We start from the raw sequence: 142,349 nt of genomic DNA on the forward strand, positions 1-142,349 counted from the left end.
GAAAAAGGAATGGAAACACGCTAAATACACTATGCCATCCCTAATTTCAGGGTTTGTCCATTTGTGTGGAATTTCATCTGATAAATTTCACAAGTCTGCACTATATATTCAAGTGTTTAAGGATGATTCTGGTGGTATTGTGTAGTGGTGTATATGTTACCAGTATATATGTTCCTGTAAATATGATACTAAGTGAAGGTGTGAAGAAAGGAACCTAAAAGCCTGCTCCTTCTGTCCTCAGGTGAGAAGGAGCTTGCTTTTGATTACCAATGTGTACTGAAACCTGCATATAAATTTGCATCCAAATGACTGAATATTGATTCCCTCATAATGTAAGAACTTTGTGGATTAAATCCGGTGATTTTGATTGTAGCTTTTCTCTTTTGCTGGCTCACAAGCAGCCATCAGGTAATTACATTGTCCTTTAGTTCATGTTCTGTAACTGCTGCTGGTAGCACGCAGCAGGTCGGCAATGCCTTGTGTACGTGACTTCACAGTTTGAGAGAATGGTGAGGGGGTATAACTTTTTCTATTTTTCTCTTTTTTTTTCTTTTTTTTCCTTTTTATTTAGTAGCTTCCATGACGTGTGAAGCAGTGGGATCTGGTGAGGATCTCATGAGCACCCGCAGCGATCTACAACCATGGCTGGTATCTTGCCGTAGATGATTTGTTCTTTGCCATTGAAGTACAGCATGTTGATGGGGGACATCTTGGTGGGCGTGCAGCAAGGGCCTGCCGAGCCCCTGGGGTTGGCTTGGTGCACCAGGTGGGTGTGTGGGTACTTTTGTAAAAACACAAATTCACATTCTCCGGAGCAGTAGTTGGCTTTGTATCGTTTAGGAGCGATAATCCAATCCCAGCCAAAAGCTTCAAAATCCACCGTCAGCGGGTAGCGGCAACATCGGGATTCTGTCGAGTGCTCGTCACAGTCGAGACCGAAATCTCTGCGGGACCGTTTTGGTGTGTCTGTAACTCTGACCTCTAAAAATGGGTTCTGTGAGAAGAGGAGAAGCAATTGGAATCATTTCTGAGGTAAGCCCAAGTTCACTAAAAACATGCAAACAATATTTCAGATGTAGATGTATCAAATTGATATTCCGAAGTGATGTTTGCAAACAAAATTTGACCTGCAATTCTGTTATAGTTCTCTCTGCATTTCCCTGCTGTTTCTCTATACAGAGCTTTAATATCTGAGTATTTGTCCCTGAAATCACCACTGTCTCAGTGCTTACATTGTTTAACTGCTGTAAGAACATTTCAGAAATTTGGAGGATGCTGGATTTTTACTTTTGATGTGGATTTTTTTACTTTGTTTTAAACTCCATAATAAGAGCTTTTGTGAGTCCTACTGAAATTCCCTTCCTAAAAATCATATTGAATTCAGGCTTTCTGGATATCAAGGGAAGTTTTTTTGTCCAGACCAAGGAGGACAAAAGTTGCTCCTCTATTGCTGCCATACTTGAATGACTCTATGACTGAATGAATTTGGAGGGGCAGCTAAATATTTTGACTCCTGGAAGAGTCCTGTGGCCAGGAATGTACTTTTGGCAGATCCCTGAGCCACATGCCTCCTACGGAAGGTGTGTTTCCACAGTCACCAACTGGGACTAGAAGGAAATTGTAACCCCCACAATTGCAACTTCAGTTCCCAAAGTTGCTGCCTTCCACACACTGATTTCTGCCCCGTGAGTTGGTTCAGCACTGATGGGGCCATCCCATGGAGACCATTTCTCAGGAATAACAGCCCATCTAACTTTGTTAAGCAGGTTTCCCTCTCAAGCTGTTTCCCTGTGAGCTGTGGAGCTGCTGGAAGTGCCATTTCCAAAGGTAAATTATATAGGGAGGTGTTTGGTGAGAGGAGCACCCCTGTACTGGGAGCTGCTGGAGAGGAGCTGGGGGGAAGAAAGATTTCCTCTCCCATTATCGGCTGTGCCTCTAACCCTGCTCTGCCACTGAAATGTTTATTTATAAATTATGATAGCCATGGGTTAGTATGTATCATCATTTGAATGGATGGAGGTGGTGAGGACATTCCTGATCATGATATCCAGCTGGCCTGTTCCAAATACAGGAGATCCACATTTATATTGGATGTACAATTAAGATATCTCAGAGTTTTTCCTTATTATATTATACTGCTGTGAAGTTAAATGTTGCATAAATATGGTTGGACACCATGGTCTTCTCCAACCTAAATTTTTCTGTTTCTATGATCAACAGATTCATCTACTACACAGAAGTAGAAGTAGAATAATATTCTTCATACTTTATGCAAAAGGAGGTATCACTTGGTTGTGATAAGTATAGAAATTTGTATAGGTTGTAGATGAATAGTGATTACAGAAACAAATAGCAAGGGAAATGCTGTAGTTTCAGGTTTATTTCAGGTGTACTTGTAGGTACATTTCAGATTTAATTTGTTCATCTCTTCTTATAGAAACAAACCAGTTACTTTGTGCACTTTCTTATCATCATGACTCAATTGTTGTATCAAGCAGAATTTCTCTGTTCAGACGCTTCTAATTGGTAGAATGATACACTCTACCAAATACTATTATTATATTATTATTATATATATTATTAATATTACGAAGAAGATTTGCTCTCACCTTCATAAAGAGATATTTTTTATTGTTAATAGAAAATATAGGCATAGAGAGTATGTAGGAACTCCCTTGCCTCTCAGCAATATTGGAGGCATCTTTCCTAACCAGTGAAAGACTCTAAAGACTTTTCTTTATGTGAAATAGTTGCTTATCAAGCAGTATTTGTTCTCAAAATTGAAAACAATGTTACTTTGATAGCATTATCTATCAGTAATTGCCAAAACCTTTTCTAGTTAATGCCTTGCAATGTCTTTCTGAAATATTGCAATTTCTCTCAATTTTTTAGATAGGGAAACAGAGGCAGAGGAAAGCTATTGATTTTTGGCATGATCAGAGAGTAAAGAATGAAAGAATTGGGTACACAGAACTTTTATCTTCCACTTCCTAAACAATGCATCCATTTTATCTTTAAAACAGAGTTTAAATGCTTTTCAATGAAATGGGATTTTTCTAAATAGACTTACCAATCCATCTTCCCCCGGTCCTGGGAAAGTTACAGCGAGATTCCGTCCGTTCTCATCAAAAGCTTTTATTTCGATGCCTAAATTGGATTCAGGCTGTTTGAGCCAATTTTGCAACACTGTCTTCACATCAATACTCTGCCAAATACCGGTGCCTGGGTTCATGTCAAGTTTCAAAGATCGAATTCCAGTATATCTTGTGCCATCTTTCATGGGCTTAATAAGTCTCAGGATCTGCACAAACACCGTTGTAGGTTTTTGGACTTGCCTCAAGTATATCCACAATTGTGCCTTTACTACTTTGTTATATTGTATTTTAGAGCTAAACTTAAAGAAGCAACATTTTGGTTTTCCCTCCATTTGTACAAGAAAATCAGCTATAAATGAATGGAAAGAACAGATTACTGAACAGGGAACAAGAAAAAACGCGAATATAAACCTGACTATTTTTTTCAGACTGTATAAAAATATTACAATATGTTATAAAGACTATCAGTAACAAAGTGGATTTAACTTAATTCATTTTCTATGGTTTACACACTACAGAAACTTTAATGGATGTCAACAAAATTACTCTATCACCTACTACCAATTCACTTCTGCTGGTCACCTCCTGAGGACCTTCATAAAGCATGCAGAATAGCAACTTTGCATAAGCTGACTCAACATGTGTGTGGTGATCCAGCTATTTCTAATTTACTCAAATGCCTCAGCCTGCTGCAGACCCTACAGCCCTGGGCAAACTGCACAAACACTTACATTTCTCTTCTCAGTGGGAAGAAAATAATTGAGGGGATTAATATAAGGATCATTTTGTTTTCATTTGAATAACATTAGAGGAAAGTCACGTGCAGTGCTGCGTTCCTCCTTCCTGTAGCCTACGATGCAGCTGTCATACCTAGTCATGGCAATATCTTTCCATGCCAGGATAAAATGGGTGTACTAATCCTAAATGGTGCAGGACTTTAACGTTCATAAATCTCATCACTTAAGATACCTGTCTCTTTAGTGCATTTAAAATAGCTCAGGGGCTTTTTATAAGTAGGAAATGAACTCAGAGCAGTGAAATACAACGACTTTTCTTCAGTCACTGTAAATGTATAGCTGTTTGATTAAAAATAGTTATAAACCCTTGAACATAAAAGTCTGGAATAAAAATGCAGGCAGACCTCAGCTCTCAGCTTTCTTATAAGGCTGCAGTAAAATTATGCTATTAAGTGTCCATCTTAATAATTACTAAGTTGAAAAATTTCACTGAAAATTTACTTTTTCATCTGTGGGTTCATTTTTAGCTGGTGAGAGCAGCAGATATTATTCTAGTCTGCATATCACAATGATATCTGTAACTGCTAACATGCCTTATATGTCCTGTCATATTTTTCCTTTTTGACATCATATTCATAAGTGTTATTTAAAAAAACAGCTGCCATAGTCGAATACTTTAGCTGATGAAGAACATAAGATACTACAGTATTAGCTGTGCGAAAGATACTTGATAGGAGGCATAGCAGATGTTTAGCACTCAGAAGACAACTCAGAATCTGCTCATTCAGTAAATGCCTTCATTCTTCCTTGGCACGATTACATGAGCTGATTGCTATAGCACGGACATTTTTACATTTAATCTGTTACACACATATTTGCTTTAAATATATAGTTTTAACTCTGAGGTGGGTGGTGCTAGTTTATGGGATCAGCAAAGAGGCAAGAATTTAACTCTCTGCTTGCACTTGCTGTAGCATGTTGCAGCTAGGTAGGTGTAGTGCTCTAAGCTGCATTTCTGTTGATTTCTATTCCTTCTAAAAATACTGGCCAGTGAAACCTCCCTCACAAAAATTTAGTTCTCTGATTATCTGCACTTGTACTTTATATTTGCGAGAGGAAATGCCCCGAGTGCTGCAGATAACGAAGTTGACTGAACTGCAGATCTCCCTTTGCTTTCTAAGGCAATGGGCAAATCCTAAGTGCTACAGGGCACACACATTATAAGGAGCCGAAAACCGAACAGTAAAACAAAGGATTGCCACACGGCCATCTGAACCTGGCTCAAATTCTTTAGAAATAACGCTCTCCTCCCTCCCTCCAGCAGACTTCAGCCAGCAGCCTGTTGGGAGAGCCTGAGGAGGAGTTGTGTGGCTCTACAGCAGGGAGACAACTCTCTCGGAGGAGCAGTGGGAGGCGAAAGAAGCAGGGTTACTTACACTCTGTAGGCATTGTGATAATCGTTTCGGTGGTGGCATGATAGTCATCATCTTCCAAAGAGCCATCGCTACTGTCATCTCTCTGCACATCATACTGATCAATCAGTTCCTGCAGTGGAGGAGCCTTGGGTAAAAGTTGTTTAATAACATCCCTGCTAATGTTAGGAGCTTGTTCCAGACGCAGTTTGCTGAGGATTTGAATTTTTATGGCTTCTATTCTGGAAGATTTTGTATTCTGTCTCCACATACAAGCATTGCACAGTCCGTCCTTTTCAGCGTTCTCTGTGGGCTGACTACTGTCATCAAGAGCCACCGGATCAACTGCAATCAGCATGAACAGGTAAATAGAAGCATAGAGCACTAGCTTTTGCATGATCTCACATTCAGTGCAGCACTTTTGCCTTCTTTTTTTTTCCCCCTCCCCCTTTCCCTTTCAGTACTAAACAGATCCGTGAAAGCAAATGCAATCTGAGAGAAGCTTGCCACACTGGTGTACCTTATATATTCCAAGGGGGGCTTTTTATACTCCAACTTTGATTAGGCTCATGTCGTCAAACCCGACGATTGGTTGCTGTCCCAACAATGAATCTGGCTGTCAGAGGGTAAAGCCCTGTCGATCACAAGTCACTAGACAGCGTTTAGTTACAGCCAAGGGTGAACTGATTTATCTGGGTACTTCGCAGAGGATATGCCTTCACATTCTGAAAGGATATATTTCCAAGTATTGTGGGCAGCAGGACTGAAAGACAGCACTGTCATTCTTAAATATTATACCAACTGTATACTTGTATTATGAATCAAGAGAAACCTTGCTCTAAACTTGCTTTAGGCTTCTACCAATCTTTCTGACTTGAAAGTTTGTTCTATTTACAAGAAAATCCTGAGAGATTACTTTTAGCAGGCAGAAAAATTATACTTTAGAAATGGATTGCAATGAGTACTAATTTATGTTGTTCAACAACTGGTATATATTCAGCAGTTCCTATTTCAGAAAACCTTACTGGGTTTTCCTAAACATTAGCTAAAGCAGTATTGGAGGTATTGTGCATATCTGACACTATGCAAATGCCTGTCTTATTTTTTTACCCCTTTAGCATATATCAAAACCCACAGAACAAATGCCTTACTGAATTAACAGTCAGTAATGAAAAATGATTCTGTCCCCTCTTCATGCTGTCACCAGAATTCTGGGCAGTAAATTAAGTATCTTTAGTAGCAAAGGTATTTTTAAGGAATATCTTTAGCTACTCACTCTAATATTACACAGGAATAGTTTGACTTGCTTTTTTCATTATTTGTCAAAGCATTATAAGACTTAAAATATTTAAATATCTACTGGTTATTTATCTTCTTTTTCTATGTAACCTTTTATTTCTCTTCAAAATGTCTCTGTGTTATGTCAGCCTAAGTGATATCTCTGTGCTTTATTACTTTCTACTCAGATACTTAGAAATTCTCTTATGTCTTGCTTATATGTTAAAAAATACAGTTTTAATATGCTTTCTGCATAAGAAACATATATCTGTGTGGTTGCATAGGTAGGCTTATAAAATCTTACATTTGATCTTAAAATCAAATGTAGCTCACTTTTGATGAGCTGTTAGCAATAATTATGGAATTCACACTTAGTGAGGGGGGTGAGGGGGTTACTGCTCAACCCTGGCTGCATGTCCCAGCAAACAGAAACCCTGGAATTGGTATGTATTGTATATATTTGAATATTTGGAATCTGTGTATTATAGCAAAGAGAAATCCTGGAATTCCATGCAATATGCCAAAGTTAGCCTAAGTTAGGACTGAATTTTCAGTTTCTCACAGAGTTTATTTTCTTTTCCCATTCTGAGTACTACTAAAAATATGCCAGACAAGGGGTTTTGCATGTGTTCATATAGGAAAAATGTTGGTATAAGTAAAGATGTGGACAGAACTCTCAAAATTTTTTTTTCCTGCCTGGCCATTCATATTCTTTTTGTATCACCTCTCCAGGGCATGCAAATTCACTGTATACCACAGAACTGAGCCTAATATTCAGCTCATAACCAGTGACATAAATCACAAGTATTCAATTAAAATTGGTCATCCTGCCCTGATGTAAAGTTGATGCAAGTGACAGATGTATCATGCTCACACATTCCAGGCATGTAGCTTTAGGGTCAGACCCTGATATTCTGATTTCAACCAAAACCCATGTTTAAAGCAAGCAGTTTGCTGCCTTAGCTCCTGAGCATTTGGTTTTTACACAGAGACAATGCAGCTACTTTCAGCATGTGGTAGCACAAATGGGCTGTGGTTCACTGGAACAAGGAAACTGCCTGCCATGCTTGTAACATCTCTAAAACAGATTATTGGTGCATTTCAAATGATGGAAATGTGTTTTTGTGAAAGATGCATAGGAAAATTTACAGTAAGACTCTTTCTCAAAAGCACTGAATTTTGGGGGGATTTAAGTTAGGGGTTGTTTACTATTTCTACAGTTAATGTCATTATGAAATTATTTTTAATTATTTCTTTATTTTAAACTAAACTTAACCATATGGCTATAGAAGGGAATCTACCCCAAGTAGAAAGTTTGGCAGGTACCAGGTTTCGCACCAGAAACAGTTTAAGATAATGATCCATCAATAATGATGCAGTCATTGATATGAAAGTAATTCAATGTTCTGGCAGACCATGGCTAAAAAATCATGGCTAAAAACCTCTCTTGCCCTTCTCATGAGGGAGAGGGGCAAGAGAAGTGCTCAGCAAAGCAGTGCCTCAGCACTGTGACCCTCTTGGGCTGTGCTCTGCAGCCACCCTGGGACCTCGCCTGCTCCTTCTCCTGCCAGTCCTCATGTTCTGGCCAGCATGAACATGCAGAGCTTCGAGGTTCTTTTCCCAATCTTTAGAGAGTCCATTAATCTGCAAGCAAGAGTGCCTTTGCTCCTTTCTGTGCAGAATTTAGTTATGGCTGCAGGGCCAAGGTCCTCTCCTGTAAGCCCAGATCCTCAGGGAACTCAGAGCAAGGGCTCAGGTGACTCATGGTGGCAAACAGACCCTGCTGAGCACCGCTGTTTAGGAGGCAGCAACAGCAGCTGGAGTGGTGGCAGAGGGCCTGGGGGTGACAAAAGCACCCCAGAATTCACCAGCAGCTGCATAACAGAGAGCAATATTTCCATTTCCCTCATAAAATGCATTTCATAGGTACTGTGAATAATGCTAGGCTGTTAGTAGAATACTTTTCATCTTTTCTGGTTGCTGGCTTATCCTTTTTTTTTTCTCTGAAACTGCAAGAATTTAAGAGAGCACAAAGAGTTGCACTTGATCAGGACCTATTGAAGGATCTAATTTATTTGATAATAATAATAGAATATGTGATTTATCTTTCTGTCTGACTGGCATTGTAGTGGTTTTGGAAAAACTGCAATGACTACAAGTGATGAAAAGTGATGACTACAGAAGTAGGTGATAGAAGAGAAAAAAAATAAGTGATGAAGAGACCAGGTAAAAGTTGTTCTAAAATTAATTAGGCATAAAAATATTTTTAAAAAACCCCAACAACGAAACCCTAAGACATTTCACTAGCAAAACTAAAGAAGAGTTAAAAATGAAATGCACATCTTACTGAACTTTATGGCATTTTAATATTATCTTTGGGATTTGTGTCATTCTACCCGTTGTGTCTGCCAATAGTGAATATTATTCCCAATCCTGACTATGCGAAGATCATGGCTCAGGCCCCCAAAATCAAGCACTGCAAGAATGTTCCTTTGAAAAGGAAAAAGGCATACATCTGTCTACCTGGCAACTTCTCCTCTACTTTCCCCATTCCACCATGAGCTTTTGGAAAACCTAAAAAAAAAAAATTTGAAAAAAAAAAGTTGAAAAAAGGGAAAAGAAACCAAACCCACCCCTACAAATTTGATAAAGAGGTTTCAAAGACATGCTGTAACTGCAAGTTATGTGGAAAAACAGTGACTGTGCAGAGGAAAAGGAGATTACTAATGGCCTCCCTGAGGAGAAGGCAAGCAGAGCCCAAGCATTACCCATCCTTTTTGGCAGGCTGTCGTTAGGCAGGGAGCTCGTGCTCCCTCGGCAGCGCTCAGCACGCCGCTCGCCCGCCCTGAGCATCCGCAGCCTGTCACCCCTGCCCGGCCAGCAGCGCCCAGGGACAGCCAGCTGAGAGCTCTGCTTGTTTTGGGGGAGGACCAAACGGACATGGAAGGCAACCAGGACATTTCTGAGAAAAGGGAGAGTTACAGGAGTATGAAGGAGCTGCCTTCCTGGCAGGGGAGGAAAGGGACATGGGTTATTAACCCTGCCAGTAACTGGACGACCTCATCCTGCTATGGGCTACATTTTCAAACACTTCCTTACAGCCTGCAGGACCAGAAATTCACTTTTCTTTATTCTGTTGTTCAAGTTAAATGAAATAGTTCTCATAATTGATTTACCTCAGAAGGCAGAACTGGAAGAAATAAAGCAGGTGTTGCAAAATGCACTGTTAATCTGTGATTGCTGTTTACGTTGATGTCAAGTCCTACCTCTGAACCAGTTGGCTTCTCTCCCTGATTTGCTTATAAGGAAGAGATAACATTCCTCCTGAGCTGCTGAGGAAGGTACTAATTGAGTAAGCTTTTCTCTCACTTTTGTCAGCACAAAGCCTAAATTCAAGAATAGCAAAATGAAATAGATAGAAAACTCCGTTTTAAATCTTTTTGGACTCATCTCTCTCTTTGCTACTATAAGCTGGAAATAATGTTTGTGCAGTTATTTTGTTTGGAACAGTTAAATTTGAATAGAAAAATTCAGACATATCATAAAATGTATTGGAGTTAGGGTGTTTCAAGGGCTTAATTATGAGTCCAGCTCATCAGATGCTTTCTCTTAGCCTTCTGAATCACAAGATAAATGCATTACTTTGAACCAAAACACAGATATAAGGCCATGCCTATAAAACACCTAGAAAGAGCTCTTGCAATAACAAAATGCCTATGGAAACATCATCCCAATCACATTATGTAAATGCATCTACTGTAAGGCAAACACAGCCACTTTTAAACTTATTATCATGAACTAAAATATGAAAGCTGTAAGTCATGCGAGTTCTTGCTCCAGAACAAATGGCCTGAAAGAGTTTGTCCTTTGCTATACTTCTTTTTTTCCCCTAAAAAAGCAGTCATATTTAACCTTCTAAACATTCTGCAGTATCAGCTACTGGAAGTCAACTTCACAGACGTTGATGGTATGAGTATTCAACTCTCTCAGCTTACCAAGAAAGAAATCCACCTTGGTTTTACCAGTTCTGAGTTCTAGATATTCTGTTTCACACAGGAGAAGAGCGGGTGTGGCTCAAGGTATGGATGCCCAAAACATTCAGCAATTTGGAATTTTAAGTGGTCTCCCCTGAGGTGTACTTGGGTCTCTGGTTTGAGTACCAGGACAAAGTGGCAGATGATTTCCTCCACTCAAGAGCTGTGGGTGTTGCACTAGTGAGTCCTGCCTGCTAAGGAGTGTCTCACAAGCCATGGTATGCAATTGTGCAATGGATAAAATGGGGGAAACAGGTAAAACTGGTGGCAAAGTGTGGCCATTCCAGCCCATGATGCACTTCTCAGCTTGCCCAGGAAATGCTGCTGAATGTAGATTTTGGGGAAGTTGTACACGGTTACCTTCAGCTTCTGGCCATCTCTCTCCTGCCTGCAGCTTTTGTGTTGCCATGCATAATTGTGCCTGTGGAATTAGGCCAAAAATGCCCCGTTGCTTTTTCCTCTCCTGTGTGTTCCAGTACACTTTGCTCCAGAACCTGATACAATAGTTGAAATGAAACCTAGAAACAGATAGGGAAGTACATGAAGTTCATTAAAAGCTTTTAAGGAAGAATGCAGTTATAGTGAAAGCTTCCAGTTTCTCTGAGTTCTTTTGTATTCAGGATTTTATTGTGCTTTCTTTACTATGGTGCCTATATATCTTATATCTTGTAAAAGAGCCCTAAGGCTCTTAATTCTAAGGGTTCTGCCCTTCTTAAAGGATGCTGTCTTTTCTTTCTTTTCTTTACAGTTGTAGGTTTTCTGCTTTTACCCAAAATTCCTGACATTCATTCTGACTTTCATCTTCAATGTCTTTTAAAATAGCTGTGTCAGCTGCTGCATCGCTGATGGGAAACCTTGGATTCCTCTCAAGAGTTGTTACCGTGCTTGGAGAGGTTTCACTTGTGCCTTTGCACAATCAAAGTGCTTGAAATACCACAATACTTTGTCTCAGCATCACTAGCTACAAGAATGCTTGTATTTTCTCCGAGGCACAGCTCTTCGGAGGGGATTTTCGCGCAGGAGGTCAGTGATTTTGTGTGAGTGGCCTGTCCTCTGCTGGGTTCTTCTGGAACAGCAGCTGCTGGGAAGCGAGGGCCGCTGCTCTGAAGTTTTTTTGCTTTTCCTGTTTCTTTTTCCTTTCCTTTTTTTCTTTTTTCTTTTTTTTTTCTTTTTTAATACAAAGGGGGTTTAAACTCTCTGGTGTTCCCATCTTGGCTCCAATCACCTCACAGTCCCCTGGCTCATCTCTGTTGATTTCAAGTGTGCTGCAGCACAGCCAGTGTGTCCTGTAGCCACCAGCTCAGGGCTCTCACTTGCATCCCAACCCTCTAACCCTGGCCTCTCATCCCACAGCTTGTCATTGCCAATCCTGATGTTATCCCCTCTCCCTTCAAGTCTGGTTCAAAGCTCTGTCAATCAGCCCTGCTGGCTCAAAAGCAGAGACCTTTGAGGAAGGTGAATTCCATCAATAGGATGAAGTTATGGCAAAATTAAGTTTCTTTCCTTTCTGGCATGTGCTGGGCTATGGTCAGCTTTAGACAGGCTAATTTGAGGCAAATGTCACTAGGATTGAATGAAAAGGGGTGGTAACATTCTCCTAGAAATCAAGCAACACTCAGATATGCAGTCATCCAAGAAGGCCTTTGAATCTGGCATATTCATCAGCAAAGGTCAAATTTACAGCTAAGAGTTGGGCTACCTGATTCAACTCTGGCATTAAAAATGCTGATAATTAAGATTTTTAATAACCCTATAGAAAAAATTAATCATCTATTTCGTATTATGAAATGTAACATATTACAAACATATAACCCTACAAAATAATTTAATGTCATAATTGTATTATGGGAAAAAGCAAGCACAAAAGGCTGAGGAAGCTTCTTCTTTTAAAGTGGACCCCGAAGAATCAGGTATTTATGAAAACCCCTGTACAGAATAATGCAGAGACAGGAAATCACATAAGCTGCTTTAGGGTTTTTGAAGACAAAGGGCAGATGAGAGACTGCGTAAAATTTCTTGATGTATTTGATTCTCATTTGGAGGAAAAGAATAGAAATGCTAAATTTTTTTTTTAAATAAAGTATCTGAAGGATTTTCAAATAACTAGTACAAGTGTTTAAAGGTATTGGGGCATCCAAGAAGAAATTCAGCTTTTACTCCTCCTGCTTTATTTATATCTTTCCTTATTTGTTGTTCACTCTCTGCTGATGCAGTAAAGATGTTCCCATTTATGAGCTCCATTATGAAGCATCACATAAGAGTATCAACTGAAGGAAAGCTGCCTATACTGGCTAAAGCTTTAGCTTTACTGCCCTTTTCTCTTGGGAGTTGCCTCTGGCTGCTCTAGCAGACACTTCCAATTCCTAACCATTTTAAAGGCTGACGCTTTAAAAATTTACAGGTTTGCTTTTGGTTTTTGTTTTTTCATCCTTGGGATTTCAAGTTTTTCTCTCCCAATAGCCTGCTAGTTTGCAGCATTAGCTAACAGGTTGATAGGAAACAAGGATAAACCAAAAGGGAATTGCCTGTTTGGGGATTTTTTACCTTCAGTAACAGATGTCCAAACCCCCTCTACCATTCTGCAGAGATATAAAACTGCTTAAGGATTAACTCTTCACAGCAAGTATTGCTGTATCCATGGCTATATGCCCTACACTCATGGAAATCATGTAAAGATTTTATACTCTGTGTTGATTATGCAAATGATTGAAAGGATGCTTAAAGATTGGAATTCACATAGGAAATCTGAAAGTGTTACAGTGGCTGTTGCTTCAAAGTTTAGTTTTAAGATGTCCCAGCATAATGAAGGCTGGAGAATGGCTTTTAGTGAGTAGATCTGGAAGAGTTAATGGAGAAAAATATTCCATGGATACCCAGATTAATGGATACAGAGTTATTTGTTTGCTACTGGCTTTGTGATAACTACACAAAGCTTTTTTTATGTTGAGTGAACTTTGTACCAGGGTTTTTCCAGTACATAAATCTGAGGGACTTCACAACTGCTTCTGAAGTTTTGAGAAGAAAAAAAGACTTGCTGCATACAAAGCTGAGGTTATGATCAATTAAAAATATAATCACTTGACCAAACGTAAGGCTATCCAGAGCATACTAATAAAAGAGATTGATGGTACAATTACAAATGCAATGCAAAATGGAAATAAAATTGACTACATCAAATTACTTTATTACACTTTCTACAATTTACTGAAGTAGCTCAACATTAAAAAATGGAAGCATTTTGTCATTTTGTCCAAAGCCTCTAGAACAAAGGGAAATTAATGAATAACTATTGAATTGTGCAGTTGCCTGCTTAAACCTTAATTGATGTATCTAATGATTTATATGAATAACTCTGAGAAAGCAGTGTGGTAAATTTTAACATCCCTGTAATAACTTGGTAGAGACAAATTGCTTCCCTAGATCCTAAATTGTGTTAAAAGTTACTTGTTGGTATACCTGTAGTTATAGGTTTGTGTACATATATTCCACATAGATATGTTTAATTAGACATTCAGGTGAAAGAGCAGTTTCTGCTCAAAAGCTTTCTCATTGCACTGGCTGGTTTGAGAAATGAGATTTCCTTTCTGTACAGCCCTTTCTTCACATCAGTCAATCAGGCATTAGCTAGGGGATCATAATGGCACAAAATGCTTTCCACAGCTGTGCTACCTACCATGTTCTGTGTGTTTCTTACAAGAACAAAATAATCTGAAGGAATTACGTATATCATTATGGATCTGGAATAATATGAAATGTTTATTTACAGTTCATATAGGAATAATGCTGTGCTTAGAAATGCTAACTATTTAGTGATAGGAACATCTTGCACTTTGGGCTAACATTTAGTGTCACCTGATATTAATATAAATTAATAATATTAATAATAACTCAGATTAACAGGTTCTGTGTTTTTTTAAATTTCAACATCACTGTTGAAATAGGGCTAAATTTCATGTTCTTTTAGCCATTTAGAACTAATAAAGAGCAACAAGAAGAGGAAAGCTGGTAAGCAATGTTGTAGCCTCTTCTGTGAGTAATTTTGAGACAAGCATATTACAGGGGAAAGGATGTTAGTTTTGCATTGTGATGTACTGTGTTTCAAGAAGCTCTTTGAATACCCCCAAGCTGTGTTAGCCCAGAGTGAAACAGAATACCAGCAAATCCCACTGCATAGCACAGAATTTAATTTTTATTTTCTAATCTAATTGAAAAGTGTTTTTCACTATAATGATGTAATTTGTGGTTTGCAGACAGTGAGGAAATCACATCTGTCAGTAATTTCTCCATACAGCAAGGTATGAGGTATGTTCTTTTTAGTTAGCTTATAAATTATTAGAGCCCCAGAATGCTCTGAGTGTTTGCAGCCTTTGGAAAGGGTTTTAATGCCTGAAAAGAGCCATCTTCCTCAGCTGGAGCATTGGAGCCAGGCATTGGGGCTGAGCTGCTCTTTGGGAGCTGGCATTAATATGCAGTTGCTACAACACACCCGTCATGCTTTATGCACCTCTTCCCTCTCAAATGAGTGTGTTTGCCATCTGCAGTGTATCAATCACAGTCAACCTTTCCCATATCCTTCTTCCTTGGGAAAATACCAGGCACTGGGAGCAGAGTGTGGCTGGCTGGATGCTTGTGCTGGAAGGAGGGGCAATCAGGGAACCCACACCCTTACCAGAAACACACCAAAGGATCACCTCACATGAGAACGGTTGTGGTGGCTTGGCCAAACTTTTCCTCTTTCTGTGCAGAATAAGAAAAATCAGCCAATGGTGTAGGGGGGTGTTTCCCCCACAGTTTTCTCACAACACTGTCCCCATGGAGTTTCTCTTTCCGTATAAAAGCAGACAGCACAAGAACACACAGCACAAGCATTCCCAGGCCTGGTTTGTGAAGTAACAGCTATGGAGCATGGGAATGGTGGCTCCTCTTCTCCCAGCTGCAGGTTGTGGTGATGCTAAACAAATATTTTTTCCACCTTTCAGCAGTGAATGGAGCTTGGAGTGTATTATTTGGGCTTCAATTTGGGGGAAGTCAGATTTCATCTGAGGACAAGTACATTTTCTAGCTTTGCCTTGACAGACACCTTCCTCACATTTTTTTTTCCTGAGAAGTGCCAAGGAAGGAACCAAAGGCAAGGGCAAAAATGAGGACTTGGAACCAGCTTGCCCAAATACACTGGCACTGGCTCAGCTCATCTGGTGATGAAGGTTGATCTGAGACACGGCTAAAGAACTGAAATAATTTTTGTCTTACCTACACTGGTTCATTTGACCCCCACAGCACAGGGGAAATATCCATCACAGTTTCCATTTAGGTACTCCATTCTCAAATTTCCAGTAGCCATTATAAAATAGAGTGGATTTGGTTTGGGGTTTTCCTGGAAAATCTCTTTTGGCACTCTACAAATGATAGAGTAAGAGCAGGTGTTTAGATAGAGAACCACAATAAAACACAAATCTTCTTAATGAGTTGTACTCAACCAAAAAGCTAATGGGGTTGGGGCAGTTCTTATGAGTGTTTGAGGAGTCTCAGGCCAGCAGAGCAGGCTTTGCATCCACATGATAAAATCCTTGGGAGCCAGGAATTCACGTTGCTTTCGTTCCCCTTCAGGACAAGCCTGGAAAGGTTTCTTTGCTTTTGTAATGATGTACTGCTAATGTCTTTTCAATATTTCATGCTGACTCTCAGGGTTGTATTCTTGGATCTAATTCAGCCATTTAGGGTCCTAAGCATTAACATTCTGTTGATTTATATTTCTGTGCTTACTAATTACTAATTCCCTAAAATTTATGGTCTTCTTTTTCTTCAGATTCAAGGTATGAAGGGAAACATGGCTACAGGGAATGCAGACTTTGTTACTTGAACTGCTAACTGCTGTTCCCCCTTTACCTTTCCATTCTCTCTTCTGGTTTTCACCAGTGTCTTTTGTTTTCCATGGAAATTGTCTTTAAGCTCTATGTTCTAAGAAATATGTACTTTTCTGTTTTCTGCTGTTTAGTTAATACCTCATCAATTGTGTCTGAAGCTGTGAAATCAGAGATAACCTGTGCTTGTTTGAATATAACCAGGTCCTTTTTTATATTACCAAAACCATGGGTGCTAGGAAACTGCACAATCCTCAAGCAATCTCAGCAAGCCTGCAAAAGAATCTGCCACCTCACACCTTGAGCTATGCTAAAGGCTGGCTTTAGTGTCAAAGCATGAGATCAAAAACCTTTTCCACGCTTTGAGGTGTACACTGCAGTAAATCTGGGTGCTCTAAATCCATTATAATGGTGGCATCTCCTATGAGCTCATTATGTATTGTATTGTCTTTTTAACCCCTATGGAGTCACTTTTCTTTCCATTCCATTATATGGTCTATTATACCCTTTTTTAAAATTAATTTATTTTTATGAGAAATCAGTGATTTCTTATCTTCATTCTCTGCATAACTTTTGATAATTTATTTCGTTGGGGTTTTTTTCTGTAGTAAATAGCTCTGCTTTTTAGGTATTGGTGCTTCAGCTCTGTATCATTTTTGTCTCCTTTCTCTAGGGTTACACTGCAAGGAGTTGCTTTCTCTGAAGATGGAGTAATCAACAATATTCAGCAAATGTCTACAGTATTTCTAGCAAGGTAAGATAGATTAGACAGAGATAAACCAGAGCTGTCTTTATTTACTCATTCTACACACCAGTATTTGGAAGTTACAAAAAAAAGCACCTGCATGTTGAAGAGAAGTTTTTAATTAAGCTATCCACAGTGGCATGCTCATTAAATAATAACAGTTTTTTTAAAAGAATGATTAACATGAAGCCCTGTAAGCTTTGCAGGTAATTCAGTTGTTCCTCTGGCTGACTGAGTACTCCCAGGTGAACAGTTTGCTTCACAGGTTTGTCTGACTGGAAGGCAGAATGAAAGCATTTTTCTGGAAGTGCTTCCCATTTAGCTATGGCCAAACCTCATGAGAACTGTGGCTCTTAAAATGCAGCACTAAATTATTCCACTTTGGGTGGTTCTGGCTACTTCTATAACATGGAAATGTCTTGAATGTAAAACCAGATTTGCATCAGTTAGATTCGTGCAAACCAACATATTATTAAGATTTTTTAAGTCATGTAATAGTTTTAAATACTGCACTTGAGTTTACTGGGGTGATAATTAGAATACTAAATACTTTTATCAGTGACATCCCTTAAATATAATTTAACACCGGATAAGAACCCAAAATTTTTTTAAGACAAGATTTTATTTCCTCGAGAAGATCTGAAATGTACTTTTCCTCATGGGGTAAAAGTAAAATGTAACATTATTTTTACTACTACCCAGTGGTGTATCATGCAGCCAGTGTATACACCACCACCTGTGATTTTGCCTGCTGCATGCTCAGTGTTCAGGAAATAAGTCAGAATGAATTTATTTTCCATCTGCTGTATGCTTGAGTGTAGGAGCAGTGTGACTATATTTAAAGAAAATTCATGAGGAAAAAGAAGTGTTTCAGAGCTTAAATAAACAGACTTTGTTCACTTGACTGATGCTCAGTGATGACTTTTGGAATTGGCTGAGATCCTTCCAAAATGGCTTTTCATGGCTGTAGGACTGAGCTTAGGGGGTTTTGATTTTGGGGAGAAGGGTGGAGTATGGATACAATTGCAGTGCAATGGTGTCATCATCAACATGCCTATGTAAACATTTCCAACACCATCAAATTCACTGCAGGGGGGAACACAAAACCTTGCTTGTAGTTTTCTGCTAGGGAGAACTGAGAAGCACCCAAAAGGATGCAGACAGCTTTTCACTAAATTCTTTATTCATGACTATAATACAGACAGAGTCTAAGACAGAGGTATCATAACATGAAGTGGCTTTCTTCTTTCAAAAGATGAAATAACAGTACATTTGGAGCATGGTAAAGGTACAAGAAAGTCACAATTCTGGTTGAAGAGATCAGATCTTGTGTGCAGTTCTGTTTTTTAAGAAGCACATACACAAAGCCATGAGTAAATACCAATAAAACCTGGCAAAATGTCACAGGAGACAAAATATTCCAAAGGCGATGTTATCAAAATCCTTTGAAACGTAATTAAAAGATCACATGGACTTGCAAAAGCTGTGTGGATCAGGGCCCAAGAGAAGTCAGCTCTAGACTTCAGTTTCCAGTGTCCTTTGCCCTTTTGCATCAAGCAGGAGCTTCTTCCAAAAATAATTTCCTGAATGCAAATGACCTGTTATAGCACTTATTACTTGGGGTATAATGTTCGAAGCAGGAGTGACCCTTAAATTAGTTGAGGAACACATATGAAACTTGCAACTTCTAATAATAGTGAGGCAAGTCTCCCATATGTTGTTATAAATTTCAGTCCAAGATGATTAACGTGGCTCACAGGCTACTCTTGTAAGATGATAGAAGAGATATTTTTGCTGCCTCTCCTGAGAGGGCTAGTGTTTCAAATTATTTCCAAACAAGCTTCTTCCAAGTGAGAGATGGTTCTCATTTTTTTGTCACCTTAATAAAAAGGTGATGAACACTCTCTTCTTAACTGTGCCCTTATATGAACATCAAACAAATATTATGACAGTATGATGTGATAACAGCGTGTATGTGCCAGCCATGAAATAATGTTATATTCATAAATACAAGTCATTAATTTATTGTGCCTGTCATTATGTTTGGACTGGAGTGCTTGTATTGTAAGCCTGCAGGGAATCTCAGAAGTGGATTCAGCAGCTACATCTTTGTTCAAAAATATTTTTACTTATAGCAGGTCTTTATCTAGTATATTTTACATCAATTCTGTCTAAAGACTTCAGAAGAAAAAATGTTACTAACTACTTTATTAATTAAAATCAAGGCAATAATAAATAGGTAGGAAATTGTTCACGGCCATAAGCAAGATGGAGTGGCCTAGGATCTTTTTTTCTGGTATAGAAAAAGGTGACTGATGAAGCTCAAAGGATCATATTCAGTAATTTATTTATTTATTTGTGGGTTAGTTATTTATTTATCTACTGGTACTATGTGATGCTGTTCCTAGATGAGATACATAAAACCTCTAAATGTTCTTGTTTGGCTGAAACTGTTCATCCTGATTCGTCCTCTCTGATTCAGAACAAGTGAGGCTTGAAATGCCTGTCTGTCTGTGGATACTGTTGACGCTGGCTGAAAAGAATTTGTCAGACTGTGTGTGTTTGTGAGCTCTTAGCTGTGCCACTGAACAACTCCTTTAGTTCACTAAATGCAGGCTTGTTTTCAAGCTAAGTGACACAAGTTTGCTGTGGAAACTGCATCCAATTGTTGGCCTCTCATCACAAAGCCTGTATTTGAGTAAAGTTTTCCAGTTAGTAAGAGGTCATGCTACATACAAGCAGGATCTTGAACTTTGAACTGTGTGAGATGAACAGTCTTTCATTCAGACATCAAAAAGCAGATTTCTGACTTGAAGGAAAGGGGAAGAAGGGACAGCCAGAAAGAGAGTGAGAAGTTATTCAAGTTAATATTAAGCTATAGGGTTGTTGGGAGATTACCTGGGATCTAATGGTCTTCCCGGGTTTTTTGTAAATTTGTCTCTCAGATATTACTTTATTTTCCTACATTAACTACTTTATTAAAACATAACTATATAATCATACTGAAAACCCCTGCAATGCATGTTCTAGTTTTAGGAGCTACTGGATTATAGATTATTAGGGTACAAAACTCCATGTGTGTGTATGTGTTTGCCGGTGCATACCTGTCCTTGTTAAAATTCAGAGCCACATCCCAAACCAAAGTGATACCAGATATCTGCACCCTAAAACAGCCAGAGGCTTATCCAAAGAGGTTTAATTCTCATGAAATACTCATGACATTTTTCTCATGTACACTTCTGCTTGGATAACAAAACCAGGCATCAGTTCATACTGCTCAAGGTATACTCTTCTGTAAGCCAGACATGGCTGGAAAATGGATGGAGGTTGGAGCTCCCGCCATTAAACTTCCACAGATAAATTTTGTAACCTTGGTGGTTTTTGGCAGGCTTCTCTAAACAAGATTTTGCCTTAGATCCAAGTTTTCTTCCAGCCTAAACCCTATTTGTCTTTGCCTAACCCAATGCTTAGGCATCACTTCTCAGGGCATACTAGCAGTGTATTTGTGGATGTTTATTTATATCTGCCCCAAGCTCCAGCCTGGCTTAGCTCAGCAGCCTCTGCCAGTCCCAAACCTATAGGTGCACCCATCACCTGTCAAAGGTGAACACTGGATCTCAATTAACACTGAAACTAAGGTATTCATCCTGGTGTTATTCCGTCCCAAAGCTTATTCCACAAACCCTTTACTATTCAAATCATGCTTTCTCAATTTTTAGATCTTTTTAGCAGTAGATGATCTTAAGCTTCAATGGCCTGTTTAGAATGATGCATATTAACAGATCAAATACTTTGAGTCTTTTTAGTCATAAATTTTCTTTTTGCATGCACTCAAGATTAGTTTTTCTTCAAAGCCCTGCCTTGATGAAGTAAATGTGTAGCAATCTGATGCCATCTAACTCCATATTCCAACTGAAATATTCTTTCCGCTGCTATATTTAAGGTAGGAATAGATATCATAAAATTAACGAGAAATTGGGAAAAACAAGACTTGAAGCAGAACTCTAGTCCAAAAGGGCTCCTGAAATGGAGCTCATGCTCTGTTGAATCTCTGTTGAGCATTGAGTAAGTGTTACACACACCATCCACAACTAACATTATTTCAGCAGAATTGTCCTACTTGTTTATGTTGTCCTCAAGACAGTCGTGTCCTCCCAAATAAATTACTTTTTCCCTGTTAAAAGTTATTTTTTTTTCTCTTGAAATCAGATTGCAAAGTTATATGTATAGGCATCTACCTATAGCATGAATCAAATTTGTTATTTTCTTCTTTGGCATTATGTGGTTATAGGTAATATTTCTAGTTATGACCTCCAAAAACTATTATTGTATCTTTCTATTTGATCTGTATAATGTCATAAATTTCCCTGTGCACAAGAGTTCTGATATGAAGATGATGCAGCTGAAAAGCCTCATGATAGAGTAGAAAGGACATTTAATATTGGATGGTATCTCAGATAAGATAATTAGATCATTTGGGTATTGAATAATGTGTAGAGATATCAAAATACTTATTATGTGAGGTAATCATGATGACATTGTTGGTAAATTAGACTCTTCTGAAAATTAATTTCAAATTTATCTTCTCATTTCAGTGACAGTTTAAGTAATTTTGTGACTTTATAAAGGAATTTATTTGCCATTAGTGCTGCAAAAGGTGATGTTGGTGTATGAGAAAAAGTACAGAGGGCTTGAGTTCAGCCAGCAAGGCAATTTAAGGAAATGGAAGTTTTCAGCAGCAGCAGCAATAGCTCAGATTCAGTCACCCATAAATCTCCCCAAGGGATGCAATTCCTCAGCATCTGTATCCTTGAGTCCCCTATCTTTGCTTTAATGTATCCTCTGAGAGAGTCACTACCCCAGCTTCTTCCTAAGGCATCCTCTGGCTCATTTCTTCTGGCTCATTTGAAAATCCATTTGCCCTGTGCTCAAAGGGAGCCAGTTTTATTGCCCTCCTCCTGAGCACACTGCCCAGTTCTGCATGGCAGAACAGTCTTTGCTGCCTGAGATATCCCTGAGAGCCAGGGGGGATGCAGGCCTGCCCTCCAGGAGCATTGACAGAAGTGGGCCAGGCTCTTAAAGCAGCAAAAGCCATCCCCACTGCTCTCATGGCAGCAAGAGTTCACCCTTCCACATATTTGTACTGCTTAATCTTAATCTTTCAAGGTGGAGAAACTGATCTGATAGAGAAAGGTGGTTTGGGGGCTTACTGTAGGTACTAGAAAAAACTCTGCATTTCATACCCATTCATCATCTTTAGCCTTGTCCCTAAAAACACATGAAGAACTGCTTCTTAGGGGCAGGATGCCTTACTCTGAACAAAGCTGGGATAAAATAATGTGCTGGGTTAAGCTCAATTAACAGCCACACACCCACCTGGCTGCTCATGCCCTCCCCTCTCCTGCTGGATCTGAAGAAAGGAGGAGGAAGGAAAGATTTATGGATGGACATAAAGATAGGCAGGTGCAGCCAAAGCAAGCTGTGAAAGCAAAGCAGAGGAGGAAGAAAAGGGAGGAGTTGGTGCTCATAATAATGTTGATCTCAGTGTGAAAATTGGAGATGCAGACGTGGGTACAACGTTGCTCTGAAACACATTACTTCCCTACATTAAGTACAATAATGTCTACAGATGTCATAAAATTGATGGGAGCAGGGTTTCAGTGTGTCACTGCTTTGCTGATCCACAACCTCGCCTGCAGTGATGTCTGTCTTTATCTCTACTAGGAGGCAATTTCCTGTTTAATAATTAATTTTAGTATCATTTTGGAGTGGGAACACCAACAGTGACTTTTATTTTGGAGAAGAAAATGTTATGGCAAGATTAGGTCTTAAGTTCCTCCTACTTCTCTGTATTGTTTCCTTTTGCATGGCAGTTTTTGTACAGCTACTGCTTTGTTGCTGCCCTCAGGGCTCTTTGCTTTAGGCGTGCCAGCGACCATATTTCCATGTGATTCTTGCTTTTTTCCAGCTAATATCTGACTGTTACAAAGCTCTGGTTTTCAGTATAGAAAGAAGGTGGCTTTGTTTGCAGCTCCATGTCACAGGGAAGCTTGATCTGATGGTGTATTGCAGCACACATCCTGAAGTTTAAGTTTATTCTAGGAGACATCTAAATGCAAAACATTTCCCCACTTTCTCTCAGTCCAGCTTCTCAGCTGACTGTAATTCTGGTGGGTGGCTTTTCAGTCACAAATCTCTTTTGATCCTCTTTGCAATATTCTAATGCCTCATGTTTGGTTAATCCTCTTGCTGTGCTGCAGCTTGGGTTTTCCAGGGCTGCAGTTTGCATGTCTGCCTAGGCTTCATGCCTTAGTGCTGTTAGGTACTGATAAAAAATGAAGTAAAAGAGGACTTGCATATAAATTAGGAATATTCTGTGCCTAATATACTTCCTTATATGAAAAAAAAGTGAATAAGATTTGTTATTTATTCTATCTATTTCTGTTTTCCAGCCCTGCCCATGGGATAGGGATGGTCTCTGCTCAGCAGGAGGTAAGTGCCTGAGTGCACAGGCTGGTGCAAACCACACCAGGGCTGCTGCTGGGCCCTGGGTGTGCACTTTGCCTCTCATAGCCAGTGTATGCTCAGACTCGCTGCTGACCTCCTGCCAAACACAATCTGCAGTTTCATAAACAGACTGAACAAAAGCTGTAGCTGCCTCTTCCCCAGACAGAGCTGCTGGGGGGATTATTGCTGCTGTTTGTGTTTTGCTCCACAATGAATGTGCAGTGCTGCTGTGGTGATTTAGCACCCGGCTTCTGCGGACACCACACAAGGAGCCATCACCCAGAGAGGTTTCTTGGGGAAAAACAACCCCAGTTCTTGCTGTGGCCTCGAGATCAGCCCTAGACCCAGGGCCACTGTAACCAGGGGAGCAGGCTGCACTCCTCTGGCAGTGCAGAGCCCAGGTCGGGCTCACTGCAATCTCCCCCTGCTGGAAGAAATTCCCCTCTTCTGGAAAACCGTCATCTCCAGTCAGAATTAATGCTCAATTTCTTGTCTGCTCCTCAATTCTTTGGGTGTCTTTGCTGTGTGGTTACTCAGAGACACTGACCTCACTGCCCCTGGGGAGAGTTTGGAGAGGCCCAGGGAGTGAGCACCCATTGTGCATTCCAGGACACAAAACCTGGAAAGCCTCAGGAGGAAAAATTTCATTTTAAAGATTCCTAAATTTGCCCAAAAAAAAATTCCATTAAAAAATTTCTAATACAATTAATTACACAAATTGAAACAAAAGATCTAACAACTATTACACTCAGTTGGATAAACATTTGTGCTGTGTAGAAACATGTCATTTATTTTAATCCTCTTCTTGATTAGCTTAGAAGCTTCCTAGCCTAAATCATTCTGTGATTCTGGTTTCTTCTTTTTCACTTTGATGCTAAGTATAGGTTGTTCTATGGGAGAAAAAAATGCCCACATATTCTATCTCATTTTTTTGAGCAGAGTGCCTTTATAGTGTAACTTTGTCATAATTATCTTCTTAGCACATTTTTAAGCATCCAGAGAAATTCTAAGTATATAATGCTGGGTTTTTTCCTGGAAAATTTTGCAAATATGGTGACTGAAGCAGTTCTAAATATCTTTGCACAGGTGTTGCTGACTGGATGAAATGAATTTCTGCAACTCAGCCCCTATCCAATAAAGTCCTGCAGGATACACTGATGTGTAAGTACATGAGTGAAACTGAGCATGTTCTTCAAATTCTGCTGCTAAATTAGGTATTTTATCTTTGAAAAAAAAAAAAGTTCTTTCCCAAATGTCTCATTGTGATAATCACAAAGTGCTGGGAGTTGTTTAATGGGTATAAAGTTCAGTGCACACACTGATTTTGTGTTTTTCCTTTGAATTATAGCAGTACATGCACATCCAGCTAATACCAAAAGAAGTAAAACTAATAGCAATGTGCTAAACCTATTTTAAATATTCAGGATCTCTTCATACAAGAGAGTGGAATTAGGCTTTACCTCTATATTCTATTGTATTTTAACTTAAATGTAAAAGCTATCAAACCTTTTTTTCAGAGCAGGAGGATGGGACATTCCAAAAATAATCATGATCTAGAAATCAATGTTGTGCCCTAAGGTTTGGAGCAGTCGTGCAATCCCCACTGTCATTTACTTTTGGTAGTAACAGAGTTGGAAACTAGGGCAGCACTGAGGGACTGCCATGGCATGTGCTGGGGCATCCTGCAATCATATTTGTCCTTGCTTTTAATCAACCTGTTTGCAAACACCAAGGAAATATTTTTAAGAGAATAAAAGCTCTCAGAAAAGTAAATCTTGGTTGTGTGTAGAACAGCAAAAACAGATGAGAGTGGTGTATAATGAAAGAAGAATTAGGTAAACAAAAGAAAAATCCATAGTTGAAGAAAAGAACACCTTTCCCATGCACAAGGTTTTTGAAAATAGAGCCTTTATTTAGATGGTGGATCCTTAGTCTATAAAGCTGTGTTGCAGCTTTATACACTAAGGAACTTATCTTCTTTGCATTATGGGCTTGATTCTGAAACTCTACTAAAATACTTATTAGAATGTATTCACAGCATATCAGGTACAACTTCAAGGCTTTTGGATTATTAGGAGGTTTTAGTCAATAACAAAAATTTTCAGGGCTTCATACCTCTTTAGACTTTATATTGATTCTTGTCAGACTGTGCAACATTTTCCAACCCATGCAGTTAGTGGATTACTGCACGTAAAAATAGATTTGGTAAAGTCACCACGTGGCTGTGGGCATGCTGGGGGGAGCTCCTGGGGCAGAGAGTGCTTGTCATGGCTTCCTTTACCTCCTCATCTGAATTAGAAATATGTGCCTCAGTGAAGCCCTCCCTAATACCAGGGTCTGTTGGTACAGTTAAAAAATGAATTGAGAAACAGAGCAAGTTTTTCAACCAGTGACCTCTGACTAGGGATTGAATTGGTGGTTGGATTTGGATAAATTCATGGAGCTTTGTAGTCCTTTTTTGAATGCCACATCAGTGGGTTCTTAATTGAACTTAAGCACTGCTTGGGAAAAATGGTTGTATTTTCTCTGCTTTCTGTTGGAAAGGCAGGGAGAATCTGACCCAGCATCATGGTGAGCAGGACTGATAAACTGAGCATCTGAGCAGCACCTTGGCAAAACCTGAGCAGGTGCTACTGCTGCCAACCACACAGCTCAGGTGAGAAGATGTGGAAGAAAGCTGGGGTTACTGGAAATTGGGCACTATTTACAGGTGATATGGGAGGGAGCTGAGGCAGAAGTGCATGTGAGTATTCCAGAAGTCATTGTAGGATATTGTGGGTGTGTGAGACAGAGAAGAGGAATTGAAGTCTTGGAGAGGGGTTCGCAGATGTGGAGGAACTGTGAAGGGTAGCAAGGGCAGGAACTATAAAATTGTGTCAGAGGGAGGGAGAAATCAGATTTCATTTATTCTGTTACCCTTGGACAAACTCATTAAAACTTTGCCATCTGGTGCAGAGGTTGTTAAGTGACAAATTTTAACCCAAAAGAGGTAGGTTAGCAGTTCGTTACCCAGATTCCTCTGAAGCTTCAGCACTGCTGAATCCTTCAGTCTGGGTATCATTCCAGCAGTTCCAATGCTAACACCATTCCCTGACTTCTGTGGTTCAGTTTGCACCAGTTTCCCTCATTGCAGCTGGATTGATGCTGCATCCACATCACTCTGGGGTGAACATGTGCACACAGAGCAGGACCTGACCTGCCAAGAATTTAGAGGGTTTGGCCTATATTGTAAGAAGAACTAGCAAATTCCAATAAGCAAATAATGAGTAAAAATAGCTAATAAAATAAATACCAGGTCTTATGACAACAAAAAGTCAAACTTGCTTTAAAACTATTTCTTCTGGAGGGGAGAGTGCCTTCCTTACCCCTACAGGAAAATGCTTTCACTGAAATCTGGGAGAAGGGTACAAGAGGCAGCATTATCTGGCAAGCTGAGTTGCAGGAAAGGCTTTGATGCCTGTGCCCTCCCAAGCTAGTCCATGCCCAGCAAGGCTTCCTGCACCCTGGCACAGGGTGGGGACCTTGAAGCCCCATAGCTTCTGGGCAACTGCTGCACCTCTGAGGCCTCCATGTTGAGGGCTGGGGCACCTCAGATTTGGGTATTGTGGTTTTTAACATCACAGCACACATATCTGGCCCCAGCCTTGCACACTGAAATGCTTTACCAGTTAAATATTTCATTGACTGCCTAGCCTGTGCCTGGCTGTAGTCATTTCAAACGGATGCTCTGCATTTAAAAACACTGACTGCTTTGCCTCAGCCCAACATAATCAGCTGTCTTGCCAGCTCCACAGCTAATGAAATATTAAATCTGTTTTAGCACCCAGAAATAAATACGGGCTCGAGGTTCTTGTCACATGTATCACCCTCTCCTTAGCTCCCTGTCCCTGCCACATCACACTGAGGTGCTGCTGCTCAGGCCAAGGCTTGTTGTTGGGTGGTGACACAAGAGATGAGCAGTGCACTAGACCAGACTGTTATCTATTGGGATGCAGTGAAGTGATCCAGCCAGGCACCAGCTGTGCCTGCAGCCTGTGGAATGTCTGCCCCACGGCACCAAGATGCTCAGTGGGAGCTGCATTCATTTAAAAGCTGAAGATAAAAGTAGAAACTTGCATTAGAAACCAGGCTAGAATAATAAAGAGCACAGTAGGCATAAGCCTATACAAAGATATTTATAATTTAGTTACAAAATTCTTGTTTAAAAACAGGATGTAGTTTAAAAGTCATTGTTGTAGCAATACCACTGTGTTAATGCAAGGTGACCATACCTTTCCAGAACTTCATCTTGTTTTAATTTTCAGGGCCAGGAGTTTGATTTTCTCCTCTGGCCACCTACAGATGAGCTAAAACAGTAATAAAACATTTGCACAAGATCTGCCCAGGTCAGCAAGTCCCGAGTCAAAGCTCCTTGAAACCAGAGGGCAAAGTGTCACCAGCTTTAACAGGTTTTGGGTCGAGCTCCTCAGACCTGCCCCTGTAAACCCTTGCAGCACCTGCTGAGTGCCCAAGGGGCTTAATCCTGCCTGGGGAACTTGTCACTTAAAAATCACACCTGTGAGGACCTGAGGTTGAGCTTTGGTCTCCTGTTGCACCCCAGCCCCAGAAACTCTGCCTTTGGTCTCTGAGGGAGCATGGCTCCCATTAGAGCTGGATGAAATGACACAGCACACGCAGTGTGTACAAACCCTGCACCCAGCACTTGGCAACACAACGCTTTCTCCAGGCCCCAAGGCAGTAATTAGTAAAAGATGAGGGGTTTTTAATTCACAGGTGGACTGTTTGCAAGTAATGAGTGTAATATTGTGTGCTGTTGTTGGGTGGTCACAACAGCTGTAGCAGCAGTGCTTTTGTACAAGGAGCTGCTGGATTTTGTTGGTGGTGTATGCCTGCTCCCTGTCCCCCAGCTTTCCAGGTTAGGGAGGGTTTCCCAGCCACTGGAGGAGCAGAGGGATGCTGTTCTTATTTTTGTGTACCTGTCCATCCCCTGGCTCTGCTGGCCCTTTGCAGCCCCTCCAGCATGCAATGGGTAATCTGTGACCAGCAGCTACAGTTACAGTGGTGCTTCTCTTGATGAATGTTACCAGTGCAGTGTTTTCTTTGGCTTTGAAAGCACTGCAAGAAATTCCTTGGCAAGGCAATGACTGACTGGAAATGTGTTAGAAACTTACTTGACAACTGGAGACCTGCTTGGCAATAATCATTGAGGTGCTGCAGTGTGCCCAGGAGCAGGCAGCAGAGCTGGGTGAAGGGGCTGAGAGTCAGTCATGTGAGGAGGGAGCTGGGGGGGTCCAGTCTGGAGAGAAGCAAGCTCAGGAGAGATCTTATTGCTCCCTAAACCACCTGAAAGGAGGATGTAGTGAGATGGCTTTGTCTCTTCTCCCAAGTAACAGCAACAGATCCACAGGAAATGGCCTCAGGTTGTGCCAGGAGAGGTTTAGGTTGGATATTAGAAAAATTTCCTTCATCAAAGGGATGGCCAAGCATTGTAACAATCTGCCCAGGGCAGTTGTGGAGTCACCATCCCTGGAGGTATTGAAAAGCTGCATAGGTGTGGCACTAAGGGACATGGTTTTGGGATGTGGTGGACATGGCAGTGCCAGGTTATCAGTTGGACTTGATGACCTTGGAGATCCTTTCCAATCCTAATGATTCTCTGATTCTATAAAACCTGCCTAAATAGATGGGAGACTTAGCCAGAGCTCAGCACAGACACTGGAAGTGAGTGCTGAGTGCAGTGAGGGGCACGAGCACAGTGCCCAGCCCTGCAGCACCTCTGGCTTTTAGCCTGTTGCTGTAGCACAAGCCAGGGCCAGCATGAGCCTTGTGTCCCCAGGCCTGTCCCATCAGGGCCAGGAGACTCCTGTGAGTCCTGGGGTGCTGTTTGCCAGCCCCAGCCAGGTGTGAGCTCCATGAAAGCCTCCCAGAGGGGATGCCCAGGCATGCTCGTGTGTATTGTACAGTAGTTTGGGTGTCAAGAACTCCCCAAAAGCAGGAATGCTTTACCCAGGGTGTCTGTTTGCAGCCTCTCTTATGAAATAGTTTTCATTTTTAGCATAGCTTTTATTTTTGAAAAATTGAAAATGCTATTTTAGTTTGCTCAGCTTTCATTCTGGAAGCTTTCCTTTGGAATGGGGGTGTTTCCTAAAAAGCTTTGGTATAACTAATACTTCTCTGTGGTTGTACATGATTTGATGCTGCCTGACAGGATAAAATCAGAGAAGCATCACCCAGGCCTCTCCCCCAGTCTCTTCCACTGTTTTCTTTTGCTTTAAAGCTCGCCGGTCCTTGTGTGCTCAATGTGTTCTGGCACCTCAGTGCTGTCCCAGGGCTGAGGGGAACACACAATGCTGATGGCCCTAAGCTTTTATATGGCAACTCCATTCTTTGAACACCTTTTCCATATTTCACAGAATCACAGAACTGTTAGGATTGTTGGAAGGGGCCTCTGGAGAGCATCCAGCCTCCTGCCAAGGCAGGGGAGCAGGAGCACAGGAATGCACCCAGGTGGGTTTGGAATGTCTCTGGAGAAAGCAGACTCTGCAACCTCACTGGGAAACTGTTCCAGTGCTCTGGCACCCTCAGTGTAAAGTTCTTCCTCGTGTTGAGGTGGCACTTGTTGTGTTTTACTTTGTGGTCACTGCTTCTCGTCCTGTAGCTGGGCATCACTGAAAAGAGTCTGGCACCATCCTCTTGGCAGCTGCCTTTGAGATATTTATATGCATTAATGAGATCCCCTCTCCATTTCTTCTTCTCTGGACTAAACTGGTCCAGCTCCCGCAGTCTCTCCTTGTAAGAGAGTGCTCCAGATCCCTCATCATCTTTGTGCCCTCTGCTGGACCCTCTCCAGCAGCTCCTGGTGTTTTTTTACCGAGGAGCCCAGACCTGGACACAGCACTCCAGATGTGCCTCACTAGGGCCGAGTAGAGAGGGAGGAGGATTTAAAGGAGGAGAAGCCAATGAGAGGCGCCTTTCCTGCCTGGGTGATTTTTCCCCTTTTCCCTTATTTTAAATGGCAGGGCCGGTGCCGGCGCTGAGGCGCGGCTGTGCCCGGGCGGGGCGGGAGCGCCGAGGCCAGGGGCGCTCGGGGGCTGCGGGCCGGGCTCAGGTGCCGGCGGGGGACAGGTCGGGGCCGCGGCACCGCCGCTCCCGGGCTCGGCGGCGCTCCCGCCCCCGGCCCCGCCCGGCCCCGCCGCCGCCGCCCCGGGGAGGGCGGGGAGCGCCCGGCGGAGCGGCGGGAGCGGCGGCGGGCGCGGGGCCCTCCCGGCGCTACCTGTGCGAGCGCCGCGGGGCCGGGCGGGGCCGGGAGGCGCTCCCAGCATGGACTTTGACGGTGGGTTTGCGTCTTTGCCGTTCAGGAGCCTGCAGGAGGCGGCGGCGTCGGTGGGACGAGGGCCGGATCCCGCGGGCACCGCCGGAGGAAGGGGCAGCCCGGCGGCCGGGGACCGTGCGCGGCGGGGCCACGCTTCCAGCACGCTGCTCGCACGGACACCGCCCCGCCGCGCCGGTATGTGCCCGGCTCCATCGCCCCGAGCCGCGCCGGGGCCGGGAGGGAGCGGGGATGCGCGGCCGCACCCGCGGGGCCGTGGGCAGCGCTGGCCTTCGGCCGCCTCGGGCTGGTGTCGTGCCGGAGAGCGGGGAGACAGAGCCGGGCTCTGAGCTGGGGTCTGTCAGGACAGCCGGCGGTGCTGCCGCCTTACTCCTGCCATCCTCTCGCAGCGAGGGGCCGGCCGCGGACTCCTCCGAACTGGGCAAAGCGGAGGTGCCGCTCCCCCTGAGCACTCTGAGGAAAGGTGGTGCTACGGACAGCGGTGGGAGTGATGCGGAGTGGGAAGGTGAACGGCGTGGCTGGTTCTCTCCTAGCGCTGTTCCTGCTGTGGGGAAGACGTGAGGCTGCTGTGTTTGCCGGCCGAGGTGATGTGAGGGTCTGTCAGCCCCTGCTTTGCCATGAGCACCTTTCCAGGCTTCCACACTGACTCTTATACAGAGCAGGTTACCTTCATCTGGCATGTTATAAAATACAGATTTAATAATGCCAGACCCACCATGGCAAAAATTCTTAAACATTTAGAAATATTTTATGCTTTCTCATAGTTCAGTAAGTAGCAATCCAAATTAGGTTTCTAAATATAGTCATTTTAAAAAAGGAAAAAATGCGGGGATTTATCCTGTACCCTTAACAAAGTGGCATTTTTAACCTTCAAGTACATACAAATTAGTTTTTCTTCTGAACATCACGTTCTGCTGAGAACGTTCTTGCTTTAAAATCACCTTGGTTGGTGCAAGTTGCCCAAGGGGGTTGGGCAGAGCCTCAGGACGCTCCTGTCCCTGGGCACAAGGTGTTTCCGTGGGCAGGGTCCTGGGGGACAGGGCTGGCAGCGGTGCCAGGCTGTGCGGGCACGGCTGCCTCGCCTGGCTCCCGGCCCTTCCCGCTTCCCAGGCGCGAAGGCGGCAGCTGCTGGAAGCAGGAGCTGGCACGTCAGGAGTGGTGGAATTCAAGGAAACAAATACCGGGGGAGAGCCGTGAGACAGAGTGATTTTTAAGGCTGACAAAGTTCTTTGTTGCAATTCGGGGCGGCTTTTGTACAGCTGGAGCATCTGGTTGTTTGCTCCTCACTTTGTCCTCTTACTCCTCAGTTTGTGCGAATCAGTAGTAACAGAGTTGTGATTTAAAATGTGGGGCTGTGTTTTCCCGTGCCTTTCTATGTGAGATGTGGAAAGATGGCTTTTCTGGTGCATTCCTAATTCCCATTTCCCTTTTTATAATTGGCTTCTGGAGATTAAAGAACAGAATAGGGTCGTGCGCTGCCTTTATTGTGCTCTTCTGTGGTTCATCTTGGGCAGATCTTGACCATCGCCTTCCTTCTGACTTTCATTTGTGTTACTCCAGCGGAGCCTTCAGCTTCCTGAGGGTGTCACAAAGGCAGGCAGTGTCCCTCATTCATACCTTATGCTCTGCAGCTCCATATGTTCGTGGTTGAATCTTGTGACAGCCACTACAATAAAGGCCGACCCTGTCAGCCTGAGGCACCGATCCGCTGCTCTAGCTGCTGCTGCTGCTGCTCCTCAGCTCCTGCTGGCAGGATCCCCAGGCTGGGCAGCAGCCAGCAAGAGCTGCAGGAGGGGCTTTTCTTGCTCGTAAAGATTTGTGCATCCCTTTTCATTGTCTGCAGCTCTGTCTCTGCCAGGCACCTGTGGAGGACAGTAATGCACCTTTACAAACCAGGCTGGATCCTGAGCCTTAGTCTGAGAGTTAGCAGCTTAATGTCTCAATGGGTTCCTGAAGAGGACTGTTAGTAGGAAGGCTGTGACTCCATAATTGAGTTGTTGGGATGAAGTTTTGTGGTATATGTAGGAAAATTCCTGTTTCCACTCTAGTTGGTTACAGTGTTGGAGCATTGCAATAAACCAAGAGGCTGCTCTGTCTGGGCCCAGGGCTGTGCCTTAGAGCAGTCTAACCTCAGTGTGGGACTTGGCCAGTGTCTCTGACACCTTTGCTGGTGTGCCTTGTGTTTTCCCCTGCTGTGGGGATGGTGTTCAGACCATGGATTTGCAGCTAGTACAGATGGGAGGGGCTGATAATTACAAGACCTGTGGGTTTTGCTGAAAGAAGTGTTGGACCTGCATCCTTTGGTGTGACGCAGGGCAAGGAAACAGCTGTACATATAGATCAAAATCTTTATATCCATTTCTGGTATTTTATTTCTGTTCACTCACCAGTTTTGAGCATTATTTTGTATTTGGGGTCTTGGAGAATCTTGGATCTCCTCTATCACTATTAGCTTTCCCTTCCAAAGGCATTCCTCTATAGTTTCTGTAGTTGGGTTCCTTAAGTCTTGGCTAAACTTTCTGCAGATGGAGTTTCTGAGAAACCCTGAATCTTCTTCATGCCCTTTCTTCTCCAGCCTCACTCCAAGGTAATTGCTAAGGAAATCCATTGGTTCACTGTTACCCATCTAGAAAACAGGCTTCCATCAATGGTAGGCATCCTTCTCCTGTTCCTGTGGTAGTTAAATTAATGTTTCCTATTGTCTGTGGTCTGGCAGAGTCTGTACTGGTGCACGCATGTATTCTGAGACACTGGAGAAAAAAACATCAATACATTGTAAACATCTCTGTCTATATTTGCACTAACAGCAGTCTATACAGCTGTTTGGACAAGTAACTGAGATAAAATATGAACAGAACCTGTAAGAGGTTTTTAGCATCCTGTTCTCCAATGGCCTTTGGGCTGCCCCCTGAGCTGGGTTGTTGAACAGGGGCACTCACACTGTGTGTGCAGCTCTGGTGAATAAACTGCTGCACTGGAGGGAGGATTTCAGGACAGGCCAACTGGGTACAGTTTTACTTTCATGAAATTAGACAGCTACCAAGCACACAATGTTCCTTGCTTTTAACAAGACTTCTTCTTCCTGGATGAAGAATAACACTGTGGCTGCTGAGGGCTGTACCTACTGGCATTGCTGTTCTCTGAACTACTGGTATTTTCACCCAAAGGTTTCTTTTTGTATTTCACCTTGGTTTGCTGCTCCCAAAGCTTGGGTAAGATTGCTAGAACGGTGCAGAAAGCACTTGTTTTTGTTCCTGGCTTCTGTGGGTGTGTGTCTTGCGGAGGGGCCAGACTGTTTCTTGATTTTATGGGGGTTTTTGCCTTCTTTAACTTTTGTTTTAAGTCAGTGCTAGTTTTAGAGTTCCAGAGTTTGTCAGTATAAAAACTCACATTGACACAGCTGTACTATTTAGCAGCAAAAACACCCCACTTGTACTGTGCATGTAAATCATAAAGTGTAGTAAGAAGAAACATTTTCTTCTGTCTTGTTTTTCCCTCTAGTTTGAAGATTTTCAGTGTTCCTTAACTGCATTGCTAAAGTGCTTGAGAGATGAAATTTGACATGGAAATTGCCTCCATTAAATAACTCAGTACTCTGACAAAGGAGGTTGTAGGCAGGTGGGGCTCAGTCTCTTCTCTCAGGTAACAAGCAATAGATCCAGACAAAATTACCTCAGGTTGTGCCAGGAGAGGTTTAGGCTGGGTGTTAGAAAAGATTCTTCACTGAAAGGGTGCCCAGGATGTGCAGATGTGGCCCTTAGGGACAGGTTTTAGCTGTGGACCTGGCAGTGCTGGGATAATGGTAGGACTTGATCTGAAAGGCCTTTTCTAACCAAAGCAAATTTATGATTCTGTGATCAGCTGTGCTCTTATTGAAAAACCTATTAAAGTAAACTAGAGGTCTGCCTGATTTGGAAAAGCAAATTTATAATTCCCCCATTCAGTTAGAAACGGGCTTAGAAGCCTGGAAAAGCTTTATCAATTCTCGCCATGGAGGGGGAAAAACCCGAGCCTTTGAAATTCCAGGACCTTCCTTGAGACAGATAACCAGGAGACTTTCCCTTCCATGCTAATCCTGCACAGCAGTTGTTTGCAGTTGCTGCATGCAGCCTTTCAATCTGTAGCTCTTATCTCTTGTTGGCACTAAGCGACAGGAGAGGGAGGGGATGGCTCTGAGAGCAATGAGAGCTCAATTTTTGCTTTTCATGTCCTGAGCTGTTCTGGGATATTTGGGTATCAGTGATTGCCTGAGGCAGCAGAATCTTTGGTATTGTGCTTGTCTAAAAGTAACTGTAGCTGTTTAAAACTTCCTTTTCCTAGGATGAGTTGTTCTAATAAATGTTACGCAGTGCATCTCCTCTGTAGGATTTGCAGGAAGCTGGATGTTCAGGAGAGCAGAACTGAAGGCCTGGTGGGTTGGACTGCTCTGGGAGCCTCTGCCTGAAACTGCTTTGCACAGGGAGCTCAGAGTCCTGCAGGGATGGAGGGGATGCTGTGCACTGAGTGAATGATTCATGCCTCAGCAGCCAGTTATGTGCTGCTGCTCTGCTCACAGCTGCAGAGGATCCAAAGGCAGTGCCACGAGTGCTCCTGAGTTACAGCCCACCTTGGAAGGGAGAGGGGTGCTCTGGGTTCCCTCTCTGTTATTACATGGAGGGTGTGAATGTTTTAAGTGATTGGGTGCAGTTCAGAGGTGCAGATGCCTGAGTGCTGTTTGGTTACCTGTGCTAGTAGGTCACCTGCCCAAAGTCCAGCTTTGAATAGCTTTGTTCCAGAGTTTATTGTTTCCATGATAATGGCAGCACTGGGATTGTCTGACTGTTCTCCCTGTGTCCTTGGATGGTCCAGGTCTCAATAGAAGCTTTGAGAGGGAGAAGGGAAAATGGGAGAGAACTTTTGAGGTTGGGCAACAGATGGGTACAATACCCTTCCCATATCCTTGCTGAAATCCTCCTGACCTGGACTTGCTGTGGGAGAGGTTGGCATGCTAAAGATGGTCAGGAGCCACTTGCCCAAGCAGTGGCCCCACTCTGAGCCCAGCATTAGGTGCTGTGTGTAAATTGTTGCAGCCTGTCATTCAATCTAATTTATTAAGTGCTGTATCATCCTTTTACCTTTGTCAAAGTCAAGTTCTGAGTGGGAAGAAAGGCAGGCAGCCTTGTGCAAGGCCAGCACTACAGATTCATCACCTTGCTGGTGAATATTGTGCACCTCTGACGTCCTGGAGAGTGCTAAGCTCTGTTCCTGGGTTCCCTTTGCAGACTCCCAGACGTGAAGTTGTCTGTGCTCTCCTGGGGACGAGGGGACAACCTGTTAGAAACAGACGTGGTTCTGGTAAGTGGCACTCTGAGCTTCTCCTGCAGATACCCAGGGGAAAACTGAAAGTCCCTGCTGGAGGAAGAATCATATTTGAACTCACAAGTTTGCCTCTGTCACAGCAGGAATTACTTGCTGCCTTCAGCTGGGCAAAGCTGCACATTTTGAAGCTACTTTGAAAACTTTGGCTTATTTTTAATCTGGTGACTGCTGTAACTTAAAATGTTGCAGAAAGCAGTTTCTTATAGTGTAATATTGAACTTCAAGGTTTTTTTCCTGAGGTTCTCATGAATGGAAAAAAAAGTAGATGACAGCAGGAACTTACCTGCTTATGATGGCTACAGATGTTGCATAACAGCAAAATGCTTGCTCTTCTGCCTGTTTTCATCTTATGCTGGTGTATTCCAGAGGCCAGTGAAACCATTAATTTTTGATATTGCACATTTACCTTTTTGCAGTTATTTTTATTGAGAATTTTAATGCTTTTAAAAATCCTGTTTTTTTTAATGGCAGTTATGTGATTAATGCTTTTTTCCTCTATTTCATATTCTCTAATAGTGAATTGCAGGCATCCTGTCACCATTTTTCTGTTTCCTTCAGTAGAAATGAACTTACCTTGGCAGGAAACACTTTGCCAGGCTGGCAAAGAGACTGCTTAGCCCTAGTGTGCCTGCTGAGTTCAGCTACCACCCCCTCAAAATTTTCTCTCTCCTAGTATTACCACAGTAAATAAAGTATTAGGTGAAAAAACATCTGAACTTGTCCTTGGGAACTTCCAATTCTAATACAGAATTGATTGTTTTCAAGACTTCCATTAAAGTCATGCACAGTGTTGTGCTGAAGTTAAACGAAGCATTTAAAAACGTTTTGACTGTGCATCCAGTAAAATGGAGCACAACTAGTAGCCTATATTTTTCAGATGAATAAATCAGCATTTCACCTACTGTAAAATCTGTCTCCAAAAAGAGAAGATGAGTTCTGGTTTCTGATGGTGCTGCTTTAGCTTCTGGTTGAGAGTGAGCAGAGCAAGCAGAGCTCGCTGACCCCTGGCTCCAGCTAAGCCCAGCAGCTTTGTCACGTGAGGAACTGCAGAGCTCTTGGCCTGAGCCCCAAACCATCTCTGCAGTGATGTCTGAGGCACAACTGGCTCAGAGCAGAGCTTGGGCACTGACAGAAGCAGGCTCCTATCACACAGTTTGGCCTTGTGCAGTTTCAGGATGCAGCATCGTGCTGGGAGTAAAATGAGCTACTCTGATTTGTTGGGTTTTTTCCCTCTCAGGGTATGAGCGTTGAGAGGAAAGGTAGGGATGTTAAAATCTGTCAGAACTTAACACTCTGGAGATGAGTTAGGCAGAGAGGATTTAAACAGCATTTCACCATGTGTGTGCAGGTAAGGGCTGTCAGCAAAACAAGGAAGCAGCCAAAAGGTTGAGGGCAGCTCCATTTGCAATTATTTCTGTGCCAACAATTATTAACTCCAGTAGACCAGGCACTGTAACACTCACTGCAGTGGCTTGGAAAGCACTGGGCTCTGTAAAGAATGAAATGAGCAACAGGCTAGAATTTAAACTTGGGTCCATAACTTGGCTTTGAAACTCAACTGATTTGGAACAGTTGAATTGTATTGTGAGTTGCCTTGCTGTCTGCAAGCTGGGCCACCCTGCCCTCTGTGTAGGACAGTCCCAGGAACATTTGACTTGGTCCAGGTGAAGAGGCAGAGGTGGTGAGTTCTGCAGAGGAAGATGCTGACCTTAGGGAAGTTCTCCCTACCTGCTTTAAGGAGAAGTTTATCCTCCCTCTATTCCCATTCTGTCCTTTCCATTAGACACTAACTCATCTGCTGGTGTTCCCTAACAGAAATCTCCAGCTGCATGCACATGGGAAACATTAAAGCAATGAAAGCAATGATAAAATCCTAACTAAAGATAGCTTCTATTTAACAGACCTCCATTAAAAAACTTAAAAAAAAAAAAAGGAAAACCATAGCTCCGGACTTGGATGAAAAAATCCAAATCTGAAAAGTCTATTTTAAGGAAAGTGTCAAGGTTAAACTCTGATAAAAATACACTGCAGCTGTGCATTACCTTGGCTGGATCAAGACTGCAGCTTTCAGCAGTGCTGGGTGGTACCTGCTGTCAGTGATTCTTTACCATGTACTTGGAGCTACCTATTTGTCCAGAAGTGGAAGTGCTTAGTATTAATGTTTTATTGATGGTAAATATTGAAATTAGACATTCACAAGATATTCCTATTAAAGTTTTGAATTATTCAGCTGCCTGAATTGCTTTCAGGCCTCTGGTCTGGAGGCATGGTAAGTTTGATCAGTGTATGTTATGGACAGACATGGGTATAGATATAGGGATAAATGTAGTTTTTTGTGTAATAAGGGAATCCTGCTGTTTACTCATCTAATAACAAGTTATCCATCCAGTCTTTACTCATTTAATGATGAGATATTGAAATAAAAATCTGATAGCTTAGCTCTCCTCTGTTGGGTAAAACTGCAGGTAGAGGTCAGCCCTTGGCAGCAGGGTTTGTGTTACAGGCCTGTGGACTACAGTGCCTGTCCCAAAGCACTGGGCACGTGCTGCACAGGTCAGTGTGCACAAAGAGACTCACTGAACTTCACTGAGGTGATCTACAAATGCTCCTCTATGATGCTGAAATGTCCTGCTACACAGCTAAAGGTGTGGCACCATTTGTGTGGACTTGGTGCTTTCTGGAGCCCTTTAGGACTGACTTCCTGCCAGGAGTGCCAGCCACTCCTTCTGTGCTGCACTTCAGCCCTGCAAACAGGTAGCAGTGGTTTTTATGAAGCAGCAAAGAGAGGACAGGAGCTTGTCCCAGGAATCTGGGACAAGTTCAAGGTTCTCCTGAGCCAGCTGCTAGACTGGGGAAGTCCCATCCTACCTGTGAAGCACCATTTGCCTGCAAATGGGATTGATTTCCTCTGCAAATATTTGCCTTTGATCAGGCTACTGGATTGGAGCCCCAATTTCCTCCAGCGTATAAAGGAAATAAATAAGGCTTAACATCTTTGCCACGATTGTGTGTTTTCAAAGGCTATTTACAAAAAATCTTTAACTTTGGCTGACCTTAGTACAACGTCATTGGGTGAAGCTGCAGGGAACAGTTGGTTTCTGTGCTGTGCAGTCTTTATTTTGGCTGGCAGTCTGTTAACTCTGATAAGTGGGTAAGCGCATGCCAGGCAAAGTCAGGCGTAGCGTGAGATTCTGCTTTGCCTGAGAGGAAGTAGCCCCAGAAACAGCTTTGTAGGCCAGTAAACCAAAACCCATATTTGGAGTTGACTAGCTCTGGATCTTGAGGACTTGAAAAGGACTCGAAAAGGACCCTGCCAGGTGTTTTGTTGGTCACTTTCCCTTCTCTGGGTGTAGAGCTGTCCTGCTCTAGTGAGAATGGTGCTCTGGCTCTGTTGTGCTCTCAAGTGCTCTGCCTTGATCACAGCAGGCTGCTGCTGCTTTCCCTACCCTCTCCAGGGAAAAAACAAAACCAGCTCTTGTTCCTTGTGAATACCTTCTGGTGGCTGCCCTGCTCCAGCCTCCTTCAGCAACAGCAGAATGACACTGGGAATTAGTGTCATTGTGCCCAGAGGGCGTGTGACAGCCATGACATTGGACTCTGGCTATGGTGGTTGTGTGGTGCTGCTCTGGGGTGGTTTTGGTGTTTATTTCCAGCAGCAGCAGCAGTCCCTGGAGCTAAACAGCATTTGTTTGCAGTTTCTTGAGAAGCATAACGCATTGTCAGCTTGGAAGAAACAGACTTTATTCTTTTTATAATATTTTACATTCCTAGATGGCCTACATCCCATCCTGGGAATTGCATTCAAAGGCAGCGTGAATTCAGGTCAAACTTTGCCTACTTGTAGTAGATGGATGTTACTGATAAAAACATTTTACGCACACTGGGCAGAGATTTACTTAAGCCGCTTCTCCAAGCGCCTGTAGTGAATGTACGTTTCCTCTGAGCTCACTGAGAATGGTAACGTGTTTATTGCCTTTATGTGAAACACTGTTTTGACAGATTTCCTCAGAAGAAGCACAAAAGGAGATGTCCTGTTCTTTGAAAATAACTGGAGCCACTGGCAAGAAGCAGCGACGCTCTACCGAACAAGGGAACGGCTTCCAGGTTATCCAAACATGCTGCTGAACTGACTTTTGCAGCTGCATTTTCCAATGTACCATGGGATGCATCAAATCCAAGGCTGCCTTCCAAGGTTCCAACTCTGTGCAGGATGAGCGCATCGGGGCAGGCGGCGAGGGCTGTGCTGGGGAGAAGTCGTCGCTGCTGGCGGTGCAGGCGGAGGAGAAGGGGCCCTCGAGCGCCGCCGTGCTGGACTACGCGCACCGGCTCTCCCGGGAGATCCTGGAGCAGGCGGTCAAACAGTGGGCGGTGACCGAGAGCAAGTACAGCGACATCCCCTTCATCGAGAGCGACGTGCCCTGAGCCTCCTGCCAGGACAGCCCCTGCTGTCCCCTGAGCATCACCGTGGGGAGGTGTCTGCAGGGAGAGCCTGAGAAAATCTGCCTTTCAGCCTGGATTGCTAACAAACCACTTGGATCGCAGTAGAACCTGTTTGTCAAGTGTCATTCCTTGTCAGCCATGTGTTGAGTGTAGTCTGTCTTTGTACGTGTTGGATGTGAGCAGAAATCAGCGTTAAAAGGGGGATGAGAAGACTGTGGCTGCCCTGCACCTCTACAAGCACTGCCACAGAGGACAAAACGTGGATTATTTCTGTGTTCTGCATAAAAGATCAGTGGTCTGTCTGTAGGTGAGATGAACTCTCCGTGCTTGGTGATTTGTCTGCGTTTCGCTAAAGTGAAATCAAGGTGTGCATGTAGCAAAGGTTACTGCTGTCATAAATTTTACTTTTGATTCTGAGACCTAACCAAATCTGTAAAATCGCAAAATGAAGGTGATGGGAGGCGCTTTGCAAGCCCCAGTAGTATTCAGGGAGCCATTTGGATGATGATGCTATTCACCTTCCATTGAAGTGAACCAGTGAGAAACGTGCCAGTGTCGATAAGCAGTGCATTATCATTAACAGATGCTTCTGTAAATGCTTGAGAGCTTGTCTCTAAAACCCTGCAGTGAGATAGGTTAATGACATCTGGTGCTGTGTTCAGACCAAAGCTGTTTGGTTTTTTGGTTTTGTTTGGGGTTTTTTTGTGTTAGGGTGCCAGTTCGGAAGGATTTGGTTTTGTTGTTTTACTGTAACCCAGAGAGATGTGCAAAAACTACTGCTGGTAACTGGTGAAAGGAACCTTCAGAGGTGTGGCAGTGCTTTAGGACAGTTTGCTTCATGGCAGCTGTGGCTGCATTTCACTGCAATTCCACTCTGTAGCATCACCCTTGGGATAGGACATCTTCCTTCAGCTTCTGTAGGCTGCTGCTTCCCCATGGGAAAACCTGTCCATGGCAATGCCAGCAGGAGCCTCAGGAGCCCCAGCCCTGAGCAGTGCCCTGAGTGCAGAGTTAGGGACCAAGCCTTAGGCCCCAAGCTCAGGGGCTCCATTTCTCCCCCAGTGCATCCCCACACAGCTCCCTGCTTGCCCAGGGCTCACAGCCTGACCCACTGCACTCGAGTGCACCACTGACACATCAGGACACCGACGGATTGTTTCATTCATCCCAAAGGTACAGTGTTGCTGATGCTTTATACAAAGTGAAGGCCTTCCAACAGCTTGGCTTTTACCACCTGTTTGTTCTTTTCTCTGTGATGCCCAGTTTAAAAGACATAGTTCTTTTTCCTAGATCAAAATGTTTTCCATTTTGTTTTCATTTTATAGAGAAATGCTTTCCATACTGGCTAAAGCTGTTACTATTTTTAAAAGGTACACATAGTTCTAGTAAATGATCCAAAGCATGATTTTTCAAGCAATGGGAAGCAAGCAGAAAGAGGACCAAGTCAAATGCTGTAGAAAGACAGTCTATGAATTGAGCTGTTTTGCAAATGTTGTGACACAAACTTAGGTATTTGAAATTCACCTATATGGGGAAGTGGTTTTATCAGGAATGGAGGGTGAAAAATGCTTCTCTATGACACAGCACAAGGCTGCCATTAAATCCCAGTGACCAGACTGGATTCCCAGTGACCTGCCATTAAGGCTGTTTCAGGCTTTTGCTGGAAAGGAGAACAAATTCAGCTTATGCTGTTAACGTCGTCCTCTTTGAAGTTACGTAGTCGTCTTCAAAGCCATTTGCAAAGTGGGACCAAGGTTTTATGGTTCACTTAAATTCTCCTGATAAGTGATGTTCCTTCAAGTTCTACAGCACATATTTGATCATACTCTGTTTGCTTTAAAATACCTCCATATATTAGTGTGAGTTAGAAAGCAAAGCCAAAACACTGATCAAGTACATATCAATTGGATATTGCTTAACCTCAGTATTAAAAAATATTAATATTCTTATTCTAGCTAAAATAAAGCTTTAATACAAAAAAGAAAAAAAAGGGCCAACCTTTCTAACATGAGTGTGGGCTTGAGAATGTGAACACTGCTAACCACAGTAATTAAAAAGCCAAAGCTGCACAGCCATTGTTGGCCAGGCAGGTGAGGAGCAGGTAGAAAACTGCACTGGCTGTCAGAGCACCTTGAGGTGGATCTGCCCTGGCCCTTGTACAAGGCACTTACAGGCAGTGAGGTGCTGCAGTGCTTCCTGCTGCCACGTCTCAAACCTTTCCTCTGGATGTGGCCTTAGCACCTGACACTCTTCAGGAATATCAGATGCCCTTTTGAGAGCAGGCAGAGAGAGTTATAGCACAGCTGAGGTTCCACCAGAGCATCCCCTGTGATCAGCACTCGGCATTTCCCAGAGCAGGGGTCACCCAGGCACCCTGAACGTGCCCCTGTGGGGTGGCTGCCCTGCCTGCCCCACAGCTGCCCCCGGGCTGACTCAGCACCAGCTGCTTGGTGGCCCAGCCAGTCCCCCACCTGCAGCCACCAACCTTGGCACTCCCTGGTGCCTGAAGATTCCAGCAGCTCCAGAGTGGCCCCAAGTGCAATTCCAACTGCTTTAGGATGCTTTCCATGACACTGGCACTTCAGGGAAGGCACAGCAGCAAATGGAAAGCAAACAACAGGGAGACGGCTTCTCACCAGGAAAATCATCTCTTTTACAGGATGCTGTCCTTATAAATAATGCACTTACCCTTAATAGAAAATAAATCTGTTCAGTGCTACAGTCTGGTAAGAGATGGAGGGAGATAACTCCCCAGAGCTCTGCTGTATGTACATTTAATAGGCACAATACTAATACATTGTAAAAATAAAGACTTCTTCACCAAAACAAATTTATGCTAAGCTGTGCTAGAGTTTTAGAGCCACTGACAGTGGGTTTCCAGCTAAGTTACCTTTGATTCTTTGACTTCATTTTGTGTAATAAAGGCACTCCAGTTTGGGACTGGCATACTCTGCAAAACTGTTTACTTCTATTTAGGAGTTAAAAATACATTTGCTTTATATTTTCTCCAGGAAACAAGATTAATCTGAGTGGGTATGATGTGACTGACTTGATATTCTAATAATGGTTCAAAATACATTAACTGCAGCACAACTTTGTACAGTTGACGTTTCTGGACTAAGGCACATCAGTATTCCCAAATAAAACACACTACAATATATTTTTACAATATTTTTTGTGGAAAATATTTTCTTGTGGACCAAATAAAATTCAAATTACCATCTGCTTGTATGCCTTTTATTTGAAAAAAACCACAAGATTGCGAAGATTGGACAGGATCTTGTTACCTTGAGCTTGGGATAATTCTTGTTCCCATAAATTCTGGAAGCAACTGAACATGCAAGTCAAAGTTTATTCATTCAAAAGTATGCTCTTCCTAAGATCTTGTACAATCAGAGAAGACATGATCTCTACTCCCTGGGAATTATTGTTTTTTGTTTAATATAGTTGGCTGAAGATTGCTCCTTTTATAAATAATGGAATTATGGAATAATAATTAAAAATAATGGAATTATTAAGATAACAAATCTTGAAAAAATTATTTTAAAATAGCAATTGTTTATGAACGTAAAACATATAAAAATATTAAATAATACAGGGGGAGCACTTCTTATGGGACCAGCTTGAGGTAGAAAGTCTTGTGACACTTTCAGACTTACCTAGAGGTTTTAATGAAATCTCAATTACTTTTGGAACTAAACTCAAGGACAGTCCCATAACAAGTATGTCCACAGTAACATACACTTGCAGCTGAAATTTTAACAATTTTATCTTACAAGACACTAGTGCCAAAGCAAGGTGCCATTTTTTCTTGATTTAGCTCTCCATTTGCTCACCTCTGATTTTTTGAAAGTCACTCTTGGAAGTTCACCTTGATGCCTGAATTTCCTGGACTTAGTTTCCAGGCAACAGCTCCTAGAAGGAAGGAGCCTTAAGCCATTGCAGACCATTGATGTTCGTCATAAAAAAACTGCCCAACATTGAAAACTCCACCATGGTTCTGCTGTAGCTCTGACTTTTTCATCCCCCACTGCTGACTGTGGCATTTGAACAATAGTTTTCTTCCTTTGTTCTTCAGAGAAGCCAAAATTTGTACTTGTGACCTGCCTGTAAGTGTAGAAGCAAGCAGAAAGAAACACTGCTACGTGCTCTGATGAAGCATAAAAAAGAAGGTGTAATGTTGAAGAAAGATTAGTAGCTGTCTGTATACAAAAGAAAAAATAATTTTCCCTCCCACAAATACTTGTATCAAGGGGTTCTGGTTATGTTGTGTAACTTCATGTCTTATCAGCATCAGAACCCCACCACCTTGAATGCACTGGAGATTGCTGCTTGGTGTTCACAGCAAGGTTTGAGGCACTTGTTTCTTCACCACTATTAGACCAAGAAAAACCAGCAATTTTCTGAAATCGTGAAATACTGATTATGCAGTTGAATCAGACATAATGACATTTTAAAAAGTGGGCTATGCAAGCAAAGTGAAGTGTGCTTCAGGCTCTGGCAAGATTATCACATTTGAAACAAAGTTTACATCACACAGCAAGGCTGAAAAATTACAAGTGTTTAATCAATAGAACAATTTTTTGTTCTCAGACTAATAATGTATCAGTCTGAGCTTTTATTTAAAAGGATATTTAACACCATGGATTCTGTCTTCCATTTTCCTTTGTAGCTCTGACTGCATTAAAGGTTTAACCATATTTTATTTTCATTGTACGCAGAAGAATCTGTGGCACAATCCCAATTTACCAGATCAGTGACAGAGCCAAGAACACAAAAGATCTCTTGACTTTTTGCTTATTAGGTCACCCCTTAAACTGTGCTCTTTTGCCCAAGGGCTCCTCCTAAACTAAGAGCTGATGCAAAAAATTAAATGTTAATCACTGTCTAAAGCTGTAAAAATAACAATTTGCCTTGAAGTAATTTTTCCCATTATTAACCAGAGATACAATTATTTTCTCATTACAAAGAATGTTCCTGAATGCAAAAAAAAAAAAAGATGAAGAAAAATAGACTTGTGAATCTCAGGCTAGCTAAAAAAGTCTTGTCCAAACTGATCACACTGCAGTTAATTTTTGTATCACAGAACTAAGCAGATAGATGTCAATAGGTTTGATCTTTACAGCTTGAGATCATCGTTTCCCAGTGGTTTAAAACAATTGTCCACAAATTCATCGCTGACTTCTTCTAGAGCAGCTGGCTTCCATTTGGGGGACTGGTCTTTGTCAATCAGCACTGCCAGGTGAACAGAGAAACACCAAAGTTACTCATGAACTTCCTCTAATTAAAATGACTTAAGATTGCATCAAGACAGATCACTACAGTGATTCCATGGGGGAGACAAATCTGTGTGTTCTGGAGAAGGCAGAGCTCCTGTAACACAGATGTTTCTACTCTAGCAGAAGTTCCTGAGTTGTGACCTGCCCAGAGATGTCTCTGGGAGTTGCTGGATGACACAAGGAACAGTGAATCACTTCAGAGCAGCCCAAGATTTGAAGGAACAGCCCTGAAATGAGTGGTTTAGTCAGACCTGCCACTCGTGGCTGACTTACACTTCATGGGAGCCTGCGAATGGCACTTTACAGTGCTGCTTTTGGACAAGGCTTTCACACCTCTGTGCAAAATCTGACTCTTGGGAGAGTACAGGAGATGACTCAGTGGTGCTAAGTGCCTAAAGCTAATTTAAACACATCACATTAATAATGAAATAACTCATGAGGAGGGTGTCTTTGTGGGAACTGAGGGTGTTTATTTGTAAATACTGACAGCTGCTGAGGCCTGGGTACATTTAACTGTGACAATCTGTATAACCTTAGTACACAGACTTTATGCTGCAGCCTGGGAAATACAGCACTCAAGATAAAAACCATCACTGAATGAATCACATGTAAAAGGCTAACAAGAAAATGCCAATTCCCAAAGAACATTCCCTGTATCACAGGAATGTTGAAGGCATGTCAGCAATGGCTGCATTAGCAAACAGTAAAACAAGAGTTAATTTGTGTGTAAAACTGACCAGTATTAATGGACTTCCAGAGCATCCTTCCAAACACCTTTCAAACTTTAAGAAACCCATAAAGATGCTACTGAAAATGTGACATTTTTATCATTTAAAGAAGAACAGCTGTAAGAACTGTGGCTCCCTAGGATGCACTGGTTGCCAACAACCCTCACAACCCTCATTCCCTTCAGATGAGTGAGATCAGCACCTGATTTGGAGATGCACCTGTGGCCTGGGGGGAGGCTCCTGACCAACACAGCCCACAGCATATAAGAGAGGATGGGCAGGAAGAGGGAGCACATTTCCAATTTCTCTCCTGAGAATGGCCTTTATTTGTTTGTTTTCTGACAAAGAGTTTAGAGGAGAAAGGTTCTAAAGGCAGGTGAACTATGGCACTCACAGAGACCAGGTATTTTAAAGAATAACAGCTATTTTTGGGTAAGTTGTCATGTTTTACTAAACTGAGTTTGTTCTTATTGAGTGAACTAGAAATATCCAAGATGAGGAATGTGTAAGGGGGTGGAATGTTATGTTCAGTTAAAAGAATACCTACCTAGAGACTGTGCTTAGCAAAGTAACAGGCCTTATGCTCTGCCCACCAACTTGTAGTAAAAAAAAGATGTGACCTGAAAACTTCTCTTTAACTTTTCTGTCTTTAACCAATGGTTGAAAATGGCTAGAAAATACACACAATTCAAACGACAACTGCACAAATTAATATTTCTGTAGCTGAAGATACACAGGCATACATCCCCACAGAGAAAGGCAAATCAGAGCCCTACACCTATTTACTTGTAAACAGGGAACTAAGGACTCCTTAGAAACAAATTAATTGTAAAAGGTAACCCATTAAATGGGAAACTTCAATTCCACTGAAAACAGAATCCATGAGGACAGTTCTTTAGAGGAAAAGTCCTGTAAAAGAGTGCTTTTACTGTGATGTTCAACTGGGTAACTTACTGAAAAGCTGTGATCTTGCAGGGTATTTCTGAACACAGTGAAACCACTGATTGCCTTGGGTGAAAAGATGTGATTATCCCAAATCAACTATATTTATTCCATTGGAATAAAAATTATCGACAGATTTTCTTCAATTTTAGTTGAAGTTCACAGTCTAACTGTTATCCACAAGAGTCAACATTGACTAGAGATGGTTTAAATTAGAGAGGAGAAAGTGTCCATGTGTATGTTAGTACAGCTTCCCCTCTGCCATGCTGTAAGTGCTGCTAGTTCTCCACTCCAGGGTACTGCTGTCTATTCAAGTTTATCTTTCTGTTTGGATCTGTGGCCAGTTTTACTCTGGAGGATAAACTCAATGCTCATAATGGTCTCTCCAGTAGAGTCTTTAATCTTGTATGAGTCGAAATATTTGTTTTCTAGTAGAATCATGAAAATAATCCCTTTCTGCATTGACTTCTTTACATTTTGTATCTCTCCAGCCTGACATCAATCATTAAGAAAACAGAAATTCTGAAGACTTCTAAGGTAGGCTAAGAGAATTCATTCATCATTATCAATGATAAAAGTAACTGAGCACAGACATTGTGTTAAGGGTTTGTTCTTGTGTTTCACCTTTTTTAATCAAAATCCCAAACCCCTCTGTTCAGCAGCAGTGACTTTAGCAGACTTCAGGTAGTGCTCTGTTGCTGAGCTTCCTCCAGCACAGTCTAAACTCTGGTATTTCCAAGCCCCTGACATTCTGTTTGCTGCCATAAAGTCTCTCAGCTCGTGCAGGGCCCTGGGGTGCCCTGGGTACAGCTCACATCTGCCAGCCCTGCAGGGGAGGTGGCAGAAGCTGCACAGAAACATCATCTTTGCAGCATCAGCAAGATGTAGAAGACCTTTACAGTTCCATTTCAAGTGCACATTCCTGCACAAAGAGTTAGGAGGGTGAATTAACAGATATTTGTCTCTGAGATTTGCTGCTGAGATTGTATCCTACCTGGATGTGTTTGAGCACTTTTCTTAGGCAGTAAGGTTTGAAAAACAATTCTTGGCAACTACCCAGACCTATGCATTTCTTAGTTGACATACTATTCCATTAATCAAGGTGAAAAATTGATACCTAATGTGTTCCAAGTCCACAATTACTCTTTTATAGGAAAATGCTGATGAAATGTGATCCATGTGTTTTACGCTTTAAGAGTTTTGGCTTTTCTTTAATCACTCCAATCACAAGAATCATAAACAGGGAAGACTGCCACAGCAGATTTTCAGGTTGAAAGAAAACTGGCTAAAAATAAAAAAGAAATTTTGACCTCAGGTCAAAGTAGGTTTAAAAAGCTTTAAAACTACTCCCTAGAAAGCCTTTTAAAATTATGGTTTGAAGCAGATGAAAGGTATTAGTAAAACCTGACCTGTGGCCATTGGCTGCCAAGAAACATTCTTAAACTAAAATCTGATTGTTGTAACTCAACTTCTTTTGATGGTAGATCTTTTTGTGGTGGAGAGGGTCAAGAACTGGCTCTTAAATGCTTGTAATGTAACCTTTTAGGAAAGAGAAAGCTAATACATAACACTTTTATCAATTTTATTCACAATGGTTGGTTCTGTGAAGTGCTTAATAATCTCCCTTCCTGTTAAAAATGATGCTCAGTACATTGATGGATAATGATTTTTATGAATTTAGACCAAACTACAAAAGTGATCTTGAGTCAGATTCTACACTCCTCTGCAACAGGAGAAACAATGCTAAGAGTGAAAATCTGGGAACAAGATCTATGCAGTAAGCAGAGAACAAAAGTGCTTCAGGAACAAATTATTATGAGCAATCCCCTCGGTGCAGTTACATCTTTGGTGGGTTTGTTTTTTTCCTTCCCCTTATATAGTTAAACTTTTGCTACATCATCCTGTGGAAAAGAGAAGTTTCCCAACTGCTGTTCTTGCAGCCTCTCTCTTTACAAGCAGTTTGTGCATTTCCTGCCCATACTGACAAGGGATTTGCCTTTGTACTGTACTGCAGTCCCAGATGGTTTTATGACCTTGTGCCTTGCAAGGAGAAATTCAGTTGGTGCTCCTGTGACTCTCAAACTTGGAGTTTGTCACTTCCTGAATAACTACATTTTAGCAGCTTATTTGCTGATTTAGAATATATGCCAGGAACAGTATTTTTAAGGTACCCTTGTCCCCATTACCAACATAATGAAAACCACTTCTCAACATGTGTGGTAAATTCTTCAAAGGAGTGTCTGCTAATGAGTGCTAAAGACTAATTAATTAAAGTCAGAAACTTTCCCCATGCTGTATGAATAAATTTTGCATCTCTCACCCCAGGCTATCTTTAGTACAGTGTTACTAATAGCAGCCACTCCAACTAATATCCATTCCTCAAGTGGAATTTAAACTGCTTTATAAAGACAGATATAAAACAATGAGGAGGAGGTGATAATACTTGAATATGTAACTGTGTGAATTAAAAGTCCAACCAAAAGTTATCCATCCAAATGCCTTGTACTGTAAGCTCCTTGGAAAAAGCCTGTGCTTTATTTCATCTCGTGATGAACAGTACATAAATAATTGCTACAGCTCCCAACAGATGTGACTTTGGGTTTGAAAAACTGCACAGTGAATCAGCAGTAGGATCAAGGACAGGCTTGAAGTCTGTCCCCTGGATGAATTTGCTGAGCCACTGCTCTACTTTTACCTCTACCTCTCTTGACCAATGCCTTAAAATACTGAATTAGTTTATGTTAAGTTTACATATATAGTTTTTTAGTAGTAAGACGCTTCCATTCAGAGATATTCTGGACAGGAGGGAAAGTAAATCTTTGTTCTAACAGTTTTCTATACAAACAATTGTTTTTGATTTTGAGTCTCAAAGCATTGTGTAGCTGGCTGAACCAGCTCTGTGGCAACACTAAACCTGGACACAAGTGATGCATGCAGCTACTGTCAGTACTGTCAGTGTTAAATGTGAAATGGTGCAACCGGGTGGATAAATAACGTTATAGGGAACTGAAATTGCACAAGGGAAACAACGTGGATCTTGTGCTTTGGAACAATAATAAATTTTGGCCACACAAAAGTCCAATAAGCAAAACCTATGGAAAGCTGGGAAGTTTTCTGGGCTGTTGCTGCATGCACTAGTAGTGACTTCCAAAGAAACACCATAATTGTGAATTTGTGGGCTATTAGCTTGAGGAGTGTTTCTGGTGTGGATACTTACCTGCTCGAACCCCTTCGTAGAAGTCATGGCCTTTCTGAAAGATTATAAAAAAGAAAGCTGTAACATGACAGGTTTAATTTATCCCATCTTTCCCTATTCCACTTCTGCTTGAAATGCAAGTTCTCAAGATTCAGTTAAATCCCACTTGTACTGTCCTTTCCTAGGCCTACTTTGTCTTTACTTATTAAAGAGCTCTGTATCTTCTTGCTTAAATGCAGTCACATCTCTTAAAATCAGTCTGACCTGTAGCTGTGCCATTGTCCAAGTTCTCTCTGTGTAACACCTCAGATCTCTTTCTAAAGAGGTTCACATAATGGGGCTAAGGGGTGTAGTATTTGAAATTCTTTTGAGAAAAGCCAGTCTTCAGGAATTGTGATGTATTCTGTAGACTTGGAACACTTTGCAGTGAAATGGAATCCTGTAAACATCCAATTCTTTTTTAAAAAAGGGTAATGTAACACTTAAATCCCTAAGCATGCTTCATTAGTAATGGAGCCACAATCTTAGTTTTAGTCAGGCATTAGAACATCAGGATTAGACAGATTTTCACTTCTTAAGTATTTACTTTGACTATCACAAATAATTTAATTGGACACATAAAAACCTTATTTTAAAATGTGCCAAAACTAATATAATAAGGATGCCATGGCAAACCCCATAAGGCATTTGTTCAGGTAATTCAGTTAGCAGCTCTGTTCCACTGCAAGGATCACTTTCTCATATGCTATCCAAGTACTTAGCACTTAGTACAAATAGCACTAAAATCTCTTGCTGTGATAAATTTTTCATAGATGACACTTTTGAAAGGCAGTGATAAACAACTATTTGCATCCTGCTGCTGGGAACTGAGGCACTGAGGGCTAAGTAATTTGAATAGAAAACCTGTTCAAGAACACCAGTTTTAAAATTACAATCCAAATATGAAACTATCTACATATTAATGTTTTCATATTTTTTAATTGAAGTCTTCTACATTCCCATCTGACCATCACTGATGCAGTGTCTTTTGCATTCCATATAGTAACATGAAACGTGGAAAAAGTGACAGCCTCACCCACACACCTTGATGATATTGAAAATTAAAACGTATAAATGATAAACTCTTGATGAAATCTCCATGAAATTTTTAGTCTCTGATAAACCTTCCCCCCTCCTGTGGCTGGAAAGGGACAAGGGGCTCAGCTGTTGCTCACCATGCACGCTTGGCTCAGTCTGTATTCCATCCGGAGCACCTCCTGTAAGCTCATGGAAGCTCCTTCTCTGAGCTGTCTGAGAGTCAGCTTCAAAGACGTGGGTGACATCTTATTAATAGTCTGGGGAAGACAGCAACATTATTTTGATTTTCTTCAATTTGGACACTTTTGCAAGTCTGTCTTTTGTGTATTTTAAACTTTGTGAAGTAAATGATGGCTCTCTTCCCCCTGAGCTCCCTCTGTGACACCTATTCCTCCTGCTCCCTCCCACCAAGCTGTCACCTTAAATGAACTTTCCTGCATGAGCTTTGATCAGCAAGATCTCTAGGATGTGTGCCATCACTTGTGGAAAACCTAGAACTCCTAAGGTCCCATCATTTGAGATAAAATTACTACTAGCCAGAGAAATTACTGTAGTTTGAAAGACATTTTCAAGGAGAATCTTTTGGTAAGTGAAGGCAAGTGTTACAAGCAATTATACTTTGGTTTTGAATATCATATATATATATTTAGTGTGAATTACTCCTAGATTTACTAGGTGTAGGTGATATTAGTATTGCTTAGCATGTAAGTTTTATTTGGTACAACAGAGTAGTAAGGTATAATAGAGAGATTGGCAACAAACTTCAAGTCATTGCTTCACCATCACTGGCAAAGACCAAACGATATGCAAGGAAGAAATCTGTGGAAGAAAATGTTAGAATAAACCAAACATATTTATCCAGGCTTCTTGTATAGGATTAACAGATACTGAAGTAGTTTAGCCCTAAATTACTTTGCTGATAGGAAGCTTGGAGGTCTTGCCTTCTTTTGACAGAAGCACAGGCTATAAATATTGTGCCACAGACAGGATTCTTGTAAAGCACACAAACAAATGCTGTAAATCTGGCTCTCAGGAGTATCCTTTGGTGAACTGTGTGCCAGTAAACAGTAGGGGAAAGTGGGGAGAAAGATAAAAATCCTAGTTAAGAAAAAAGAACTGAGCTTTGAAGCTTCATGGGGTTGTGGGGAAAAGGAGCTAAATCTTATTGTTGCTTATCACTGTTTTCTTACTCTAAACACAACCCTCCCTTCACTATAAACCCAAATAAAAGATATGTATCATTCATGGTACAACAGACACTTCCTGATAATTAGGACATTTTCATCACTATTAAAAAGCAGCAGATGGTATGATTTGCCTCTTTACATTATTTTCATTGCAGACATTAGGGTCCTTACCACAGCCTGAAATGGCAGGTTTCCAGTCATCAGCAACAACATTTTTTTTCTAGCTCCCAATTACTCTTCATCCCTCCAGACACCAGCTGATACAGCAGTGACCCATTTTGCCTAGTTAAGCTGGAAAACATGTGATTGCTACACAAGCAGGAGTGTGTGGAATTGTGCCTTCAAAGCACTGGCTCTGTCGTTCTGTAACTTGCATGTGATCACTGTGCTTGAGAGAGAGAGGCTGGCAAAGAATGAGCCAACATTGGCTCCAAGTGCCAACAGTTCCGCAGTTCTGGTCAAGCTCTCCAACAATGAGCTGCCTTTCAGAAGATTAAGAAATCTGCTGTACCTCCACCTACATCACTCTGTAAGTCCCAGATGGGTGGCAGCTCTTAACTGGACCCCTTTTTTCCTGTATGATGCTCTTGCTGGCCTCATCTTTCAGCTGGACCTTTCCTCCTTTGAGTTTCACATTCTGTCATTTAGATTAGGAAGTCTTTGCTCAGACCAGGTTAAATGCTATGCATAGTACAGCCAGATGGCTCCAGGGGTGAAATGGTCATGGCAAGTTCTGGTCAAAGCAAGCACTGGAATGGGGAAGATCTGCAAACAGCACTTAAGGCAGCTGCTAGATGCACTACACTGGTTATCTTGGCATATCAATGAGGCTGAAGGTGGAGGAGGTACTGACATAAATCAAGCTGGAGGAAGAGGAACACGGCAGGAAAATGGGTAGGTGTAATTGCAGAAAAATGAGTCACCAGTGTAGCTATAAATACATTCTCTGTACAAAGAGGAGGGGATTGGTGCTAGGGAACAAGCCTGGAAAAGAGACAGGATAGGCTGGAGTGGGGAGTACTAAAATGCAAAGAAGTCTTCATAGAAGTACTTGACATGTATTCCATTATCTTTCAAACCATCATGATTCTGACACAATGATTCCAAAAGCTCTAAGCTGAATTTGCAGTAGACTGAACACCAATAAAATACTAACAGAAGGTGACTGAATTAAGTGGCACTGACACAGCAGATTCCCTTACAAGCATAAAAGTAGGAATAGTGACTTTCTTTCACTTAAAAACCCCAAAGCCTCCCAGAGGTCCAGTGCATGACTCCCCTTGCAATAGATGAAGACCTCCATCATTTACTTATGTGAAAACCAAGTCAAGTATCTGGTGCTTTTCAGGTTAAGACCTTGCATTTACTTCACCCCACTAGAAATGGCACACCTGCCCCTCAGATTAAAGCTTTTTGGTTCATGTAAATACTGAAAACAAAGTAGCACTACAAAGTTAAAGGTTTGAAAACTACTGAGTTCAAAGTGTAAGTTCCCTAGCTTTCTACCTGTTTGTAGCTGGGTTCAAAGTGTGGTGTAAATCATGAAGTCGTTCTCAAGTAGAATTTTAACAACTTTATATTCTTCACACGATATTTCAGTATCAGCTATGTGACAGCCTGCCAAGCAGGCATGTTTTGAAAGTAAAAAGCAGGAGTATTGTAGGTCAATGAGAACAGGCTACATGGGATAGCATGGCTCACCAGCATACTTGGATTATTGTGGAACTAGGAGTTCCATTTTATTAACCTTGCTGATCCGAGGTACAAGGTGGATGTACCAAGGGGTACCTCCAAATTAGGATATTTGTATTAAAATTTCAGTTAGGGCTTATTCCGTAAGCTTGCTTATACATATAATAAATACAGGAACAAACAAGGAGAATAAGCATAGACATTGCTGTTACTAAATCAGCTGCTATGATATTTATCAGGTGGATTTGCTGTTGTTCCTGTACCTGGACACTAAAGTGAAACCTCAGTTTCTCAACCTTGCCCAATCCTACTGCTTAGCACAGCATGTCTGCTGTCAGAAATTCCTCTGAAATTTAAGTATTTGTTCACACTAAAGTCTTGCATCTGCTAGAAAATGTGGGATTTGTTTCATGGGGTTTTTCCCATGAATTTCTGCATGGACTGAAGCAAGTAATACCAACAGAGTCTTATCTCTTGAACAGAACAGACAATTGTTCTGAAACTCTGGTCAACTCCAAGGACATTCATTTATGAATCACATGAAAGAAAAAAGTTGTTATAAAGTCCTATTAAAGACATAAGAGAGCTGAAGAAGCAACAAAATAGCCCTTTTTTGTTGTTGTTGTTCGGGAATTTAAAAAATCAGTTACACAAAATCATAACTTTGAAGTAGATGACCTAATTTAGTCATCACTAGATAACTTAGTTCTGAATTAAAACTCTTAAACAAATGTGCTATCATAATAAGGAAAAAGAACAAATAATTCTTTGTTATTTTCAACATCCACTGAACCTAATCAATATAATATGAACAGATAACATTTTTATTCTGGCACCAACTCATTTGACTGCTTTATCTGATGAAATTTGGACTAGGAGAAAAAATCAGCTTTCCCTTGTATTCAATTTTGCTATTATAAGACATATGCTAAACTTCTTGCAGTGTACTACATGTACTGGTTGGCACAAAAATAGTCTTAGAACTTCCTTTCTCACAAACTGTTTGATAGTTGCAGTGACAATGTGTTACATCTTGAATTCTTTTTTTTTTTAAAGTGACAGGGTGCCTAATGTGAATACTACCTTATAAAATTCCTTCTGCTTCATATCAAAGTCAGAGATGATGGATGTTTTATTTTACTATGAAAGGAGGATTTCTTCTGTGAGCTGTACTAAAGTTAAAACGACCCTTTTGCTGGAGGAATACTTCAGTTCTATCCAGTTGGAATATTTCACTAGCTCCATACAAAACTTTTACAAGGCACCTGAACAAAGATACTTCAAAGGAAAAAAAGAAAATACACACATTATTCATAAATGAATGTAAGTTGCTTCTTGCTTTTGAGGCTGAACTATGAATAATATTTGTAGCATTGCTGCATGTTTTTTGAGTAGTGACTACATCCAACACTCAGAAATGCATTAGAAAGATCAAAAAATACTTTGTGATTATAAATTTTTTTGCTGCTTACCCAAATGAGGTATCTGGAATGGAAAAAAACCAACAACACTGTTCCAGCACTGTTTTATTCCAAGCCTTGGCAACATAATGAGAAGCTATAAAGGGAACACTTGTTCCCAACAACCCCCTGACCATGAGGAGGGGAAAAGAAAGGGGAGTTTGGTTTTTTTTACTAAATTACAATTCTATGCACCATATGATGGTGCTCACATTTTGTGATTTTAGAGGAATACCCTTGTCTGAGTAGAACTACTGAGAATCCCTCAGGACTGTGTGTGAGAACCTGAGGCTCTCAGTCCAAAGCCCTATAGGGTAACTAAAGTCTGCCCTATGATAAGAAACCATAAAACCAGACTTAAAATTTCTAATAAAAATGACATAGAAGACTTTACCTCTAGCTGCTTCATGGCAAAAGGAGAACCATCTTGCTTTAATTTTTTAACAATTTCTTCCATACTATTTGCTGAAAAAAGACTAGAAGAAAAAAAATCAGTTAACAAGCTGCTTCAGTCTCTGTTTTACCTTTGAAGGGATGTTAGAGCATAACCAGCTGATATGGCTTTTCTTAGCAATGTCTTCCATGCTGTTCACTTTCAAGTAATTCAGGCATCTCCTTTTCCTTTACAAATCTCTAGTGTTTCAATAAACCTTACTAAGAAACTATGGTATTTATTTATAAACTTCAATTACTACCATCAGTCTTAGCTGTATTTTTATAACATAGTAAATCTTTAGCTATCAGCTCTATTCTGCTGGTTTGCTGTCAGCATCTTTTATCTCTAAATGTAATTACTGCCATCCTTCATGCAGAGATTTAGCTCTTTCTTATCACTCTCATTTATTTCTCCTTTCCTTAAGTTCCAAGCTATCATTGGCCTTTACCCAATGAGTACTGTAAATGTGTTAGGTTACATTTCCTGTGCAATGGAACAGTTACTCTCACAAATTCCCATCCAATATCTACAGAAAATGTTCATTTTAATGTGCCATAGGCTATGAATCAGGTTACTTTGCCCAAGTATTTAATGTACTGATGGGTGAAATGTTTAATTAGCTTCAGATAAAGCTCCCTAAAGACAAAATGATATTTAAACTTGGAGGTAATTTCTCTCACCTTATCTGTGAAATAATGTAACTAGATTTAACTTCATGTTCTCTACACACAAGAATGAAAAAATTTCAAAAATTACTGAATACCTGTTAATCTTCTCCATATGTTCATCAAGTGAAAACTCCTTTTCTTGATCAATTGTGCACTATTTAAAAAGCAAATACATATTTTACTTGGTTATTTTAGACTGAAAAGTGTATCAGTACAAAAAATTTCAGTGACTTGTGTTCCAGAAATATTTTATCATAAATGAACACCTGATGTTCTTAAGACAGTGCAATTTTTAATGAATTAAAATCCTGCAGTGTGTATATATGAACTTGGCACTATCCTGTGAATGTTAAATATGTTGCCTCATACTGCAGTGCTTTGTCTGAGCTACTGTGAATGCATATTTTTCTGGGTGGTTATCTTGTACACAAGTAATTCTGATTATTCCATCAAAACACTTCTGTGCAATACACTAAATTCAGTGCACATAAATCTACTCAAGAATCAGAGATTGTTTTTAAAAACAACCTTTCATTTTCTTTAAAAATATACAGACCTATGTTTAGGCTTTTTTAATGGCCAAGGGAAAATGCATTTCTCTTCCTTCTCTTTTCTACATCATTTAACAAAATTTTATTTAGACATACAAAGGGTGTGATAGATCCATTGGCCTTCTGTGGGAAGGCTGTCAAATGTTTCACATCTTCTGGCATTAAGGGGTTTGGGACACAAGCAGATGTTTCAGGAACAGCAGCTGAAGCTGAAAAGGTTCCCTGGCATTTCAGTTCTGATAACTAAAAATACAGTTTCCTCTTCCATTCAGTGTACTCTTGTAAAGCAGGATACTGCAACATATAATCACTCCCATTTCACAGCATTCTGTTTAGTCAAAATAATCAGTACTATGATGTAAATTAGCTTATCCCATTTATTTTTCCAATTAATCTTATTTATGAACTTAGTAATTACAAAACAGAAATAACAAGAGTAGACACAGTTCATTTTAAAGCTGAACAACAGCAGAGTAATTGACTGAGTAACACTGAATACTGGTTTGACTCTAGAGGTTTCTTTTGAAAGAGAACTGCAATGCACATCAAAAGAGTTAAAATAGCCACTGATTGTGAAGGCAAAACCTTTTATTTTCATGCCCATTGTTACATGGGGCTAACACAAGTATTATGGAATGAGTGCAATGAGTTTGGAAACTCATTATTTTCAAACACAGAAAAAGATAACCAGTAGCATGGATAAAAAAAATAATGTCTACATATATTTAACAATTTTGCTTGATTTCAGTAATTTCAGATTACCTTCATGTGGTAAGAGTTCAATAAATCTGCAATTTTTTCTTTTGAAGGAGATTTCAGTGCTATCAGGTCTTTCTCCAAGGCAGGTAGCTGTTAAAAATAAGGTTTAATTACAAGTAAGTAAAACCACACTGCTTGGGTCATTACTATGGTAATAGTAGGATATACATGTATAAACACTCCCTCATCCCCCCTAACTTTCTGACAGACCTTAAAGAAGGACAAAGCAAACAACACAAGGAGACAGAGTTCATGTGTCAGTGTGGAACCACCCCAATTTAATTATGTCTGCAGTGACCAGCAAAAAGCTGCTTCCCAAGCAGCCCCCCCACAAAAGCAGTGCTACAGCTGCAGCAGGTAAAGCCAGGCTGCACCAGCCTGAGAGGAAAGAACATTTTAATGGAGTGTTACCTTCACTGCAAACTTTGCAATTGTATAAACCTCTAGTTTCATACACTGTTGTATAAACTGCACCATTTTTTAAGCAGCTTTATTCTGCTGAGTAGATCATGCCCTTCCAAGAGTGGAATTGTAAAAACAGCACCATTTGCTCCTTCCTTCAAGCAAAGCTGTCACCAGCTGGCAAGTGTCAGAAGGACAGCTTGAGAGAGCCTCACCATGCCTGTTTGCAGGGCACAGGCAGCTAATGGGAGTGCACCTCTGCAGACAGGGTTGTTGGTACCAGGGTCTGGGGTGCTAAAACCCCAAAGCTCTCAGTGTGGCTGTGGGCTGTGCCCTGGCCAGCACTGCTGGCACATTACCTTTTCAGATTCTACAAAATGTGTAGCAATGCCAGCCTTTAGCACATCTCTTCCTTTCAGCCTGCAGCCTGTCAGTGCAAGGTAATAGCCAATCTTTCCTGAGAGCCTTGGCAAGAAATATCCTCCACCTACATCAGGGAAAAGGCCTGCAATAAACAACACAAAACAAAAGTGAAGGGAGATCTTGCACTGATCATCACTAGCAGCAATTTTTTCTTGTCTTGTTTTCATCTTCCTGAAATAGGCACAGCATCCTTGCCCAAATTTCTCCTTGACTTGGCTTGACATTTCTGGCATCAAAACCCTTCCTTAAAGCAAACTCTTGAACACTTTCCAAACTTCATCTTTTCCACTGGCACATACTTCACAAACATATACCAAAGAAGAATATTTATTCTATTTGCCAACAACTTGAGACAATTTTAGGTGCTTTAAAAATCAAGTGTGTTCTCAGCAAGGAAATAGAAGTGACCCAAAGAATTGTGAAATAATTTGTGCAAGCTCAAACTGAACGCTGCTTTTTCAATGAAATCTTTTATTATGATCAAAATATTAAACACTGAAGTGCCTCTTGCACAGCTTAGTTTGAACAAATTTTGGGGCTAAGAATTCAATAATAGATCAAAAATATTGATAGAGTCTTCCTGAAGGTGGAGGCACAAGATGCTGACTTACTACTTGGCTCTTTGACAGGATTGTGACTAAGCTAAAATTAAAAAATAATATTAAACTCTCCAGTTTAGTAACTTTCTTATATACTTTTTTAAATCTATAGATTAGGGTAATTTTTTTAAGAATTTAAAGCTGTGACTAGAATTTAAATACTTTTAAAAGTTGTATCGGAAAGTATCTACCGTCTGTTAAATAAATTGCTCACCAAAAATAAATTTAGACATATTTTAAAATGTACTTAAACTTGAAAAAACTTTAGTTTAGCTATGGATTTCACTATTGAGATTGATTTCAGTATTTACTTTTGGTTTCCAAAATCTGAATGTATAGAAGCAGGGTCCAGTTACTACCTTGAAATCATGCCAATGAAACTGACTTGAAATCATTCATGAAACTGAAGTCTTCTGAAGAAATTAAAGGTGTGGTGGATTTTTTTTCTTTCACTTTTAGAGAATGAATCAAATGAATCATGAAAACACATAAAACAGAATAGAAATGAGCAATAAGAAACTTGTAAGGCAGTTGCCAAAAAAGAGATATTAACTGGGAAAATTCAGATGTAGCTAAGGAATTTAAGTGGGGGTCTCATAGAAGATAGTAATTTTTCACTCACATGTAATTGCTTTTGTTCACAACAGTCAATATATGTATTACAGAAAGACCCTATTCCAAGTATTTTGAGACATACAAAATTAGTGGTCCCTGAATAGTTCTCCCTCTTGGATGCAACAAGGGGAGGTTTCTTTCAGACAGCTGTCCTTCAGTGTTTCCTTGGTAATAATCTGAATGTCTAACCCATAGCAGCTTTTTTCCTCTGGTTCCCTCCTGGTCTTCTTTTTGTTCTGCTGCTTCTACTACATCAAAAGGTTGGGTTTAGGAGTCACTTCCTATCAGTTACAGCTGTACTATTCTATTCCCACTGATGTGTGTGCTGTCATTAATTGATTTATCCCTCATCTCCCAGGCTACTGAGACATACAACTCTTCTGAAATGCTGAATGCCTTGCTGATACCCTTTAAAAGCCCTAAGCTGTATTAACTCCAATTCATCACTTACCTTTTTTTTTTATCTGTACTCATATTCTCAAACAGTCTATTCTACATTTTACCTTCTCAGCTTGAGCTATCACAACAGTGATGCCAAGACTTCTATTTAGTTTTCTTTCTATTCATCTGTCTCCCCTTGGATATCCTTCTACTGCAATAAAAAAAAACCCAACCCAACCTCATTTAAAAGTAAAACCTATCTTAAAAATGCCCTCCAAAGCAAAAAGGCAATTACATTATTCTCTCCATCCACCAGAACAACAACAGCAACAATATTTTTTTCTTTTTGCTATACTTAAAATAATACTGATGGTGGACTACTGCTCCCCCCACTCTCCAGCACATTTCCAGAGGAAAAACATATTTCTATTGGGATCCATAGTGTCCTTCCACTTGGCCATACACAGGAAATCAGTTCTAAATAACCTGTGAAGTTGATTAGCTTAAGTAGCTTTAGAGGCAAATAAACCTAAATTGAATGAAGGTTTCTTTAATTAAGGAATTTACAAACAGGATTATTGAAGGTCTACCTAATCCACTTTAAACTTACTTGGTTGCATAGTCTGCTAGAGCTTCTACTGTATCCTTTTCAATGTTCCTGTCTTCCTTTTTCTCTTATAATTTTACTCCTGTTGTCTATGTTCTACATATTGCTCTTCTCTCAGTAACACTTTGCATTTTTCTCTTTGCTGCTGAGGTTCTCTTAATGTATTCCCTACCTGATTTTTTGGTTTTTTGTTAGCATTTAGCAATCATTTCTCAATTAGTGAAGTTAGAGAAGAGCTGCTGGGCTGCCCAGGCCATGAGCCTGTGCCTGTACTGCTGACTTGCAGTCTGCTCTCACACAGATGCAACATGCTCTGCTGTAGTCCCAAAGGTGCAATCCTGCATTTGCCAGGCAGAAGAAAAGCAGTCCTGCTACACTCTTATCTTGTCTGGCAGAGAGGGCTGGGAATTCATTACTATTGACTTCTAGAAAGCTAAAAACTTAGCAGGGATATGCAATGAAGTATCCATTGTAAGTGTAACCTCACCCCAAAGCCCATACCTTATACTTCCTTTGTTCTCCCTACCAGTGGTTTTTCCATACCTTCCTCCTCCTGTGCTGCTTTCCAGTGCTTTATCTTATCTATGGGAAATTCCTACAGTCTAGAACAGCCTTTTCTTTCTATTTGCTCAGTGGCATATTTATCTATATCCTTTTATTTATGGTGCTGTACAAATGCAGAATAATTGTGTGAAAACAGAGCAGCTGAATGAATGCTTTGTTTTCATTTCACAGCAAAGGTGTCATGCCTACTGAAATAAGTGAGCACATGAAAAAAACTATTAATACAGTATCTACAGAGCTACACATTTTAAACACACCCCACAGAGATCAAAACAGCTAAGCCTTTAAATCCAAACAGATTTCAGTGGTTTTACTTCTAAGTGATCCTAAAAGGGGTTTAATTACTTTCTTTCCCAAGCAAGTTCTAAGCTTTTCCTTCACGTCTTCACAGCCTATTTTTGTTTAAATAAGTCCTTGTCAACACAATAAATCTGTGTAAAGTACATAGTTCTTGTTAATATAAAACTACTCATATCTTTCCCTTTGAAGAAGAAAGTGAAGGTGCTTTTATTATCAGAATAATTTCATACACCAATGAACCTCCGTTTAGTTTAAAAAACTACAAATTGTTAACTTCAAATGGTTTTCATATACAGCAACTGATTATTAACTTCAGAGCTTAGAAAACTCATTTTGTATTAAAGCTTAAGTTTGGTTTACTAAGCTTTTCTTCAGCAATGAAACAATACTTGGAGGGCTGAAGTAGTTTTTGGTTTTTACACCCCAACTTTACTTGTTCAGAAAAATTACATTATATTTATCAGCTAGCAGGAATTGCTCTAATATTTCTCTCAGGAATTAAAATGGTAACAAGCTTGCCTGTATTTGTGTGGTTTATTATGCTTTATTGTGCTTGACAGTTGCATCAGGAGAGTTTCCTCTAATCTGATTCATTTTTCTTGAGCCATACCTGTGTCTTTATGTAGTTCTGGGATACATTTCTTTTTTGAAAGAAATTTTGTCAGAATTGACAAAGAAACTGTAGGATCAAACATTAGAAAACATAAGGTACATGCTGCTTTTTAAAACAAAAAAAAGGTGACACTGAAGCCACTGTGATCTTGCCTAGGCACAATCTGTGCACAGTTGTGATGGGTCTACATTAATAATCTACAAGAAAAGCTGGAATTCCAAAATCTGTCTCTATAAAATTGCAGAGCAGCTTGTGGTACACCCAGTTTGACTGGCACCAATTTCCCAAGGTAAAGCTGGTGTACCTGCTCTGGGAGCTTCAGACTTATCTGCCCCCATCTGTAGCAAGACTTTTTTTAAGAAATAGTTTTTTCCTGACATCCTTTGTGTCAGTCTATACAGTTAAGAGGCTCAATGATCAACTCCCAGAACAGAGAAGTTTCTGGTAATTTAACAGAAAATACTTTCCATATATGGTAATCTCCAGTTCGCTTTTAAAATTATTTCCCTATCACCAAAGCATTCAGTCAAAGACATTTCACCCTGATTACACAAACAGTGAAGCTCTAACAATGTTAACAAGTGATAATTTCTGAAAACACTTACCTATTGCTGTTTCTGGCATGGCAAAAACAGTCTTTTCTGTAGCAACTCGAAAATGTCCATGGACTGAGACACCAACTCCCTACACAGGCAAAGGACACCGTTATAAAATTACTGGTAAAAATAATCATAACCACAATTGTGGTAATGCTTAATCATAAAAATAATAATTCTATGTAGAATACCTCTTGCTTTGTTTTGTAATTTAAATAATACTAGATTTACCATGTGCAGCTCAACAAAATATTGAAAGAGCTTTTATGGTTCAAACACTAATAAAGCATCATATTATCTTCATCATTTGGCTGAAATAGCTTTTTCTATGCTTTGAAAGATGGGTGAGTCATACAGAGAATAACTTCAAAAAGCCATGAGTGACTCTGTTCTCTCCACTGGACTACTAAGGGAGTTGACATCCTTTTGCTAATGTTACTCCATCTATAATTTTTGCACCTACTTCAAATCACCACCAAAAAAAAACCCCAATACTTTTGAAAAACACATAAATTTCACAAAGTTGTTGTCCTAATACTTTCAAAATAATTAATAATTAACTATTCTTCTAATGTGATAATTACCTACATTATAAACACAGAAGTATTTCAAGCAGAAAAAGCCTTCGGCATTATTGATTCAAATTCAAAATACGTGGTTAGAAACTAAATTTTTTTATCCTGGGCAGTTGTGTTCACCAAGTCAGTAATAGTATTCACATTTCTAAGTATCTAGCACAATTCTCTAGCAGCCTGTCATAATGAAACCCATCCCTCAAAAGCAGAAGAGTTTCTGGTGTTGTCTATGCCATATTTTTGGATTTAGGTAGTAAGCAGCAACAAGTTCCAGTTTAAAAAAAACTAATTTTGCACAAAATAAATTTAATTTAGATAAATCTTCAAGAGGCAGACTGATAAATAAAACAAAAATATTCAATGTAATCCAAGAATACTTAGATTATAGGGTACAACCACAACATTGTCAATAGAAATGTGTGTTTGATCCTATCTGGAGACAAGACCCTCTGCTGAATAATTCACAAGTCATTATTTCACACAAATATTCTCTCTTTCATCTTTTCCACCATTTCAGTTTACTTCCCTTCCTCACTGTTAATTTTCCTTTTACTCAGACCTTCCAGCCATCCATGTTTCTTATTAAAACTAAAATATCTTAAAAATCGTTGGCCAAAATAAGCCAGTGTCTGACGAGGATATAATAGATTTTAAATAACATTTTAAATTGTTCAAACACTAGAAAAAGGGCACTTTACACAACTAAGGCTATTAGTCATCACAAGTATCTTCCCAGTATTTCATACTTCCCACCAAAAACAGTGAGATTAACTGGATGATACTCCCTTGGACAAGCAATATATATTTAACAGGTTTTTAAGGTGAGATTAGAACTTCTTTTTCTTTTGCTTATTTACAGAGATCTTCAGTTGGGTTTTACATCAAAATTTTTTAAAAGCTCTCTCAATTTAATATCAAGTAAATTTCCTCTCACCCTTCCCTGGCCTGTCTTACAATTCTGCTCAAGAAGAAATTAATCTATTCCATTAGGGTGATACACAACTAAAATCTGAAAATATTTTCAAGTTTCCTCTGTGTAATGACTATCTGCCGCTCTCAGGTTTTAATATAGATATATGAAGTTTTTAACATTCCAGTTTAATTTCCTGAGAAATGCACCCATAGAGTGAGCGGTTGCCAAACTCAATTTCATATTCAGGAACTAAGCCAAATGTATTCACACGAAGCACTGCTGTTCCAGGGAGGCAAATGGGATTTGAGCAAACATCTGAATCCTATTTGCACAGGGTAAAACCCTGTGTCTCACCCCTCATCTGTCCTTTAGCCCTTTCTCTGAGCACTGAGCAGATCTCATCTGTGCAGCAGCAAGAGCAATGGGCCTGTGTTTAGTTGTCCTGAAAATGCAAAGCTGTGTGTAGAGCTGCCTTCACTCCTAAAACAGCTCCAGAACTCTTTCATGAAATGGAAAAGTGACTTCATCACTTCCAACTTCTTTAATGTCATAATAGCATATTTTCACTGCATTAAGTAAAGCCTGCTGTTATTTTTATGCATGTTCAGCAATAACTCTGCCTTTTTTCTAAAGCTAATGAAATAGCAATCATGCCCATTTTTGTCTTTCTAATGCTTAAATTAGTATTTTCTTATCCCATATCTAAAAATACAAATACCATCTATCTCAAAGCCTTTTTTCTGGCTTGTTTTCTTGACAATCAGAATTTTGTTTAAGGATTCAAGTTTTTGGCATGAGTATTAAGTACCAAAGATTTGAGTGTGAATTCCATGAAGGGAGCTTCTCTTCCAAGCTTGTTCTTTTTTTAGAGTGATAAAAATAAATGGCGGGTTCTAATAATAGAAAGTTGAAAGATGTAATTTTCTTTTGAAAGAAGTAATTAAATCAGATTTCACTTTCTCAAGTGCTTTAGCCATAATTGGATTTGTTTCTAGATAGCCTCCAAGTTTTGTACAGCCTTATTTCTGATGTATATTTAAGAGACTAAAACTATATTTTCTTTTTATTCATTTTAAAGAAAGAGGTGCAAATATGTTCTTGCTTCTTTGAAGATTGTTTCTAAATAATCCAGTACTGAGATAAGATTTTGAAAGAAAAATTAGTTAATGATGCAAATCCCAGTAATTTCTTTACTGGTGTTCATGTTTTTTGTTTATTTGTAACTTCCCAAGTGGTTAGCATACCACTGCATGTTTAACCTTCTAGATCTAACACAAAGGACAAATACTCATTAGTTTAATACATCCTGTGTAAAGAACAAACCAGTCAGAAGTCTAAATGCATTCCTCTTTCATTTCTGGATTTTCTAATTTTATTTTGTTTTCATTTAGTTGAACTCTTACATAGCTGGAGTTCCCCCTAGGAAGACCCTTCACACCATTAAAAAATCTTTTGTGCTCACTTCACCAGGTACTTCCAAGCATTTACACATACAAGTCTTAAAACTATAATATCTTTATTAAAATACATTTTATTCTGCACTGCCAGGGTTCTACTTTTCATGATCTTATGTACTAAAGCTGATTTCTTCCTTCAGACTTCTCCAGGGTAATACACTCCCGTGGTCAATCAGGCTTTTACTGCTGGAATCTCTTTTTTCCACTGACAGCTCAATTTTGTAAAGGGTACTTAGAGAATGAGACTAGGAGTTAAGGAGAATAAAGAAATTAACAAGCAACCAATTTAAACAACTGGGCTGGTTTTGGCTGAGATAGAGTTGGTTTTCTTCACAGTAGCTTCTTCATGGCATGGGGCTGTGTTAGTCTCTGCATACCTCAGGGAGGCACATCATTTTACAGGCAGTTCAGTTTGAGTTCATCAACAGACTTATAAAAAAGAATGGGGAGTATCTGAATTCTATTTCCCATACAAGACTGCCCATTCAATGCTGTATTTCAAAAGTCATTATGTGACTTTGTATAGAAACTTCATCACTGATTTCCTTTTTTTTTTCTCATGATGGATACAGAACCTTATTTCAAGTATTTTTCTAATGAAAAACAATGTGACCAGCAGATGCAGACATGAAATACTACTACTACTACTAACTACTGTGACTCTTTTGTGGCCCAAAGGCTGTATTATCTTAAATTGAGAACGACCCACCTTTAGTAAATCAGAGAATTTAGAGAAGTTACTCAGAAATTGAGGGCCACCACAACAGAGAACTACACAGAGGGAAATAAATTCTCCCTTCCTGCTCACATATAGAAAAGCAGACCTGTGTCACAGCAAAACCACTCATTACACTTGGCTATTTACTAAATAATCTACTCACACCGTAAAGGAATCACTGCCTAGGAATGCTTAGGCAACACAATAAAAGAAACATAAACAGAAAAGGTCTTGAGGGATGTTACTTGTGTCACTTTCAGCAGGCTGGAAAATAATTTTCAGCTGTTTGAGTAAGCAGTGTTATGATAACACCAATATTGACTGCAGTGAAAGTCCTTTTGTAACAGCTCCCATCAAGTGACTACACTTCCTACATTTTTAACTGCATGAGAATAGCTTCTGGCAGAGCTAGAACAAAAAAGAAATGTAGTAATCAACTAAACAGAACACAACAAAGGGCAAATATGTCTGCATACAAATGTGCAAAAATGGCCAGCAAAAATGTTTTCAAAGGCAAAGTGAGCGAGTGGAATTGATTCAGGAGGCAGCAGGAGCTTATAGCTATGGTGATCAAAAATCATGGATGTAAGAGCATTACGCCCTGCATCCAGACACAATGAATCTTAAACTGAACCAAAATTAATCTTTGTTTATCACTAATGTTATGGCCCACTCCAAAGAGTATAATCCATTTTCATCTGTAGCTACTACCAGACAAGATGACGTGGTGAGCCAGAGCAATGCAGTGTGACAGATCAATCTGGACACAGAATATCACCTGCTTTGGCTGCTGACATATAAATCAACTCTATACAAGTGTTTTAAAAGTATCATTAAAAACAGTGGGTTTTGTGAATGTTTCAATAATTTAGTGTGGTATTTTCAAACATAAAATATTGACGTTAAATAATTTAAATATAAAAGATTTATTTCCATATACTGATTATGTATTAGAGAGTCTCAGTCCAAATTGCTACAAGAGACATAGAAGCACAACAAGGTGACTGGAGAGAGATCATCTCTAGTAGTATTTGATGTCTCAGAGTTGTTCTTCTGACCCCTAAGTATTTAAATAAATTGATTCAACTACATGAATAGTGATCATTTAGGTCAGGTTCTTCTCACAAGGAAACTTGGGGAAAAAGACACATAGGCCATTCTATGCAGCATTGCTGCTACAGTGAGTGTCCTTTATCAACCAGATTTAGATTGACTTTTTAAAAGCCCTAGTTTTCAGTCACCACAAACAATTTTTCCTAGGGTAGCTGTCAAAATCTGCACAATTTTTTACAGACCCAAGACCTCTGCTACAACAGGAAGAAAAGAGAAGATGTAAGAAAACCTGGATCTGAAAAGCCTATACCTCTTAATTGGTAAGAAGCGCAACTTTTTCTAGTTTCACATTTGAAAGTCTTCTTTTTATCCCAATTTTGTTTCTTTATATGTAACTGGCCATGTGTATTCAGAAAAAAAAAAGACAGCAAAAGCAGCTTTTTTATTGTTCCTAAAATTCTGGAAGAATTGTCCTTCTGTATCACCTAAAAATGTAGCTACTGCAAGAAATCCCTGTGTCCAGCTCATTAAATCTTGATGTCTGCAGGGAGGGCAGGCAAGTGGGAGGGAACCTGTTCCAGCACCTTGCATCAGTGCACAACTGAGCTTTTAGGTTTTATCTTACAATTGAAGAAACGCTTCTTGTTCTTAAAGACAGGTATGTGCATCAGAACTTTATTTAAACAGTGGCACAGGGAAAACCAGAGTGAATCCAGAGGATTTTTGTAATGATGTTCTACTCAGCTGAAAAAAGTGCTTGGAAAGTGATTGAAAGTCTTACACCTCAAGGAGAAAATGAGCACTCAAATTCCTCAGGATTTGAGGAAAACGAGCAGAAATATGAAAGGATGGAGAAGCAGGCAAAGATAATTCCCTTTAGACATTTACTCTTTGATCTATAATAAAGGGAAGGGGAGGGAAATAATGAGGTAACTCTCAATATGAGGCTAGGTAGGTACATGAAGGCCAAGAATTAGAGAAAAATAGAGAGATTTTCGGCATGCAAGAGTCTGATGTTAAATGGAAAGAACAAATCTGTGCAGAAGCCAGCAAAAATCTCAGTCATTGTAGAGCAAGGAGAGGGAGAGAAAAGGAGTTTTACTTACTGTACCAATACTGAGCTATAATTTAAAATACTTGTATTCAAGACAGTGCTTTATGATTCCTTTGGGGAATAACATCATGTGCAAATGATTAACAGAAAGAACCACTGAATGCCCAATGTCAAGAGCTGCTGCCATTCTAGTCCGATTAGCCACAAAATGAAGAGCCCCATTTATCCCTGGGATCATCACACACAAGAGCCAAGCAGGCAGAGCAGCGTGGCCAGATGGCCAAGGGACTGCAACGGCAGCAAGGAGTGAACTCTTTCTTAGCATTACCTCAGCATTGTTTTCAACACCCCATATTGCAGGACATAAGTGGTGCACAAGTCAATCTCAAAACTATTTGTTTGTACTTGCAAAATCTGCATTCTATTTCACAGTAAAAGCTGCCTTCAGCTTTGAAGCACTGGCAATAAAACAGGCCACAAGCTTCTCTGTGGTACACAGGCACGAGGGGGGAGGAGGACAGGCAGAGAGAGGACTGGAAAGCAGCTTATCTAGGTTTAGTATGACAATTACTTTTACTCCAGGGCAGATTTTAGAGCATAAATTAAAACAAAACCAAAGATGTTCCAGAGCGTGATGGCTGACAAGAGGCATGACATGCTTACAAAAAGGAAGAAAAAGAGTAAGAATCGGGACAAGTCCCAAGACATACTGACATAGATTCCAGTTTCCTAGCTTTACAAAGGCCTAAAGGGGTAATTATGTCCATTAGAGTAGAGAAGTACCATGTAAAATCATAATATTTCATGAGCTTTCATATGCTGCAGCTAGTCAGCCCAAGCTCCATCTATATACATCTATATAGATATAGATAAATATTAAGCAATATTTCCATGATGTGTGAGAAAATTTGCACCCCAAATTACACCACAAATGAATAGCTTTGTTCTGTGGGCAATATCTACTTGTAAATGCACATTCCTGTAATTAAAAATTGCATCACACGTGGGCAAAAAAAGTGAGACTTTATAGATATGTTTAATCCTAATGTTTCCTAGTTTTTGAATGTTAGTGTCAAATGCTGCTATCCACACTTCTGAGTGGAAGTTACATGCACACAACTTATATGACTAGATATATGTTGGTAGTGAAAGGAACATTCCTAAGAGTTACAGCTGCACAATCTGGATAAAAATGGGACAGGATAAAGACAGTTATTGGTCAACTCAGCTCCTTTGTGTACTAAAATTGTGTAGACTAAAATGGATAACACACAAGCTTGCTTATGACATCACTACCAATTTACTTGAGAACAAATATTAATTTAGTAAGGATTGTTGACCAAATCCTGCTGAAGTGTAAATGTAGATGTTTGTAACTATTGGTAGATGTGCCATCAGGTCCTGAGATCTGACTTAAAATGAAAGGCAGATTCCTCTAGCAATGTCAGCATCTGCAATGTTTTGCTAAGAATGAAATGGCACTAATGTGAAAAAGAGCTAAAGCTAAATACTGGGTACTGAGTTTACTCTTCTACTGCAATATGGATGCAGGAATTCTGATACTGTATTCCAGAAGAGAAAATGCACAGGTAGATGCACAACAGAATTAATATTTCCAAACCATGGAGTAGGTTCAGGAATTTGGCTGCACATGTTTCTCTGCAAGAACACCTGCATTACCCCTTGATTAAAATGACATCACTCATTAGGCAGCATTCTGAGAAAGCTTCATATTTTAAACTGCAATGTTTGTGATGTCTCCCCATCACTGCACTGCTTTCTTTCACAAACAAGCCAGGGAAGCACAGCCTAGATGTAATCTGGGAAATGGAGGGCACCATCCTCTGAAACAATATTAAGAGTTAGCAGCAGTTTGCAATAAAACTGAGAGGGTACCCCAGCTGAGGTCATGCAGAGCCAATCATCAATGAAACTTCATTTGACAGCTTCATTATCTGCTTGGATGATGAAGTAACCAGGATTTCTATCATTCACAGATGACTTTTGAGGAAGGCAAACACTTTGAAGGGCAAGATTGAAAACCATCTCGCTTTGGAGGAATGAACACAATGAAAATAACTACACTTAGGAAGGTGTAATCAAATACAGAGATGGTAGGTGTGCTTCTCGTGGAATAAATGCCTTGATGCTTTCAGGGGTTTACAGCAACCATGCAATGGGTACAAATAAGGCAGTGCTGTTGTGAAAAGAACTACTGAAGGTATCACACTACAGCAGAGCCTGCACCAGCAGGCAGAGGGGAGAATACTCAGCCTAGATTCACTCCACCTGGGCAGCCTCGTCAGCCCAGGGCCCCCTCGTAAGACACTCAGGTTTCTGGAATTCAGAGAAAAGGAGTACTTTCTTTTCCTTTGTAGGCTCTGAAGAAAAGGGTGGTTCTGCAAAACTGACTCTTTGACAAATGAGTTCAGTTCAAGGAAGAAGATTTAAAATTGGTAAAAGGTAAGCAATAAAGAAATGTACTGTGATGGAAGTTTATGTTAGGCAAGGAGGAAAGAGGTGACAGTAATAGTTTTGGGAGTAAGTAGAAGTGGTGACCTCCTAGGACTGGATGCTTTCAAAACTGCTATTTACATGGATTGTTCGTGACAGAATATCTCTGTAATATAGGGAGGATAATTATTCTGCTCTACTTGGTGCTGATGAATCCTCCAGCTAAAATATTGTCTGGACTCTGGCAATAAACTGTAAAGTACACAAATGGGAGAGATTCCAGAGGATTGCAAGAAGACTAAAAGACTTAATCTATAAGAAGGGCTGAAGAGCTATCCTTATACCTATTAAAGAGAGAGGACTAGGAGCAAGGAGTGCAAGTATCTCAAAATGTCCACAGGGAGCTGTGACTAAGACTGGAATATGTTGATTACACATACTGAAGACTTAGATTAGACACCAGGGAAACCAAGCTTGAAAGAGTAACTTAGCACTAAGGTGGTATATCTAGAAAAAAAACAGCTTTCCTGCTGTTGGAGAGTTCTGAGTGCATCAGGTGAAAATCAGCTAGGCAGTCATTTAGCTATACTTAACCCTAATGCAAGTGCAAAGGAATAATCCTGATGCTCCTCCCAGCTCTACACATCTGTAGATGTGTAACTTATTTCATATTACACAAGAGAGTAACACTCAAACAGTTCTTAAGAAAATTCTACTGTCCAATAGTCACCCTAAAGAAGCTTAGTAAATAAGTTACATGTTGACTCAGTGTAAGTATGAGACCTTGCCTAAAAACCCATACTGCCAGGTGTGGTGACAAAACTAAAGGAAAGCCACTCATGAACCCAAAGACCCAGTCACGGGTTGGTATCTCCTTCTCCCAGTCTGTACTCCTGAGGTCCTCCTCTGAGGAAAGATTGGAGGAGTCAGTCTTGTGTACTGCTATTACTCTCACAAACTGGGCCCCACAATCTGAGGAGTCACAGATGGACATTTGGTCAGGTTGCAAACTATATTAAAGAAAAACCTTCCCAATGATCTTCCTAAATATGAAGATTGGTAAATAAGATGCTTGGAATAACTCAAAGCACAGTGCTTTGCAAAAGATTTAAGACTGTTAGCAATTCTACCAAACTTATTTCTGCATTCTGAAAATGTTGTTTAAATGTAAGTTAAAGTTAAAACCTACTTCCCCCACAGGAAGATTTTTTTCATCCTAAAACTAAAAGCCTAAATTTTCAAAGCAAGGCTAAAACAAACTTAGCAAATATGTTGCGTAAGAGACCAGACTAAAGGATTAAATCCTGTAGAAAATTGTCCAAGGCCAAGAATTCTTATGTTTGAGCAACACTCTGTTTACTCATCAGTAAAAAAATAAGCATTAGACAATAGGCCTGAAAGAGCAACAAGTTGCTTTTCACTGAGCACAACATTTGACTGTGAAATGTGAGGCCTTTCTGAACAGCAAGCCTACTTATTGTCAAAAAGTTTGAGATGTACAGAGAGGTGAGTGTGGCCACTGACGGTTATTTAGCACTGTGGTTCTGAAATACAACCTGGTTCAGGAAGTTTCTAAATCCTGCATGCTCTAGAATGTGATACTACAAAAAAGGGCTCTTCATTCATGCTGTTACAGATTCTTCTATAAACTACAAGTAAAGGCCTTTCCTTCTGAAAACTTATTTCTCATTTTGCAAAGCTACTTTAGTATTTTTACAGATTTTTTAACTGTATTATTTCAGTGACCTTGACCATTTTCACCAACTTCCAAAGTCTATGCCCAGTTTTGTTTTTTTTTCTCTGCCAAAACATTGAAAAGCCACCACTCAGTCTGTCTAGTGTGCTTTATTGGGCTCTGAAACAGGTCTCAAAACAATTTTATGAATCTTTTTGTCTGGCAGAGAGAGTATCTGATGCAGTAATTTACTTTGTGCCAAAGCCTTTTTTAAAACCAGAGCTTTGGCCCGATCTTATAAATCACCTATATTCATTTCCAAAGAACTTAAGACAAGACTGTGACTTTTCTAAAGCCAGAAGACCAAACTTAGGATGTCATTTGCGGACAATAATATTTTTTAAAGCCTCAAGCATCTGAATTTCTTGTCAACTGTTTGGGTACTTAATTTCAAGGAAAAGAAAACTTACAGATAGAAATCAGCTAAATCTGAACTAGTTTTTAGCAATGTGAGTGTGTGTGCCCAGTGTTCCTTTCAACAGAGCACATCCTTTAGCAGTAAATGTGGTATTATTACTCATTTCACTATTTTTCAGTAAACTGCAGTCACCTTTGCTTCTAACAAATTTGTCTTACAAATTTGAACTTACTGTTCCAAATAAGTACAAAAAGATGAAAAGATATATTTATATTTAATATCAATTTTTGATGAACTACAGGGTAACAGACAAGAAGGTGCTGAGAACAAGCTCCACAGCCCCATCTGTTGGCTAATGAAGCTCCCAAAACCATCTACCAGCCCCTAGCCAGTAATGAAGTAGAACCAGTTCATTTTTTGGATAAAATTCCAGGTTTCACTATCACAGATCTATGGCATCTGTGCACCAGTAGAAACCTTTACTATCCAAGTACATAGTAACTGAGTTTCTAACACACTTCTGTGATTTTTTTTACTTATTTCCCCTAAATTAGGCTCCATACTTTCTGAGTCAAAATCTAATCTCCTACCCTCAAGTAAAGATGCTACTTCTAGGATATGATAAGGAAATTAAGTTATGATTCAGACCCTAATGGCAGTTAAATTGTGTCACAGTCCCACTGAAATTTGGGTATCCTGCACTAAAATTTGGTTTATCCTGCACTAAAATACAGTTTCAGGCTAATTGCTGTCTTTTAAAAGCTTGTCAAAGGAAAGAGAATTCATAAAGAATCTTAGCAATGGAGTCAGATGATCCATTATGTTCTTTTCAGTCCAAAAATACACTTTCCTTTCAAAGGACAAAATTCTATTCCTGCTCAGGCCATAGTCATAACAAGCCATCTGCAGGACCTTTTAAAGGATATTGGCTGCTGGGCAGTTTGGCTCATTCACATCTTTCCATCCTATTATTCAAAAGTCCATAAAATAAATGGACTCCCTATCTCTTATCTATGAACCTTCAGAACTCCTATGGTCAATAAAGCAGTTTTCTGGAAGAAGAGCTACAGAACAAGTGCCCTTTATGCTGGAAACAATGTATGTATGCTAGGCTGGGGGAATGGCTCTCTAGTGAGATCTTTGGGGCTTGGTAGCAAAAAAGCAAAGGGCAAGAGAGCTGCTGTGTATTTAGATGAAAAGCTGAGAAGAGCAAAACAGACAAATGAAATCGGTAAGGAAAGATAAAAGAGTCATGACAGGTCATGGATCATGTAGTGTTCCACTTCTCACATCTATCTTTGACAAACTTTTTTAAATAGATTCTACACCCATATCATAGGGACATACCAGAGAACAATACAAATCTAAGCAGTGGCATGGCAGACAGGCTTCATCGTTAAACTCCGTGTTAAAAATAACTGAAGATTATTTTAATCCACTCTCTGATGTGCTGCAAATATATCCTACAGATGTGAAACTCACTAAAACAGAATTTTAGCATGTAAAAAAAGCATGGCATTGCCCTGTTATCTACTTATGGTGCTTACAGACAGCAATTGCTGAAAAAATGATTAACACTGAGTATAACTAGCAATATGATGGAGTCTTCTCTATGTTGCTTTAGTAATAAGGTGCAGCCCTGGGTGAGTTGTGTGGAATCAGTATCCCACAAATTATTATTTAAAAGTACTACAGAGGTGAGAAAGTAGATGCACTTCCAGATTATTTGCTGGAAAAATGTAAAACTCATGAATGTCTGTTAAGGTGTAGCTTAGAATTCTCAATTTCTCAAAGAGCAGCTCTTTAAATGTATTTTTCCTAGAGAAAGCACTTATATTAGCTATCAAGGAACATCAGAGGCCCTACAAGGGCAGCAGTGCACCCAGACAAGCAAGACAAAGGTTCAGATTATGATGTTTGTTCTTCAATCCACAGGTTGGAAATGCCTTGTGTTCTCTTCATTCAACTGAGACACAACATGAGGTGACTTTAAAACAATCTATCAGGTATCAGGTAAGGTCCTTAACTTACCCCTCCCATTGTAATGCCATCAATAAGTGCCACATATGGCTTCTTGCAGGTGCCTGTAAAAAATGTCAAGAAAAACAATCATTCATCTTTTTCAAGAGTGGACCTGTGACTAGCTGCCACATGACAGGTTTCCCTACATCTTACTTTAGCAAGAGCAGCAGAAAATAAATGGGAATTTAAGCAGTAATCATATTATCATCTTACAATGAAGGTACCTCATGTTAAGTAATGAAAAGAAACACCAGTCTCTGATTTACTGGATTGTGAGTGTTGTAAGAGAACATTATACAACTATCAAGCACTGGCCTGTTTGTTATGTGAGTACCTGACAGTTTAGCCAGCACAAATAGCTTTGTCTGATGTTGGGACAGAGCAGATGCCCTTTCACCCCCTCTCAGAGCCTGGATTAGGAGCAGGGGGTGTGTTCCAGCCCCTCAGTGCTCTATTACAAAGGCAGAAGCATGGGTGGGTCCCAGCCACAACGTGACTGTAAATTCTGCAATGCAGGTGTGTTCTGTCATGGCAGCTCTTGCATACAGCCCTGAACGTGGAGCAGGCAGGTTCAGGTGACAATGTCCTGAATTACCAACTTCATCTGTTGGGGCCTTTAGATGGCACAAAACTAAACCCCAGTGCTTTCAATTACCATTCATGGAAAGACTCAGAACCTGACTGTGAATGAAACAGCTGCCCTGTATTCAGTGTTTTCAGGTCAGAATTACTGCTGATACAGGTATCCCCTACAACCATGTTGTGAGTTTTTCTGTAATAACTATGTAGAGCCTTGTTTAAAATAAACTATTTTAAAAGGCAGTTCAATCCTTCAAATCAGTAGTTAGAAAATGTTAGGAGAATTGTATTTTGAACTTTGTTCTTACATGAACATACAAGCTGATGCATGGGCTGTAGATGCTACTCCCTGAACCAAATTTCTGTAGCAGCAAGCCTTCCCCATTGCAATGCTGTGACAGCAGCTCCCTGCTGTATTTTTAAGTTATAATATGTAAGATATAAATAAATATTTTTAGCAGAAATCTCAGGCTTAAAGGAATACAGTCATACTAAAGCTAGCAAAAATCTAGGTTTTGTAATTACATACATTAGAGATATTACACAGCTAATTATTAAAATAAAATAAAAAGAAGAAAACAGGCTTTTAAATCATGTACCCTTGCAACAGAATCATCATCAAGTTCAATTGGCAAGGTAATACTATTTTTCCCAACTATTTGAAACCTTAAGCTATTTTTTTGCCTTGTATTGGTGAAGGAAAGAAAGGTGCATGACAAGCATGCTCAGTCCTGAAACTCTGTCAAACAAAGTAAAAGTAACTTTTCAGGAATTACTCTAATAGCTGTGCTCTTCTGTCAATGCAAGCAACAGCACCCTCCTCCTGTAGTGACTAACACAGGACACCATATTTTAAAACTCAAACTGTATTCAATTAAAATATGTTTGGAGTAGTTTCTGCTCATCAAAACCTTCAACTCTTGACTTTTAGCCTAAAGAATTAATATCCTTTTTTAATATGCTTCACTCCAGTGAACTTCACCCAGTGTCTCTGCAATAAACTAAGGCAGCTCACTCCTGAGTTATGCAGCCCTAGTCTTTCATGCAGTCTATTTAAATGGAAAGCCTTCATATAATTTAATCTTCTGCTTTCTGATTGAATATTAATGATTTTTCACACATCTATTTTTATGTCAGGTCTTCTTTGAAGCAGCTACTTAGTGCAGAACTGCAGTGTCTACAGCTAAAACTAATTCTTCCACAGAGGAAATACAGCTAACCAGAATAATGGGATGGGATAAAATAGCTGTCACAATAACTCAAACAAAAGAAACACATTCTGCATGCAAGGTATAAAAATGGGATATGTTGTATTACTGGTATTGAACTTGCTAAAAAAAATAATTACTACTTCTCTGATGTTACCACAGTCTTTAACAGATTATCAAAGAGATAAATTTACATTTGAAGCCAATGTTATGAGAACTGTACTGTTTCAGAAATTGCTGTTAACATACCAATGGCATTGTTCAGCCTGTATTCTCCTATGAAGAAATCTTGTATCAGTTTATCTCCAACTTTTCCCGCTTCTGTGATGGCTTAAGAGAAACAAAAATTCCAAAGATAATTGTAAGTTTAATAGAAAATACAAGTAAGAGAACATAATGCCTCATAAGTTGGGTCTTTTCCTACAGCAAATAGAGACCTACCTAATCCCACTTGATTATATTTGAGAAAATTTGCTCAAATTAAAATATGAACATAAGTCTCAAATTTGATTTAACTGTATTTTTCTGGACACTTTGTCACATACTTCTGAGAGTATGGTCCATTTTCTAACCCCTCCTAATGTCCAGTACTCATTTTTGATATTTTTCACACCAACATTTAGAACAGTCACTTAAAACTGACTATTCTGAAGACTCAAAATACTAAAAATGAGAAGCCACTTAGAGCATGACATAAAAATATCTTTTTATATATTGTAATAACAATAACCTGTGCTGCTTGTTTACCTACAGTTTACAACAATTTTGCTAATTTTGACACTTTGGAGATTCCCTGCAGTTCATAGCTAAAAATTAATCACAGATACATTCATCACCCTTGTCAGATCTGTATCTAACCATATAAAACACTAGACACTAATTATCCAGTACTATCAGAGCTACCTGTTAGGGCCCTTCAAATTTCTTGGAAAGAGGCTGACTGTAATGAAAATTTGGGAAGAGAAATGTAAAGACAAGAACCTCTCCTCCCAGAATGACTGGCTGCTATAATCAGTTATTCATAAAAATGTAATTTTTTATACACTGTCCTGACAGCTGTCTCCTGAAAAATACCTTAAATAGCATCAACACATCAAGGTGTCCTAAGAGTCAGCTCAACTGGTCTCTTACTCTTGTGTAGCAAGATTTTGCTTACCCAAGACACAGTAAACAAAGGAAATCAACACAAAGTAGTGACTGGGAAAGACATCAAATGTTTAAGTGAGGATAGTCCTTACCTCGGATGTCACCCCCAGCACAAAAAGCTTTTCCTCCAGTTCCCTTTATAATTATTAGAAAAGTTTCAGGATCTTGCTCCCATGTCTAAAAAATAAGTAAATATTTCCACATAAGACTAAAATCTGTTTAGTGTCTCTAACACACACTTCACTTTTTCAAAAAGCAAATCAAACCATACTTGAAAATAGATTGTCTTAAACTGAAGTTTGAAATCTAAATGTCTTTCTGCCACTTCTGCATCCTATTCAACCCTGAGAGCAGAGATTAGCAGAGCTGCCTTTCCTCTTTCAGAAAAACACCTGTGTGCAGCTCTCAGCCTCTGAAGAAAGGCAGCACCCCACAAAACAGGGCCTGACAGAAATCAAAAACTGACACCTTTTCAGGTTGTGCTTCAAAAATGTCTAATAAACACCAAAAGGCATCAGAGAATTATCCAACAAATGCTGGTATCTAATGAATTTGACTCTGTGAATACGATAAATAGTATCATTAAATTAAAAGAGACTATTTTCATGCTTAAAATCTCATGGTACTTCACTAGCTTGTAGAAACAGTGCCTGCAAATCCATGAGTTCTCATTTAAGGAATGACACTGACAGCCCCCTGCTTCCTAGGGGCTGATATCTCTTATTTTCAGCCATGAAAATGGTACTGCCCTCTTGATGGAGTGGTATTGCACTCCCTCAAGAGGCAACACCACTGTATGGGTCGAATTTTGTACCAACTGAGCAGGTGGGTGTTGCCAAAAGGAACACACAAATGATGAGCACTGCTTGTTCTTAATTCAGCCCTGGTATTAACATGGATGTGCATTTACCTATGAGGATGCTAAATGTAACTCTGTCTGACAGCCTGTTCTTTGATGTGTCTCCTCTTTCTAACTTGCTTGACACTGCCTGGTTTTTCCCATGCTATAAATCAGAGCTCACTCTACTCACACAAACTTTCATCCTTTAAATCAGTACACCAAGAAGTGCCTAACTGCATTTTAAAACTGGTTTCAAATAACATATGTATAGTGGATGGGTAGAAGTGCAGCTACTAACCTTTATTTGAGGATAAATTTTTTGGATCATAGGCAGATTTAGTGCATTGAGAGCCTTGGGTCTATTCAAAGTTATTATTCCTGCACCTCCTTTCTTTTCCAACAACACTTCTGCTGCTGAGTCTGTCTGCTTAGACATTTTCTGTGCATGCAAAAACAAATAAATGAAACAAATGTCATCAGTTAGGTAACTTGAGTAACATATTTACAAAAGTTTTTATGGAAATTTATTCTCAAAACACACTATCAAGGATCACAAAACATGCATTCTGGAATTGTATGCTAACTTTTTCCCTCTGTACTTCTATTTGCATTTCCTAAACAGTTCTTTGGAAACTACTTTGAGCCTTTCAGAGTAGTAAAACTCAGAGAAGTTTTTGGACCACACATTGTTTTACAGTAAGGTTTTGAGTTCAGTTAAATAAAATTTACAACAGAAACACACACAAAAAGAAAATCAAATCAAACAAATAAAAATTTCCCCACCCTATTAATAAAACAGAAATCCATGGCTTCTTAAAACTGACATTCTGAAAATACTTGCAACAATTAGAACAATGACAGTTCCATATATCCTTACTGGTAGTTTGACACTGCAAACCCAAATGTACACCCTGCTTTGTCTATAAGTAACTTTTAACAGTAGAAAACAAATCCCCTCAACTATTTTCACCCTCACAGTGGGATGACATTTAAGGAATTTATGGAAGCTAACACAGAAACTATCTATAAATTAAAGAAATACCTATAAAGTATAGCCAAAAAATCAAGCTTTAATTTACAGTATAATAGACACCTGTAACCAAGTGCTCAAAGATGTGGGCAATACCATGCCTGAGCAATAAATGTCAGAGTTGAGAACCAGTGTGTGTGCAGACACATTAGAAGTTGCATGTGCTGTGTGTCTCAGGGGAGTTAAAAGAGTCCTGAAAGCTTCCAACTCAGTCAAACATGATGCTGTCCTTACCAAATGTTGAAATATTACTTGTAGCCTGTTGAGTGCCCTCAGCCTGAAAAAAGAACCAAAACATTAAAAAACCAGTTAAAACCATAAACCTGCCACACGATTCCCCAAATATCTGACTGCCAGGTTAAGCAAAGCAGTGGCAGAAAAATTTGGGAACACAACTTCTTGACGTTGTCCTCATAAGAACCAATTAAAATTTTATTATTGAAACAGTTGGAAATTCTTTGCTTACTAGTAAATAAATAGCAGATACCAGTATCAACTACTAATCTTTTCAAGTTAGGAGAACCTGAAAACTACCAGGACAGAGGGGTTGGGGATATGATTGACACTGTGTGTCTTTTAAAGATTTACAGCCTTTTTGCGGGCACGTTTAAATGCTGACATCAAAAAAAAACCAAAAAAAAAAAAAAGTCTTGTCAAAACCTTCGTCTATTTCCAAAAGCTTCCATGACACAAACCTGCCCTCGTGTGTACACATTTCACATACATTTACACAAGGTTTGCGTAAGAGCTCGCGCTTTTGTGGGTGACAGGAGAGACCCAGGCTGTCAAACTCTGTGAACACGCCACTGGTTTTGAGCAGTAATTTATTAATTTTGAGGCTGTCATTTATTAATGGCCACCGAGGAAGGCTGTGCTGGCCACACAGCAGAGCTGGAATGAAAACTTCACCTTTCAACCACTTCAGCGAACAAACCCAGCCAAATCCATGTTATGTGTTAGTGCCGCGGTACACTACGCTGGTTTTTAATCGCATGCTTGTTTTTGAAAGTGAAAGTTAGTGAAGGCCTGGCTGATCTAGGCCCGAACTATAACTCGCAGCAGCTGCGGGGCTGCGATCCCCGGCAGGCTCGGCCGGCGCTCCCCTCGCTCCCCGCGGCCGCCGCCGCTACCGCCCCTCAGGGCGGCCCCCGTTACCTGGGCAGCGCCTGCAGAGCCGGGCCCGCCATGGCGGCACCGCTCCCTCACCGGCTCCGCGGCCCGGCACAGCGCGGGGCGCATGCGCGGCGCTCCCCGAGGCACCGGGAGCCGCTCCTGAGGGGCGGCCACCCGCTCGCCGCCACGAGCAGCCCTTTTGCAGTAAACAAGGCAGATTCCTTACCTGGACAGGGAAAGGGAGCTGCTCCCCGTGGCGGATAAGGCCGGGTGGTCTGAGGGCATCTGGAGATGCAGCTGCTTTGAGGCGAGCAATGCCGCAAGTGGCAGCAATAACATCAGCCGTGGGGCTGGCTGCTGAAGGTGGGGAAAGCTCGCATTGCCAAACTGCCTTCGTGCGCCGCAGCTGCATGCAGGCTGATTATTATTTTCAGCAGTTAGACTGGTTTCTTAATTTCTGCCCTCCCGGCTTCTCTTCACCCTTTGCACCTGAAACACCAGGCACACCTGTACTGCCCTCGCAGCTGCTCACACACGGGCAGCGGGTGAGGTGGGATTAAGGATTAACATCCCACCAAGAACTGCTTATCCGTGAGGTGAATACAGGGAGAACATGAATTTGTGTAAATGTAAATACATGGAGAGCATGTATTTACATTTACATTTAGAACTAGCACGTTTACTGCCCCAACAGTAGCTACAGACGACGGTGAGCCCAAACACAGCCTGTGCGTTCAGCATAAATAGACTCAGAAATTGCAACTGTGAAAATTGCCTTTTAAAAAAAAAATAAATAAAATATTAAGGCACTTGAGAATTTTTCACTCTAGGAGTCAATAATACAAAATTCACTTGGATTTCAGTAACTAAGACCATTCCATGACTGGTTCTTTAGGCTGACACATGAGACTGCTATTGAAAAGACATAATGAACCAGGGGGTGAATGACAATGCAGTGCATTAGGTTGAAATGTAGCTTCATCATATGTGGGAACTCAGCACATCACTCTGGATGTCCAGAGTTGCTGAGAGAACCCTTGGGGGGCTCAGAAATCCTGGAATGTTGCCAGGAGCGCCTGGTGGCTTGACTTCAATCCCTCTAGGGATGTGCCACCTGTTTGAGGACATGAGAGTCACTTGGGAGTGAATGGTGCAGGAATGATGTATTTACAGGGTGAGATATAGATTTTAGGGTTTTGGTACAGGGGGGTTATGGAGGGATCAGGGCGTGTCTTGTCCTTCTTCTTTCTTCTTCTTGTCATCCATTTTCTGTGGTGATGTTGGCACTTGGGGATTGGTCCATGGGGAAGGTGCACTTGCTAATATGGGTGAAAGGTATTGGGATATAAAGGTAAATATGATGTATGTAGTTTTTAGTATAAAAAGACACGACCGCCTTGTGGGTGGTCAGAGTGCCCTTGGCTGCCTTGCTGGTCAGACCTCTGCTGGGCAGAAAGAAAATTCTGTAGATAAGAAGAAGAAATAATAAACAATCTGAAGACCGAAAAACTGAAGAGTCCAGACTCTCAGAAGTCCTAGCTCTCAGAAGCACTTCTAGAGAAGTCTCCAGAGGGCAACCTTGCTCTTTATTTCTAAAATGATTCAGCCCCTGCTTATATCAGCGTCATCTCTGTTGGCATTTCCGTTGCAATGACTCTCAGAGTATATTAAATCTGGTTGTAAAAATTTTAATCAAACTAAATAGGCACACACAAAAAAAAAAATACAGAACATTTCTGTATTAACGCAGTCTCAGTTTTCAGTCTTGTACAATGTGAACAAAAAATAACTGGGAACAGGACATGAGGTGCTTTTCCGGGCAATGGGAGCCTGTCTACTGCAAACTGATTAATTGTAAGAATTCATTAGGTGATCCTGACTATTCCAACTTTCACTTAAAGGTTATATGATAATCAGTGATGCAGCTTATTGGTGTCATTTTGTGTGCATTATATCAAGTGCCATGCAATTAAATCTAAACCAGGCTAAATGACACCAAATTATCACAGCTGGCAAACCTGAACCCTGACTTAAATAATTATTTTAAAAATTGTTTTTGAGGATAACTCTGCAGCTCTTATCCAGGCATTACTAATTAGAGGGTTTGATAAGCAGGTAACATTTTTGTTTCTCATTTCCTGTGACTTAAAGTCTCTACATTTCACAGACAAATATGAAAAGAACTTTTCTGTGGTATTATCTCTTTGTTAGTGATGTTGGGAAAATGAAGAGATGGGTGTGTGGAAGTTAACCTTGGGTAAGAGCAGGTGGAGGCAGTTTGAAAGCCCTGGAAATCTCCTCATAAATCCCACCTGCACACAGGCAAGGCTGTGATCAGGACATGATTACGTGGGATGTCTGCTCCTGGGGGTCCAAAACAGAAGCTGGTGATCTGATTCATCTTTTACTTATGCTGATTTTGATCTCTTCTCCTCCTGTCCTCAGTGTAAGTAATGGTGTAAACCCTTTGTAGTCTTCCAGCTGTAGGCCTGATTTAGGACACAAGTGGGCCTACTCCTTTGTAAGTAACAGCAGCCTTGTAACAGCAAGGAAGTAACAGCAAGCCTTGCCTTGAGACAACTACTGATTTCTCTCCACAGTGCTGATATTGAATTCATATTTAATGTTTTCTTTAAAATCTTTTTTTTTTAAGTAGTTTTTAAGAAGGGGTGGTAACATAAGAGCCATCTTCCTTGAGGCTTCATTTTAAAACCTGGTTGAATTTGATGGCTTGAATTTACCTATAGTTTTTTTAGGGGCAGAGGATTCTTAAGTGTTAGAAAATTGCTATTTTTTCACAGCTATTTAGCTGACTGCAATCCTGTCCAAAAAGCAACTCAGATATCATCTTATTTTTCAATAGTCCTCCTGCACACCCCATTTTTTCAGAATATCAAAGTGAAAATGCTTTCTAAAATGTAAATAAAAGACTTTCCTAAGTAGATGGTGGGAAAAGAGTGAAAATAATGGAGTTGCCTGAGAATGAGCAGAATGAGATGATCTTTAACCTGGGAGTTTATGGATTATTTTACTATTGGCAAAGAGGGCTGCACAATACTGGACCAAGCCAGGAACTGGGAGTGTAAGTGCAATAGCCAGAAGGATAAGCAGGTTGTAATTCCTCCCCCTGGAGAAGTTTCCTGGCAGCACCTTCAGTAGGTTTGAAAAGAGAAAACAAGTTGCAGACTGTAGGAGGTCTGTAGAGTTGAGCAGATGTTTTCAGGTTTTGTTTCTGGTTTGGGTGGGTTTTTCTGGGGTTTTTTTGTTTCTTTTCCAGAAAAACACGTAACTTTAGAATGTGGGAGCTCTTGCTCTCAAGAAGGATTTCAGGAGCAGCTCAGCTGCGTTCTGTGTGCTGCCTGTTCAGCCCTAGTTAACCATTAATTTGTGCCTCACATTTACCTCTGAGAGCTGCCAGAGTAGTTGACCAGGACCAGATAATAAATGGTACAAGTACTTCATCATGTCCCATGCTGCTGTTTCCAGGTTTGCTGTAAATTCAGTCTTTTTCCTCTGCTGGTCTAACAGCTGGCATCTCATTTCTGTAAGTGTGGGGAGTGAGTGCATCCTTACAGGCTGTGAAGGTTAAAGGAAAAGGAGTCTGTGAAGGTCTGGGGAACAGAATGGGGAAATTTCCAGTTCATGCCTGCTAACTGGTTATTACTGTGCTGACAAACAATCCTCACATTGTTATTTCTCAGTCCAGGCTCAGCTGACAGCCCTTGAAAACAAGTGACACAGGCTGAAATTTCCTCCTGCCAGCTTGGGTACATACTAGTAAAGGCTCAGGTCTGCAGTAGAATCTTCCAGGGACATCACTGAGAGCAGAAATAGACTTAAAATAAGCAGAAAACAAATCTGTTTCTTCACTCTCTAACAGCAGACCAACCTAGAGAAGGACTGAAACACCTATGTAATATGGAGAAATGAATTTTTGCTTTTGTCTGTAACCTGAGTCATTTCATATGAACAGTGTGCCTTCCTCAGGGCTTTTGGGCAGAGACCTTTCAGACCATGCATTCACACAACATCTGCAATCGTAGATTTGGGATGAGGGCATACAGCTAATGCCATGCAGTAGTGAATTTCTCCTGTAACAGGAGAGTGTGAGGGAGGGGAAAAATCAACTTTTCTTTTTCCTGTTTTTCTTTTTTTCTTCACCAGTTAACTTGCATCTTATCAGTGGGGAACTAGAAAGTGTTTGGAAAAGGCTGAAAGCAAATCCGTAATGAAACTGTGTGAGCGAAGTAGTTTTCCTTTTCTTTTGGCCTCAGAGAGCACCGGGGAAGGTGTGGGAGTGGCTGTGCGCTGCTGCAGATGCTGCCGTGTCCATGGGATGACGAGAGAGGATCCAGGCGAGGTCCATCCAGCAGTGAGCTCCTCTCCTCCCACCAGCCCGCCTTAGACACAGCACTCGTGCTGCAGCCACCCTGCCAGGAGCCCCTGGGTGAGACGGGACCCTGGGCAAACACCCTCCCACAGCTTTCTTCCCTGCTGCCACCAGCAATCTGTCACTCCTCTCCCCGAACCACCCTCCACCTACGTACAAAGCCATAAGTGTAAGGAACGCCCTCTTCCCTCCTCCTTCTCCTCCCCACGAGCCTGTTCTCCGTGGGTGAAAAATGCTGTCTTCCCAGAGATCTGGTCACCCCCGACTTTGGCTTTGAGACCCAAGCTGTTTGATACCTTTTAGGACTACAGCTTGGAAAGCTCTGCTTGCAGGTCTATTGTGTGCGTTTTTCAATTGCATATAATTGCACATGTGCGGGTGGGAAGGGGCTATTTGCTTCCCACTCGCTTCGATACGCCTCCCTTCCTAAGAGGGCCGCTTCCTTCCCTTTCTGCTCTCAGCCTCCCACGCATTTAGCAATGAGAAATGCTGCAGAAAACTGACCAGCTACCAACCCGCCCACCTGAGGAGGAGGAGCACCAGCAGCAGCAGCACATTTCTCTCGCTCTCAGCTCTTTAAACACAGTTAAAAAGAGCTGTAGCGTGGGTGGAAATAGCTGTAGGGAGTGTGTGTGGGAATGGGGCTAGAGGAAAGTGCATTTTTTCTTGGTAGGACGGTTAACTTCTAGTGGACCAAAAAAATACCCCAAAGATATCTCACTGCTGAGGGTGTCTTTGGGTGTATAATCAGTTCCTGAGTCTCCCAGGTCTGGAAAGGATGAAGCAGGGAATGAAGCAAGTGATGGCAGGGAAGCTTGCCTTCCAGCCTTCGGGAGTCTGTTAGGAAATGAGATCTGTATTGCATCTCGTTGTGTCATCACGTCTGCTGTTCTGCTCTCAATGTGTGTGCTTGATTCTGTGAGAGTCAGAGCTGCCTGTATGTAGGAAGAGAAAAAGGCATGTGGTTTTCACACCATGTGGGTCTGTATTTCAAAATACTGTCCCTGTTGGACCTCTTGAAATAGCACTGTCCCAGAATATCAGTTAATTCAAGATTTACTCGGTGTGCTTCTCTACGAAATTATAATCACGCTTATTTGTGTTAACTGGTTGTTATTTGAGGTGCTTTGCTTGTATTACATGAAAATAGCAGTGGAACTAGTAAGGAACTATACATTGGTATAGAGTGCAAAGTGGTAGTGCTGTTTCTTAGGGAATCTCTCTGATAGACTCCAAGAACCAAGGGTCCTCAACAGCTGTGAGTTTCTGACTTGGTTTGACTTAGCTATCTGAAATACAGATTTTACAATATATAATCCTCCTCAGCACTGTCCTCACAGGACTAACCTGCACACATTCTTCTCAAGTCAAAACTCTACCCATGCATTGGTTTTGACTCGATTTCTCATCAGCATCAGACCTTCCATGTATGTTACTGACGCAGAATCTTATATCAGGATGTGGTCTTTAGTGATTCACAATGACAGTAACAGCCAAATAATGAATTCAACTCTGAAAGTACTGGAGATATCTGAGTATCTCCAGTACAGAGATTGTACAGAGCATGTCATTTTCTCCTAGTGAGGAGAAGCCTCAAGCCTGGGAACTGGGCTCACTGACTTCAGTGCCTTCCTCCACAGCCTGTCTCTTGTAGCTCTGAAAATTTTACCTTAGCATTGGAAGAGAAATGTAGGCATAACTTTTAGGCTCTGAAACAAAGGAAGTTATGAATAAGCCTAATTAACACATTTCTGTGTGACACAACAGACAGATCAGCTGATGGACTTGTGCTAGCAAGAGGTAGAGACCTATCAATGGAGATGTAACTTTAATGGAACTAATTATCCTGGTGTTTTAAAAGTCTTATTTATGACTGGTGAATAATATTTTAAATATATCCTTCTAACCTTCCACTGAATCTTATGTAGCTCATAATTATAATCCACTGGAATTACATACCCAGCCTGAGGAGGAACAATATTCCAAATATTAAGTTCATGTCACTTGACTCATTTACTTTAAAACATTGCAGCAATTCCTTTGTCAGTAGCATTTTGAAGCACTGTTGGCTTGCTTGTAATTCTACCTCATATTTAGCATTGGTTCAGTTAACTTTGGAGGTAGTGCTTTTCCTACCTTTTATATCAATGAATGTACATCAGATTTTAAATGCAGATTATATGCTTATCTTGCCAACTACCATTAGCCTCAATTTTTTTCTTGTATGATCTATCTGTTGTGGTAGAATTATATTACTCGAGAAGCAGGGAAAAAAAAATAAAGGAAAAATCACCCAAACATTTAGAATCATTAAAAATCTATTTTAGAAGCTCAGTCCTGTATGTAAGATTCCTCTTGGCCTCCTTGTTCTGTCTGTTGTTCAGCTGGAATGTTGCACGCTTTGGTCTTGAACCATCTGCTTCCTTCTCAGGGGTCACAGTGAATGGCTAGTTAACTATTTTGTCTCCATCAGAATCAGAGTGGACAAAAGCATTTGATGCAAATTAGTAGCTTTCTGGCACACCAGGGAATTGAGCACCTCAGATGTTTATTTCAAGAATTTGTTACTCTAAATTAAAGTGAGGCTCCTCAGCAGAGCAGTTTTGCTGACAGTGTGACAGTCAGCATCTTATTAAATGGATGTGGTGTATTCAAACCTTTCTGTGTTTCTAGCCTGGCACCTCACACAAGTATTATTTTCACTTTTAAATAACTGCATTTTGTTTTAAAAGTCAATATTAAGAATATTTTTCAAAATTTCTTTCTGTTTTATTTCATCCTGGAGTCCAGTGAAAACTGTTTGTAAAAGAATGACTTGAACATTGCCTAGGGAAAGATATCTCAATGCCACAAATGATGCAAAGGACAGCAGAGCAGAATGGAAAAACTTAATAATGAGGGAAAAAATAGGTCAGTAGAATAAACAGAGGCCTTTAAGCTATCAAATAAGCATCTATCACTTACTGCTGCAGATATATTCTGTTCAAAGTATAAATTATTAGTGTCCAATATGGGGTAATCATGAGTTTCAATGCAACTCAATTTATCAGCTCTGTGTATAATGATTAACCTGGCAGAAGGATGTGTAGCAAGTCAGAAGGAGAACTGTTTGTCTTTGGGGTTTTTTTGCTTTGTTTTTTTTTCAAGGAAGAAATATGGTCACCTTGGATCATAAACAAACTTGCAATGGCAGTGTCAGGGACAGATTTCCTTGAGCACTTATTGAGAGGATATACTTCCCTAGGGATTTAGTGCTCAGTGAAGAAAGGCAGTGGCAGCTGTGGCAGGGCAAGGCATAGATTTAAATTGTTCCAAAGGAAATACATGATTTCTAGTCTCATTAGCTCCTCTCTGTAATGTCAGTCTTGCATCTGCTCCATGGATTTCATGGTGCCACTGGTTCTCCTGTCCAGACCCAGATGGTCCATCACTCTGTGTCTGCAATAGCAGGCTGGAGCAGAGGCTCATGCTGCTAGCAGCTCTGCATGGGAATATATACAATTATTGCAGAAATAACATGGAACTCAAGGTGATTGAGTCATACTTTGACACACCTCTGTCTGCCAAGAAAAATGCAGGCACTCCCTCACAGAGCTGTTGCTAAGAGCACTTCTTCAGGCTCTAGGAGTGAGAAGGTGCTTTATTGAACAGTTAACTGCAGGAGTTAACAGCAGGGTTTCAATCTGGGACCTGCACATAATTAAAGCATGTAATTAAAGGCTGTGCTTCTGCCTAGGAGAAGTTGCACCATGTAGAATTAGTCTGAGACACTATTCTGTAAATGTAAGACCTTTGAAAAGTGATTTTATTGGCATTTATAGCTTAAAAGTAAAGAAGAGGAAGTTCTGGCCAGCACTAAGACAAAACATCTTTTGTTTGTTTTATGCTAAATTAAAATAATTTCATAATAAAGCAGAGACTTCATGTAAAAAAAAGGAGAGAGACAAATTAATTTTCAGTTTGAAATGTTAATAGAATTTTTTTCCCCATGACTGAGCAGGAGAATCATGAAGCACATTTGAACTGTGCATTTCCTTTCCTGTGTCACCACTAGCATCCCTTAGCTTTTGTGAGCCTTTTGGAATATTCACCATTGACCAGTTCCCTTCCTTGTAAGAGACTGCTGAATTTTGCAGTACAGCTCTCTGTCACCTCAATTACAACAGCAACATACCATTTTCAGCATATTTTGAATAGTCTGAAGAAGAAGGCAATGAGAAATTACTTTGCTGCCTTTTCACTCTTCTATTTTAGTTCTCACTTCTGTGAAATAAAGAAAGTCATCTGTTTCATTGTAATATCAACATTAACCTTTTAGTTGACACAGTAGGACACCATACACTGGTGATAACAAATGGCATCTTGTCATTGCTCCTATTAGTGAGCTAAAACATAAATATAGTTCATCTGTATGTTTGCAGTGCATGCTCCAGTAAAAAGCCACAATGACCCAGGATTATGGGATCCAGAGGAAGAAGGTTCAGATGCTTTGAATTTCTGTGTTGCTTTACAAATCAACACATGGAATATATTTTCCAGTTATATCTTAAAGAAAACTCTTCTGTGAACTGTTTTAAACTGATATTTAAAAGGCTCTGTGTTACAAGGGATGTATGCTTTTTCTTTCCAAGGAAATCATTTGACCATGTCTTCACATGAGGGCCTGTAACTCTGCCACCTGTTACCCAGTTCTGCAGAAGGCAATGAGCCTATTTTTTTAGCACAGGACAAACAAATCCTCCATGTCCTAAAATGTGCTCACTCAGCCACACTCCTTTCCACAGGAGTCTCTCAATTTATCTTTTCTTCTGAGGAAATTTCCCACCTATCTAAGAATTTCCCACCTTCTTTACTTTTTAAGTAAAGAAAAAGGCTTAGTGTTTATATTTACAGAAGTAAAAAGCTCCAAACTCCGTCATGTTCCCCGGTATGTCATTTCAGGTGGTTGTAGGGTGTTTGCAATCATCTGTCTGTTTCCCAGGGACTCATTTGCTTTTGTTAGTTATTCACAGCAATCAGTCATAGTGCTTGTAGGTACCATAATTACCACAGAATGACTGCAGCAAGGGGTTGTGACTTTGTCACTGCAGAGTAACAACCAGAGCAGCTCTCTCTGGAATATGTGTCATCATTCAGGAGGTGAAGGAAAACATTCTCCCTTCAAGACGTGACTTCAGCACCCAGAAACCTGACTGCAGTGACCCCCACTGTGTAACCTTCACTCTTCCAGGAGGAGGAACGCTTTGCAGATCTGTTAAAACGTTTCACACCTATCTAATACTTAGAATGTGAGTACTGTAGATTTCTCTCAGAAAAAAACCCTATAGTTCAGATGTGTTTCTAAAGAGCTTTAGCTCAGGAAATAGCTAAATTGAAACTGTAGCTTTGTTCAATTTCTGTCTCCCTTTCCCGAATAGGCTGGGTTAATTAGTAACCAACCTTCCAATATCCATTTCCTCCTCTTGCACCTTTTCTGTATGAACTGTGTATATTTGTTCAGCCACTGTTGTTGCAGGATCACCCCCACCCTGCTCAAGTCCAAAGGTTTACCAGTTTTGTTTAGCTCATAAACTTAAAGATGGGTAAGATAAAACAGGTTTTGTAAACTAATTACTGCATTCTATTTTAGTGATACTGCATTGACTTAAAATTTGTTGCTGCTGAACCAAAATTTAAAACGTATTGCAGTCTGAAGCCTTTGGAATTCTTTTCCAGTATTACTATTTGGAATGCTAGTTTATGCTTAAGTTACTAATTTAGGAAGTGAGACATACGAGGTAGACAGACAACCTATGTGTCATGTACATTTGTGTCTATCCACATTTTCATTTTTGCCAATGAAAATTATAAATAACTCAGTTTCCTGGAGAATTTTCAAGATTAGAAGTCTTACTTGTGAGAGTGCTGTCTGAAGGGTTTTTAGGCATCAGGAGGGCTGATTCACAAGTGTACTCCACAGTGTTTAGTTTAATTGTTTAACTTTTTTATTCCACTTCAAGCTGAAGAACAAAACCCCCCTACAGTTCAGAGCTGATGGCATTTGCACTCTCTGTAGTTATGTTATTCAGCAGACATACTACAAAGAAAGAAGGAATTGAGACCTTAGGCTTTCCTTAACATTCCCTGCTGTTCCTGCTATCAGTGGCCAAGGCCATGGAAGACAGGAGGAACATTTGACTACTGCTTTTGTGACTTAGATACAGCTGATGACAAGGAGGGGCCAGCTGCTGATAGCTTGCTCTGGCTTCTCCTTCTGTCACTCAGGTAGGAAATGCTGCTACTTTAAATAAATAACAATGGCTCTGCCATTCTGGAATAGGAAAAATTCTTTCCCAACTCAGTACAACTGTAAACAATTTTTAAGGCAAAGAATGAGCATTAGTGATATTTATTACATGGTGGCCCAGGGAACTGCAGGGCTCATGAAACCACCTGTGGCCCAAAGGAGAGCTGCAAAACCTTGAAACATTTCATCATGAGAATGTAAGATATTTTGAAAAACTGAAGGGGAAATAAATTGTGATACAAAATTGTTGAGAACTATTAATTTATTGCTATTCTAATATCTTTTAGTTGTTCCACAGAATATTACAGGTCTTGGAAACAAAAAATCCAGTAACCTGGGAATTTCTCTTCTGTGCATGTTCCTTTGCTGGCACTTGACAAACCTTTAGCATCTACAGTATCTTTGCAAGTTTTGGACAGGTCTCCTTGTAGCTTCATTTGATGTTTCATTTCCCATGTATGAGAAGAAAGAGTAAATGAATTTGCTTTCTCCAGTTCAGGATTTTCTAGATCTGCTATATCCCCGCTATTTAGCCTCTTTATCTGACTGGTGAATACTAGACAACTCAGCAGTTCCAGGCAGAAAAGTCAGTCCAAACTTGTGAGCATCCTTCCTGGAACCTTTCTAACACTAACATATTCTTTTTGAAAGGAGGAGAACATCCTGATTTTTTCCCCCTGTAAATCTTACAAAAATCCATGTCTGAACTTCTCTATGTGTGAAAAAAAATCAAACCATATATTATGCTAAAATAGAATTATTCCTTCCTTTTCAATTGGTTTTGCACATATAATTAATGTTTTTTCCTCCCTCACAGGTGCTTTGACAGTTTTGAACCTTCTGGTAACAAAGAGTTAACAGCATGCTGTAGCAATACAAGAACTCCTCAGGGAGCTAGGTTGTACATCTGAAAAGCAGATAAAATCGTCTAACTCTGCAGGCAACAGGCCTTTACTCAACTATTTATAGAGCTATTTATAGGGGAGGAGAAGGGAAAGAAGAAAAGGAATTAGTAAATGACTTTAAAAAGCACAGATACTTAGAATTCATAGTTGATGTGCTGATTTAGGAAGCAAGGAGATACAGAAAAAGGGTAAGGAGTGTTAATAGTGTTACATAGACAAAGACTATTTTTTCTACTTTTGTTGCTTTCCTGTGTTTTGGATTTTTTTTCTTTTCCCACCCAGCCATTTCAAAGGCATATCCTTGCAATGACGCATCAGTTTTCTGTCTCCTTGAGGTTTAGAAATAGCTGAGCTGTTATAAATAGATCACAATCTGCAAGAGACTAAGACAATGGAAATCCTGTAAAAGCTTCACTGAAAAATTTAGAGGTGGATTGAAGATTCCATGTGTCTCCCAGAGCAGAAGTGCTCCGTTTGAAATGCTTTCTTAGCCACTGCAGAGGAACCCGTGCTCTCTGTGCGGCAGGGGGGAGCAGCCAGGTGCAATCAGGTGGCGCTTTTGGTCACGGTGCCAAGCACAGAGCGCCGTCCAGCCCGGCCGCTGGGAGCTCTCAGCTCAATGACGTGAGGAGGAGGCACTTGGCTGTTCCTCGCTGCAAAGCTAAAACACCACAGGCAGTTACTCTTTTATACACTGTAGAGACACTAAATCAGAATGTTTCGCTTTTCCACCACGGTTTTTCTGGCAGTACTTGTGTACTCTGAAATGATAGCATTCAACAAGTTTTTCCACTTTGCCTTTTTCCACTTGGCCTCCAAAACACCTTTAGTGAGGTGCCATAGCATATGGTAGAAAGCTTGACCTTGTCTAATAAGGCAGTGAAAAATTCAGAACTGGGAAGCAGTTCAATATCCCTTTGTTTCTGTTCGAGAAATTCCTTTGTAAGGTCATTTAGATCCTGCCAACACTTCCAAACAGACTTCAGCAAAACGAGTAGCTGTCCTGCACTGAAACCTGATACCTGGGAGTGGTGTTGTTCCCCCATATATATATTTGTATATAGCTCAGCCATATACAAATATCTGAGGTCCATTTTCTTATACTTGACTATATAATTCTGTAAGAGAAAGTTGCTTTGGTAACTGTGGGTAAAACAAGACATTAAGTGGAAGGAACAAACTTTCTCAAAGATATGTTTCAGCCTTAAAGAGGAGCTGCTTCTTTAAACCAGTCTATATCACAGTAGATATATCATGGCAACTAGCTTAAATAAGCTGTCCATTCTCAATCCTTGCCAAACACAAACCACTAATGTAGCTCCTGGTCTTTGCCTGAAGTCTGACCCCAGTTGTTGTAATAGAACTTTAGGCCAGTACAAACTGCAGAATCAGGTCCTTCAGACCTAAATTAGCATTCGGTTGAAAAACTAAACATATGTTGGTTTTTTTTTACTGTCAATAATTTTGTTTCCAGGTTAGGAAAAGAAACATTGCTGTGGGAGAATCCAATGAATTTATTAATGAGCTTGGTAAGTACGTAGCTATTAATATCCTCTGAGATTTTGTTTGTCTTATTTTTATCTTCAGTTCCAGACTCTGAAATAAACAGATGTTCTGAAGCTTTCCACTGAGAATACTACAATATGCTGATTTAAATACATTGTGATAACTGGGATATAGTAGGAAACAAGTAAATAGCTGTGTACATTATTTCTGAAACAATTTGTACCTTTACAAGAAGTGCTCTATCTTACTTATAGCCCTAAAAAGAAAGCATCTAAAATATTTCTTGGATGTTATTAAAGATTTTTCTTTGCAACCAGAAAAGAGAATACAAAAATTGAAAAAAAATACATAACTTTGTCCTCTAATATTATCAGAGAGCATTAAATCTGCTATTATTATTCCATGGCATGACTGGCAATATAGTTTACCTGTCCTAAGCACATTTTCAATAGCTGAGTCCTTCAATTTATCAAAAAAGTTTCTATTTATTTCAAAATCACTTTTGATCAGAGATACTGCTTTGAGTCCCAGTGTAACTGAAGTCTGTGGCAATCCTTTTACTGAGACTTAAGTACTCAGGTCCTTTGTTCTTTACAGTGAGGATATCATCTCGAATTTGAGAAGGGCATCAGTAAATTGCTCATTGTTTTTACACTTTGAGGGGAGGGGACCCATTTGAAATTTATCTAGAAACTAAATTCAACTACTAGTATTGCTTGGATTTTCTCCTATTAACCAAGAAATTAAGAGATCAACCCATCAGTTATGTTGGAGGTCCTGAGAGGAAATACAGAATAAAAAGATCAATATGCTTTCTGGGAAAAGAGGCTAGATGGCTTGGCTAACTGTGACTCCCTTCTGTATGAAAAGTGACATTTACTGCTTTTATTTATACTGAGGTAAATTCAGCTCTAGAGAGATTCAGATGTGAGGCCTCTGAAATCTGCAGCTAGCCTCGGCCTGAATTTGGTGCAGTGTGTTCCTCAGTACAAAAGATTATTTCACTGCTTGTGTTACTGAAATTTACAGGTACTAAACAAAAATGCCTTAGTCTTGGTTCAGGTTTACAAAGCTACATTGTAGAAAATAGGAATTTAAGCAAGAAGATAAGACTTACAAGGCTGCACTTGCATCTGATTAAAACAAACAAACAAAAACCAGTTCAAATGAAAAGTGCTCTGTGTTATCACCATTTTTTTAAAGCCATATAAATTGGAAGAGTTAGTACTTTTATTAAAAGAGAAAAATATGTAGTCCTATATAAAATCAGAAGTAATTTTCTTGAATAGTCTTTCCACATGTAGAAAATGGAACTTCAATTTAAATTTCTTTTGATCAGGGAATATTTTGCCATGCAACGGTATGGTATTTCCTTTAAAATTTATTGTCAGAAATAGAGTGTTTTCAAGAGCTGAGAACTCAAATTCCCATTGACCTCAAGTCATTGCCTAGTAATTAGGAAAGCAGGGATATCTGGCCCTATATGTATTTCTTTTGTGGATGTAAAGGACAATAATAGTAACAAATTTCTTGCTGGAATGCTGGTGTTCAACCCCTTGCTCTCAGAGGGGATAGCAGGAAGTTCCTAGGGATCAGAGAGAAGTGGTCAGTTTGCTGTCCCTTGGTCACATACCTGCAGTCACCAAACACATGAGGCTCAGGAGGTACTTGGTACACTCAGAACAGTATAACAACCATACACTTGTTTTACTAAAGTCATGTAGAAGTAAGGACTCATTGTGCAAGGACATAGTGGGCAGAGGAGGTAGGAGGATGTGTCACATTTTTAACTGCTTTGTCTGCCCTACTCATTTTGCATTTTAATTTTAACATTTCTAGTGTTTATTTAGAATAAGATGTACAAACAAGTATGTGAGAGCTACCCTTTAAAGTTTTAGAAGTTGGATTTTTTTCTTGGGACCCCAGAGGGTCTAAATAGATCTGTCTCTAAGCTCTGGCCAGTTAAGCTTCCTTCCCTCTGTGAAGACAGGCCAATGCAGAATTCATTGCAGGTTCAGTGGATAAATTGCATAAATTGATAAATTGTCTCTAGCTTCTGCCTGGGCTACAGGGTCAGCAGGGCTTTGCATGTTTCCCAGTCTGGAGGGTCATGACAGGATCAAGGACATTATATTTTTGCAGCTATTCAATGGCATTAATGTCATCAGCAGCCCAACTTAAACATTTATTCTGTGGACAGCAAAACCAATGAAGTTCTATTTCCTATGGGTTTGTGTATTTGTATTTTTACAAATGCAAATTCCTTGCACTCCCTTGTGTCACCACTTTAAATGTCTCACCTGTTTCCTCCCCTTTTTTCTCCAGTTCCCTCCTCTAGTTCCTTACCTGCAGTTCTTCACTGCTGCTCAGGCACAAGGAGCGATTCACAGAGTGATTCACTGGACAAATGGGCACTGGACACTGTGGAGTTCCTGCCCTGGAATATCCTCCCATGGAGGGATCTGTCCTGCCTTTCTTTTCTGCACTATGCTGTAGGAACTTAATATTTGTGCCTACCAAATTTAATATCTGCCAGTGGGTCCAGAGGTCTTGAGGTTAGGAAAGGCTGATTACTGTATAAGCAGACACCATGCAAAGACAAATCTGAATTCAAGGGTAAAAAAAAAAGGCCTATCTAGTAGGAAAAAATTGGTGTATACACACACAGTAAAGATAGTCACAGTATGCACAGTTTCTGTCTTTGCTTTTGTGCATTGCTCTCCCTTAGCTAATGAATGTAACACTTCTAAAAGTGTCAGATTAAAATTCAGAGGAAGTGAATACTCTGTTTGTGTGCCAAACCAGACAGACCACTGCACTGGTTCTCTTGCTGGCTGTGAATATTTTGTCCTTGGTTACCATTAACATTGCTGCAGCTGTGCCTGATTTGCTGATTCACTTGGTGACTGTTTCTCAGTTCCTCTGTTGGGATTTTTCTCTAACTGGTAACATAACTGCTTTTAGTCTTTGAAGAAGTAAGGAAAAGTCACACTGTTCCTCATACTAATTTAAAGTCTTCTCAGATTTACCTGGGTTATGTACAAACTGTTGTATTATAAAGAACTTCCACAAGTGGAAGAAATGAATGTCATAGCTGCCTTAATACAATGCCTCTCCTAGCAAAGGATTGACTATAAAAGTAGTTTTCATCTTATGCAAAATATATTAAAGGTCTCACAGAAGGAAAAGCTTTTCTGTTGACTTCATTGTATTCTGGAGCAAGTCCTAGCAGCATAAATCTCACCTTCAACTTATCTTTCTAATCTGACTGATGTAAATGATTGTTTGTTTTTTAGCTCAGAGTTAAAAGCTGCCAAAGGACAGTAGAATATTTTATATCAACCAGAAATTCTTGATTTCAAAGTACAGTTCCAGCTCATTAAAGAAACCAGTAAGTTTTTCTAAACATGAAAATTTTTAAGCTCCTAGAAACTATATTTGCTTTATTTCCCCTCTAACCTAAGGAACAAACCATGGAGTCAGCTGGCACCACCTCTTCCTTTTCACGCAGTCTTCTATAAGTCTGCATAGTCTACTGGCTAGCCATGGGCCATCCTAGCAGGTATTTGTAATTAATTTTGTTTATTTTACTTTTAAAAGATAATTACTTTGTTTTTTTCAGTTTATTTGGTGCTTTCTTTTAGACATTTAAATTTGGTTCTTTTCTTTTTAAGCCATTAAACATTTGTAATTATTTTTGACAAGCATTCTCACCATAATATATGGTAAAGTTGTATGGGGAACACAAATCAAAATCTTTATGAAATAACATGTGCATTGAAACAAAATCCCACAGAAATCCAAAGGCATGGATAAGTTAACCCAGGTGAGTGTTTGTAGTACAGAGGTTTTATATAGCATGTTTATATATGATTTATATTAATTTTTAAAAGTATTAATTCTGAATTTTCGAATAGCCAGTGGTCATGTACATATTTCTTTGTGTCACTGTCTTAGCTAAGAGAAAAAGACTGTGTTTTGGTATATCACATTTATATATCCCATTTTACTGTCATTCAGAGCTTGAGGTTTTTGAAAAAGAGGTATTTCAAGAATTTGAATGTATTATACACCTTACTCAGCTTTTTGTTTTGTTTCATACTAGCAACTATTAAAAAAAAAAAAAAACAAACCACTCCACTTTGTACTTCAAGTAACTTAAAACGACATTTCCTTTTCTCTGAAGACTGCTTTGACTAGCAATATTTGTGATAGATACATCAGGACAATTTGTGAGCAGTGCAGCAGTTTGTCCATTTTTCCTAATTCTCATTTTCATAGCTGAAAAAACTCTCTGAGCAAGAGTAGTAATTTGTAACAGGCTGCAATCCAGCTGTTTACACACAGCCTGGCTGGAAGAACTAACCATGCAGAGCCCCTGCTAGGTTCAGTTCTGCCCAGGCTAGAGCAGCTTGTCAGGCTGGAATAATTCTGTTCTGTGCTCAGGCTTTTCACAACACTCACCTCACCACACACAGCTGGGGATGGATTGGGCTTTTAAACGCAGTAAGAAACCATTTTTTATATATATGTATAAAAACATTGTACATCACTCTATATTGGTCATATTCTATTCTCTGGTCCTCAGCTGTAATATCTTGTTCACATACCAGGTTATGCAGCAGCTTACAAAGAAATGTTATGTATTTGGTCTTGATTCCTCTATTCAAAGAGTGTTTAAATATTTAATTTTTTTTAAATTTTATTTAGGAAATGACCCTTGCACCTATGAGACCAAGTAGAAGGAAGGGGGGTGATTACAATGCAAGTATTTAAAAACACAGCTACAAGGAAAGGAAAAACACAACTGCAAACAAAGCTGCAGAAGATGGTCACATTCCCAGTGTGATGGGCAACAGTGAAGTTATCAGAGATTAGAAGAAAAAGTCTTTTAAGACTTCAGTAAATGTAGTCTGTGAGTACAAAGATCTGCTTTTCCTTTTCGGTTGACAAATAATGACTGCAAATGATTTGAATTACATGTTCTCCCTAAAAGCTTTTCTAGTAATTTGCCAGAATAGTCTCCATCAAGATGAAATAATTTTGTTTGGAGCTTAGATCTGGTTTATTTACAGTGCCATTTTGTAGTAAAAGCCCCACTACATGAGCTGATAATTGTCTGTCTCTGAATTCTGCAAGATTACAGGCAGCCTGCACTGCTGGTCCCAGACGTGGTTTCTCTTTGTGGTTAATTAGCCGTGGGGGAGATTCTCAGAGATGATGAGTTCTGAAAATCCTTCCAGAGACAGATGATAAACAAGCCTTCTCCTGCCCCAGGTCATCTCCCCTAGGAAATTCAGCTTTTGTCTCCTGCCTCCTTCAGGAGAAGCCTTTACTGCAGAGGTAGGCAGGATGCTAATGGGACGCTGCCACACACAGACCGTGCCCCGTTGGTGTGTCGCCGTGGCAGGGGAACAACTGGAGAGAGCATTGCCTTCCACCTGGAATCCCTTTCACTTCGGTGAGAACTAAATTAAGTGGGTCGAATGCCTGTCGTGTTTCTGTTCCTGTTCGTCTGCCTCAATCATGCAAACTTGTTGTTTTCTCTCAATTTCTTCCCTTGGGCAAAATAATGCAAATTATGTTTCATTCTTTGAAAAAGGGGGATCCTCCCTCAGAAAAGGGCAGTGCAAAATAAGATGCAAGTAGTGATGTGTTTGTTCTGTGGTATCTCAGTTAACAATGTCTGCAGTCAGGTGGCTGTCCTGGGCAGAAGCTGCCGTGCTGTGCCGCTGGGAGAGCTGGCCAGTGGAGCTTGCTCATTTTATCAACCTGCTTGGACTAGGGCCCAATGTGAACTCTTGTGTAAAGAGCACCATCATTTGAGCTTAATCCTCAAACAGCTTCAAGACCTCCTGTTCGGTTCACGGCTGATAAACACCCCAAATCTCTGGCTGGCCTTTCACTTCGTGACTATTCCCCTTCTTTAGTTTAACATCGCTGACCTTTTGATATTGCAGCACGACTCAGCTGTTGCTCAGGAGTTATCCTCCCTCCCTTTTTCTGCTTCAGTAATTAGCGTGTGGCGAAGTTTATGTTGTTGTTATTTTAAACATTTAGGGAATTTGATGTGTGTGCAAGTCTAGAAGCAGTGTTATCGAAGAGGTGATGCCAGTGACTGTGAAAGGCACTACGGTAATTAATTCTTTATGCTGTAATACGCGTTTGGGACTCGTGACGCGCAGGAAGCGCTGCGAATGTCATTCGGCTCTTGGGGCCCAGGACGCTGCCCAGGCAGTGTTTTTAAGCCCAAGGCCCTGCCGTGTCCCAGCAGAGGCGCGGTCCCGGCAGCCGTGAGCGGCCCGCGCAGGGAGGGCCAGCCCGGGCCGGGCCGCAGCGCGGGCCCCGCGGAGGCGTTGCCGGGCGCTGCGCGGCCCCCCCGCGGCGGGGCGGGGGGCGGCTCCGTCCCTCCCCGCAGCGCCCCTGCGCGGCGGCGGCGGCGGCGCGGCCCGGCCGGGGGGGGCGGGAGGTGCGCGGAGCCGCCGCCCGCAGCAGCCGCGGCGGCAGGGAAGGGGCTGCGATGCTCCCGGCCGAGCGCCCCCCCGGAGCCGCCCCCGGGCGAGGTGAGTCAGCGCGGCCCCGCGGTGCGCGGGGGGCCGGGCCGGCAGCCGGGGCCGCCCGGCGGGGCGCCGCCGCCTCCTCTGCCCGCGCTCCTCGGGAACCGGCCCCGCGGGGCCGGCGGTGGCGCGCCGGGATGGGGAGGCCGTTCCCCCCCGCTGTCTGCCCCGGCACCGGCTCCAGCGTCCTCCCAGCGGGGCGGCGGGCCTCGTCCCCGCAGCCGCCCGGGATGCTGCCGCCCGTGGGCCCGTACCGCAGCTTTTCCCCAGCGGCGTTTCCTGCCGCGCCGGGGCCGGTCAGCTGCGCCTCCCCGGAGCCGGCCGGTTGTGTCAGCCTTGACGGCCGCTGTGGTGGGTGCCGAGCTCGGTGGGTGCCGGCCCGCTTCTCCTGAAGCTCAGCGTCGTGGTTGAAGCGTGCTGCGGCCGAGCCGTGTAACACCCCCTGCCCTCCCCGGTGACAGAGTCGTAGTCCCGGAGGTGGCCGGTGGCCGGGCTGTGTCCCACGGGAGCTCCTGCACAGGCATCCCCGCACTTCTCCTTGCCGCCAGCATCCAGGCGTGGCGTTACGAGTGGCTGTCACTCGGATCCACAGCCCTTACATCCTTCAAATACCGTGGGGTTTAGTAAGCGGGCTGTCGGTTGCTCCTCTGTTTATTGGAACAAGCGTAGGAACAGATGCTTATTTAGGAAGTCAGCGCTGAAGGTGCCATAGCTGCTACGGATGCCTGCGATGTTCTAAGTTAGATGGAGTTTTAAATCTGTGTCTGTTCAGCGGCTCTAAAGTTTTAGCAGCAGCCTCTTTTTAAATGTTGTGTCAATGAAAAAGTGCAGTGTTGAGGAGTGATAAACATGGTTGGATAAACTAGCACAGAAGAGAACAGCTGAATAAACATAGTGCTGAAGTATTTCAGTAAAAACTTCTCCAAACATTATTACATTACTAAGATATATTAGGTCTTGTTGTCCACTAGTTGGTAATGTCCAAGGACAGAGATTACAAAATGCTACTTTTCTAGTTTGGTTATTTTGTGTGTGTTTTTTGTTTCACTGGATAGAAATAGTTGACAAAGGTGACATGTATTTTGTTGTTTGTATTCTCTGAAGACCCACCAAGGAGTAGGAGAAAAGAAAACAATTATCCCTCTAAGGGTAGTATTTGTGGTAGTAGTCATAAGTCCAGTAAAAATTGTAAGAGGACTTAAAAAAAAATCAAACAGGTGGAGTGAGAATATGGGAGTAGAAGCTGATGAAGTGAGGAGCTAATGGGAGGAAGCTGTGATTTATCAGTAACATAGCTGGTTATAGGGCACAGCTTGAATGCAGCCTAAAATTCACGTTAATCCTCAGCTACAGTACAATGGGCCTGAGTCTTTATGGTGGTGTGGGAAATTGTGAGCCGGTGACATGATTCACCTGCAGATGTGGCACTTGGCCCCAGAGACTGGAATGGCCAGGAAGGCCTTGCTGTCCTGCAGCAGGCCAGGACTGCTGCTGCTGCCAGGCTTGGTGGGGCAGCTGGGTGCCCTTGTCCCTCCCCAGCGCTGGCAGCACTGTGCTCCTGGAATGCACTGGGCACTTGCCTGGTTTGTAGCTGAAAGCACTCTTGGAAATTGCCATCGTTAATCAAGTGTAAACCTTGGAGGCAGTTGCCAACTGGAAAACTGGTTAAAAAAACTGGAGGCTGATACCAACTAAAAACAAGCTCTTTAACAAATAGAGTCTACTCGGACTCTATTAATGTGCAGATATTAATTGGAAAACAAGATTGGAATGCAGGAGTCCTAAGATGTGAGTTTAATGGTTTTTCTTTAATAGATGAGGATTCATAGTATTCTTCAGTTTAATGTTAATACTAGGACTATTGTAGCAACTTCAGGCCTATCTTAAGTGCATTAAACCTATTATAAACCTGATCTTGACATATTTCAGACATACTGTTATCTCCCAATCTAATTGACTAAATGTCTCATTGTGTAGAGCTTTTATATCCATATTGAAGAAGCAGAAAAACCTACAGCCCAACACATTAAGTGCATATCACCAACATAAAATAAAGCAGTTTGAAGTGCTGTAGAACTAGGTGGTTTCACTTTCATGGAAACCCTAATTACATTGGTTAATGTTACAACACTTGTGTCTTGCTTTACAGTTGATACAAGGACGTTTTCCAGCACAAATTCACTCTATGTGAATTATCTCTGATTTTATAAATTCAGTCAGGTGTTCATGCTGGGGCCTCACAGGAGGAACTGCTAACCTTTAGAGAGCAGGGGATGATGTGGGGCAGGTGGGGCAACCTGTGGGCGTTGTTCTGGATGGCTTGGCAGGGAACAGCCCATCCAAGGGCTCCGCCTGGAGGTTGGCTTATCTGGGAGAGGCTTGGGAACTCTTGGTGATGCAAGAGTGAATGAAGTCCAGGCACTTCTCTGTCATGATGTAAGTTGTTTGCATAACATTCTCCTTCTTTTTGACGTGGATGCAGGCGACAGCGCCAGGCTGCTCCTTAGGGGTGAAACTTGCTTGAAAATGGAAAACACGGTCTATTATTTATGGCTACTGCAGCAGTGCCTTGTAGGCCTGCTGGATGCAGGGCTTCCTTCTGGAGCTGCTGCACAGATATGGAGCAGAAAGTCTTTGTTGTTTCAAAGGTTTTGGAGCTTGGATTGATGGGGCAGGGGGGCTGAGAAGGAGGTGGTGTGCATGAGCTGTGTGATGGATGCACTCGTGGCAGTTTCACCAGCTGGGGGATGAATGAGGTGAGCCTTTGTGTAGTTTTCAAGTCTTCTTCTCCAGCAGACCTGTTCTTGATCAAACAATACTTAGTGACTTAAAAGAAAGTGTTCTGAAGAAACGTGTTTTCTGTTAACAAATTTTAAAATGTTTGTATGAAAACTTCATGTGGACTTTAATGTATTTGCTACAAAGTGAGTTTTCTAGTCAGTGAAAGGCTGGAAGGGGTCAACTAAAATGTGATAGCATTCTGGCTGGCTTTGATTTATCTGCACAATGCAAACAGCAAGCTGGCCTGCTCTGTTCCTACAGCTGCATGTTGTTTGAGAGATTAATTGATCATTCCTGCTCTGAGTATGTTTTCTGAGGCTGTATAAATATAAATCTGCTACAGTTAGTAATTGTTTTGGTATTTAATGGGTTAAGGCTCTCTTCATCATTTGCACTGTCTTCTCGTGAACTGTCATGGGTTTTTTTGGTGGTTTGTCTTTTAACATTCAAACCCAGATTTTGAGTCTCTGCTTTGTAAGTCTTAATTATATTTTAATCCTCAAAGCCTAGTAAATGGAATATTTATACTGAATTAAACTTTACTTTAGAACAACAGTACACTTTCACCTCAAATCTAACTTTCTGTTGGTGTGCAAATGAAGTTTCAATGCCTGGTTCTGTAAGTAGTGTGGTATTTTCCCTGAGAGGTTTAGGGATTTGCTACCCCAGGCTGATCTCTTGATTGACTTATTTTTCCCTTTTTTTTTAATTTGAGATATATTTCAAAGTGAGGGGGTTTTTTTGTCCAAAGTTTTGGGAAGAGTGACTCCAAGGGGAGAGCTGAGTTTTTAGTATACTGTATTATTATTATTCTTTGTTTCTTTTGTTTTGTTATTATTCTTGTAATGTCAGGTTGTCTTGAGTAGATTAGCTTTTTATCCTTTCTGATCTTGAAATCCTGTTAATTATTAGGAGAGACAGACTAAATGAGGATCGATTTAAGAAATAAAAGCAAGAATGCCAAGAAGATACTTAACTAAATGTAGAATACCCTCTTTCTACCTACCTGCCAAAGAGGCTCATTACAGTTTTTAAAATGACCACTGCACTGTCATCACTGAATTTCTTGGGACAAATGGTTCTTCCTCCATTCCCACGGTAGCTGCTCAAAGGTGCAAGTCTGCAGGGAAGTTGTATCTGTTTGCAGGAGATGACTGGATAAAAAACGTATTCTGGATGTAAGGGCTTGAAAGTGGATTTTGACTTGCTGAGGAATAGTTGTTAAAGGAAGTGACAGCAATGTGGGATGATGTGGGGCAGGAAACTCAGAAAAAATAATAGTCTTTACTTACATAAAAAAAAATCTTATCTGTGCAAATCTTGAAGGGAGAAGAGCCTTGCGGTTAACAAGTACATTCTTTGTATCTGAGGAGAAGCACACGCACTTGTGCATAAAGAGGTTGGGAGAAGGCGTGATCTCACGGAATAATCCCGGTCTGAGGCGCTGCGTCTGCCGCGCTTCCCATGCAGCTGCGAGCCAGGGATGCGCGCTCCCAGCCCGCCACGCTGGCATCACGGCCGGGGAGGGGGAAATCGGCACTTCAGGGCTCGCCGAGCTCCCTTCCCATTGTAGCCTTGTAGGGGTGATGGGATGGTGAGGAAGCGAGGGCTTGGTTCCCAGTTCTGAGTTCTGTAGCAGTTTGGAAATGTAAGCCTCTGTCAGGATAAAAGCTCGTTTGTTAGTTGGAGGACAAAAGTGCTGTCTTGTGACACATGTGCTGCTGTGCTGTGCCCTCGCTACTCCTCTTCCCTTTCCCTTTGCAGGGCTTTCTCAGGGTTCTTGGAGGAGTTCTTCCCTAAGTTTACATCTTAGGGCTTTCTTGTGTGTTTCTGAACCCTAAGTTTGGGGGTAACGCCTCCAAACCATTATTCCTGTTTTCAGAGTGAAGGTACCACTCTGCAACCTCTCTGATCTCATTTGTCCTGGCAGAGCTAATTACATTCAGCAGGCCTCTACCAGAATGTTGTGTTCTCTTCAAATGAGTTAAAATTTATATTCACTCTGAAGTCCATCTGTGAACTCTCTTAACCTTTCTTCCTTACTCCTGTTCTCTGTTGTTTGCTCTCAGTTGTGCTTGTCTTCTGTCCTTCTATTGTCTTATGCATTAGAAAATATTTGCAAAGTAAAGATACAGTATTTGAAGGTAATGGTTAAAATTACCAATAGATAACTAGTCTCTTATCACTGAGAAGTATATTGGTTTTTCCATCTGTCTGGTTTGCTGCACGTTCAATCCCTGACTGGCACGGGGTTTTTGTCATGGAAGGAAATCCCTATTGGATCAGGGTTTTTGTAGATTTCTTTCAGTAACAATATTCTGTTCATTTTCTTATTTTCAGTCAATTATTTTTAGAATTTAAAACATTGCTTAATATGACTTTCAAAAACCTGACTCCTAAACAAACTAGTAATCAAAACAATAAAGAATGCCATATGGCTCCTACCACTCTTGATGCTGTTATATTTTTGAAGAGTATATTCTGTATCATTAATAACATTCAATGAAGCTCTTAGTGTGGGAAAATATTTACTGAAATTATTATGAAATAGACTTTTCATAGGCTTCTAACCCAGAATGTTCTAGTCAGAATAGCAGGAGTGGATCTTTTGGATTATGCAAATGCAGTGCATTAGAAGATGGATGCTGAGGCCAATACAGATTATGCAGGGGGGAGAATATGCAGCAGCTGAAGAGTTTAAAGATTAACAGTATCATAATTTATTATGTACTCACTATTCATACAACATATGGAATTGAAATTCCACTTCAAGAGAAAAGGGAAACAAAATTAATAGTAATTGCTCTAAAAGCTTTCAGTATTATTTATATGAAACCAGCTGGTTCAGAGCTCATATACAGGAATAAACTTGTTTAAATGAGGATGATTTCAAGCCATACTTACAAAGAAGTTGTCCTAAAATATCCACATGGTTAAAATGTGAGTTCTATCTTGTCATGTCTGGGGAACAGGAAATCTGTTCTTCAGAAGTAAATGCTGTGAAGCTCTGATGCAGCAAGCAAGCAAGTTGCTGTAAACAGATGAGCATATACTGAAAGCTCAGTTACATCCCCTTGACATAAGTGGGGCCCTGCACAAGATCTGGAGTCTTTGTTGTCAAAGAAAGGGAAGGCATAAAGAAAATAAGAGCACAGATGATGACTGATCTAATTTACTCATTAGAAGGGCTTGTTTTATGGATATAGAAATGAGCAAAAACCCCACAGTTCTTCCACCTGTCAGGTGGATGTGGTTGGCTGAACCAAAAATTGCAGGAGCTCACTAGACAACTGCTGGGTTTTGGTTCATGTGGTTTTTGATGGTAACAGGTAAGAGCAAGAAAATGTGCTTTCACATTTGACTGTTCTAACAACTTAATTAGGACTGTCTAATCTTTTGACAGTTGAAATACTTTTTTTAAATTTAATTGGATTGTCTCTGAAGAAACTGGAGGAAAAACTTGAATCTCTGTGTATATGCTGGCATGGTTTTCATTTGCTTCTGACCTTGAATACATGAATATTTAAGGTTCCAAGATTTGTACGTAGCCTTTTCTCCCTAAGTGAAACCAGAGATCCTTGTAGATAGTATCCCATAGAAATGACATTTAAAAGTGAAAAACACAGACAAACCTTATGAATGTTTGGGATTTTAGTGATGGTATTTTTAGACATGTCTTTCACCGAACTGTGTAAGGTTTAGATTATTCTCATGAAGTGTTGTTTTTAGAAATACCCATGGCTTGTTGTCAGCTGTTATATATATGTTGAATCAATAGGGAACAATTAATTTAACATACTACTGAATGTTAGTCTCTTCTCTCTTATTAGCCTTTGTTAGTAGTAAATAATCCATTCCAAATCCATTGTCAGTATTAAATAATGATGAATTATAATGAATTTAAAGGCACCAAATATACTGTTGCATGACTAATTTTAAAGGGATGATATTGTGCTTTCAGATGAGTAATGAAAGACTTGTTTCATTGTCCTCTTCTACTTAGAATAAAGTACAGAACTGCAAAAAAATACTTATCATAGAGTGATATAATACCCTGAGTTGGAAGGAACTCAGTAGGATCATCCTGTCCAACTTCAAATTCCTTGAACAGGTCAAGATCACAAATGGAGTCCTCTTTGAGAAATTTCAGGTTCTTCTGGTTCTCCTTTCAAGTATTGGTCCTTGAAAAAGTTACTCTGTGATAGTAATACTAATCCAAACAGCAAAGGATTACAAAACCAAAATATATAAAATATTTAACTTTCTCACAATGAACATGAGGTGATCTTATTAATTTAAAGGTACCAGTAGAGCAAATCCAGTTTTTTAATAATGATTTGGAGCTGATAGCTGGTGCCAGAGCTGGTTTTTGTTCTTTGAAAAGGAAGCTTTTCTTAGCTAGGCTAGTTTATTGGAATGGGTTGTTTTTAAATGTGAAAGCTGGCTGGTCACTCAAAGTCTAAGTGTTTATTTTTTAGTGTTGCTTATCAATTTTTCAGGCACTTCTGCAGAAGATAAGTGCAGCCAGCTGCAGTGCTGTTACCTCCCAGGCCACCTCTTTTCCATTTCAGAATTTGACTTGAAGATGCCTTTATAGAGCCTGTCTGTTTCTTTGCTCCCAGGTCTTTGATGTCTTTGAGATTGTTACCCAAATTTTGATCTTAAAGCTCCATCCCAATTCCCACCTCTTCCCATTCAGCGTAGAAGCTCGAGCCTCCCATCAATTTCTGCTGTAGTTGTGGAGTGCTTAGAGAAATGTGTTTCAAGAGGAGACTGCTGAGCCTTTTGAAGGCCTTCATGAGGCATTGGAAAATATGTGTTGATAATCAAAATAACCTGGATATATGTGGCTGCATTGCTTAATTACAAAATCATGACTATCCTTTGGCATAGGAGGGAATACTGGAAATAAAGCAGTTAGCCTTGGGGGAGAAAAGGCAACTTGAAAGAAGAGACTTGCAAATGCTAGCACTTAATTGCCACAGTAACTCTGAATATATAAGTTATTCTCTCTCCTAAACATGCAAGATGTTTTATTGCAAAATAAAAAGCTGATGTTGGGAGAGCTTCACAGAATTGGTCATAAAGCACCTTTTTATTGATGCTACCATGTACCACTAGTCTAGACAAATGGTCTTCTCCACCCTGAAGACTGCATTTATTGCTCAGGAATGTTGCTTACAAAAAAAGAAGCTGTCTTTGTCCTTGATGGCTGGCATTGCAGGTCTGCTCCCCTGTGGTACCTTAACCACCCTGTGTTTTATTTGTTCACAGGGTAGCCCTAGTTCCTTGAGAGTCCACCAGATCCTGGATGCCTGTGGTGAACCATGGCAGCTGATGATAAGGTGGCCATTCTAACCGACGACGAAGAAGAACAGAAGAGAAAGTATGTGCTTGCAGATCCTTTCAATGGCATTTCCAAGGACCAAGACTTGCCACCCAATAATGAATCCCCTTCAACAGAGACAACCACTGCCCCAGATGAAGAGCTGGATTGGTTAGAAAAGCACTGTGTCAAAATAAACAACGATCTTCTGATCTCAAAGGTCTTTTATTTTTTCTTCTATTCTGCGTATGGCTCTCTCTACCCCTTGCTGCCCGTGTACTACAAGCAGCTGGGTATGACCCCCAGCCAGAGTGGACTTCTGGTGGGCATCAGGTACTTTATTGAGTTTTGCAGTGCTCCCTTCTGGGGAGTGGTGGCAGATCGCTTCAAGAAAGGCAAGATTGTCCTCCTGTTTTCACTTTTATGCTGGGTTTTGTTCAACCTGGGCATTGGATTTGTGAGACCAGCCACCTTAAGATGTGTACCAAAGGGCCTTCCCCCTGCACATCCCACCAACGCAAGCAGCCTTTTAACAACAATCCTGCAAAACTCCTCCATGTCTTCTCCCCTAACCACAGTGAGTGCTGCATCCCCGAAAGTTCGTGGCAGGAGAGACCTGGTCACTTCCAGTTCAGCCACTTTGGAAACAACAGGGACACCTAATCCTGAAATAACATTCCTGGTATCTACACAGAGCAATGGTGAGGATTTTACCTTGGAGAACAGTACCCATTTGATTTTGCAAAGCACCACCGCTAGCCCAACCTCACTAGGGAACACAACTCTGAGCACCACCCCAGCTTCCATCAGCACAAAGCCGATGCCTTCTGACCAAGTTGTGCTCGTTTATGATCAACAAGAAGTAGAGGCCATCTTTCTACTCATTCTGCTGGTTGTCATAATAGGAGAATTTTTCAGCGCTTCCTCTGTTACCATCGTGGACACCATAACTCTGCAGTACCTCGGCAAACACCGGGACCGCTATGGATTGCAGCGTATGTGGGGGTCTCTGGGCTGGGGGCTGGCCATGCTGTCTGTGGGAATTGGCATTGACTATACTCACACAGAAGTTGCCATTGAAGGTCAAGGATGTAAAGCTCCAGAGTACAAGAACTACAGGATCGTTTTCATTGTTTTCGGTGTCCTCATGACAATGGCTCTGATTGTGGCCACCCAGTTTCGATTTCATTACACGCACTTCAAGCAAGATGAAAATAAGAGAAAAGAGGTCGAGATCTCACAGGTGGACAGAAATGCCTCCAATGAATCTTCAGATAACACTCCTACCAGTATGAGCCAGTCACAGTCTTTCAGTTTTTGGGACCTAATTAAACTGCTGTGCAGTATCCAGTATGGCTCCGTGCTCTTCGTGGCCTGGTTCATGGGGTTTGGATATGGTTTTGTGTTCACCTTTCTGTACTGGCACTTGGAAGACCTGAATGGCACCACCACTCTCTTTGGAGTTTGTTCTGTGCTCAGTCACGTGTCTGAGCTGACTGCCTATTTCTTCAGCCACAAACTCATTGAATTGGTTGGTCACATCAGGTAAGATGGCAGCAATCATTAAAGAGCTATACAAGAAATGGTGACTGTCAGGCTCAGCCCTTGTGCTACAAAGTAAAACTCAAACTAATCTTTTTTTTTTTATTTTTTTTTTATTTTAAGAGTTGAAAATACTCTGAAATGCTTGCTTTGCATTTGAGTTGCATGTTAGTATGTGCTTTATGCCTGGCACCATAACCTTTTGCAGATGGTTCCAGAAGATATCCTTTTTCCCTGATGCATCACTCTGATATCTTTACAAATTGCCACCCACTCAAGGGTTGTCTGTTTTGACATACAAATACCATTAGTTTTTCAGTTTTTTTCCTGTGAGTAGCAGCATTCTGCTTTAGCCTAGTTCCCCTTGCAGGGCAGTTTGTTGCCCCCACGGTAGCCTGGAAAGGTGTCAAGGTGTCAGCTGCAGGCTGAGAGGGGAGAAGCTGAGCTGAGGAAACGAGGTGAGCGCCTCCTGTGTACACGGCCTCGTAATCAGACTCTGGGTGTTGGCAGAATGAGGTTGCAGCCTGGCAGTGTCACTTACTAGTTCAGGGCTTGCTCTCCTCCTTCAGTTGCAGCAGTGTGTGTCAGCTATGAAGTGAGATGGCTGCAGGGCTTGTCCTGTTGTTTTTGCCTTGTGTAAGTGAAAGCGACTGCTTCCAGCATATTAGTGAACATTGGTTTCCAGTAAATTCACTAAATTGACTTAATAGCCTTCTAAATCCCTCTTCTGCTTTTTAAAAAAAGCACAGGGGAGGAAAGATGGGAAAAACCTGAGTTAATGAAGCTGCAGAGGTGTTTTTTTTTAAATATTTACTCGGGTATTCTGTGCATGTAAGTTCAGAGCTGTGTGTTGTTAGCATCATATCCTTTCCAAATAGCCCATTTATAATCATACAGTCATTGAGATGTAAGTATTTTTAAGCTGTTTGCACTGTTCTTTTTGTGTATTCTGTTCTAAGGTCTTACTCTTTGTTTTGCTTTTATTGGGATGAATATTTTTATTCATTTGCCCTCTACTAAAAATGTTTGAGATGTTTAGCACAGTAATTTGAGAGATTACTTAAAAGATGGAGTTCTTTCTTACTTGAAACTGAGGAGGATCTCTTTACTTAGCGTCAGTCCTAATCTCTGAATTTGACAATAATTAGTAAGAGAAAATGACACCTTGCATGCAAAGCCTGGAGGAAGGGTATGATGATGGAGGAGTGGTGAGAACAGATCACAGTCTTCATAGCTAAAGATAGCTTGGGTATGCTCTTTCCATGTATATTATAGTACAAAATTCAGGCTTAGACTTCAGCTAAAGAATGAAAACCGAAAGAGTGGTAGGATTGTGAATAAGATTAAATGGAGGGGATGGGAGCATTGGCCCATTGGCCAGTGAAAAGAAGGATGATAAGAGGGATTAGCTCCTTTTTTTTTTTTTTTTTTTTTTGCTAAACCTGGATCAAGATTGAATTGTTTAAACACTAGTCCCTCTTTGCTATGAAACAGCATACCTACATTCTACAGCATTCTACATACCTACACCTGGGAAATGCACATTAGTCATATTTTAGTGTTACCTAATGCTTGTGTTTAGTCATCACAGTTTGAGATGACTCCTCCTGGTTGCCTGCCGCCTTGCTTGTACTTTCTGAACTTTGTGTGTTTGAGAGGAAGCAAGCTTTTCTTTTTTTCTTCCCCAAAGAAATATGGATAGGAGTTCATAGCTCATCTTCTTTTACAGTTCTGTATATGTGTTGTCTGCTGCCTTCTGGTGCAGATAATAATTTTCCTATTAGGAATAAAGTTGCAAAAGCCTCCAACTCTATATCCTTAGTCAGAAGCATTTGGTGTTGATATTTTATCTATTTTTTAATAGCTCAAAATTCCTTTCCTCTGGGTTGTTGGACTTCTAGATGTAGATGTTCTTTCTGAAGTATTTGAATATTATCATTCAATTTTTATTTCTGTGCTGAGTGTTTGAAGACAGGCATGAGTACCAGAATTGCATGCATTGTCACACTAGCAGGAAAAAATGCTATTGAATGTCCTTTGTGGACTGCAAGGAAAAGGGCTTTACACCTTATCAGACAGAAGCTCAGTTTCCCTTTTCAAGTCTTAAAAATCTTTTGGTTTCTACCATATAAAACCCTTACAACAGCTTGAAACCCTTATGTTTTCACAATTTTTTAAAACTAATGTTCAGATTATTGTCCAAGCGTTTTGCACATTACCATATTAAATATCTACTGATTAAAATGCCCAATTTCTGACCTCATTAGCTTTACTATTCATACACTTGTGCAGCACATGTGTGCTTCTAGTGTTTCTTTGAGAGGCTATTAGGAAGAAGTTCTTTACTGTGAGGGGGTAAGGCCCTGGCACAGATTGCCCAGAGAAGCTGTGGCTGCCCCATCCCTGGAAGTGTCCAAGACCAGGCTGGATGGGGCTTTGAACAACCTGAGCATAATGAATGATGTCCCTGCCTATGGCAGAGGGGTTGGAACTAGATGATCTTTAAGTTCCCTTCCAGCCCAAATCATTCTATGATACTGTGACAAAAAAGTGTACAAAACTGGTTATGAAATACTTAGATCCCACCTGGTGTAGAAGCACTCAAAACTGCTAGTCACTTAAGAAGGTGATGTCAAGCTCTGAAAATAACTTCCTACTTGAGGTTAAGCTAGAATGTGTTTGTCTGACCACAGTTCCAGCATGTGAGCTTTTATGGGAAGCAGAGACTGGTAGTCATGGCTGTAAACAGCTTAGACTCCTTGTCACAAATATAGATTCAATGCTTTAAATGTTGAACCTGTGAAGTGAGTATGGTGTCAGTGTGGGTGCTGCATATAGGGTTCATAAGCACCGTCTGTTTACATTTTCCATTTAGGTCTGATAGGGAGCCTAAGTGATTATTATAAATGCATTTTTTGAAAAGACTCTGTAAATATACAAAAGTTTTTGTGTGACATACCCCTCCAAAACCATATTTATAGAAATCTTCATAAACTGTAATTTACCTAAAATTCTGTACATATATTCTAACAAATTAAGAGGTAGAACCTGACTAAATTGCTGCTCTTAAACTCCAAATCCAAATCTTTCTGCAAATGTAACATGTTGGAAAAACACAGGTAGGTGAGTGGTTAGTGATGATGGAAGAGCTCTGAAGCAGCAGGTCACATCTCTGGTCTGGCTGTGCTAGGGAACAGCTGAGATAGAAAGACAATTCTTGGTGAACAGACAGAGTTTTTTCTAGACAAAAGTGAAATTAAGCTGTCTAGGACTCATCCTAAACAGAGAGGTGCATCTGTACTGCTGCTGAAGAAAAACAAATGTATATGTGAGGCTATTCCTTTGTATTCCTGAGAGTATGCATCACCCTGGGCCTTTCTGGTAGGGGAATGGAGACAGGAACCTGCAGACCTTGTGACTTTGGTTACCTTTTGAGGCTGATGTGTCCTAATACATTTCAGAAGTGTGGTTGTACATAAGAGCTACATTAAATTGTGGCTATGAGAGGAACCAAGTTATTTGTTCGGAACAGAAGGCATTAATTAAAGGATGAGATGAAATTTATGATTCACAGCACAAAGAACAAGTTTGTTCCCATTATTGTATAACAGTGAACTTTTTCATGGCTTTCCATGTTTTCTTCCTTGAATGCTTGGGCTTTTGTTGCCTAAAGGCAGCTTAAACCAGCTATTCATGGGCCTCACATGTATCTGGAAAAGCACAGCTTGGTTTGATCTATGACTGAGGGGGGATGACTTCCTGCCAGCTTGCCCTACTTGTTGAAAGTAAATTCATCTTGTTGTGAAATGCCCGGGCCTTTTTTGATATCACTGACATGATAAAAACTCTGGTAGTGGATTTTTCACTGTCAACATGTGTATTTGGAGACCTCAGATGTTGACAAGATGATGTGTTTTTGTGATGGTGTCTCACTCTAGATTTTCCAGTGGCTCTGTACCATTTAATTAATTATTGGTGTGCATTTGTAGAAAAACTAACTGAAAAAGCAGCACAAAGAATAAAGAGCCCTTTCACAAGGTCAGTGCTTCACCTTAATTACCAATTGCATTTATTTCACTTATGCCCAACCAGGGTTCAGACAACAAGCCCTATTGGGACAACAAATTACCCTTGTCCCTGAAAAAAATCTTTAAAGGTTGCAATAGCACCCTTTTTCAAGCTGTAAACATGTTTTCAATTAAGTCTTTGTTTCCCAAGATCCATCTAAAAATAAGAGGAAGATAGCTGGAGGAATGAGCACCCCAGAGGGAAGCTATGCTAAATCTAAAAACTGGAAGGGAAGAGTCATCAGGTTAAATGTGCAATGGGAAATGCACTTCACAAATGGTCTTTGTATTTCATTGTTTTAAAGCTGTTGTAAGAGTTTTTGTTGGGTTTTTTTCCCCTCTAAATTCTGAGATGCAGCATCTGCTGCTTTTCAACAGGATGGCTAAGTTTTATCCTGAGGCATGTTATTATAAACCATATTGCTTCTGTGGGATGTGTTTTAGAGTAGTTCTGAGCAGTTTGCAGATACTGGGACTATAAACTTGTATTAATTGGGTTAAAATTAATTCCTTTAATACAAACCTGCTCCAGGCTTTCATTGAAATGGCAGAATGAATCTCTGGATGATTAGAAAAGCAGGTTGTTTGGAAAGAATGTTGAATGCACTCAGAAATTCTCTCTCTGAAACACAATCCCATTTAGAGTGTGGCATAGAACTACAGAGCTCAATTAAAAGCTCAGTGGGTTTGCTGTCTCTTTGATTTATTTTTTTTCTATTAGGATTTTGAATGTGTTGAATGGGCAGGAGGAGAGTTTATGTTTGGGTTTAGAACTTGAAGGATATATTTTCTATTGAGCAAATGCTTTAGACTGGCAAACCGTATGCATGCAAATAACTTCTGCATCAGTAAGCTGTATTATAACCTACCAGAAAGGCAAAGTGCACACTGTCCTGACTTCTCCTTTCTCTGTTTCCTTTAGAGTGCTTTATATTGGCCTTGCCTGTAACACAGCACGATACATCTACATCTCGTACCTGGAAAATGCCTGGACTGTTCTTCCGATGGAAGTGCTTCAAGGTAAGACCCTCCAGCACAAGCTCAGGTGCTCCCATTTATCTTGTTTTCAAGTGAGCTATGATGAAATAAAAAATCTGGTATTTCTCTATTGTTTTGACCACAAATACCCCAGAAGATGCAGGTTCATAAAACACATAAACCATTACTGTTTATCCTGGGAAATATTTGACGTCAAAAGGGTGGGTGTGCATTTGATTGTGCACAGTTCTGTGTTTATTCAAACAGAACTGTGTGAGACCAACACACCCTTTAAATAAACAAAGAGACAGAAGCATGAGCTATGAGGGTACACACCTACTGCAAATCCTGTTTGGTGATAAATGTGAACGTCATTAAATGCCAGAGGTTGCAGTTCTTGAAAGGATGGCACAGAAAACCTCCAAACATATTCTGGGTCATTCTGTCTCTGTTAAATATTTCAGTTTTTCAGTTCCATCAGTACTTTTAGATTATAGAATTTTTGTTTTAATAGCTAGAGCAGAAGGTCTCTCAATAGCTTTCTCAATGCTAAGAGAACTTCTTTAAGGGACATGCCCTTTCACAAACTTATTTACAAGGATAGAGGTGTGGTCTATTGACAAGTAACTTGAGTCCTGTTTTCAAATCCTGTTGTAGAAATCTGTAAGAACTTCATTTCAATGTTAAAGCATACATTATTCTAGCTTAGTTTTTATTACCTTTTTTGTGTCTTTTTTGTGACCTTTTTTGTGTTGGGTGCCACTTCTCAAAACCATGAAAAAGTGGAACTGTTTTACTTTTTATTTCTTCAATATTTGAAGAGTACCATTTTTAACATCTTTTTAAAGCCAGTATTTTGTTTTTATACAATAATATTTAGAATTTTTTCTTCAGATTATACTTAGAAGTTTTATTCTTCTGTGTGCAGCATAACTTGAATTTAAATTAACTTTTTCTACTATACTTACAGAAATCTTTGTAAGGTAGACTTTGAGTTACAAAATGCCATTAGAGAGCACTGTGTGGATCTCTACATACACACAGAGATCCATTTGTGTCCTGGCTCCTTAAAGTTCTGAGCTAACAAAACACAGTTTATCATATTATAATTGCCCCGACAGCAAGCTTCCGAATTTTGTTATTAAAAAATCCCCCAAACCACAAATACTGAATTGATGCTTCATTGTTCATACCAAACGTTAAAATAGGAACATGTTTAGAAAGAACCTAAAGAATGAGTATGTGTTATACTCCCACCTGCTCAAACATCTAGAGAAAACAAATGATGAATACAAAGCTTTGGATGTTGCCTTTTAGATAATCCTGTTTTAAAGATCTCCCATATAAAAATACAGGAAAAAACCCTTTTGGTTTCACCTATACAGCCATAAGTTTGTGTCTGGAAGAATCCTGTAAGTCATGGCTGAAAAAGAAGTTTCTTGTACTTTGCATGTGGTTTTTATTCTGCTGAAATTTCAGTATGAATTGCACAATACATAGGTTTGCCTTTACATAGGGCAAGAGTACACAGTACACAAATCCTGAATCATTGAGATTTGAAGAAAAAATTAAGGACCTTCAAAATAATACTTTGTCATAAATGTATCTGCCAGATGTTACCATATTTAGCCACTGCTGAATCATGGGCTCCTTGGTTAATCTGGCTATTTGCAGTTATTTATAGTAAGCAAATGAGAGAGCAAAACCCAAAGCAAGCCCACGCACAGCTCCCCCACCCAGCCCCAGGTCTCTGTGTTCTGTGTGCCCTTTTCAGACGTCATTTGTTGGTCCCTGATGTGCATGGGTGCCCCATGTGTCTCTAACCACTGCCACTGCATTTGTGGGATTCAGTCATCCCATTCAGTATTGCCAAATGGGGGATCGAGGTTATCTTTTTAGAAGTACTGCTGACTTCCCCCCCTCATTTATTCATTCCCTTCCTGCTCTTACCAGTTTTCATCTTTTCTAGAGTTCTGTTTTTTCTCTGCAGCAGTTCCAAGTCCTCTTTCTTTGGGCTCTGCTTTCTCTCCTACATAACCACTGTATTGTCAGTGGCAGTAAGAAGTGATACCTTAAAGAAATTTGGTGGGGTGGAAGCTCGTATTTTTAAGTCAGCTTGTTGACAGAGGGAAGCAAGAGTTGTAGCTATTTTCTCTATGTAAGGATTGTATTGAGTACCAAAAAAGAGGAGATTGTGTACAACATGTGGGCACCATGTGGCCCATCAAGTTGACAGGTCTTTGAAACCCCTTGGTGAAGTCCTTGCTCTAATTGTGCAGAACTTTTTTCCAGGAAGCTGTCACATTCTATGTAAACTCCCCAGCTTGAGGGGTTTTAAGGCTAACAGAAGTTTTAGTTGACTTCTGTAAAAAATTCATTTTTCTGTTTAATGTGTTCCTGCAACACAAGCAGGATTATCCCCATGTGCTATTGCTGGAGGGCATGGAGACCTTTCTGGGAGATGACTCTGCAGACTGCATCTATTGATTGTAATAAGAACCATGCTGTGTTCCAGCTGCTGTTTGTAGATGGGATGAGGACAGCTCTCATTGCATTGCACTCTCAAAGGAGTAAATGTGGAGATTTAAACTCACTTCTCAATCCAAAGTTTTCAACCACTATGCTGTATTGACTTGCACAGGCAATGTATGAAAATAAGAGCTAAGGCTGAATCTGTAATAACTGAGGATTTCAAGACATCCTTGTAAATCATATATATCTATATATATTGCACACAAGCAATCTTGTTCATTTGGCACTTAGCAGATAAAGTTTTGCTATGCTAGTTAGCTGCAATTTATTGTTCCAGGGCACTGGTCCAGGTTCTCTGATGACAGCCATGCTAGCTCTCCAATTTGCATGACAGGAATTTTTTCTAAATTACAAAACCATCTTGTTAACCTGAAAATGAGCTGTTTTCACTTGGCAGTTACTCAGCAAACTCCAAAACAAGTATTATTCTCAGAAGTGACTCCTACTGATGTTCCAGCAACACAGTTATGTCTAGAGAGCAAAGAGTTTGGCCTTTGGCTGACAATAATTACGATGCATAGTTCTCCTGAAATAAATTTGGATCCCCAAATCTTCAGCTCATGGTTTATGTATGAATTATCCTAAATTCACTAAAATTACAAGCATCACTCTGGGGTTGCTGCACTTGTTGGAACTGTTGTGCAGATGATGAAATGGTGGTTTAGTGGTTTTAGCAAATAATGTCACAATATATATAGTGAGCAACTTCTTTTAAAAAGAATTGTGGTTAGCAGTAACAGTAATCCACACCAAACTTCTTATGTGAGTTGTGGTAAAAACTGTTTCAAATAGTTACTGTTGTATAAATAATAAAAAATCACATTAATAATGTACACATACTAAAATAAAAAGGCTGTGCCTTTAAAGGCAAGTGTAGTGAGCTGATTTAAAGGTATGGATTTATTTTCAGAGAAACTGAGAACACTGTGTTCTAGTGGGGCTTGCACTGCTGAAGATGAAAACATCCAAGAACCTGTTGGTTAAGTTATGGCCTTTTGTGTTCAAACAAACTCAGTTCAAATAATTTCGGATGTGTTTTTTGTTTGCCTGGCTTGAAGAATTGACTTGCTCTTAACAGCCAATAAAACTGCATGTTTTATGTTAATTGATGTATTTTCTAAACCAAAACCACTTTACCTATATGAAATTAGCTCTGCTTTGTTATTGGGACAGCTCTTGATTGCTATTTGCAATGCATCCATGGATCTGCATTAAAGAAAGTAGAGACTCAGTGAGTTTTAAAACTCTTTAGCTTTTTGCATAGAAAATCTGTTTGTTTTAAAGCCTTAAACTCTAAATGGTAAGGTAATACAGACTCATTTTAATGCAAGCTTTTTGTTTATCAGTACAGTGATGTACTAGTACCAAAACCTTGAGAGTGAGAGATACATGCACCTATATTTGTGTAATACCCAAAGCTTGAGGAGTTTTGGGTTTGATTTTGAGTGAATTTGACCTGGGCAGCCTGGTGGACATCTAACAAGTGTGTACCTGCACTATATCAATTTCATATAATGCTATTTATTGCTCATTTCACCTAAGCAAAATCCACATTACTCTGTATGTTATGAAAATGTGTTTTCTTGCTCTTAGGAGTCTTCAGCCTAAATGCCTAAGTAATTATTGATTGTCCAACTGTTCATTACTAAGTCAAGTGTAGAGGACAGAAACATGTTGACTGAATCATCAGTTGTGCCAATATTTGTTTTAAACTGAGGCAGTAGAGCTTAGGAATTGGTAAACTGTGATGACTATTTTTAATACCTCTGAAATAAGAAAAAAAATTCCCACTCAATCTGAGGGTGGCAAAATAGTTCAGGCTTATTTAATGTGTGATGAACTACAAAAACTGTTTTGTTTTTCTGACTTCTCCACAACCCTGCCTTTTCCTGTCCTGTCCTTCCCCACTCCACACAGGCCCCCAGGCAGGTGCTCCAAGGGGAGGGCTCCACCTGCAGCCAGCTTCCCACGCTGAGGGTCATGTGCTGGCTGTCCCTTAGCTGTCCTGCAGGAGGAAAAGGTGGTCCCAACCCCAAATCTGCTGGGTAGATAAACCTGAATGTGCTGGGTAGAAACTCCAAATGTGCTGGGTAGACACTTGCACGGTCTCTGCTGCAGGCTGGGGCTGCCATGGGGCCATGGTTGGTGGCACTGGACCATGCCGTGCTAAATGCAGTGTGTTGGTGTTGAGTTCAGCAAGAGTTTGCTGGGAGGTGCTGGGTTTTTGTGGGGAGTGAGAAGGGCAGGAGGGATTAATTCTTGCCTCTGAAATGGCATGGATATCTCTGATACTGTTTGGATTTTATGACCTTTGTGCTGCCTTCACTGTGGTGGTAAGGAGACTGCTGAGAGGCATCAATGCTTTAATTGCCTGCAGCTTGTGAAATTGGGACTGTATTCCAAAGGCCCTCGGTCACACAATGAAAAAGCACAATGAATCTGGCAGAGAGACTTGTCTCCCTAGGGACTGTGTCCCCAGAAGAGAACTGAGGTCATCTTAGAGGGAGAAAGAGCTTTTGACAGGCTGTGCAGAAGGACTTGTCCTGTCTCTCTGTGGCTTGGTTGTCCTGTCTCTCTGTGGCTTGGTTGCCAGTATCACATTCCCAAAAGCCAATTTGTACTTCACAGCCATTTGTCACTGGAAGGTTTTTGTAGTTTTTCTCTTCACGTGCTCCAGCTGGTGAGTGCAGTTGCTCAGATGTTGTGGTGGCACCCTGTGGCCCTGGTGCTCCTGCTGGTGTCTGTTTCTGCAGGTGTCACACATGCAGCTATCTGGGCAGCCTGCATCTCGTACCTGAGCGCGGCCGTGCCTCCGGAGCTGAGGACGTCGGCACAGGGAATACTGCAAGGCCTGCACCTGGGGCTGGGCAGAGGATGTGGAGCCATGGTTGGAGGGGTTTTGGTCAACTACTTTGGTAAGCAAAAGTAATATTGAAAATTTTGGTTTTATTCTGGTTTTACCGAACTGTCAGCTTTAAACTTATTTGGTATTGTTATATGTTAAAGAGTTATATACTTTGTATGGATCACAGGATCATAGAACTTCTCAGGCTGGGAAGGGCCCTGAGATCTCCAGTCCAGGCCCCTGATCAAAGCAAGGTCAGCACTGCATTCAGACCAAATTACTCATGGCTTTGTTCTGTCAGTGTTCCAGATTGATTCAATATGTTACACCTAGATATTTCATTATTGTGTCGAATACCTATCCTCATCTGTAAGATGAATGAATCCTTTGTGAGAGAATAGGTTGATACTATGAAGCCTCTCGACGAACAAATGAGAATCTAATTACTTGCTTAAAAATCCTTTAAAAAGCCTGTTGAAGAAGTGATGGGGGAGGAAAATGTGATGAAACAAGCTAATAAGAGTCTGCATGGGCAATGTATAGGCAAGAAGCACATAATGCTGACTCATTTTATTTTACTAAGTAAGTAGGTTCTCAATTTAGGGAAAAAAAATCTCATTACAGGTCCTGCTGCCACATTCAGAGGAATTGGGATGGCTTGTTTAGTGATTCTGCTTCTGTTTGCACTGATCCAGTGGATGCTGGTTCCTGATGAAGAAGAAGGTAAATACTCACGTCACAGAGACACTAGAGAATTAGAAGTAGTGCAAAAAAGATCTCTCTGTAGCTGCTCCTGCAGCTTTACTTTTGTAAGTTTGGTATCTTAACTTGGATTTTGACAAAACAGTTCATTTTCAAGTGGGAAGTTTTTGTCCTAAGCCATGAAGAAATTGAAGTGGTATGCTGCTGCTGCTACAAGAAGGGCAGCATCAAGTTCTTGAGTGTCCATAGAAGAAAAGCATGACATATTTTGCTGCCTGTATGTCCTCTCAGTTCTGAGAATCCTTAGGTTAGTCTTCACAGCTGTAGTGAGTCATTTCAGTTGCATCAATTTGTTAAGGTCACCTCAATCCCACTTTGTGCTCTCACATTCTGCCAGTTGAAGCCACCTGCTAGAAATTGTAGAGGTGGCTTCAGAGGACAAAAAATTTTATAGATTTTTTTTTTTAAACCTGAGATATCTCCCCTCTGGGGAAACTTGAACTTTTTAATCTCTATCTTTATCAATATAAAGGCTAACCAGAAACTAAATACTTGGAGCAAAGTTAGGGGTTTACTGTGACTATAATTCTTACAAAGACAAGGAAACTCTGGCTAACTGTGAAAAGTCATGAATTTTTCAGCTGCTTTTTACCCAAATACTTTCCAGTATAAGTTCTGAGTATGAAATGAAAGTTAGTTTTCTTTAGCTGGAATATTAAGTTATCAAGCTGCCTGTACTGAAGTGTTCATATATATATATATTTTGCTAGTATTTTCTTCACCTGTGTTCACATGATAAAGGCAAAAAATGGAAAGGTGAAAAGGCTATTTGCTGCTTCACTTTCCCATCAGCAGCCAGTTAATTACACATGAATCTACAAAAGGACAGTTTGTTCATAGTGGCCTTGTTCTCTTTGTCTTTGGTTTTCATTTAATACACACTACCCATTTTAACAGTGTGTATGTTAATTTAAAGCATGACAGTAACTAGGCTGCTTTCAAGCAGACCAGTTGGATTAGTAAAATGAAGCATGTGGTCAAGTGTATGCAGGATTAGTCTACTTGTTTCTCCACTGCTTGAGAACATCCAGCCCTTGCTTAAAATATCCAGTACTATCTAGGAGTTTGTAAACCAAATGTGTAAAAGTAATTTCATAATTTTGAAAAAAAGATCTTCTTAATCTGTAAAATATTTTCTTTGAAAAAATATTTTTTTCAAAGTTTGCAGAATGTGTTTTTTACAGAGAGCACAGAGCTATTACTGAAAATAACCACAAGTTATTATTACTAAAAATCTGTTTAATTATTTTTTGTATGAATACTCTGGCTCTTCAAGATTGTAAGGCACGTTGGGTTGGGTCATGGCAGTCATTTTATGGATGGCATTTCAAGATAGTTACAAAAACTATTACAGTTTATTGCAAGACCTGAGATGTACAGGTCTCTTGGGAGGATTTCTTCCTTTACCTGGAACTCTTTGACAGATACTTTGTGTCTTCCAGTGTGTCACCACCCTTAATTCTTGTCTCACTAACTGCCTAACTCCATAGGAACTCTTTGCTGGGAACAACTGGAGTTTTTCATGCCCAGCAGCCACGTTTCCCTAACCAGACTGTGCTGGGTCTGGCTCCTGGTGGCTGTGCCAGTGCTCTGCTTTCAGGGCAGTGATAACCACAGTGTGAAAGCAAGGAACACTTCATGCTCATTGTCTGCTTCATCAGGGTTGTTCTTTTTTAAGCTTGTTGGCTTTGCCAGTGATGATTTTGTTTTAAACTTCAGAAAAGACAATGCTGGCGGAAAGGATTCCAGTGCCTTCCAGTCCTGTTCCCATAGCAACTATTGACCTTGTACAGCAGCAGTCGGAAGATATCATGCCTAGGACTGAGCCCAGACTCCCTCCAAAGAAAACTAAACACCAGGAAGAGCAAGAGGATGTGAACAAGCCTGCCTGGGGCATCAGTTCTTCTCCATGGGTCACCTTAGCTTATGCTGTCTACCAGATAAAAGAGATGGTTAAACTATCCAAAACCAATCCCACTCCTGAGAATCAGCCTTTACAGGTAATCTTCTAATGTTCAGGAAGCTCTTCTGTAATTTTAGCAGCTTTAAAACCTTTATAGCTCTGTAAATCTGTTAGTACCTGGTAGGTATTTTCTGTCAGCTTGTAGTGAAACTGGACTTGTGACACAGTAGTTGAAATACTGCATGAAATAGAGATGTTTTCTATGTATAATGTAGCAGGAATAACTTTGCAAGTAGTACTTTCCTGAAGATGGTAGAAGAGACATAGAAAGGGACTCCATTTTACAGACTTGGATATATTTGTATTCCCTTTAAGTTTACATTTCTTTTCATATTAGTTGGAATCTGCAGGTTATGCATTTTGTAAAATTTACAAGGTGATAATTGAACATGAAGATGCACAGCTGCTTAACAGACTGTAAAATTAATTTTATTTAGTTTTGCTTCTTTAGATGATGCTGTCAGACATGTACATGGCTGCTGTGTACCAGACAGCTGCTGAAGGGATACAGAACTTTCTTTTCAAGTGAAGTTAATCTTTTTTTTACCTAGATAAGAGCTATCCTGGGACTTAAAATATCTTAAAAATCTGGTGCTTACTGTGCACCATTACCCTTCTGTTCAGTCTCCCCACAGAGCAGCTTGTAATAGCTGCCTCAGTGGTTGGATGGGCTTGGATCTTGAACTTGTAATGCTCTGGCCATGCCTTTCCAGCTGGAGCTGGAGCACACTGCTAAGGCAAGTAGGGAGGTGCTTGTCAGTCAGGGTTTGGAAAAGCATGGGCAGCCTCAGCCCTGTGTTTACCTGTCTGAAGTTCAGGGTGGGTGAGGTTCCTTCTTGCACCCAGTAGGCGTAAACACAGAAATGCTTTTTCCACAAGTGCTGTCTTTAGAAATGGGTAATTTGGGATGTGAGTGTGAATCAGCAGAGCTGGATGTAGGAATTTCACCTGGTCAGTGACCTCCTGCCTTTCTTACTTGACTTTATTCTTGGAAATGTGTGAGAGGCGTGCTTTAGGTTGGCTGGGGTTTTTGTTTGGTTTTGACCTTTCCAGAGTCAAAGAATGTGAGCTGAAGATATCACAAGGTCTCTGACATCAAAGTAATACGTCCAAACAAACTGCTCAGTTTCCCATTGCAAATGTCCTCAGGGTCTTGGTTAGTGTAAGCTGCCCTCTGTTAAATCAGAGCAAAGAAGTTACACAGAAGTCAGGCAATGGACATGGCAAGAAAATAATGTTTTGTAGGTGTGTAGTGTCTGAGAGTGACTTGTCCAGCACTGCCAGACACAACCCAGCTGCTTCCCTGAGCATTGCAAAGTGCCAGAAGGGCTTTTGTGCCTGTTCTCTATGGCACATGTTCTTTTCACAATGCTTTTATTCCAGTAAAAATACAGTGCTGATACAAAAGTACTTGTTAATGTGCCAAAATTCAATGCACCAAGAAAATTATATCTTTTTCTTCATCATGTATATTCTCCAAAATTTCTCATCCTTCCTTCAGTGTTCCAAGAGGACAAACTTGCTTCAAAATAGTTCAGGCTCAGTAATTTATTTTAGGCTGATGATATTATAATGCTGAAACCAGGAAAAGGCTGTCAAGCTCTCTTACTGAATTTGTTAAATAGCTTCCTTAGAATGAAAATAGATCATTTGGAAGGAGGGTCAGTGAACAGAGAATTAGTGACAAAAATGATTCCTTCTTACTTCATTAAGATTATGGATTAGTTTTGCTTCTGCTTGCTCATAGTCCTTCAAACAAAAGGACATACTAGCCTTATTCTCTATGCTTCAGTGCAAAACAAATAATCATAGGCAGTGCATCACCTTCTAATGAAATGTGTTAGTGTGGAGATTTGCTGTTTCAGCCCTGGGAATGTAACTGGTGTTTAAATGTGCTCTTATATGTTCCCTGATAAGGCTTGATTGAGAAGACTGGATAGATTTGTACATCAATACAGCAAAAATTCTGCCAGTCAGAAAGTCTGAGCAGTATCTTGGAGAGGGCGGGATCAACTGAGAAAAATTGTATTTAAGAAGCATGAGAAAAAAAAAGTTATAGACTTGCTTAGTCATAAGAATTATCTTGTCTAAACACTTTGAAGACCAGTTAATTGTTTTTTTCCCCTTGAAACACAAGTTTGTTTTTTGCATGCTTCTTGGGAAAGTGCAGTTAGGAAAAGATATGGAAGGTAAGCTGCTGTCTGCTTGCTATTAGTGTCATCTGGATTTAAGTGTACTACTTTTGCTTTGCTGCTTTAAATTTGACTCGTTATGTTGTGGGCATTCAAAGCAAGTGCCTTGTGATGTTCCAGCAGTGCCTGAATGCATCTGGGGGGTGCCAGTGGGGACAGTGTCCTGAGTATTTATGTTGACTTTTGGCATGCAATCCTTTCCCCTCTTTTTAGAAAACCAATGAGAATTGCAGTGCTTCATCAGCCAGCTCAGCAAGACAACCCCAAAATCCAAGAGATTCTGAGCAGTCCAGAAACTGTTCAGCACCAACAGCTGCAGCACCATCAGATTCCCAAGCAGATGGCAGCCGTGTGGTGTCGGATGGTGATGCTCAGCCTGCTGCTGCAGGGCCCTGAGGTGTGCTCATCTTACCAAATCCAGTGCATGGAATCCTGCTTCTCACCTGGGAAACGCTGGAGTAGGAGCTCTAAAGTAGGACTTCCTTCATCTTAACAATCATAATGTGATGCAGTGCAAGCTTTTAACTATATAAAGAATATTCATATGACTACACAGAGCAACATGAGCAGGGAAGCCAAAAGGTGGGATTCTTGAGGGAAGTGATGTGGCCAGATCTAATGGTAGGAAGAATTGTCAGCTGCTTTGCTAAAGCTGAATCAAGTGCTATGAAATTTCTTTACCATCTGTGGAAGAAAGGGAGTTCACTCCTCGTTTGTTGAGGCACAGTGTGTCTGATTTGATTGGATTTTTTTTCCCTTAAATTTATTCCCAATTCAAAAGTAAATTACTTTTTAAGAGAGACACTGAATTTCCCTGAACACTCTATCAGAAAATACCAGATCTAATAATTCTAGCAATGTCATGAAAGTGTCTCTGGAAAGATTTCTCAGAAACAGAGTAGCTTAAGAAAGTATATCTTAATATTATGGTGAGGGATGAAGTAAACCGCATGCATATTCAAAGAATATGTTTTTGAAGCTAATGTTCTGTTGTTTGAGATAGAAGTTTAGTTCTGCAAAGCAAAGGTTTTGAACTGATGTTTTAGTGCAACACAAAAGCTGGAGGAAGGCTTCTAAAGAAGTTACCCTCTGTGCTTGCAGCCCTGCAGGTGGGCATAAGGTTGTGTGCATTTGGGTGATTTTAGGTTTGATGTTATATTGAGACAAGAGTCTTTGATCTAGATTGCACAGCCTGAGATGGATCAGTGATCTTTTTGGGTTTTTTATTTCATCATCTATACAGGGGTTTATTTAATGCAGTGTAGTTATTATGGTTATTTATTAAGAAAACAGTAAGCTTTAAGTGCCTAGGGAAGGTGGGGGGGTAGGGAGGAATCACCTAAAACTCTTGAATGTTTAGGATTATAGGGGCAAAGTAGTGGATGCAGAAATCAAGTAGAGTGAGATTCTCAGGAGGAAGCAAATGTAACTCAATTGCAGTATGTTTAGGAAGTTACTTTGCCCAATGTCAAGACACTGGAGGACTTTGGATTATGTTTTGTTATGCTTCTTAATACTGTCTGCAGCCAGCTCGTGCTGGTGCATAGTGAAAATTGCTGCTGGAGGGAAATCCTCGGGCTCAGGGAAGAGTCGGGGGGATTAGTCAGGACAGGGTTTTGGCCCATTTTCTTAGATGAGCAGCTTGTTCCCGGGAGATGCTGAGCACTCTGCTCCCCTGGGACTGAGGGAGCACCGCTCAGCTGCCCTCCTGGAAGTGGGATGTGTGTGAGGTACGAGGCCTTCCATGGGGAAAGGTCAGGGGGACTGAGCTGAGCAGAGGCAAGGCCAGCAGGAGCCCAGAGTCAGGGAGAGAAGGTGGCTGCAGCTGAGCAGGAAAGGGGGTGCACAGGTTTACCCACTTTGACATCTGTTAGCTTGACTGAAGGGGTGTCCCGTAGCTGTGCTTTAGCTGTGCTTTTAGAACAACCCACGTTCTGGCAGTGCCTGGGACCAACACCATAGACAATAAAAAGAAACATCAATGACTAGCCACTAGTTATTTTTTTGCACTTGAACTTAAATGTACTGTACTCACATAAATCCTCATGACTTGTCTAAGTGTCCTTTAAAATCAGAAATGTATTTATTGTATGTTTGTATAAATTGGGGGAGGACTAAAAGACTGAACAGGTGACAGGATAGAAGGATGCTAAAAATCATCTTGAGGCTAACCAACCATTTGTTGAGTTCATGCTGTATGGTGTTACCTCAGCTGCTACTGCATAGCACCTGGATTGTGAAGTGAAGAGCTTGTACACTGTGTTTACACTTCAGAATTGTGTATTTGAAATGCCTGCTCTTTTTGGAATTGTATAGTCATTCTATGTTGCAAAATGGACATGTACACCTGGATTTTGATATTTGTGAAACTGTAAAAACTGTGGTAAGAAATATAAAATATCCATACCATATTTAATAGTATCAACGTGAACTTTTATTTTTTCGTATTAGTGTCAGCAGTGACGTAACCAACCTGAAGTGAAAATAAGTCAGTGATTATGACCTTTTACAAAAGTTACTGGAGGATGCTGAACCAAGAGCCTGGGAAGTACTCTTGCACTGTGTTAAAATAGTATTTGATAATAAAATCTGACTGTAGGCACCAGTTCCCTTCTGTGGGGTGCAGGGACTGTAAGGGACACAAACCAATGTGCGTTGTAAACTGGTCAGTGTGAACGAGTGCAGGGCATCACTGTGAACACTGCAGAGACCAGAGAAAAATGTAACATCCTTTGTTAAGGGAGAAAGGCTTTTGTAAGAGTTAGGGCAATGGATTAATGCCTAGATTCTGTTCCTAGATTTTCTAGCTGAAAACCAAAACAACAGTACTTAACAATTGTGTTTCAGTAAGGCTGTGTCATCTCCACATATCACAGGAGCACTGTGCAAGTGAACAGGGCGCCAGTGACAGCAGCTGCTTTTGGTGGGTTTTGTTTATGAAACCCTTTCAGTGTTGGAACAGGCTTGGGAGGATTTTTAAGGTCACTATTAGCTACCCACTAAGGTAGCCATCATCTTTCTCCTGTTGCTGCCATTCTGTTTTGCATGTATTTAATTGTTTCCTGCTCTACTTTGGATAGTATTTACCCATCCCTGCCAAACAATGGATCTCACAACTACATACAGCGTGAGTGATTTTTATTTAATTTTTATTGCTTTTTAACTTTTTTCCTTGTTGAAGTAGGTGTACCTGGTATTCTTCTAAAACATGTAATTACCTAAACTAAGGGGTAGGGGAGGGCGTTTCCATTTAACATATTGCTTAGGTAAAATACTACCTTAATGTATAATCTGGGCTATTGTATGTAAATACATGTTACGTATTTACATGCCTCCATATTATGGAAGGGTAATCTTCACTACCTCACTCAAGAGAGGACATTGAAAAACCTGTTTGTTTAAGCTCAGACAAATGTGATTCCCTTCCTTGGCCTCAAATTTCTTGGATAGGAGTTCTTGGCTAACTATAAAGTACACCAAAAAAAAATCTCTGTACTTCAAAACATGCAAAAAACATTAAGACATCTTTTTGAGTATCCTTTGCCTAATCTGTAATGATTTTAAGTACTCCATTTTCATGATGGTGACACAAAGATAAAATAAATCTGATTTGGTCTATGGTCATTGTTCAGGGGGGAGTTTTCACCCTTCTCCCAAACCAGGCAAGATAATGAGGCCTTCCTCTGTTTTCACAACTGCTTGTTGCTAGTGCCAGAGCCCCCCAAGCCAAACCTGACTTCCCAAGTGTGGGTGGCAATTTAGCTGTGGATTTGGTAGCACCAGCCAAAGGTGAGTCTTGCTGCTAGTAGCTTCCTAAACAGAACTCTTGCTCTATTTTTGAATGTTCTTGATTTAACAGCAAGTGCATTTTGGATCACCTGCTTGACATGGCTTTTCTCTGCTAAACATGCTTTAGATTCTGCATAGGTACTTAAAATTTTATGACACTAAAGGGTGTTAAGTGCCTCTTTACTGTAAAATGGAAGTATTTCTTTTCAACTGAAGCAAAGATGAAACAATATAAAGGAGAAAAGACCACATCAGTAAGGCTTTAAGGCTTTCAAGCACCAACTCTTGAGTCCTTTGTTACACAGAGGAGCTCTTGGATTATGGTATGGGCACACTTAGCACCATTGGAGGTAACGGGTTTTGTCCCGAGGAGAACCCAGGAAGCACCTGCACTGCTGAAGTCATGCTGCACCACTACACGTGTTACAAAGAACAGACAGCCCTTTTAAAGCAGACAGATCCCAGTCTGACATGCCTTTCTTGAGCACCAACTGCTCCCCATTGCTCACAGTTCCCAGTGGCTTTGTGAGATCAGATGGTGAATTAATCAGAATTAATGGTCTTTTGTCTTCTGCAGTTTGTAAGACAGTAAAGGAAAACAGCAGAGTGAGAACAGAAGAATACAGGGAGGGAGAGTGTAAAGAACAAAAGAAAGAAATGACATCTGCAGGTGGGTGAGCTGAGGTACACACACTACTCCCTAGCTTAGGACTGTGTAATACATAAGCTGAAAGACACCTGACTACTGCCTAAATTTCTCTCTGGTCCTCCCCACTTCTCCTGTGAGAAGCCCCACAGACAGCTGAGAAAGGGAAGGTAAAAGCCAGGTTTTACCCTCATTGTTTTCCAGGAATGATTTTCTGTTTCTTAACTCAGTGAACAAACTACTGGGTACTCTGAGGCCAGTGGAGCTGTGTGGGTTATCTGCATTCCCAGTTCCAGGCTCACAGCAGCACTCTGGCTCTGCTAATAGCAGTTTGTCCAAGCAGCTGAAACAGCCTCAGCCTTTATGGGCTTTTTGGAGCTCTGCAGAGGCCTGGAATAGACAGCAGCACCTGCCTGAGGTAAGCTGACACTGAAACTGAAGGCAATAGCAAAAATATTTAGGGATGGAAAACTTCTCCTAAACCATTATCAGAGGTGGAGAAGCAGAGGGCTAGAGAAAGGTTTAGCAGAAGATCTGTACAAGAGGGAAGAAAGTATGTAAATAAACAAAGACTTGGAAAGAACAAAATGCAGTGTAACTACAGCAGAGGTCAAGAATGGAATAATATGGGCAGAGGGTGAAAAATCAGGCAGCATTCTGAGGAGCAAGGGGAGCTTAAAACTAAAGGCAGAGGCAGGATGAAGCTAACAGACCAGCCCAGCCAGAAGAGGAAACAAACCTCGTTCAGCTGCATCAACTCTCTATAAAAGTCTCACAAACAATGAACACAGTTTATCGACACTCTAAAAGCATTACCACAAGTCTTGACACAGAGGGTACTTAGTAAAAGGAGAGTATTAAAAATGGCTTTTCCTCCCTCTAGTGCTCAGCACAGAGGACTTGATGATGGAAAAAAAACAGATTCTCTGTTTACTAGAGGTAGTGTTCTTGGTAAAAGAAGGCATCCTGGTGGACAGGCTGTCTCCAGTACTTGCCTTAGAAATACACAATGTTTGTTGCCCTAGTGAAAATACCCATAGCATGAGATTCCTCTTCACTTGAACAGCCCCTATGGTAATCAGGTAACATGGGTGATGCAGGAAAGAGTATTTTTCAAAAATCCTTCTTTGTCCACCAGCAACCACAAGAAAAGGCCAAGTGTGAGTTCTCATTCTGTATCCTCCCTTTCTAGGAGAAATGTGTTTTCTGTCTTTTTTGTTGTTGTTACTTCTCAAAGCAGCTCAGCAGCATATGGAAATGGAATTTGTGTATGCATTTCATTTTCATTCTCCTCATCTTCTTCATGGACAGAATTGGCTGGCTCATCTTGCTCAAACTGTGCCCTTGTCTCAAAGAGCTGCTCTTCCAGGAAGAAGCTCCCAATGCCATACTGCTCATCATGCGCCTTTGTTTCTGCAGCTGAGACGTGGGGAGATCCCAGAACAAAAGCTGCAAACCTGACCAATTTTGAAAGGGAGAAGTTATCAACTGAGAAATTAAAAGAAGAAATACTGTAAATTCTAGGGGTATTGCTATTTAGGAAGGAGTGTTGTAAGGATATCCCCACGGGCAGTGCAGATGAGGGGAAGTTCAGTAACGGATGGCAACAACCACAAAGATTGGTTTTCCCAACTCATCTTTTCAGTATTTTCTGTAGAAGTAACTTTTGCTCTTCTGGAAACCATCTGCAAGGTCTTGTGACTAAGCAAGAAGATCTAACTTCTTTTTCACATCTTGTCAGTACTTGCAGGGTAATCCAGAGTAAGCATTTGTACAGTGGGGTAGTTGGTACTTTAGCTTCTAAAAACAAATTAAAGCCGTAGCATATTTGAGACAAAGGCTGTAAGAATTCAGGTGTGTTGATATTGCTAATGAAAGGAAAAAATGAAAATTCTGCACTCCTACGTTGTATGTAGTCACCTTGTTGCTGGTGCTGTCTGTGCACTGTGGGCAAGCTGAGCTCAAGTCTTCCCAAAGAATTCCTGCCTCTAGGGAAGCTGGAGCTGCAGACTGGGAATTCTGCAGCTGCTCCAAGTAAATGCCAGAAGAAAGCATGAACTTAGCACTGTCCCTATACTGCAATCCCCCACAAATCTTCCTTTCAGTAGGCAACTCCATTGAGGAGAGAGAATGGAGCTGGAGGTTTCTGGCAAGAGTGTGGGAACAGACGGCAGTTCTGACACCTGGGTAAGTGTCGACAGCATCAGAGAAATGTATGAAAAAGGAAATGCAGCTACATTCTGGAGTTCTGGTAAACTGATCAATAATTTACATTTCAGACTTAACATTTCTGTGAGATGAATGTCGTCACCTCGCTGTTCTTGGAAGCTCTGTTAGTCTAAATGGGGAACAGTTTGCCTTGGGATGAACCACAGCCTGATGCTTAATGGGAGCTGGGAAGGGTTCTCCAAATCTGATTGTTGCTGGTTTTCCTTTTTATTTCCCTTTTCACAACCAGTGAACAGTCTATAACAACTCTATTAATGAAATGATGGCTAGAAAATATGTGTGTCTCAAGTTGTTTTGTACATTTGGCGGTATTTAGTTCTACAATACAACAGTAAGCTTTCACTTTTTTCCCTCTCCATCATTCTAAAGAAGGCAAGCAGCTTAGAAAGTAAGACTGTTTAACAGTAAATCTATAAAACCTGACAGAGAGGCTAAGTGCCAGTCCAAGGAAGATTAAGGTTCTGAAACTGGGTTTAACTTGTTACTGAATAAATTCCAAACTGACTGAGGTTCCTTTAAAATGGTGACACTTGCTTCTGTGGCAAGGACTAAGTCTTTGTGGCTGGCTAATATATGAAACTCTGCTTCTGATCTCTTCGAGTTTTTGTTTTGGGATGGGAATACACTGTTATGATTAATTTTATACTCTACAGGGTTTTCTGGCTTTGCTTGCTTGACCCTTCCTGAACTATATTTGTCTTAGGTTTATCTCTTAAGCTATTCATAGCATAACTCTTCTGCCTGTTCTACTTGCTCGCTGCAGGTATTGATTTCTTTATCTGTATGCTTAGTCTTAGATAGTGATACTTCAATAATAGGATTCCCTGACTGTGCAGATTTGCAGTTGGATAGCTTAATATAGGTAATATTTGAGTATGTATCTTCACCGTGCCCCAGTTTTACACCACAGAAAAGGGCACTGCTCTAAAACCTGAAGCAGGGCAATTTCACTGGTTATAGAGCCACCAGGGTCTCTGCAAGAGCTTATAGAAGCACTGTAAGAACCCTTTAAGTTCTGTGACCATGAATCAGCTGTGAAATTCTGCAAATTCCCAAGAGTAATTTGTGGTCAGGGAGAAACAAACAGAAATTCAATGCCACCAGCAAGTAATACCCTTGAGAGGTGTGGCTGTGGTCCTGAGTGGGATATGCAAGATAAACACACCTGGAACAGTGCCTGAAGTGGCATTTAGGTCTGCAATGTGTTCAGGTGAGCAATTTTTAGAGAAGCCAAGTTTTCTTACCTGTGTGGAGCCTGGAGTTTGTATACAGCTATCCATGCTGGGAAGTCAGGGCTCCTGCAGAATGAGCGCAGCTCCTCCAGAGCTCTGATCGTTTCACTTTCACCTTGTTCTCGATACTCCTCTTCAGTAAGGTATTTAAACACCAATTTTTTTGATTTAAAGTGATGCTTCATTTTTCTAGGACAAAATGAAAATAACCAGTATTTATAAAGTCATCTGCCATGTAATTATGTGCCCTTTTTCTCTAGACCTGCTATTAAAATGCATTAGTCACCTCTACCCTTTTAAGAGAACAAGCTGCATTCTTACATTTGAGGGCAAGGTATGTAATGTTTGCTAGCCTGTTTACCCTAGGTCTTAACCAAAGCTGTAGAATTTCACATGATATTTAATGAGCTTCAGATGAGCTTTAGATCAGGTCCTTATTGTGTATGTATGGACTAGAATCTCACAGAATTGAAGAGATGGCTGCTTGCTCAGCCATTTTTAGGTGCAAAATGCAAAATGTGTCTGTGCAGAGACATGGGCTGAATCAAAACTCAGTCTGCATATGTTACTTCAAAGATAAGCAATGCTCTAGGCCTGTTGTGAGTTGTTCATGTTGTTTACTAGCTAGCTTCTCTTAAATCTTGCTCTGAATTACAAAACTCAGTAGTCTGAGGCCAAAATGTTTACAATCTGATGGTTTTTTAGCTGCTGCGTAGCAATGTATAATATAATTAGATATAAATTAGAAAGTGTGCCATGTTCTGTTTCCTTCTGTCAACTGCTTTCAATTTAAATGTTGTGATGAGTTAAGATAAGCAAGGGCTGGATGCCCATAAAACTTTCAGCTCTGTATAAAAACACCTGCTCCAACATCAGCAGCATTCAGCTTTCCTTCTTATATCCCTTTAAAGCAGAGAACTGTAGGAGTTGTTTAGGTCAAATGGTGAAGGGTCTTGCTGGCTCAGTGAGATCCACTGTTCTTAACAACAAATAATGAAAGACTCAAAGTTATTTTGATATATTTGCTGCTCTGAACTGTGTATCTGGCATTGTGGCCTCACACTTTGGTGCTGTGGCTTAAGGATTTTGAAACAGAAAAATTCAAAAGCCCTTATCATTCTCCTAAGAGAGATTACTTGTAGAGCTGTATTTCTTTATAGAAGCATCAGTTCATAAAAACCAAAAAGAACTACATGAAGAATAAACTACAGTGTTTCAGAGTAAAACTTGAAAGTAAAAGTAAAACTTCTGGCCACATCATACTGATTCCAGAGCATTCTGAACCTGTTTACAACAGGTGCTGATCTTACGTGTTGCTTTTGAAACAGCTGTTGCTCCTCAGCTGCAGGCAGAAATTGGTCTGCAACAAATGACAAATTCTACCTAAAATAAACACACTTCAACTCAGGCCGCTTCATACTTCAGCATGTAAAAAGAGAAGATAAGACTAAAGCAGTATGTTCTTCAAAACTAAACAGTGTGTACAAAAAAAAAAATGAAACCCAAATTATTTGTTTTTTATTATTTTGGTTATGCCAGTTCTAGCTTTTGCCTCTTCCTACTTCTCTGCGGTTCAGCAGAGTCCACAGCTATGGAACAGTCTGTACTAAAGTCTCTGAAACTGGATGCCATCCATCTCTGAAGGTAAAAAACAGATGTCAATTGGCAAGGCTTTTTAGAATCTTCATTTGAGCATTGCACTTGTGCTAAAGCATACTTCAAATTCAAGGATGAGCAAACACGTTGTTCCTGTATTGCTACTGCAAACACTTAGCAAATTAAGGTCTACCTACTGCAAGCAGTTCCTGTCCAATTCCAAAATGTAAATGGGCCTCTAGGAATGCTGAGAAATATCTCCCTAGTTCTGATAGATTGCTTCTATGAATGATAAGGAGAAAAACTAAAATCATGGAGAACACTATTTTGTGGATATGTGATTTTAGTCTTTGAACTCTATTCAACCTCTAAGGATTGTCACTTTTGAACAGCTGCATCCTTGGTGATGGTACACTGTTTTATCCCTAGGATTCCATATGAGTTCCCTGCAGCTTCTCTCACGACACATCAAACCAAGGCAGTATTGCTGCAGTCTCATCAATCAAACAGAAATGTTCTGGTTGCCATATGCTGTGGACTAGAAGATGCTACATTTGTCCTTAAGAACACAGACACACTTCTCCATTATCCACAGAACCAAACTCATGCTTAAAACTGCCAAGTGGAAAATAATTTCTGTGTCTCTGGACCTTAAACCTTTCCTAAGGCTGTTTTACATTTGGCAAAATTCTGAGCTAGTACTAGAAATTCCTACACCATTATTGAAGTGTAGGGTTTTTTTCATGATCAGCTTACAGTATTCCCAGGTTCTCCCAGGACTTGGACATTCACAAACAGACACAGACCTGGCAATATGACAGGCAGCACCCAGGGGGTAACAGAGGCCTTTGGAGCAGAGGCTGACTGCTATGACTGCATATGCAACTTGAGGGACGGTGACTCCAAAGTAGATCAGGACAAAGGCTGTTAACTGGAGCGTCCACGTGAACAAGGTTATGCTGAGCTCCGTGGTCAGCGGCCCATGCTGATAGCTAATGGCAAAGCTGGTCATCCCAACAGCCAGAAAATACCCTGTAGGAACAGAAAAGGACATGGAGAAAAAGATGCAAACTACCCCTAGAAACTTTACTTTGCTTCCCAAAGCTGGCAGGTGCTGTGAATTGTAGCCTGCTGATTCTTGTGTTGTCTTACAGGTAACTGCACGATGTTTTATGTGCTTGCTATTTCCAAAGTGTGCCAAGAGTTCACAAGGTTATCTCTGAACAGCTTTTAGCCAATGCTGTGGGCTGCACATGAATTCTCCTCATGTGACCATGTTGAGGCAGGTGCCAGATCAATAGGTTTGTCAGCCCTGCAGCCACATCCCATTCCCAATGTCTGCATCCATTTCCTACATCCAGCAAGCTGCAGACCAGAGGAGCTGCCCTTTTGCTCTTACAGGAAAAGTATGTAACAACAGCAACTAAATGAACAAATAATGCAAGCAAAATCTGCTCTTAGAACTAGTCCTCTACATCAAACTCTTTATTCAATGATACAATGTGAGTAAACACTCATTTGAGTGGATTAGGAACCTTTAGAATATTTCAACATCTATGGCTTAGGAGAAAATAGAACTCTATATGAGTCACTTGATTTTCTTTTTTTATGGGCAGGTGTTCATCTGACCACTAAATTAAACCAAAATCTGCAGCACATTTCTTGGTAATTTTCTTACCCAACAGGTATATTTTGTGTTCAGACCACAACCACTGTATATTCTCTTTGAAGCAGTAAATAAAATAGAGAGAGACCATCCAGGAGCCACTCATTAAAATCCAGAAGGTACTGTGCTAGAAATTAAAAAAAAAAAAGTGAAAAAAAAAAACTTCATTAAAAAATTCAAGGCAGAATCAGGACCATTGTTTCTAAAGGAACTCACAGGCAAAAACAGATGTGAAATTCTTTAGACCTACAGGGTTTGAGACTTCCACTGCACAGTCCTCTGCATGCTACAACAACACAGTATCAATTCCAAGCAGAGCAACTGCATCCCTGTAGTTGTGTATCCTGTCCCAGTGTCACAGTATAACCCTACTGACATGTGTTCCCAATTAACATATCTCAGCAATATTATGGGAATGCACAGGCTTTATAAAACTAAAGGAAAAATTCACATCTGCCTTACAATGAATTGTCTTTGGTGAATGGAAGAGAATCTGTCTCAGTTGCCACTGTATTTTTACTTAGATTGATTCACAGATTCTAAGGTAAGCTTAGCTCCAGTTCAATGAAAATAATTTATGTTTCAGAATGAACTCTTCTTGTACATCACCAATGCCTGTTCAGTTTAAACTTGGAAGGATGCTAAACAGAACCTGACTCTAACCTAACTCTATTTACTTGGTTCAAGCAATCCTGCAGTCATTTCAGTGCAGTTACCTGGCCACAAAGCCAGAACAAGGTCAGAATCTGGCTCTGTACTGTCACTTCTTGTATTATGATGATTACTATTATTTTATTTTATGTAGATTTAAATGTAGATTTACCCTTGGAATAAACCTTTTAAGTGTCAACAGGACAAAGACTAGCAGAGCAAGAACACCCAGTATTACTCCAGAAAGGTAAAAGAACTTGGCACTCCTGTAAAGAGAACAAGAGAGACGGTGAGATGTATTGTTTGTAATTGGTTAAGATGCCAACATTTGTAAAAACAGCAGTGACGTTCAATAAGAACTTAAATTAGCTGTAAATTAGAGTTGCAGTTATATGGTTAACAGGCCCAGTTCAGGTATTAAATATGTGTAAGGAAAAATTCCCAACAGATACTCAAGGTCACTGGAGTTGTTACAGGTTAAGAGACTATGCTGGGGTTTTTTAAAGCTCACACTAATTCTGATTGCATTGACCTTCTAGTCTACTACACAGAAGAAAATGAAATAACCAATATGGTTTCCTGTACTGCATGAGAAGTTTTATTTTAATTTAAAATGCAGAAAACCCTCCACAAAGCCACAAGTTTTTTTCCTAAGTGTATGCATTTATAAATTCCATCTGCTTAATTCAGAGTTAATGCTATAAAACCTACTGCTGCTCTGCTTGTTTTAGAGGTGTCTCCTGACAATTATTATGTGACTCACTTTGCTTTGAAGTTGTGGGCACATATTTTGCTGTAACAAGTGAGTATCCTCCCTTACGTGCTATGAAAAATGTGCATCAGAAGAAAGGCTGGCACAAAGGTGGAGGCAGAAAAGAGGCCCCAGATGACTTTATCCTCAATATTTCCCCCCAAGGAAAGGCATCATTAATAATCAGCATTATTTAGCATTCAGCTATCCTCAGTGGTCTACAAAAGGGAAAAATGACTTTTCTGATCCACACACTTGCCCACTGAGGATTGAATGTATTGGTGTCCCCCAGTGCAGGGAGCTTGGATACAAAATCCCTAACACAGCTGATTGATAAACAGTTAGGCACTCCAAGATATGTCACACTCTGTCAAAACACAAATAGTATGAGGAAGTATTAAATATATATTCAGTTCCTTATTTCACTTTCCCAAAGAACTGCCTCTTTAGCTTAGAAAACAGACCAAAGATGCACAAGCTTTGGGAAAGAAGGACAAAAGCAGCCAGTACTCACCTGCTCAGGCTGTTTGCAAAATGGAACAGAAAAATTCCAGCTACAAACAAAAACAAGAGCTTTCCATCTAGCACTAAAAAAGGGGGAAAGAAATAGAAATTGACTTTAGAGTAATTCAATCTGAAATGCTGATTATATAAAATATCAACAGAAAAGTCCCAAGCTTCTTACAGAAGAGATGGTACATTCAGTAGCACTGGCAATACCAAGCCATCTGTAATCTGAACTCAAAGATTTGGTACTTACTTTCTCTTTTCACCCTCACAACGTATGGTTCAATTTTGAAGGGTTGGATTTTGAAACAAACGTCCTCTCCATATTGTTTTATGCTCAGAAAAGTTTCTGTACATGTCTCTGGCTTCCAGAGGATTTGAACAGCACATGCAACAAACTCAAAAACAGTTTCTGAATTCCGGCAGTTGTTTTTTTCTGAAATAGGCTCAAACCGGAACCTTTCTCTGCTGTTAACTTTTATCTGGAAACAAAGAACAGAATACACAGAGAAGCAGCTCAGAATCACTGTGGGGTTTGGTGAATTATACTGCATATCAGCCATGCATGTGGTAATGATAATCAGTCTTAATTGTTTAGTATTGGTTATTTATATTATGCAAAGATTAATTGTTTACAATTCAACACTTTTCAAGGTAATTCAGAGAACTCACTGTCAGCAAAGTTCACTGGAGGGGCCTCAGTCCATCCAAAAGCACAGTGGGTCTGGTTTTACTGAGACACTTGCCCACACAAATTTCTAACAAAGCTAGTAATAGCTGACTGACCACAGTTTGTTTTGTGAATGTTCATACCTCTCCTCCTTCCCCTCCTGCACTGTAACAAATTTGACTTGCTTTTCTTTATAATGCAATCTTCATGTTGCATTATTATAAAGAATCATTGAGATCATTGTTGTCTCTTATGCTGGGGACATAAGAGGGATGAGGAAAATGAAAGATAGCATAACCAGAAATTTAAATAAAAGCACATTCCTGTTGGGTAATTTGGGGTTTTTTTGCTGGTTCCCAGTGCCCTCCTCCACCAAACTGGTAAAAGATCTTCTCCATCTTCTAAGCTGAGGTGATTTTCCTGAGGACTCTGATACATCCTTTAGGGCCTACTAGACAACAAAGACCTATCTGCAAAAAAGTGATGCAATGGGTAATAAACCAGGTTTGTACTGGGAAAGGAGACAATGTGTCAGCAAGCAGCTTGTTGTGGAAAAAATCTGAACTTCTGCTTTTAAACACTGACTCCAGGAAAGTTTGTGGGACTGATGGAGGGCTCTACCACCTGGAGGCTGCTACCATTCATAAAAACACCTGCAACACGTTCCTGAGGAAAACAGTCCTGGGAACAGAGATGTTCCAATTTCTTATACCTGAGAGAAAAGTCCTCCAACAGAGACAAAATGAAATGGTTTCCTTCTTTTGTCTGGAGACAAACTTCTCAGGAAAGAAAAGGAACCATGGAGATTGTTAGCTCACTCCTTTAACTGTTCCTCCACTCTTGAAGGGATTTTTATTTGCTTCAATCAAATCTCTAAATGTGTGACTCGTAAGATGGCCCTCTGCTACTCAGGAGAACAAACACACTGCTGCTGCTGTTTGTTCATTAGTCACAATCTAAGGAGCCTTTGGTTCCTACACTTTAGTGTGCTGTAGTGAGAGAGCCACAGAACTACATGTAGTCCTCAGATTTAGAAGCTCCATCAAGGCAGTTGGTGATAGGCAGAAGCATTTGTTTCAGAGGTTAACAGTGATGCATCAACAGAAAAGGTGTGCAAGAAAATAATACCCAATCCTGAGTTAATGTTTCTGTGGCACCATCACACTCTAAGCCAGAGACAAAACCTCACTGCATCCCAACTGGAGAATCATAATGCTGCATTTTTATCATGGTCTCAGCTATTTAATTCCATAGAGATGCTGCCCTGATCCTGCTAACTGGCTGGGAAAAGCTCACATGAAATGTACTGACCGACCCCCAGAACAGCCTCTCACCTGGATAGTTGACCACAGGTACTGTAAGTGAATGGTTCTGTTTTGCACATAGCAGTAACAGTTTTCATCCTGCTTCTGGATGACATCCATTTCCTGCAATAAGCTGCAGTTTTTACCTGGGGGGAGCAAAAACGTTAATTTTAGGCATGTGTCAAATACAAATGTCTAATTATAGTCCATTTCATTGTTGTAAATGCTGACAGAAATGTGTTCAATATGATTTAGATGGAAATTCAAATTGGACTTTTGATCAAGTCATTTAGGCTTCAAAGTAAACTGCAACACCTTTGGGAAAAAAAAACCACAACAGGGTGGTATTTTTAAAAAATGTACTCCAGAAAAGCTTGGCTTCAGCGTCAGTGTTTTGATGGCACTGGAATAGGGCCTCTGGGCCAAATTCACTGCTGGCATGAGTGGGTGTAACTCCACCAGAGTTCCCTGTACCAGTGGTGAATGCAACTGTGGGAGTCTGAGCAGGTAAACATATTAACACAGTCATTTAGCACATGACATGGCTG

At 40.5% G+C, this 142,349-nt stretch overlaps 5 protein-coding genes across 22 annotated transcripts in view; 2 read left to right on the forward strand and 3 right to left on the reverse strand.

Annotated features, from left to right (window-relative positions):
• Nucleotides 1-540: 540 nt before the first annotated feature.
• Nucleotides 541-6,054, reverse strand: MSTN (myostatin). Its single transcript, XM_071434484.1, has 3 exons — nt 5,269-6,054; nt 3,071-3,444; nt 541-994 (listed from the first exon to the last, which is right to left on the reverse strand). The coding sequence occupies exons 1-3, from the start codon at nt 5,639-5,641 to the stop codon at nt 614-616; spliced, it is 1,128 nt and encodes a 375-aa protein (XP_071290585.1). The 5' UTR covers nt 5,642-6,054; the 3' UTR covers nt 541-613.
• CUNH2orf88 (chromosome unknown C2orf88 homolog) lies at nt 5,473-44,018 on the forward strand. 11 transcript variants are annotated; one of them, XM_071434494.1, is made up of 9 exons: nt 5,473-5,608; nt 8,652-8,748; nt 11,379-11,579; nt 17,091-17,171; nt 23,615-23,654; nt 24,756-24,830; nt 26,214-26,325; nt 36,261-36,333; nt 40,357-44,018. In XM_071434494.1, exon 9 carries the CDS (start codon nt 40,516-40,518, stop codon nt 40,777-40,779), a length of 264 nt encoding a protein of 87 aa, XP_071290595.1. In that variant the 5' UTR covers nt 5,473-5,608; nt 8,652-8,748; nt 11,379-11,579; nt 17,091-17,171; nt 23,615-23,654; nt 24,756-24,830; nt 26,214-26,325; nt 36,261-36,333; nt 40,357-40,515; the 3' UTR covers nt 40,780-44,018. The 11 variants fall into 11 exon arrangements, with proteins under 11 accessions (XP_071290595.1, XP_071290590.1, XP_071290592.1 ...); XM_071434489.1 differs by lacking the exon at nt 26,214-26,325; XM_071434490.1 differs by lacking the exons at nt 8,652-8,748; nt 26,214-26,325 and having other exon boundaries at nt 5,494-5,608.
• Nucleotides 44,019-44,020: 2 nt separating this feature from the next.
• On the reverse strand, nt 44,021-82,482 carry HIBCH (3-hydroxyisobutyryl-CoA hydrolase). 2 transcript variants are annotated; one of them, XM_071434482.1, is made up of 14 exons: nt 82,355-82,482; nt 81,250-81,292; nt 80,284-80,424; nt 79,237-79,321; nt 78,248-78,328; nt 76,221-76,273; nt 63,882-63,960; nt 59,534-59,679; nt 58,776-58,862; nt 57,558-57,616; nt 56,753-56,834; nt 52,157-52,276; nt 50,964-50,997; nt 44,021-46,032 (listed from the first exon to the last, which is right to left on the reverse strand). In XM_071434482.1, the coding sequence occupies exons 1-14, from the start codon at nt 82,465-82,467 to the stop codon at nt 45,917-45,919; spliced, it is 1,239 nt and encodes a 412-aa protein (XP_071290583.1). In that variant the 5' UTR covers nt 82,468-82,482; the 3' UTR covers nt 44,021-45,916. The 2 variants fall into 2 exon arrangements, with proteins under 2 accessions (XP_071290583.1, XP_071290584.1); XM_071434483.1 differs by lacking the exon at nt 82,355-82,482 and adding an exon at nt 82,171-82,276.
• A 21,079-nt stretch (nt 82,483-103,561) lies between these two features.
• The window catches only part of NEMP2 (nuclear envelope integral membrane protein 2), a 40,893-nt gene continuing 2,105 nt past the window's right edge, over nt 103,562-142,349 (reverse strand). The window contains exons 2-9 of one of the 4 annotated variants that reach the window (XM_071434501.1): nt 141,832-141,947; nt 140,081-140,309; nt 139,835-139,907; nt 138,742-138,835; nt 137,931-138,045; nt 137,059-137,284; nt 134,669-134,845; nt 103,562-104,570 (exon numbers count right to left, since the gene is read on the reverse strand). In XM_071434501.1, coding sequence (XP_071290602.1) covers nt 104,276-104,570; nt 134,669-134,845; nt 137,059-137,284; nt 137,931-138,045; nt 138,742-138,835; nt 139,835-139,907; nt 140,081-140,309; nt 141,832-141,947 — 1,325 coding nt within the window. In that variant the 3' untranslated portion in view covers nt 103,562-104,275. Of the gene's footprint in view, nt 106,210-107,249; nt 116,564-129,171; nt 132,653-134,668; nt 134,846-137,058; nt 137,285-137,930; nt 138,046-138,741; nt 138,836-139,834; nt 139,908-140,080; nt 140,310-141,831; nt 141,948-142,349 lie in introns of those variants that run through there. The other 3 variants (XM_071434503.1, XM_071434504.1, XM_071434502.1) reach the window with 3 other exon arrangements.
• Nucleotides 109,881-129,171, forward strand: MFSD6 (major facilitator superfamily domain containing 6). Of its 4 annotated transcripts, none has more exons than XM_071434499.1 (7): nt 109,881-111,424; nt 116,411-116,508; nt 121,752-121,913; nt 122,468-122,566; nt 124,325-124,605; nt 126,739-126,757; nt 126,974-127,109. In XM_071434499.1, the coding sequence occupies exons 1-7, from the start codon at nt 109,881-109,883 to the stop codon at nt 126,982-126,984; spliced, it is 2,214 nt and encodes a 737-aa protein (XP_071290600.1). In that variant the 3' UTR covers nt 126,985-127,109. The 4 variants fall into 4 exon arrangements, with proteins under 4 accessions (XP_071290600.1, XP_071290599.1, XP_071290598.1 ...); XM_071434498.1 differs by having other exon boundaries at nt 126,706-126,757; nt 126,974-127,103; XM_071434497.1 differs by lacking the exon at nt 126,739-126,757 and having other exon boundaries at nt 126,974-129,171.

This window comes from Agelaius tricolor, unplaced genomic scaffold (assembly GCF_023055355.1).
Source record: "Agelaius tricolor isolate 1412-34295 unplaced genomic scaffold, bAgeTri1.0.p SCAF_10, whole genome shotgun sequence".
In the NCBI taxonomy this organism is placed as follows: domain Eukaryota; kingdom Metazoa; phylum Chordata; class Aves; order Passeriformes; family Icteridae; genus Agelaius; species Agelaius tricolor.

What these genes read in the sequence shown, in the direction of transcription:
- MSTN (XM_071434484.1), bottom strand. Translation starts at nt 5,641, where the DNA reads ATGCAAAAGCTAGTGCTCTATGCTTCTATTTACCTGTTCATGCTGATT. An exon ending in TATCACAATGCCTACAGAGT is followed by an intron (nt 3,445 to 5,268) that starts GTAAGTAACCCT and finishes ATTCATTTATAG; the next exon opens with CTGATTTTCTTGTACAAATG. An exon ending in GACCGGGGGAAGATGGATTG is followed by an intron (nt 995 to 3,070) that starts GTAAGTCTATTT and finishes CTCTTCTCACAG; the next exon opens with AACCCATTTTTAGAGGTCAG.
- CUNH2orf88 (XM_071434485.1), top strand. Translation starts at nt 30,682, where the DNA reads ATGGCAGGGCCGGTGCCGGCGCTGAGGCGCGGCTGTGCCCGGGCGGGG. An exon ending in GGGCTGCGGGCCGGGCTCAG is followed by an intron (nt 30,778 to 31,027) that starts GTGCCGGCGGGG and finishes TTTGCCGTTCAG; the next exon opens with GAGCCTGCAGGAGGCGGCGG. An exon ending in TAGAAACAGACGTGGTTCTG is followed by an intron (nt 36,334 to 40,356) that starts GTAAGTGGCACT and finishes CTGTTTTGACAG; the next exon opens with ATTTCCTCAGAAGAAGCACA.
- HIBCH (XM_071434482.1), bottom strand. Translation starts at nt 82,467, where the DNA reads ATGTTATTGCTGCCACTTGCGGCATTGCTCGCCTCAAAGCAGCTGCAT. An exon ending in ATTTTGTAGAATCTGAAAAG is followed by an intron (nt 58,863 to 59,533) that starts GTAATGTGCCAG and finishes TATTTTTAACAG; the next exon opens with CTACCTGCCTTGGAGAAAGA. An exon ending in GACTGAGCCAAGCGTGCATG is followed by an intron (nt 50,998 to 52,156) that starts GTGAGCAACAGC and finishes ATAATCTTTCAG; the next exon opens with AAAGGCCATGACTTCTACGA.
- MFSD6 (XM_071434497.1), top strand. Translation starts at nt 109,881, where the DNA reads ATGGCAGCTGATGATAAGGTGGCCATTCTAACCGACGACGAAGAAGAA. An exon ending in GAATTGGTTGGTCACATCAG is followed by an intron (nt 111,425 to 116,410) that starts GTAAGATGGCAG and finishes TGTTTCCTTTAG; the next exon opens with AGTGCTTTATATTGGCCTTG. An exon ending in GGTTTTGGTCAACTACTTTG is followed by an intron (nt 121,914 to 122,467) that starts GTAAGCAAAAGT and finishes ATCTCATTACAG; the next exon opens with GTCCTGCTGCCACATTCAGA.